Genomic DNA, 118,327 nt, shown 5'->3' on the forward strand with positions numbered 1-118,327 from the left:
CACCAGAGCTGCACGCTATGGGCAGTGTGAGGGACATTGTGCTCTCAGTGAGCCATGTAAACACCCCATCACTTGTGGGGAAAGGGTTCTGTGGGCTTTCGGGTACTTGGGACAGCCGAGCACAAGATGAAAACCCAACGATCAGCCCTTTGTTTAGAGGAGACCCACGCTGCAGGAAGCTGAGGTCTGCTCTGAAGTCTAAACAAGAGATAAAGGCTCAAGCCCTCAGCTGGTAAAAATTAGTGCCGCTACTGTGAACTTCTGGAGCTGCTGCAGTTCAGTTTATTGTGAGACAGCTGGAGTGTGGTCTGCAGCATGTAACTGATTCATTGCTGCATCGTTCCAGCTCTGTGCGGAGGAACCGGCGCTGGAGAGGCGGCTCATGCTCCAGTGCTTGCTAAATATGGCTGGTGGTCTGGATTTAGCTTCGGAAAATAAATAACAGAGGCTGTTTTAACAGTTGTTAAATTGCTATTTTAAAATCAAGCGGATCGTAGTTTATCTCCCTGTTTGCATTTGGAGGCTAAAGTCTGGTTTTATGGGTGTTAGACAGAAGAGGTTGTGTCAATGTATTTAGAGGAATTATTTATGTGTTCCTGTACAATAGTGTAGTGTCCAAAGTGCAGAAATATGTTATCAGTCATCACTACTTTCCTTTCTAAATGTAACTACTGCATGATGTTCCCTTGCCTCTGCTGCTGCCACCCCATTGCCATGTTGCCCAAGGCCAGCACAAACCTCTTCTTGCACTAAGAAAATAATATGGAACTAAAGCAACAAAAAATACATTTCTCATTCTCCATAGCTATTTGCTATGCATCTTCTTCAGAGCTTAATCTAATGCCTAGGTCTGGGTGGTTAGGAAGACATTTTCTGTGGAGGTTCCCCTAAATCTGCTTGCTTGCACCTTTTATTCTGCAGTAGCTGGTGTAAGAGTCATGAGTCGGAGCTGGACCAGGCATAGCGGTCACTGTGCTTCTCTCCAGGAGTGCGACAGTGCTTATGTCTTTGGGTCGTCCAGCCCAGTGATGCTTAAGGTAATCTGGGTTTGAAAACTGTGATTTATTGTGTTTAAGAGAAATTGACTTTAAATCCTGGCCTTCTACAATGACAGAATATGATATACTAATATCTTAAATGAAATGTGAAGTAAACACGGTAATTTAAAATCCATAAACCACTGTGAACTTTGGCATGAAAGGGGCAGAAAGTGCTGGAAAATTTGCTTATGTCATAGCTTAATAAATCCTAATGATTAAGAATCAGGCACACAAGTAAAAAAAATAGTGTTGAAAAAAGAGAAGACCAATATATTCAAAAAGTAGAATATACTGCTTGCCAAAGAGAAGACTGAGGTAGATATGGGAACTAAGCTGTACCAAGTCTCGACAAAATAGACTTGTTTACAACTATAGTTCTAGCATTGAACATAAATGGGCAAACCATATAAGTTACCCGAATCTGTCATCACTTATAGCCAGAACAAGGCCATGGATAATGGACTATAATGCAATCTAAGTAACACCGCCATGAAACCAGAGTAATTTCATTTAGATCAGAGGATTCAGTTTGAGTGGTGTAGACTTATGAATACAATAATTCTTAGTCATGACAGATTAGCCTGCCAACGTACTACAGCACTCTGAGCTTTTACAGAAACGCCATCCTCAGTTGCACAGTTTGTGTTAGCCTGTGCCCTGTGATATAGATTAGATTTGTGATATCTATGAGCCACTGAAAACCAAACTGAAATCCCTAAATCCAGTATAACCTCAGACATCATAACATGAGCTGCCCAAAACACCAAAAAAATTGCACCATTATCTCAGAGGGTATAGGTGATCATATGCAGTTTTTGAAACAAGTAAAAGTCATGAAAGGCCTAAGGAACTGGGAAGAATTATTCCTGCTGCAGGAGAATGTTTATAGCCAGGCAATGAAACTAACATCACTTCTAAAAGTGTTGAGAACAGTGTTTTCACACACCTTTATTCTTATGTGTAGGAAGCAAGCAGGAAACCAGGAAAATTTCATTTTCTACCCACTAGAAATTCCTATTCCAGATCCTACAGGTGTTAAAAAGCTTACAATTTCTCTTCCTTTGCTTTTATTATTCCTGTTTTATGTTAGAACTTGTTAAAAAAAACGTACAGACATTGTCTGTCCATCTCCTGCTGTGTGTGTACAGGCTCACAACGTCAAAAATGAAATAAAAAGAATTTCTCTTTCTGGGCTTAAATATTCCAGCAGCGAGGATGACTGTTGCCAACCAAGAAAGATAATGCTCTGTTCATCACCAGCTCATGTCATCCCTATCTGAAAACCTTCACCTTTGCCTTGCATGTTCTTCAGGGGGTTTTGAAATGTTTTAAACCACTTCAGACTGCAGGACAAGTATGCTTTAAGGCAACCTCCACAATCCTGGTGCTGATCAGAGCAGGGATATTGGTGGATCTTGCTTTGGCTTCCTTTCAATCTGTGTTCTGGGGTCCCAGAGGCTAGAAAATGAGGACAAACTGAGGAAGGGTGGAATAAAGAATTGGAAAGCAGAGATTCATGCCAGTGGTACTCCATGCATGGGAGCTGAGAAGTAACTAGAGCTCATACTTAGAATTAGAGCCCAAGAGTCACTCTGGGTTCCTGCAATTCACGCTCAATCCTGATTACTCAATTCTTAATATGTAGACAGAGACATCATGAAATGCAAGCTGACATTTCTCTGCAGTCTTCCTTTGGAGTGTCAGATTGATTCATGATTTTAAATTTTGCGCTGAAGTGTAAGGAAGCCACTAATACCCATATTCATGTTTTATCATTGCAATTATCCAAAGGTTTTATAACTGTGGAAAATATATGGAAAACAAATACCTTCAGGGACCTAGAGAAGAAGCCAGTTGGATTTATTTAGCTACTGCATGTTGGATCATTGGATAGAAACTTGATAGTAGCACAGGAACACAGTAACGTCTTTTTAACTTGTTTTTATTCCACGTATTTTAACTCCACAGAGATTCCGAATACAGTCACTGTGACCCACAAGTGTAGTTCGTTCTCAGCTTGTAAGGCATATGTGAAAAAAAGCATCTGCCTGCTTAGCCAAGGTTCACTTGCGTTCATGGCATATGGAGCTGAACTTTTCCTGTTTTCTTTTCTGGCCGAAAAACCGTGGTCAAGCTTCTATCTGGTGTAAGAGTGCTGATTTCTGTTACTTCAGCAATGAATAAGGCACATAACTTATTTTTAGGCCAGATAATGATACCAGTAAAACAATACTGAGGACTGTAAGTTTGGCTCCCATTAATAGATTAAATGTGGGTAGATGCAAACAGATGGCATTGGGTGCTTTGTCGCTTCCTGGCAGGGCTGGCCTCATTAAAACAGCAATTTTGCTGAAGCTTTTGTGGCTGTGATTGAAGTTGCCAAAACTTTTAAATAGGCAGAGTTTCAAAGTGATAGTTGGGACGGTTTCCAAGTGTATCTGGCATAGTGCAGCACTCCACATTAGACTTGTAAAGCTGGAGGTTTTTAAGAATAAAGGAGATCTTTCACTTACACAATAGGCACTTTTATCATTTCATATGTCATCTGCTGTATTTGCAAGAGTGTTTGTTTCCCTCCAAAGAAAACAGTCCCTGGGATGTGATGAAGGCTTATTTAGTAAACAGTATGCTAGATGGCTGCAATATCACTGACGCTTCTTCTCTGAGCTTTGTCAGAAACAGAATGGGGAGAAAATGTTCTCACAAATGAAAATTCACAAATGAATGTGGTTGAGAGGGAGAGACGAGTATTTGGAAGCTCGAGCGCAACTTCTGCTGCTGCACAATAGCACAGAGTGCTGACAATTACCAACCTTTATTCAAACTGCCATTTGCTTCTTTTACAGTGAGAGCTGGTGCTGCTGGATGGAAGAGCAACACTGTTCTCTGCTTGAAAACATGGGTATTTGCAAAAGCATTAGTATTTATTACCCCAAGGAAGGGTGGCTTAGTAGTGAGCTGGCACTCCGCAAGTTGCCTTATCCACAGTGCTCCACAGCAACTATGAGCAAGTCACTTAACTTTTCTGTCCCTTGTTTTTTTCACAGTCAAGGTGGTTTTGATTTTATTTCATGGAGGAGGCAGAGGATATAAAATGCTCTGGAGATTAATTACTGCAGGATGCTAAGAAAATAAAGCTCCTGCTCATGGCTGTAAGATGGATAGATAGAAGGGTAGAGGGCAACAGAAGTGGTCTGGTATTTGTGAGTTGAGACTGAAGCTGGAAGGTGCTACATCAGCAGGAAATACTCTCTCCCAGCAGTTTTGAGCAAGTTAAGAATGGAGGGGTTACTTTTTGCTGGTAATTAGCAGATTGAGGCTTGGATCTGGTGGCGGGAGGTATGGAATAAAAACTCAGTGATGAATCTGTTGAGTGGAAAACTTCTTTGACATTTGGCGGAATGAACCCAATCTTTTATAGGTCTCAGGTATATAGCAAACGTTTTCATTCCCTTGGTTCCGATAATATTACAAACAGGCCGCATAGAAAACCCTGAAGTCTGATACACAGTATCTGGCTTTAGGAAGGAGATTATGCTTCCACATGTGCTGGGTTTGTTGTAGTTAACGGCATATGAGAAACGCAGTTTTAATGGACTCACAGATTATTTATTATGGGAGCAGAGCATCATAAATTTGATAACCAGATCCTACTAATTTGCCAAAATATGTAAGAAACACATTGATGCAATTGTGTTTGCACTGTATGCACTTGTGTGGAATAGTTTAATTTATATTTATGGGAAATTTCCATTCAAAGACAAGTCATGCAACAATATGTGCTTCTGTGTGTACATATACAAGCTCTTTCACAGACATGCAAAATTCTAATGCAAAATACTGGCACTCCAGGGATAGAAAAAAAGGACTATTCTACAATTACAGATTACAAATAACTTATGAATTGGCAAATCTCTGAAAGAAGAGTTTTGAACATGGCTGTGTTTCTGCAAATTTATAGTAAAATATTGCCCCACTAATGAAAGCAGAAACTAACAAATAAGGTTCTGTTCACTGATTTATCAACACTGGTCCTGGAGACATGAAGGTCTGATGTAATTGTGTCTTATCGTATTGTTTGACCCATCTTCTAAGCAAGAAGTCAAGAGCAGCCCAGCATGAGGGAGCTTGTAAGTACTTTCCTATCTTTTAAAATAAAATCAGAGAGTGATTCTAACTATAATGTGAAAGGGGCCAACAGTGTTGTTGAAAAGTGGTTTGTTACTGAAACGCCATACTCCCGCAGGGCTGTGTTTTTATAACAAATATGAAATCATTCATGAATGGCAAAACCATCTCCAGTTTTAAATTAAAAGCAAGAACCCCATTCAAATTAGTGCAATGAACTGTCAGTAAAAGTCTCAAGAGATTATTATTTTAGCTCTTTTTGGGAGGATCTGGCAGGAGAGGGGGGTGAAGGAAGGAAACCAACCAAGCTGTGTAAAACCTCGTAATTCCATGCAATGAATGATTATTACACCTGATTCTTTCTGCTTTTGCAACAGAAGTTGCAAATTATTTGATTTGGACACATAATTTCAGGAAATCTGGAGAGGGCCTTTTGACAAAGTCCCTTTGACAAGGGCCTGTAGGGACAGGCCAAGGGGAATGGCTTTAACCTGCCAGAGGGGAGACTGAGATGAGCTCTTAGGCAGAAGCTCTTCCCTGTGAGGGTGCTGAGGCGCTGGCACAGGGTGCCCAGAGAAGCTGTGGCTGCCCCATCCCTGGCAGTGTTCAAGGCCAGGTTGGACACAGGGGCTTGGAGCAAGCTGCTCTAGTGGAAGGTGTCCCTGCCTGTGACATAGATTGGAACTGGATGAGCTTTACGGTCCTTTCCAGCACAGAGTATTCTATGATTTTATGAAATCCTTAGCCTGAAACTGGTAGGACAGTAGCTGCCTACCCTTCATGTCTTCTGCGTATGCACAAAGATATGGATGTATATTTTTGGATTTCTGAATGCCAGGTTATGTCACAGGTCTTGAACAAATGTTAAGCCTATTCCATGTCAAAATATGAATAGAGAATTTGGAGAAAGAAGGCTTTGGTTCTACAAATAAAAAATAAACTAGAAAGGAGAAAAAGAGAAGCTGAAAGACCATTCTAAGTGCTCCTTCAGCCTTTTAAGGCCCCTCAGTTTAGGAACCCTGTGATTCCTTTGGCCTTTGACAGCAAACGTCCCTTGATCTTTGTGGTGTTTTGTTAAGCTGCTATTTTAGACATATAATATTCCAGGAAAAAGAATGGTCCAAAACCCAGACTTTCTTACATCCTCTTTCCTAGAAAATACAATGCTTCATTTGACACATGCTTGTGGTTACCAGCAGCTATTATATACTGGGTTTATTGACTGCATTTTGAAATGATTGACTGAGTTTAGAGAAAGTCTCTGTGTTGTTCCTCTTTGCAGACAGAGAAATTGTAAGTCTGTGCAAATAGACTCAATATTTAAACTTCTTCCTATCTGATTTTGTGCCTCAAAAGCCATATGTCAGCTGATGCTTGGTAGGTTATATTGGTTTATCTCAGTAATGGTCTGTTTAAAGTACAGCATGGGAGCAGAAGTGACAGCTGCCCATCAGCAGCATCTCAGTGAGAGTCAAAGACAGGATGGGATGCATCTCCACCTTCCTTTGACCAGGTATAACCATGGCTTATGGCAAACACAAAGCACTGTAGTCTGACTGAAATAAAAACATATGCTAATGGGGAAATAGAGCCCTTGGTGGAAAGATGAGACCCAGAAACAGCAGTCAACTGTATAAAAGTTTTAATCCATCACTCTCCTGGTGTGACAGTGTGCCAGGTCAAAGAGACAGGTGGGATATTTGCTGTTTGGAAATGCCATCCTCCAGCAACTTGCTGTTTTCTGCTAAAGAAGAAACAACCTCACTCTATCCAATACCTCCCATTCTGTAATTATATCAATTATATGAAGATTTTCTTTTGGCACTGTGGGCCTCTGAGGAAAAGTGGTCATTAAACAAAATCCTGCTTTTGGAGGGGTATAGTGGTGAAATTTCTCCTCACCCAAGCTTAAAAACATGCAGGAGGTGAGGAGTGACCAATGTAAGGAAGCCACAGATGGTCTAAATTAGCTTCCACAACCAATATAGCACTGCCAGGTATATTGGTCTAACCCAGCTGCTTTGCGCTGCTGTTCCAGTGATCCTAAACCTTGTATTTTTAATCTAGAATAGGTGCTTTGCGTCACCATAGCATTATAAAGCCACTAGTGTGCACCAACGAATAGGAAATCCACCTCCAGAGCATCTAGACACTTACTTTATTAAGAGCAATCCCTGCCTTGAGCACTATTCCTCTTTATGAGGATTCATTTCTTGGTGGATTGATTTTCATAGGAAGTAAAAACATTTTTTCCAGGTTCACTTCCATTTATTTCTATGCAGGTGAGAGGGCATCCAAAGCAACTTTGCAGTAACGTGCATGCTAAAGTCCTTGTTCGTGCAAAGGTCCTTATACATGTTGGGGGAAGTCTAAAAAGCTAAACATGGATGTAATCCCTCTCTCAATTGCCGGAACAGTGCAAAGGGCCTCAGTGTAAATAAAAACCAGGGGATGGCTAGCAAAGCTGTATTTCAAGATGTTCGTTCTCAGAAGAAACCCTTGCTCTATCGAAAGCATCAGAAAATGGGAGCTTGGAAGAAAATCAAGAGGGCAAAGGAAGGAGAAGAAACATTTTACAGATCAATATCCCTGTCAAAGGCAAATATTTCCTCCTGTTTTGTCTGGCACAGACAGTTTTGGAGGAGGTATTTTTAGAACATGTTACATGAATTTTTGATTGCCTTAAGAGATTTATTTTCTGCCAAAACAAAGGCATCGTGTTTCTCTAACCAGAATGTGGCACTTATTGTGAAGAGGGCCAAATCTTGCACATAATCATTGAGGTCATATGCAAATAAAAAGCACCATAGTTTGTGCAAATTCCCATTTTAGCTGTTCCTACAACATTTCTCGTTTATAATATTGTTACTATTTTATGGCAAGCTCTCTGGGACTAGTCCATTAAACCATAACCAGCCTATTTTCCTTCAGCTCCTGCTGAGGAATTGCCTTCAAGGAATGTTTTGAGATTAAAAACCCCAACTTTGAAATATTTTTTAGCAATTTAATTTGAACCCATCTTTTAAACGCAGTAATATCAACAATATCTTCTTCATCTGCTGCTTTTCATGGTCCAGTGCGGCGGTGACGGTGTTTATGGCGATGGGAGATGCAGGAGGAGGTCCCTGTGCTGGTTCTTCTGTCCTGCAAGTGACCAAACACTACCACATGCTCCAAAAAAGAGGGTGCCACAGCCTGGCCAATCACTCTGTACAGACAATTGGTTTTCTTTACTCATCATTTTATCACTCCCCATTTCCTCTCCTTCCTCTCATCAGTCCTGCTTCAGCCTTCATCAGATCTCCTTTTTTTTTTATCTTCTTTTCTGGAAAAAAACATTTTTCTGGCATGTTGAAAGACTCATGGGAACTGTATTGTCTCATTTATTTGTGCGCGAGGAGGCCAAGTCATGCATGTTGCATTACAATTGTTTCTTGTATGCAAGTACTGTGATTAGGGTATGGCACATAATGCTTGCTAATGGTATATTCCATTTCCACTTCTAGGCTAAAAGGAATTAATATTAGGTCTAAAGACATTCAGGTTACTGTCTCTGCTAACTCCTTTCTGCAATCGTATAGCACAAAGCTTTCTACTGTTCTTTTGAGCTGTCTTGTTCTGGCCACTTACTGACATCAAGCAGAATTAAGTACTTCAACAGGGAAATTAAAACCAGCTTTCTTCTGTAATCTCAAGCAAATGATTGCTTGTTTTAAATCTGTACCCAAGATACCTCCGTGTTTTTTCTGTGCAACAACAGGATTAGATGAGAGCAGTGGGAAGATTTTGCACACTTGGTTTTGTAATATGGATTTTCTGTCTCTTCCTTTCCACACAAAACCTTGTAAATATTTTTTAGCTACCTCTGCTTCATCATTTAGATGCCTTTCCCACAATATGTAATTCAGAACTATCTCCCCACCCGTGCCCCTCAGCTGCTTTGGCTCTTGCCAAATTGCAGACCTTCATTTAAGGCACGCTTTTTCCCAGAGCTGGACCTGGTCCTTCATCCTTATCTGGACGACAGGGCTCAGCAAATTATTTTTCACATCAGCTTGCACAGGCTGCCAGCTCTTCCAGTCATCGCTGGCCTCCTGTTTCAACAGAACTGACAGTAAAGAAGTTCTGTCTATTCAACTGTAACTGATAAAAATCTTTATTTCATGGGTAACAGTAAGAAAACTGCCAGGTAAAGTCAAACACTTCCAGGAGAGTGAAAAGAAGCCCCATCTGGATGAATTGAATGACAGATCCCCTTTCTTCATGAGGCAGATAAAACACATCGCTCCAGTGCCATCTGGAAGGTGCTCAAGATCACCTGTCCCATCCGCTGCCTTTTTCCCCTTCTCCCATCCCTCCTTGCACACACAGTGGTGACAGAACATGATAGAAAAGATTTTATATAGCCAGTTGTTGCTGCCATGCTTTGTGAGCAATTTGTGGCTTTTTTTCCTGACAAAATCTGAAGGCAAAGGCAACTGACCCCTCTTCTTGGAATACACCCTCTACCCCTTATCGTAGAATAGAATAGAATGGAGCAGAACAGAACATTCCAGTTGGAAGGGACCTACAATGATCATATTGTCCAACTGCCTGACCAGGTCAGGGCTGACCAAAAGTTAAAGCACACTTTTGAGGGCATTGTCCAAATGCTTTTTAAATCCTGACAGGTTTGAGGCATGCCCTGTCATATTCCATGTCACACCCTCTGTTTTCCTTGCTCTCCAGCCATAGACAGTGTAGTAAAGGATTTAGGGTATCTGAGAATGTCCTTATTACCTTCCCCTAAGTGCAGTTGCTCTACTCAAGGGATAAGAAATTAAAGGACAAAGGTTTTCCTTGTGTGTAGCAGCAGACAGACACATCTTACTGATGTGAGATAACAAACCCTTTCCACAATGATAATAAATGCTCAGAGTCAATGGGATGGAGAGAACACCTAAACATGATAGTAGCACATGGTGCTAGCAGAGAGTCCTGAGAGTCTTGTGCAGGATATGTCCAGTGTGTTTCCAGTCATCAGATCCCATATTTATGCGACTTTCTTACTTTCTAAATGCTAATGAAGAAAAAGGACCCTTTCACTGTATGAGGTTCCCTTTCATTACCTCCCCACATTCGCATGCAGACTCTTGTCTGACTTCAGCTTGTAACAGATGCCAAATTGTCTAAATGCATCTTCACTACAAAGCTGCTGTTTCTAAAGCATCCCCTTCCTTTATCGACCACGATCAGAAGTGCTCTTTGACCAGAAAGAAAGAAAGAAACAGTAATTTCACTGAAGTCAGACACAAGCATTGGCATTGCCCCAGGACGTTATTTACTAACCCAAGTAACGTAAACTGCTTACATTTGAACCAGTGATTAAATTCTTCTGAAGACTACAAAACTTATCAGTTTCATGTTGAAAGGCTTTTACTCTCTGTGATATTTTGTTTTGCAGACTAGTGTCTATGGAACATTTTCCTTCTTTAGCCCTGTTCAGTTCCAAAAGTCTTTGCCATAGATATTAGTACTCCTAAGTGATTCAAAGACTGCTGCTGATCCTCTTTGAGGATGTGTCAGTATAATTGTCTGAAGAAGCAGGTTGTGACTGCCCTACCTCAAAAAAGACTGGAGCATCACAGTTTGGGTTCATCTGTGGCTGCTCTTGGGGTGTTTCTGAGCACCGGCACATAGCTTTTGTTTTCTCTAGGCCTGCACGGTATTACCACCAAAGGAAGATGGCTCTAAATATTAGACATGTACTTCAAGGAAGACTATGTTTTTCCATTACCTTATTGTGATGTTTCAGTGCTGTTTCTTCCTCGAACAGGATGGCTCAAGGGGCTTGTTGAAAGATACAGTTTTCATTTCCAAGCCCAGCTAAAATTTAATCCAGCCTGATAATAAATGCAAATGGTATTTGGGCTGGTGGCCCATGCAAAATGAGATGATTAGCCTCCATTCCGTCCTCAGTTTCCAGGTGTTCACATTACATAGTTGCACTGCAGTGGTCTCAGCAGAGTTATTAAAATCAGACAATCTCCTCTTTCCTTAGCAATGATCTACAGGTCAGTGCAGTGGCATGGGACTGGAGGATGTGGGGACTGATGAAGCTTTCTGTCCAGTTGCTTAGCTATATCTTCTCTTCTTTACATCTCCAGCTGCTGTATGGAAAGTGGAATTCTTTGGCTTCAAACTCAGTTTTTGGCTGAGCAACTTCCAGTTTTCAGAATTACAAGCCACTCCAATATTGCTCTGGAGGATCAAACTCACATGAGCTGAAATAATTAAGACTCCACATTTTACCAGCCCTTCCTGAGGAGCACTGGGAGGAAGAGACTCACAGGAAGGTACTGACTCCTCTGTCTCTTTCACAGGGTCTGTGCCCATTGTCCACGATGACTCCTCCAGCCTCATACAGTTGGCACAGGCATTTTCAAAAACTTTGACTAATAACTGAATGATTCCCTGAATTTATTCCTTGTGGAAGGTTTTCTTCTAGGACTAGATGAATTTTGGCTAATCTAGTTTCAGGTAGTCTCTAAAAGGTCCCTTTGACTGGGCATTGGAGACCTCATATTCAGTGTACTATTCTGTCTAGGTGCTTGGGATTTTGGGGTGGTTGTATGGGTGTATATGTACTTTATTTCCTTTTAGTTTGGTGTATAAAATGGCACCTAAACTCCAAAGATTTCTTCTTTTTTAATAAATTAATCTTTTAGGCAGGAAAACATCTCTCCTTTTCTAAGGATGAAGAGACTATTTGTCCCAGTCACAATCTCATTTTATTTCTGTTTTGGAACAGTTTTCTGGTTTAGAATTAGTGTGTCTGACATGTGTGCTATTTGCAATTCATTTATTGCCCTGTGAAAGCTATTCCTCCAGTTTATTTTTGTTGTTTCCCTCCCAGTTGCTCACAGACACCCCTTTGTAGAGCACATGTAATAGGTTTTGGCAAAACTTTAACTTCTTTTTCAAAGTTCATTCTGTTATTATAGTCTTTTTCAAAGACACTCCGCTATTCTACTGCCATTTCAGCTGTATGAGGTGATGTTGATTAGCAGTGATAGGTGTAATGTTCATGCTGTTCAGTTATTCAGCTCTTCCATTTCTGCATATTTGGTGAGTGACATGACCTTTCCATCTAGTTCCCTTGCAAAAGGCCTGTTGTTCTCCAAACTTCTTCCTTTGGGTAGGAAAACAGAATATTCCTTCCCATGAGCTCTTCAGCAGATGCCATTTCATAGAAGTTCTCATTTAAGATGGGAAAATCATCGTTGTAATATCTTATATTTGTGGTTACATCCAGGTTTAGGTACTCATGTAATTCTCGAGATGTTAAGGAGCTCATGCTTTCTGCTTATGTAAAACAAACATGGGATCTCCGAGGTGGGTCTGGTGTGCTGACTTGCTGGTACCTGCGTGTCTACATGCATTGTGCACAGTTATATCTCTTCAGGAGCATGAAGTGTGATAAAACTTCCTCATGAAACAGAAGCTCAAGAATTCATTTACAAAAAACTCTGGAAAGACCTAAAAAAATCGCCTTTCAAATAGTTAACATTTTCCAAAAGATTTGGGTGAAATTTTTTAATAGAATAGCTCATTTATTAAAAAATGCAATCTAGTTGGCCCAAAATCATTTAAATATTACAACTAAATTCACCAAAGAATCGCAATCAGTTAAATTTTGGGAGTGTTTTCAACATGTAAACATTCCGACAGAGCAATTCATTTCATCCCAAAGTCAAAGCCTACTTTTGCTTAGGTAAATCTGAACTTAAACCTGCCTATTGTTCCACTCTGACTGTCTAGGGAACTTCAGCAAATAACTCAGATGTCGATATTCACGGTATAGATGCCTGTGGTTACAGGGGATAAGTCCCAGCTGAGCCAGCCAGTGGGAAAATAGGTCCCTTTTGTTCAAGCGGCTTTAACAGCACATTACATGATCCCAGGAGCTTACATGTTTTGTTGGGAAAAGTCACAGGATGAGACAGATTGGGACAGACGAGGTTACACGAGTTATTCAAGGTCATTTAGCAGCTTAATGGCAGGGCTGAGAACAGAGCAAGGTCAGTGCCTCATTCTCCAAACCAAACTGCATCCCCTAATTGTTGATGAAGTTTCTTGGCACTGGGCAGGACTGAGAGAGGGGAAAGGCAGCCCCCACACTGGGGAGGACTGAACACGAGGAGACAGAACACATGACAGTGTCAAAGGGGTGAATGACTTCATGGTGTTCTTTTGGCCCATTATTAGTTTCTCTTTGTGGGCATTTTGAAATTAACTTGTTAAAAGAGTTACTGATGTAGAGACATTGGCGGAGAGCTTTAGATATAAAAGCGATGGGGAAGGGAGACATAAGAAGGGAAAGGGAGCAGCAAACTGGACCGTGAAGAAAGGAGTGGAAGAAGAGGATGGTGGTATATTTAGAAGGGAATGGTAACAGGTGAAGTGTTCAAATACACATAGAAAGGACAGGGAGAGAATTAAAACAAAAAAAGCAATTGAGTAGTTTCTGTGTTAAGAAGAGTTGAGATCCTGGAAATTAGGGAAAACTACAACTTTAAATGGTCCTTTCGATCGTCTTCCAAAGGTACAGCCCCTGCGATTCCTGCAGGTTCAGAACTGACTTTGCCACCTGAGCAAGGACATGAAGCCAATACTGTTCTTTGAACGCCCTTCAGCTTCAGACTGGCTAGTATCTCTGCCTGGCCTGACTAGGTCAGGCTTTCTTAAGTGTTTAGGTTAAGTACTTCATATATTTTACATATAGTGCACATACTTTCTGCAGGATAGTTGGAAAAAATGCATCTGCAAAGGAGGGCTCTGCACATTCCTACTATGAGGAGCACTACTGGGGAAGGAAGGTACAGAGTGGGAGCCTGTGATGGGATTTTGAAACTGAAATGTAGGAATCCAAAACTATCTCCAGTAGGATATACTGAAGAATTCTGGATTGATACCCAGAAGCCACAATTGCATGCATACAAAATGATTAATTCCTGCTCCCTTCACACCAGGCTGGCACTTGTCTTTGCTGTGTGATTTCTGAGCACCTTCACATCCAGCAATACAGGACTGGACCACGTTTAGCACTAGGGAATTCCTCCATAGAGAAGCAATTAACTTCAGCATGAGCTCAGAAGGAAATCCAGTTAAAAATACATTCAAAGTTGTTAAACAGGAAGAGAAAGAAAAACCCCTTTACATTAGTGAAATGTGTTTTTCAAATGATTTCATAGGCATCAAAATATTTTTCTAACCTCTTCCTGGCTTCACTTGAGCAGTGGAAACTTCTCAGCCTGTCATTCTCTTTTGTTAGTCGTAGTCACAATTGCAGGGAGTTGTACTCGCAGGGAGAAAAATGTGGGTTTGAATTTATTTCCCAAGAACCTGACTGCCTGCACACACATAGTGATCCATTTATAAGACTAAAGGGGTTATTTCCTTATGTGCAAGGAGATGCAGGACAGGTGAGGCACAGCCTGTCCTTCCTGCTCTAGGATCGGTTAAGTAGGCAAGCAGAAGGGAAGAGGGAAGAGGAGCAGGTCTAATAGTGCAGGACAGCACCTGAACAGCTTGTCTCCTCTTTCCCTCAAGCTTTGGCCTTCTCCAAAGCAATAACTATGACTGGGCTTCCATCCCTCTTCAAGCTAAAAGATGGCTGGAAATGCCGGAGAGGCACTTCACAGACCTCAAAATCTCTGCACACAAAATTTCTGGGTGGAAAAAGCAGAAGTATGTGTGGAAATGCAGATGCTTGGTGGCCCCATGGCTTCTTGCAGCACAGGGAATCATACATCATTAGTGCACAAACTGAGATCTGTTTAATAACTTTTGTCCATGATATCATTTCTGAGCCTAGCATCCAAAACAGGTTAGCTGTTGTACACATATATTGATGTGCTCAGTTCTTGTCCCTGAGGAAGTATAACTTGAATTGGAAAGAGAAAGGAGCAGGATTCAGGTTAAATGTTGTGGGGATGAGATAGTAACAGGTGAAAAAAACTCTGCAAGAATGTGATACTAACACTAAGGGATTGGCTGGCATGAAGACCATTCTGGCTGAGGGTAATCCCAGTGCTGGTACCTTGCTTGGATTCAGTTTTCATTCTATTTTACCCTGTGTGAGCTGAAAAGATAATGAGGAGGGAGAACGCAGTATAGACCAAAATCTTGGTGAAGGAATGAACAACCCCAAACTGTATTGGTTCTGAGCCATGAGTCCTGTCTTAATCAAGGCTTTTTTGGGAGATAATGTTGGAAGAGATTTCAAAGAATTGTTTTATCCTCAGTTCATTTCTCTAAGGCGGGATCAGTTGTTCTCATGGACACTTAAAGCACTCCTGCCTCAGCTGTTTATGAGACCCTCCAGTGGCGCAGGTTTCACAGATTCTTGGACAAGATTTTCTGGCACAAAATCAATCACATCAGGAGAAATCAGAAATCACACCAGGCTCTACCCCGATAGCCAAGCTGAAGCTCTCTCAGTACTGTTGAAACCAATTAATTCCTGTCCTACCATCAGTAGACAAGAAGAGCTGTGTTTTTCTCCTCTGCAGCTACTTTGTAAGTGTACACCGCTTCATTTCATTTCAATCCTCTCGTGTGAAGACTAAACAACCTGTATTTCTTCACATCTTGTTTCTACAGCTCTGACTGTGCTTTTCGTTCTCATTTTGACATCCACAACTTCTCCAGTTGGTAAAGATGATTTAGGGAAGGGGAGAAAGCAGATGATATCTTGATATACACTTAGGACCAGAATGCAGTAAGACAAGAAAATATATTAAAGAAGTCTACATCAAAACCCCTCCCTGTCCACCTATTCACCTGCCCAGACATGCTGCATAGATCCATGCAGCTCCTTCTCCTTTTACTGCAGCAGATGTGAGGTTTGTTAGCCCTTTTGTGGCAATTACTTGTATTCCCTGAAATCAAAGCACCTGCCAGAGAAGTGGCTTGTTTTACAAAATCAAGGCCTATTGAAACATTTTAAGGAAAACAGTTGTTTCATTCTGTAAAGATACAGATCTTCTCTCGAGTCAAGGAGAGAAGATAAAGGGGGAAAGCTTGACATTTGACTTCATCCTGGAATGCAGGTAAAGGCTTAGAAATATAAGCTCTGAGATGAACAGATTTGATTAAGATATCATTTAAACTACTGTTCTTCCTTTCCTGATTTATTTGTGACTGTGAAAGAAAGACAAATAGCCTTATCATTGCCACTGGACAAAAAAAAAACAAGCTAGCAGCTTTCACTGAGGAAGTCTGAGTGACTTTGATGGCTACCATGAAAGTGTGTTGGTCTGTTTGATCTTTTGTTGACTAACTGCAGGGTTGGGGATGTTACAATACATGTTTACATAATGTAGGCTAGCTGCAAAGCCTCACCTCAGGTGAAAAGACACAGATGGTTTTAAGAGCAAGCTAGGTCAGGTTAAAAAGAAAAAGAAGTTACGCAACAAGTTATGGAGTTTCAATGGTAACACATGGGTGTACAGCCAGCATTAAAACAGACAAAAAGACTCTGCACCATCAGAATAGAGTACAAATAGACTGGGATTTGATGGGATCCCTTGTAGTTTGAAGCCAACAGAGTGTTCACTATAGAGCCAAAAAACATTACCTTTGAGGGTTATTTGTTAAAGAAGAAAGCTAATTCAAATATAATCACCTAAGTCCTAGGTTAATCCTTCTCCTCAGGAAAGTTTGCTTTTAAAGTTTCTTCATCATTGCACTGTCCCAGACCCATCCTGCTCCCACCAGCTACATTTCCTAAAGTTGATGCTGGGACTGAACCCATGAGTGCCCTGGGAAGTAACCAACTAATCACCAGCGTCTGTCACCTGGCTGCATGCCATTAGAAGTGTTTGGCCACCCTGTGTCACCACTGTGTTTAGCTATGAACAACAATGCAGTAGCATGTATGGTGGGTTAGATTCAAAATGATGTGGTGTTGTAGCAGATAACCATAAGGTGCTTTTGCTGCTTCAGGGAAGTCACACTCCTGGCCTGTCTGATGCACATGAACTTGTAGGCACCTAAGAACTGGATTCACTAGAACCAAAAATGTAATTAAAGTAAACCTTCTACCAGAAGAAAGTGGTAAGGACAGAGCTAGACCTTAAGCCTTGCTCATAATAGTCTCCGTAACTAATGCTATAAAGGGACAAAACTCTTAATTGAGCTTCCACAAGACTGTTCCTACAATAGAGAGCAACTTGGCAGAAAAGGGTTGGAATGGTATTTCCAAGGGATTGCTGTTGAGGTCCTTGCATGCACACATAACATGGCTCAGGGATGTTATTTCCATTTATATGTAGTCTGGTTTTCTGCACAGAAACACCCCAGCAGGCATGTGGGTTGAAGGAATGTCCAAAGGATGTAGTTTAGGACCCTCACATTCCTGTAGGAGAACATCTGGGGTGTGCTGCAGCAGAGGGTTTGGTTTTGTGTCCCACAGAAGGAATCTGGTGCACTAAAACTGCTCTATGAACCAAGTAAACTCTTCAAACTGTGGTAAGGGGAGTGATGGGGCGTTGCTTCAGAACTGCACAACTTCTCCAAACCAAAATGCTCATGTAACACAGCCAGCGTTTACAGAAAGGGAGAGGGGCCAGTCCACTTCTTTTTAAAACACAGAATGTCCCCTGAAACCACAGTGGTGAGGTCTTTGCCAAGGACTATGAGTTCAAGTTGCACCCCCTGCCTGAACTGAACCATCTTGATAGCACACTGCTTTGACAATAAGTGCTGTTGTCTCATGTCTCATGGTCCATGGCTGGAAGCCACAGAAGTCAGTCAGTTCAAGCCATTATACTTCCCATGAACTTAACTGCATTATTGCTGCTTCTTGGGCTGATGGTGCCAACGAAGAGCTTGGGGACGCTGAGTCTTCTTGATGGTTTTCAATTATCCACATCCTTTTGCTTTTGAAGATGCAGATTTTCCCATTGGTTCCAGAAAACCTTTGAATCTGGGACTCACTGAAATAAGAGAAAATACTCTGATTTTTGCAGTGTTGACTATAAGCCACAATTTACTTGAATTTTTATCATAATTGGTAAAATCTTGTTTTTTAATGTGCTTGTGCTATATTGAGTATTTTGTGGATACAAACTGTCTGTTGGTCTATTCATAAAGACAACGATTAAATTTCACTGTGTTCTTTAGAGGAAAAGCGAGATTTGAGAGAGGCTGTAGAGTTTGTCCATGATTCATCCTGAAAGCTTCTTATGCAAGTGGTGACCAGCTATGCTGGTAAACAGGCATGGAACAGCTTTCCAGTTGTGAAAAAGGTTGTTTGTGAATTTACCCTATGAAGATGAATGCAGCGCTCTTAGCTCAATGGTGATGGCTGCCCTCCAGCTGAAACATTCATTAAACTCCATATAGACACTGTCTTATTTGGTTTTCTTAGGAAAACCATCTAGGAGCTGGTCAGAATGAGAACTGCATGGTTTCTTCTAACATAGCTCTGTCTAAATTCAAGCATTCTTCTTTTTGTTCAACCTCCAAGGAAGCAGCCTGATAGCAGAAGCTCCCTACAAAGTCTGTTACAGAGGTGCCAGGTGAGAGGATAGAATCTGGGAAGTCTTTTCAATGAGCACTATTTTTGTTTCCCTGCCAAGCTGAGTTTAAATCTTGCTCAGATGATTTTTTGGCAAGATAGTTGTTAACTTTTTTAAGTAAACACTTGAGGACTAGCTAAAACAATGGGAATGCATTTGAAATCACTGTGAGAGGTCTTAGTGGTCCCAGCAGGATCACTTTTGCTGAAGAGCAGGCAAAAAATGAACACAACAAAAAATCGGAGAAGAATTAAATTAAGCTAAATGCCTGATACAGATGGTTTACAACTGAAGAATGAGCAGCAATGCTCAGAAATCTTTAAATAATGAGGGGACAGGCAAAAGAGCTTTGTTAAACACAGAAAATTCCTTAACTTTACTAGAATTTGTTTAATGTAAACTTCTCAACAGAGCCATAACTGTCTGCAAGACAATTCATAGTGCCTTGGCTCTGCTTTCCCATTGCTATGCCTGGCTGAATGTGGAAAATACACCTTACTGTGAGCAAGGATTTCTCTGAATAAGCGCATTTGTGTGAATTCACTCCCATCTATAACTACCTTTCATGGTGAAAATATAATTTCTTTTCATGAAACAAAGTCTTACTGGGATAAAGACAGTTTCCAGATCACATTTCATAACTCAGTCTGCAGTAGACTGGGTTTGACCATGAGGACCCTCATGGGGACCATTTTCGTCTCTGTAGCCTGCAGGCTTTCTCCTGTGGGCAGCAACTATTTATTCAGCTTCCAAAATGAGTGAGGAAGGAAGAGATGGGACCAGTGCCTCTGAGCTGAAAATGCCCAAACTGATGGATTGTGAACAGGAGAACTAATTTCTGCCTACTGCTCTCGCTGGATTCCCAGCTGGCTGCTCACCCAAAGTGTAATACAGTCTTAGCAATTCCAAAGAATGCATCAGAAAACACCATTTAAATTAAGTTCAGTTATCGCTTTGAAAGTCAAATGTATCTTGCAGTACTTCAGCTGTAGTCTCTTGTTCCCTTGCAAGGCATAGAGTATGCAAGGGCTCTAATACCAGTTTTTCTTATAGTAGATTTGCTCCAAAGCACTCTCACTGATATCAGAGGATTTACTGTGATGAGCATCTGCTTTAACAGCCTGAACCAAAGCCTGTTTGAATCAATGAGGAAACTCTCCTGACTTCAGTGAGCTCTGATATAAGACCTTAGAGAGACATCATGGGAGTTCCTGAGCTTTGTAGGTGTTATTTACAATGGTCTGCTGCTAAGGGAATGCTATATCATAGAGTTATTTGTCTGCTGGGGAATTTAAATGGCAACCTGCTGCCACAGCTACAATACCTTTTCTGTTGCAATGATTCATGACAGGTCAAGGGAGCATACGCGATAGAAACACACTTTATGGTGTTCTATCACTTGTCAGGTCTTATAAACACATTTTTCTTTTAATTTTGGGGTATTCTCACTTTATTTTGACTAATGTCTGTAAGCAGAACTGGTGAGAGTGTATGTTTATGTACAAAAATATCTCCAGATGCCTTTCTTATCTTAAAATTAAGTAAACTTTTCATTTAAAGGCTGATTCTGCTTACCTCTCTGAGCCCCAGTAGCTCTGGGGATTTTGCTTGAGAATGAAATGCAACACAGGTCTTTTCCGAACTGCTATGGAATAGGAAGGGGGCAATCAGCCTTGCAAAAGGGTTAGTTTAACTACAAAAGAAAGCTTTTGCAAAGTGGAGGGGGACTTTTTACAAGGGCATGTAGTGATAGGGCAAGGCTGATGGTTTTAAACTGCCAGAGGGGAGACTGAGATGAGCTCTTAGGCAGAAGCTCTTCCCTGTGAGGGTGCTGAGGCGCTGGCACAGGGTGCCCAGAGAAGCTGTGGCTGCCCCATCCCTGGCAGTGTTCAAGGCCAGGTTGGACACAGGGGCTTGGAGCAAGCTGCTCTAGTGGAAGGTGTCCCTGCCTGTGGCAGGGGTTGGAACTGGATGATTTCTAAAGGCCCTTTCCAACCCAAACCATTCTGTGGTTCAAAGAATGGCTAGGTTTAGTCTCCCAGAGCAGGTATCCTCCACCCATGGGATGTTTCCACACCACCACTGCTGTGCTGCTGCCCCTTGAGCCATTTCCAGAACTCTTTTTTTTCCAAAGCATATTTCAGTCCCGATTCCTACCCCTGCACATTGTTTCCTGACCCTTTGCTTGCAGCTGCAATTCCGCAGGGACAAACCTGCTCTTCGGTCAGGATTTGCTTGATCTTTTTGTCACCTACTTAACCTGGATGGGGAGCATGGTATGGTACTGCTCTCTGGCCTGAAAGCTGGTGCGAAGAACATCACTGTCTGGGAACCCAGTGGGTAAAGGGAGTGAGATAATGCATCTTCTCTACTGGAGAGAGGCTGGCAGGCAGGATCTCTGCAGGCTTTACAGGACACTGATGTGAATATCACCAGCTCCACATTATTCTAAGTAGCTACCTAGGGCAAACTCACTGAAGAATCTTGATTTAGAGGAGCCCCAGAGTGATGTACTGTCCAATACACTGTAAATGTATTGGAAACACATTAGTTCAGCCCAGGGAGTGAGAGCAGTGGCCATTTTCCTGTCACTTGTGTTTCATCTTGAGTTTATCCTTGCCTTTCAGTGCGTCTTCGGATGCCAGAGCAGTCCAGCCAACTGCTGCCTTGCTCCCAAATGACTGTAGGGCTGTGGCAAATAGTGTCAGACCTGACGAGTTATGGGTTCAGTTTTATCTGTCTCTGCCCTATCAACAGACCCATGGGCTTCCAGGCTTCAGTACAAGTCTGGGATTTTCATGTCTGTCTCTACTGAGATTCCCATATAGAGACACAAGCAAACGTGGTTTGTGTGTTACCAGTTACAAATTGTGCTGTACATTGGAGTCTGACTCAAACACGGAGTACCACATAGAGCAGCTACTGTTGGAAAGGACCTTAACATCATTTAGTTCCAACACCCTGCCATTGGAACCTTCAGCACAGACTCTGGGTTGAACCTAATGCAAGACTTTGATTTGGAGTCACCCCAGAAAGCCAGAACCTGTTATGAACTCAAGCAATAGAGCAAAAACCCAACTGTTTTCGTAACAGAGGAACTTAAAAGGAGCTTATTGTCAAACTCCAGTCCATGTGTAACAATTCGGACATAATTTCTGTCCTTACTGGTTTGCTTTCACCTGCCTCACGTTTTCTATTCTTCCCCACATGTTTATTAAAAACATGTGTCTCATATTTCTAAAGGTGGAGGTGGGGAGGAAGCCTGAGACCCCTTGTTAGCAGCCTGGTGGCTGTTAAAAGTCAGGCAGAGGATTGTCGGCTCCCTCTCGTGGGTAGAGGAGCACTAAACGGTACAGGCTGGTGTTTCCGAGGCAGCCACATGTCCTGCGTCAGACCTAATTTATTGTGCAGTTGTCCATCTTCGTGCATGCCAGCAGCCACAAAGCATGAGAAGATATACATGAGCACACACGTCTGCGCTGGCTTGTGCGTGAATGCACACAAACACATCCATCATGGGCAAAGCAAGCAAATCTCAGCCCAGGTAAATCAGACTGTTCCACCCTTCTGGTTTTGGGGAGATCATCTGGTTTAGTTTGCTTGCTTTTAAATCTCATCTCAAGGATGGAAAGTGGAGTAGCACTGCCCTGATGCTGTAGCCTTCATGCATCTTCCCTGGGAGCTCTCAACCCAAGTTGCACTGGCAGGATATGAGGATGTACCCGTGTTCTCCATCATCAGAGCAACAGCATGCAAGGATGTTCAGTCCTCAGTGTCACCCAGAGAGCTCTGATTGATGGTGGCATCAAATGCGCTCTCAGCAAAAGGGCTGCTCAGCATTAAGCATCAGCTGGGGTGACAGAAACACAGGCAGTGCTCAGCTGCACCTCTTAACAAGCAAGTAGGAGCACTGTCTGGTATTACTGTGGCTTCCAAATGTATTATAGCTTACCAAAAAGGCTTAGAAATATGTTCCCTTTGGCTCACCTAAAGCTGGACAAAGGTTTGTGGACATAGCTTTGGTGTGCAAATGGAGATTGCTCACAGAAGATATTCCTGTGTCTCCCAAACCCCCTTGTCTTGGTGTTACACCCAAACTCTTTTGACACTAATGACTATGCTTGGAGATGATGCTTTTGCTCTGAGCAAAGTGCTGCTAACAGGATGGTGGTCAGGAGGCTGTTTGCTTTTGTGCCTTCAGGTGGTGGTTGTGGGTCAAATCGCAGTTGCCAAAGCCCTAGCCAGTCATCCAGATTAGCAGAATACACAAGATAAACTTTGTGCTGTATTTGGAGCTGATAAAGTATACAGAAATGTAGATAACAATATGCAAAATATTTTTCCAGGATTATTTTTTCTCACAAATTGTTTATTTTATCACCTTTTGGGTCATTTTAGTGGGAATATCTCTTAATATCTAAAATTCCCACAGTTTCCCAGAGCCTAAGAGCAGTTTTTGTGTTGGGAGGCATACAGCTAAGCAGTGAGTTCAGGGATGAAGAGGGTGGAAGAATGTATTAGATCCCCTGCCACTGCATATTAGATAAAATTCAACTTACCACAGGTCACAATCATTGCATCATAGACTCCAAAATATTATAACTCCTAAAATATTGATAGTCCTAAAATAAGGATTTCTGGACTGAATTTTTACCATAGATGCTCTGATTTTTCTTTGTCCTCAAATAAGGTTAATTTAGGGGTAAGATCTAGCAAGGTGCAAAGATATTCTTGAGAAAATGCTCTGAATTCCTAACAACATGAGGGGAAACTGGGACACACAGCAGCGTGCCTGAGGTGCCAAAGAGTTTCCATGAGAAGGTCTGGATAAAGAAAAGGAAAACTCTCTTTTGGGACTCACTGTCAAATATAATGGGGTTTGAGGGTCCATAGCCCTTCCTCATTGTAATATGGATTTATGCCCAGAGCCAGTGCTTGCATACAGTGCCAGGCATGGAACGTGATGCAAATGCTAATCGCATATTTCTACTGAAGCAAAACTTAGACATAAAGTTTCCCTGACAGGTGATCAAAACATCTCAGCAACTATCAAACTCCGTTTCCTACTGTCAGAAGTAATGGCGTTATCTAGACTGGGAGCTATTAACGCTATGTTATTGCACTGCCATTCACAGGGCCCAAGGGAGGATGTTTTTTTTCTCCCCTTAAATTGCAATCCATCAGGCGTGAATGAAGATCTTTATCGGCTGAAAGATAACAGCTGATGTCTTCCCTCCCGCTCTCAGACAGCGAAAGTAATATCTCACATAATGGAACAAGGGAGCTGTAGTAGCAACAGAGAGAATGAAGAGAGAATGGAGTAGATTGTGTTTCAGGTGTAAGTGTTGAGCTATTATGTTTCATGGAGTAATGATGTCCTACCCTGTAAGACAAAGTAGAAAGAAGCTTTTTATTCTGCCCTCGAGGGCATGGCAGGGCTGTAATCACACTCCCATTGTGTGGGGAGACCAGGGGATGCAGAAGCCACAGTCTGTTTTCCTATGTCAGTTTATCTATCAGAAGGGGAAAAGTTAACACTCTGATAGTCAAGACAAGACTTTTTGAATGTGATGTTTGTTTTGGCTGGTTGAAGCAGCTCCAGTTAACTAAAATGGCAGAGTTATTAAAGAGCCACAGGAATGGGGTGGGCAGAGCATGTCTTGTTTCCCTCATGGCCAGTCTTTGAACTGCCAGCTCCCGTAGTGCTTACGGAGTGGTCTTTGATAATTCGTGTTTCTGGAGTGGGTGAAAATCATGCTTTTAAGTCTCTGGGCATTTGCTGGAAGAGCTGCAGTAAATGGTATTGGTACCATTTGACTCCTGTCAAATGCCCAGAAGACAGTCCTACAGCCCTGCTGCTGAGTTTCCTTGTCTCAGCAGCCACAGGGAAGATGAAGGAAGTGTAGATTTGGACTGTGACAAGTCAACAGCAAGTGCCCTTCTTTCATCATGGCCCAGATACGTATAGAGAGGCTGAGCTCAGGTGTTCTAGCAGTGTCACCAGACAAGTCAGCAACGACAGAGTGGACACAGACAGCTGGTGTCAGAAAAGTCTCACCTAGTTCACACAGGTGAAGGAGAGAAGCCTGAATGACCTGGGCTGTCAGGAAGGACTTGGTATTTTGAAGACATTTTTCTGCCTGGCACTCTGGATCACAGGGGGACCGGTCTTGTCGCTGACATGGACATTGGGATTGAGTGCACCCTCAGCAAGTTTGCTGATGACACCAAGCTGTGTGGTTCGGTTGATACCCTGGAGGGAAGGAATGCCATCCAGAGGGACCTTGACACGCTTGTGAGGTGGGCTGATGCCAACCTCATGAAGTTTAACCATGACAAGTGCAAGGTCCTACAGCTGGTTCAGCAATCCCAGGCACAGCTGCAGGTTGGGCAGAGAAGAGATTCAGAGCAGCCCTGTGGAGAAGGACTTGGGGGTGTTGGTTGATGAGAAAATGAACATGAGCTGGCTTCAGTGTGCGCTTGCAGCCCAGAAAGCAACCGTATCCTCAGCTGCATCAAAAGGAGCGTGACCAGCAGGTCAAAGGAGGTGATCATGCCCCTCTTCTCTGCTCTTGTGAGAACTCACCTGGAGCATTGTGTGCAGTTCTGGTGTCCTCAGCATAAAAAGGACATGGAACTGTTGGAACAAGTCCAGAGAAGGGCCACGAGGATGATCAGGGACTGGAGCACCTCCCGTATGAAGACAGGCTGAGAAAGTTGGGGCTGTTCAGCCTGGAGAGGAGAAGGCTGCGTGGAGACCTCAGAGCAGCCTTCCAGTATCTGAAGGGGGCCTATAGGGATGCTGGAGAGGGACTCTTCATCAGGGATGGTAGTGACAGGACAAGGGGTAACAGGTCCAAACTTAAACAGGGGAAGTTTAGATTGAATATGAGGAAGAATTTCTTTCCTGTTAGGGTGCTGAGGCGCTGGAATGGGTTGCCCAGGGAGGTTGTGAATGCTCCATCCCTGGCAGTGTTCAAGGCCAGGTTGGACAGAGCCTTGGGTGACATGGTTTAGTGTGAGGTGTCCCTGCCCATGGCAGGGGGGTTGGAACTGAATGATCTTAAGGTCCTTTCCAACCCTAACTATTCTATGATTCTATGATCTTGCTAGATGCCTCAAATGCAATGACCATCCCTGCTGAAGCACCGTTTGAATGTTTGCACTCCAAGATCAAGTGCATTTGTGCAACTACTGAAAGATTTGGTTTTAGATACTTCTTTTTCTACCTCTAGTGTCACTAAGGAATTCTTCCATCGAATAGCTATCAAAGAGAAGGTTGTGGTTTTCCTCACAAAGGAACCAATATAAGAATGAGAATTTGTTCTGCTCTTCCCCATATGATGAAAGGCTGAAGTCAGGTTAGCTCATTACTTCAAAATAGAAAAGCTTTCTTTTTGCTTTCTGAAACACTTTACAATTACCTTTTGCTGTAATTTACCTGTAAAATTACCTTTGCCTGTAATTTGAGACCCTTGTTCACCCACCTACTCACTTACTAAATGAGGCACAGTTAAATACCTTTCTGAATAGGAACACAAAAATGTGTTTCTCTAACGGTGAGAGAGCGAACAAGTCCAAGGTCATCACACAGGGGTGGGAACAGCTGTATCCTGCTTTGCAGGCTCTGGCCTTTCATCCGTCTTTAACAAAGACCTCAGAAAAACTGCTTTGAATGCTAAATATGACCTTAAAGTATCACATGGGAGCAATGTGCAGGCAGAGATTTCCTTCAAGGAGCTATGGAAAACCCTGCTATGTTCTCTATGCAAGTGTCTGTCGGTGCCACTCCAGGGGATCCTTTTCATCAGGGTATCCTAATATTATCCAGCAAAAATGGGCTGCATCCAGGACGGCATTTGCAAGACAGGTGCTCTCAGGCTATCACCTGGTGGTGCCTCCTGCCTGTTTGCACATTAATAAATGAGCAAAGTCTGCAAGGTTGATGACAGAGGGTGCCGTGTGGCTCAGTTGTCTCTATACTTTGTGCCTGCTGTACTGCTGTCACATGCATCACAGTCTAAATGGAGTTAAAAAAAGATAACAATATCTATTTACATTTAAAAATCCATCACCTTGACACTTTGGCAGATGGTTTTGGAGGCCGCCTTTTATAACCTGCTTCTTAAAACTTGTCAGATGCTGCTTCTTCTGTTTCAACCCTTACCACCCTCCCTCTTCATCCCCCATTCACAATCACTATCATCGTAGCTAAATTGCCAGACACATAAATGTTATTTTCCATTAAGGTTGCCATGTTACCAAATAAGTGCAAGTTTGAAGAAGGAGCATGAGTTTAATTCCCAAATACAAGTGAGACAGATGTTTGTGTTAGGAGGAATTAGCACTTAGGGCTTCCTTACTCTTACTCAAAACAAAGAACAGTGTTGCTAGCATTCTTCTAGCAATTATTATTACTATCTGCTTGCTATCTTTTAGCAGTCTTTCTGCTAAAAATTTTACACATTAGGGATTGTGTCATTTTCCTGGTTTAGAGCACTGTTTAATAGAGCAAAAAGTCTCCCCTGCCAATAGCTGCTTGTAAATTCTTCAATAAAGAAATTAAATTAATTTCTTAAGTAAATTCTACACTGTTCTGAAAGGGGCAAAAAGTCTTCTAAATCCAAAACATTGGATGATCTAAGGTCTGTGTAGCTGGAGGAGTCTACAAAGCTATTCAGCTGGCAGACTTCTATTTGCTCCAGGGCAGCTGAGTCACTTTGCTGCTCCTTTGACTGTACTGATGATACCTTTGCCAGTCCTTTAAAGGAAGCCTGAGCTCTTGATTCACACATAGACATCTACATTACACATCTAAATTAGGTGTCTTAATATGCAAGCTGAATTCCCCCTTTGTGATATTTTTTGGCTTCTTCAGTGAAAGGGCTTTTGCAGAGCAGTAGGATGCTGAGACAACAACATAGGACTAGCAGAGGTGACATGGGATGTCCTGGAGACCCATGCCCCTGTGGGGTGGCAGCTGGAGTCCAGCTGTGCAGTGGAAGAGCATCTCAAGTGACACAAATGCTGATGTTTTGGCAGTGGAACTGAGTGCCAGGTGTCTACTGTCAGTGGGAAAAATGACCCTCTGGAGATGCCTGTCTCTGTTACATATGGCCGGAGCCTAGATGGCCAGCTTAGATTAGACTTCCAGCTTTTAGCTGGTGAAATGAATCTCACTTTATGAAAAATTGGAGTGCTAATGGCTCAAATGAGTAATTTATATTTGCATTGTAAAGACACTTCGCAGCCCAGCCAAGATAGCTCCATTTTACTGGGGCCTTCACAAATAAAAAATGAGTGTTTTCTTTATCTAAACAAAAGCTCTAATACATTTTTATACGCATATGCACACTCAAGAGAAGCAAGGAACCTCTGTAGTCTTCATCCTGGAGATTCAGACCTGAAACTGTGAGGTGTGAAGTGATTTGCTTAGAGTGACATAGAAAACTTTGGACAGGAGCAAGAACTTCACCTGGCTTTCGTGCCCTTGGTTCTATGTCTTAATCACAAAAATGTTTTTCCTTTCCCTCAAATAACAGAATTCTTAAAACAAAATCTGTATATAAAGGTTGTCTGAGCAAATACCTGTTCTCTACAAACCATATTTGGCTACCCATGCTAGGCTTCTATATATAGGTGGGTAACAAGGGAGCCTTTTCCTTTAGTGTTGCTAGATGAAACATGGAAAAAGCAAAACTGTGCATAAGTTACATGTGTTTTTAAGCCTTGATTTCAATTGAATGGTTAAGATTTGATGAAAAAGAGTCTGACCAAACATATTTATGCAGTGCCAGAAAGGGACTCTTCATCAGGGACTGTAGCAGTAAGACAAGGGGTGATGGGTTTAAACTTAAACAGGGGAAGTTCAGGTTAGATATAAGGAAGAAGTTCTTTACTGTGAGGGTGGTGAGGCCTGGAATGGGTTGCCCAGAGAAGTGGTAAATGCTCCATCCCTGGCAGTGTTCAAGGCCAGGTTGGACAGAGCCGTGGGTGACATGGTTTAGTGTGAGGTGTCCCTGCCCATGGCAGGAGGTTGGAACTGGCTGATCTTAAGGTCCTTTCCAACCCAAATCGTTCTGTGATTCTACTACAGCAGTAATTAACCTCAAAGAACATGCTCTGAAAATCTTTCCTGATGAAAACAAGTACATGTCTCTGTCCTGGCAAGATGCTGTGCACAGAGCAACCCAGTTTCGACCAGCATGTGCAAGGGTCACCTTCAAAAAATATTGTATTAACATCTGTTTGTTGCAAAAGGCCCTGTACCTTGAGGAGCTTATGAATGTTATGGTGATTTTCATTTGAATTAATTTGCATTTCTTGTGATATTCTAAGGCATCACAACGTCATCACCTTAATCCTATGGGATACAGTCTGAGTAAGAAAGCTAAAGGCTCATGATGTCATGGAGCTTTCTATCAAAAGGCTCAGACTTCACATGATACTTCATGGATTTTTTTAGTACTTCACTCACAAAGTGGTATTTAGGTACAGAAATACACACTGGGAAAACATCTGTGATAATGGGAACTTATACTGGGAAGACATCCGTGATAATGGGAACTATCTGCTTAAGACTGGCATTCTTTTCCAAGTCTGGAACTGACTGTAACAGACCTTAACCCTAATGTTTTGTGAACTCTGGTGTGAAACCTGACCTTCACAAAAGTCAAGGGCTGATTTTTGCCCCAGAACTCTCAAGGGAGTAATTTCCTTGGTGCTATTTATGGTTCTGTCAATGATGTGATATCTGTCTTGCATGTGCATGTGTGGGCTGCCCAAAGCTACCCTGTCCTTTCTTAGTGCCAAAATGCATAGCAAACACATTCTTGTTGAGTTGCTTGTTATCACCTCTTTGTCTCTGTTCCCTTGACTGCTTTCCTGCTTTCTCCTTTCTACTGCTATAATTTTAAAAATTACAGAGAATTGCCCCATTTCTCTCCAAAGGCACAAATGGTGAGGGAGCTTTGCTTTAAGAAGAAAGATCTAATGTTCTGTAGTGCAAAAGACCTTAATGTGCCCTATTTTTAAAACACTGGCATGGATTGCTAAAGGGATCTTTCAATATATCCTGGCATGCAGTGGACGCTTAACACTCATTTCCTCTCATGAACAGAAGTATCAAACCCAGATGATGAAAGTTTAATCCTTTGGCACAGGTAGTGCACGTTGCATCTTTCAACACAATGAAGCCCATTTTCTACGGAGAAGAGGCAGTGAAAAACGCCTTGCAAAGGACTTCAGCGCTGGTCCTTGGGTGGAAAACAGGAGAGGTTAGAAAAGGAGCGATTTCTGCACATTAAGTTGCATCTCCAAGATACACATCTTGGCCAGCAGGCCAAGGCATTGCTTAGCAAAAGAAATAGAGTGCCTTAAAGCCATCTGCACAGCTTCTTGAAACTTCACTTCCCTGATGGATAACAGATGGAGGAGGAAATTTGTAAGTAAAAGATTAGAGCAACTCTGCTTATAAACAGGAGTACTAATCACTCTGCCTTTGCCCTGGAGACCAGATTTAATCTCAGGGTTTAACTTAATGTAACTGTCTTGTTTCTGCTGCCAACTGAGAACATTTGAACACTCCCATGATAAGAGACACTTTGGGATGATACAAAGCTAAGCATTGCTTGGCAATCAATGACCCAGCATTTAATCAATGATTACACTCAATGTAGCATGGTGAAATAATGGAGTGGGTGATTTGCACATTCAACATTTGTCATCTGCCAGTGTTTAACTCTGTCTGGCTCAGCAGTTCTCCCCTGTTTGTGTCATGTCAGTAGCACCTGCACTTTGTGCCCAAACCTGATGGTTTTATTCACCCTGTGAAAGCAAAAGTGAGACGTTGCCTTTGAATAGGTGTGGAATAAGGCATCGGGCAGTAGATTTGCTGCAGGAGAGGTCTTCACTGTCTTCTTACCCTTTGGAAGAAGTCTCTGTGTGGTCTGTATATGGGTACCAAGGTTTTGTGATCTCATGCAATGCCTCTGATAACAACCTTTGCTGAGAACTGCAGTGGAACAACAGCAGCTCATGTCCCAGCACACAGCAGGGCGTATAAGGCTCAGCTACACTTTGCATCCTACTCACCTATATTTTCAGTCCTCAGCATAAGCTGAGTTTTCCACTCTGTTTTCTGTTTCTATGCCCCACATTTTATGTGGTGTTCTGGAGTGTTTGGTAAAAGAACAGAGACAGCGCAATTAGACTTATGATGAGTATTGATTCTTCAATTTGCTGCTAGAAGTGAGAATTAAAAAGGAACGCTATCACAGTCTGACCCAAACCGAAAACATATTAATCTTCTCCTGGAAGACACCAACCACTGTGCCTGCTGTACCCCTGCTAAAACAAAGTACCTCCATGCTAAACAGAAGAATTCTATCCAGAATGGAAATGTTTGGTTTGCTCCTTGTCTCTGGTATTTTTTAGTTACATACCTAAACCCAGCTTCACAGCACAACAAAAATTGTCCATCTTGAAAATCCCCATACTTGTGATACTTTCTCCCACACTCACTCTCACCATGTGCTGGAGAGCTGATGTGAGTTTACTCCTTACTGTAAGAGAGGGTTTACAGCACAAATACAGAGAGAGGTTTCTACCCATTGAAAAATGACCTTCATTTAGCATTTTCGGGTAGCTCGTTCAGATGTCTCCTGCTCAGCTTGTCAGCTCCTGTGAACTAATTTTTCTTGTATGTGATATGGGAAATCCTTGGGCAAGTAGACACAGGGTGCCTGAGGCTGCAACACAGGCTGACAACATCTGAGGCTGTGGATAAGCCCTGATTATTCAAACACTTGTTAAAATCAGTTTATCTAAACTTCACATTTTTTGTGATGAATAAGCTTAAGGTTTGCCTTTGTCGATTAGGAGATTAAATAGAGTCAATGACATTCTGTTATAGCTGGAGCAATTGGTGAGACACACTTTTAAGAACCCTGAATCTTTCTTTGCTCCATAGAAATAGTATTGCTACTCAGCTGATGAAAAGAATAGGAATTTGTGCCAGCTCCAGTCATTCTGTGTATGAATAAGAGCATATTCCCTTCTTGTGTTTTTTGCTTGGTTTATTGGAGAAGCGAGGGCTTAGGGATCATTCAGGGCTGTGTGAGAATGTGACCATTTAAGACTTTTCAAGGTCATTTGACTGGAACCAAAAGGAATCGAAACAAAATACCCTGTACCATGAAAATAGCTGTCTGAGTACAGTGTGCAACAGAGGGTCAGGCTGCAACGGGAGCATGGCCTTTTTCATCTCGGACAGCAGGGTTTGCACATTATGGGGAAAAACCTCACCAAGAAGTGTCAGCAAGACCCTGCATCCTATTTGACTCTTGAAAACCCAACTCCAAGGCACAAACTCCTGGAAAAGCAGATACCAGTAGTTGTGTTGCTCATGCATTTACATTGATGATGCTATCCCCCGGTACTGACATACCTTTAAACTTTCACCTGTTTGCCTGTTTGCTTGATTTTTAAAGAACACTTTCAGGAAAGACTGGGATGTCTCTGCAAGTAACAGTCAAGGGAAGCTAGGTTAAATCTCCATATTACAAAGCCACAGTACAGTCTAGGTTGGAGATCTGCGTGGATCAAAGATCCCTTCCTCCTTGTAAGCAGGAAGTTATGTGCACACCCTTGAGACCTTTCTCTCTAGAAAGATGATACAATTTCAGTAAGCTAATTTATTACTAGTAAGTGTATACCTCACTGCTATGGATTTTATGCTAAGGTTTTTCTTGTTTGGAAGAACAGAAATGTGTATAAATAGATGATTAAAATATTTCTTTCTAGAGCTGGAAAAAAAATGAAAGAAAAGAAAGGAAAAAAATCCCAGCAAACCCTAATTTTTTTCTGTGATAATCATGTTTATGCAGAGCCTGAACACTAGTGGTTTTGTAAGGGAGATTTTCTGCACTTCTTCTGTCTTGCACATTTTCTCTTTTTATGAAGTGTGTTTCTTTTAGACATCCTGGCCTCATAAAAATGGCTTATTTAGAGCAGACCTGACCATCTGGGGCCTCTTTGCTATAGGCTAAGCTTAACTTATTAAGTATTGTCGTCCAAAGACAAACAAAGAGGCTACTAATGCATTTTTGGCCTATTCTGTGTAGTTTATATTCTGTGAGCAATAAAAAGACCTAAAAGGAAGGAAATGAAAATGGAATGAGTTGTCTGGAATTTGCCTGCTATAGGATGAGCTAAATTGAGTCTGTAGAGGTGTTTGGCTTTGTTTGTCTGCTAGGGGAAAGGGGGAGGAAGTGTATTTTCAAGTGACTGAAGACTCACCCAAAAATGCCTGTGAGTACAGTAAAGGTGAGATGCCACATCTGCTGTGGCGTGCTTGACTTAAATACTTCCTAGCATCGAGACTAGTAATGGCTGTTTAACAGGCTTCACACTGAGATTGGGATATCAGTTGTCTTCTCAGCAGCAGAACAAATTCCCTTTAGTGCTACAGCAGTTGGATGGCATGGAAAAGTGATTGCTACTGGAGCTTAAACACTGCTTTACCTGGGTATTAATGTAACTCCAAGGGAGACGGGTGTTTTTAATGAAAAGTAATTTCTTACTGCTTCAGGTTGCTTTCAATCACCCTCTCCTCTCTGCGAGATCAATCCCAGAGATTTAAACCCCAAATATCCAAGGGAGCACTGATGTGATTTTACCTAGAGAGAACCTGGGCAGTCACTACAGACCCTGCTCGCAAAGACACAAGCAGAGGTAGGCACCTATTGCATCAGTTCACCTCTTTCTTCTCTTCTTTGCAGGACAGTAGTTGTATCCATCTTTCTCAATGTGTAGGCACTATTTCAGACATTATTATCATCTAGAAAAACTATTAATTCCTGGTGGGAAATAACTTCTGAAACAGACAGAACTTGCTTAGGTTGATCCAGGAGCCTTTTTGGATATTTTTACTAACAAATGGCCTGAGTATATCTTGGTCAGAATAACACCCAGCTTGTTCATCTCTTTATTTATAATAGACTTTTGGCCTTTGAGGTGCTAAAATCAGTTGTGATTCACACAAGTGACATGGGGAACTTTGCAGAGGTGTAAAATTGTATATATTTATAAAGCTATCTGCATTCAGGCACTGTGTAGACACTCTGGTGTCAGAATCCAGTTTGGATCTGGTCTGAAATACATCTTTCTCTGAATCTTATCAGGATATCAGACAAAACATCCTCATTTCTACTTGTACCTCCGTGTTTCTTGCTACAACCACACCTTCCTTGGGAGCATTTCCCATGTGTTTAGAAACAAGGTACCGCTTCCTGCTTAAACTAACCTTGGTAAGAAGTACCTTTTGAGAAAAATTAATTGCTTAGCCCTGATAACCCCTCAGGTCTGAACCTTTATTCCCTTTCGGAAGTAGCAGGATTCTGTTGGTGTGTGGTTGCAGTTTAACATCCTATGTCTGAAATAAAACACTGAGGGAAGGATTTTTTTCCACTGTCTCGTTCTGGAGGAAGAGTTTTTGAGAAAGCTAAAGACAATACTGAGATTAGGCTGCTGTTGTTTCAGCTCAGCGGCAGACGTTAAAGCTTTGGCTGAAAGCCCATCGACAGGACCAGATGTTTTAGTCTTGCACTTCCTTTGCAATGGGAAATAATGAAAACTGAGCCTTGTAAATGAAACGGGACTTTGCTGATTCAATTCATTTGTTCTGTCATTGTGATTCATATCATCAGAAAATCTCTCTGCTAGGGGGTCAGACCAGTAAAACAGGAGCTCGTAAGGGAGCTGCTAATGGGGTTTCACAGGTACCCTTCCATCTCCTTTTCACTTCTCAGATGTCATCTGTAGTATCTCCCACTCTGAGGAGCCTGTAGGATTTTACCAGTTTTCAAAGGCAGGTGTTTTATGGAAATTCTTTTGCTGCAGTGTGTGAGCTACAACCCTTTCCCTTTCATAAACCAGTCTATAAGAGCTCATGGAAGACTTGAATTCAAAACACAGGTCTCAGAGAACATGATGGCCTTCCCAGAGCTCTGCCCTGGGTGTGATCATAGAATCATAGAATAGTCAGGGTTGGAAAGGACCTTAAGATCATCCAGTTCCAACCCCCCTGCCATGGGCAGGGACACCTCACACTAAACCATGTCACCCAAGGCTCTTTCCAACCTGGCCTTGAACACTGCCAGGGATGGAGCATTCACACCTTCCTTGGGCAACCCATGATGTTGAGCATCTCTGTGCTACCTGGGTGGCCTGGGTCATGCTTCACACATTTTAGCTCTGATTTATCCCTCCTGGTTTACCAGAGCATCCTCTGTGCACAGTGCAAAGAAAGACTGCACCCAAGTGTGATGTTTTGGTGGGGAAATCCTCTTTTGTCTCTGTGTAGACTACGTAAGGCATTTGGGCAGCTTTGAGTGTCTCCAGGAAGTGGCATGAAATCAGGGCCAACTCTTCTCAACAAAATAGGAACTCTTGGGGTGTTTTCTCTGCTCTTTCTTGCACCTGAATATAAACAGCTTGCTTCCTCTGGCAGACTGCGCTTTAGCACACCGGATATTTTCATAAAGTGACCTCAAGTATGAGAAACTATGTGCAGTAGGCTTAAGTATTTTTCTTTTCAAATACAGGCAAAGGAGGCACTAAAGGTGGCTGAAAACAGAGTTGGCATTGCAAAAGTCCCTGCATTTTATCTCAGAGCAGTGTTTGTAATTTGTTATGACTTACTGAGCTTTGTTGAAATTAAAGCTTGAAGGAGCCATCATGGTTTGATATCTCTGCAGTCAGTATTGCCCAGAGGCTTCTGCACTAGAATGTTTCCCTATCCAGGGCACCAGCAATGCTGTTTCCAGACCAGCAGTCTCACCAGCCTGAGGTTATCTGCCATCACCAGTGCTGATGTTCTCCACAAACTCATAAATTCAGCACAAAAGCCTTGTGCATCCTGGAGCAACAACAGCAAAAGCAACAGTATTAAGGCCATTGTGAATAACTGAAAGGTAACATAAAATAAACAGATGATAGAGGAAGAGAGAAAAATGTCTTATTAAAGCTTCATAGCTAGAAGCAGCCAAGGAAATTTCCTTTAATAAAAAATCAGCTTTAAACATAAGGTGAAGTATACATATTGTTTCCCACTGGGTAAGGCTAATTATGATTTGTTTTCTTTGATTGTTTTAAGGACCCATATGTAGCTTTAAATCTATTTTCCTGGGTGTTAAAACAGAGTTTTAAATACAGTGTACTGCTCAGAAATAGATTGTGCTATTGTAACAGAATAAAGAATTGCAGCGCTTCACTCCTATTCAACATAGCTGGAAACATGCATCTACTTATTGGAGTCAAATAATATCCCCAAAATGTGCCTCAGAATATCCAAAATACTAAAATCTTGAAATAGAGGCAATAAAATGTAACAGATTTGAAAGAAAGGAAAATGCTGTAAATGAAAACCAGAGAAGAAAGTCTAAAACAACAGTCTATGACCATTCAGAAAGCCAGGCTCTGGCAAATGTTAACCACTTCAGTGTAACAGGCTGCCACTTGTGATCCTAAGCTCGGTAGCTTAGGCAAGTTATTGGAAGGTACTCTGCGATTAGGGTCTGTTTTGTGGTAGGTATGAAGAATGGGATTTCAAGCAATCCTTTAGTTCTCTTCCCATAAACCTTCAGCTGGCTCCAGTGGCTGCAGAGCGCAGTGGAAACTGAGGCTTTTGAAAATCCCACCCAAGAGGTTCTGTGTCTGCACGTATGTGGTCTCAACTCATATATTGAAGGAGAGGATGCTAAAGACAAGGGTAGTCACTGAGGCTTTGGAGTACTACTATTTTGCATATATGGCATATATATCTGCTATTCTGCAAAGAGGGTCCACATTAAATACAGCAGATAGTCCTTAGGGTGAAAGGGAGATGGGATTGAAACTCTTCCATTAACTGTGTTTATAGAAATGTGTAAATGTGTGTGATGATTATATTCCTCTTCACATTTGCTTACTTTCCTAGACACTTGTATCTGCTTGGAATTTGCGAGACTTTCTGCGTCTCTGTGGAGTCCTGATAGGTCCAATGAGAAATAACACGGTTGAAGGGTTTTTTCTTGTGGATGTCAACACAAGGGGGCTTAGATGGAAACAATTTGGTTGTATTAAGGCTATCATGTTGTGTCCTGCACTATAGACACTATCATAATAAAAATTAATTACTAATGAACAGCAGCATAGAGTTTGGTAGTCAAAATCACCAGTTTCTCAGGGCATTTTGGGGAAGTAGAGTGCAGAGCATAAGTTGATCAACCTAATAATTACGTATTTTAAGGCAAGAAAGAGCCATATTTGTTTCCTCTCTGCACTTTGTCACGAGAAAGCCATCATATTTCGCTAAGTAACATCTACATGCAGCCAAGTGCCATGTTTCAGAAGATGGGAACCACCATTTCCTTTAGCGATTTATTTCCTCAGACTCACCCACTCTGTTAGACAATTGTGACATATTTCTTGTTAGGATGTTTTTGTCTTTAATTTTCAGTCTTTCTGTGCTATGTTAAAACCCTTTTGATATCTGATATATATACTGTCTTTAAAGAAAAAGCACAGTCTTTTTGACACTGAAATCATATCCCCCCCTTGATCTTTCTGAGGACTTCAGCAAAGTGAGTGCCTGACATTTCTCTGTAAGGCACATTTTTCCATCTCTGCAACTGTCAAGCCCCATGTGTATCTCTTATGTCCTGAATATTTGTGACTGTGTTATTGAAAACAGATGCCCAAGATTTGGTATTACACCTCATGCAATGATGTGCTTCTGTACACGCAGACCTGTACATCCATATGCACAAAAATAGCAAGTTAGACACAAGATGTGTTAAGGACATGAAATGAACATCTTTGTACCTATTGTACATTAACTCAGTAGTCTTGCAAGACACTTTTTCTTCCATCTAAATCTAGTAGAGCTGGTTATAAAGGCATCAGGCTCTGTTCATTGTTACAGAATTCAAAACAAATGTCACATTCTTTTCCCCCAACAATTCAGGCACTTTCATGACTTGCATCTTTCCACTCTTCTTCTCCCCAGGCAATTTACTTAAATGATGTTTTTGCAGCTTGTGGTATAATCAGATTTTTTATTTGAATGGCTGACAAACATTTGAGAGAAAATGCCTTTGGTAAATGTCTTATACGCTGTTGTCTTCCTGAAGAGCTGGGCACCTGCCTGCTGGAGTCCTCTGTGATTCCCAGGAGAAGTCCACAGAACCAGGAGTCAACCCACTGATTTATCAACATTTGAATAACAGAAATAAAATCTTCATGTTTCATCACTGCCTTTCAAGGAAATAAAGGCAGCCATAAAACTGTCCTCATCACAGTGAGCTGACCCCATGTGTGGGAACATTGTGCTTCTCCTTACACACAATACGGGTTAGAACATTATTGAAAATTGCAAAGCCATTTAGATCCTGTCTGGCAGAAAAAAAGAGAAAAATTGCATTTTTCTTCCTAATGTAATCCAAAACATTCCAAACCACAGACAAATATAATGGAAACACTGACAAGCCTTTACTCACAGTGTCGCTGAGACATCATTGATGATTTAACTGCAACTACAAACGATTAAATATGCCACTTCTAATAATTTCTTATGGCGTGGTATCTCTATAATATTGCACGTAGGGACATGTTGGCATGTGTAAAAACTTATCCCTACTAAGCGCATGTCAAGATGAAAGTGATTTCTTCCATACATCTCTATGAGAGACATGATTCTTCCTGGCAAACAGAGGAGGAGCAGCAAGGTGAGTGAGAGATGTGACTTTACCTCTATTAAAAGCTTTAATTAGACAGATCTTGGAATACTATGTCTGTTTGTAGCATCCACATTTTAGTAAAGATGCTATGAGATGGGAAAGAGGTCGAGGGGGAAGAAAAAGATTTTATTGCAGCACATTTTTTTCACAGCCAAAGAAAATAATTTATAATGAGGGATTTATGAAGCAAGTTCTTAGGTTATCAGAAGAAGGCTGAAAATAAAGGTCACAAGATGAATTAATATCAGTCTGTGCATTCTTTCACACAGAGAAATGTACTGAGACCAGCGGTCCCTCCACTCTTATGGGCAGAGGTGCAGCCAAGTTGAAGGCAGACATATTTTTACAGAAGAACAACTAAACCTAGGGATAATTTCCCACGAGAAGTGACTGTATTCCTCCACCTCCTGCTGTTCTTGGAAGTGTCTTCTGCCAGTGCTGCTGGAAGACCTGCAGAGAGCAAAGGCAAGTCACCGAACTCACTTGTGTGACAAAAGAACACGCATCCATGTCACATGGATACACTGATACAGCGGATGCTCTTCTCTCAAACCCCATGAACGAGAAGTCAGCAGCAAACTTAGTGCTCCTGTGTAGATGCAATAGTTTCAAGTCATAACAGTGACTCCGATGTTGTGGTCAAATCAAACTTAGGTTTATGTTCATACCCTTTTGGGCGGAACTGGAGGTATCCCTCAACCATTGCAAAGGAGTCCTTTAATATGGCCACCAAATAAAACTCAAGAGAAATCTTCTGAAGCACAAGATTTAAACACACACCCCACTCCATGCTTTTAAGGATTAACTTCAACATAGCGCAAAGCCTGCTATATTTCATTTGCCAGCTTTTTACCAAACAAGAGCAATCCTCACACCCAAGGAATACATCTTAGTCCTTGACTTAAAGACATCTGTAGTGACTGAGGCAATGGAAGAGAGAAATCCAACAATGACCTGTTTATTCAGTAGAAGAACAGTAATTTCTTTCTGTCAGCAACAGAAACAGAAATCTTTGTAAGCATACACATATACAAGGCTACTGCTTCCAACCAAGCAGCTTGAGTGCCAATATTTAGAGATGGACACAGGGCTGCCTTTTATAACTGTTAAAATACTGATGTTGTTCCTAAATAAGGCTGTTATTTTGGCTATGAGATCTAACTGGAAAAATTGGCTAGACAATGAATGGGATACTCGTCTGATTTCTACATATGAATAGGGAGAGACTATAGCTCAGAAGGAAAACACCCATGGAAGTGTCTGCACTTTTGACAGTGCCTATTCTAATTAAATATTCATAGCACTTTGAAAAGGGTTGGACCAGTGTCATACAAGCAGTTTTCCATGTGTCTGCCTGGGGTGTTTCTAGATTTTGCAATTTCAAGCAAGCAAAGAATGTTGAAAATTGGATCGTTATTCACTTGTCCTCTGCAGCGGAGAAAACCCTAAATAAACTGAAGAAAACTTCTAAATTACAAATGAGGTCTTGTCAAAGGAACTGTAATGTCTTTTTCTCTATGTTCCAGTCTGTGATCAAGGGAAGTTTCCTGGCTTTGGAGTAATGTATGGCTTGTAGCAAGAGACTGCAACATGCAGCTGCTGAATAGGATTTCAAGTTAAAGAGATAAGCTGGAAGGAGAGTGCTGCCTTTGTGTTTTAGGGGTGGGAACTGAGGCAGACAGGACGGTTTGTAGCAGATGATAGCAAAAGACTGACCAATTGTCCTGGTTTCAGCTGGGAGTTAGTTTTATTCCTAGTAGCTGGTGCAGCATTGTGTTTTGGCTTCAGTCTGAGAGCAGCGCTGATCACACCCTGATATTTTAGTTGTTGCTCAACAGCACTTACCCTGATCGAGGCTTTTCAAGTCTCTCATGCTCTGCAAGCACAGAGGGGCACAAGAAGATGTTATCCAGGTTTGCTGTTGATGGAGGTGCCTCCAGAGAGTGAACATTCCTCTCCCTTCCCTCTCATCCTATCCCACTGCTGGAGTGAGTGATGAATTGTTGGTTCAAAAATCACTGGTTGTTCATGCTGTGATACTGTAAATGGGGAGCTCCAGGGCAGGTGAGAGGAAGCAGGAGAAGGTTTACATGAATCCAGAGCAGCACTGACTGTGCCTTGCACATCTGTGCTGGTATGACACTGGGAAATGGACAGGTTGTGCTATCACTGTGGAGAGTTGTCCTGGATCAGAGCACTGATCCAGGACAACTCAATCACATTTGGAGGTGTTGCCCTGTGGTCCAGGCACAGCCTGGGTTTGCTCTGATGTGGTGCAGATGAGGGAAATACCTATTTAAATTGGGCTAAAGCCTTACACATCCTTAGAAATCCTGTCACTGTAATTTGAAATACTTCTGTGGAACTGGACCTATGCTTCCCATGTTAGCAACCAAATGTGCACATCACTTGCATTCATGCACACTAAATCTGAAGCTGGGGTGAGAAGTTGCACTAATTTATTGTTCTTGCAAATCTGATACGCACTGCAGCTCACAGCAAAATAGAGGCTGTGTGAGGGACCAGGTTTTGAAAGCGTGGGCACATGTGTGTAACTTGGCTGAAAGATCAATAAAGTGCTGGTACAATAACCACCATAAATATCTGACAGGTGTCAACATCAAGGTCTAGATTTTACCCACAGATGCCAGCACAATGTTTCCATTGATTAGCTGGTCTGTAATATAAACCTGGGTGTGGAAAACGTGTGTTGAAAAGAGTCGCACATGGATAATGCCCGGATTGCACTTCCTCTGCTTCAGTTGCATCAGTCAGGGCTGACTCAACCCATTGGAAGCTTGCATTTTTTGTTTTTATCACAAGTTAAAATTAGGATGTTATTGTAAATAAATAAATAAATAAACACTGGCCTGACTGTGGTTTGGAAGGGGATCATTATTTGGTTCTATCATGTCCTGGATAACATTCTCTGTCGATTAACCGGTCAGCAAGCAGCTTTAACTGCTATAAGACTCATTAAGGGTGTTAATATCTCTTATATGTGAATATTGAACTGGAGGTTATTCTCTGTCTATTGAGCTACTTGCATTGTGTAGGTGTGCTCAAATCTCTTCTGAACACTCCCGAATTTCAAATCTTTGTTGCTATTCATGCATTTAAGCTGGGTTTGATGCTGTGCATCTTTTTAACACCTGTATGTACAAAAACCACCTGTCACATTTATGGCAGAGGTGGGAGCACAGATTGGATCTTGAGTCTGCAGTCTTATGTTCCAACTCAATAAAGCAGTTAACACATGCTGCCTCGTTTCATGATGGAAAAGGGTCCTGTTAGACCCATTAACTCTGCGAAGCTAATTCTGCGTTTGAAGTTAGCTGTGTACCATATCTAATGCCATACCTAATGGAAACTGGTCCTCAACTGCTTTGTTAATTATTCTCAGCCTGTGATGCTCACACATAGTCTCACCATTAATAAAAAGCACTTTCCATGGAAAATGCTTTCCACATGCACATAATTAATGCCCCTTTCTTATTATCAAAGAAGTAGTCAGAGAAATTTTGAAAGAACAAAATTAGGTTGAATTAGATGCCAAAAGTAACGCATTTCACAGAGGTTGGTCAATTAGTTGTCTATCAAAAGAAAATTAATAAAATGTTATAGAAGAATTATGGACATTTAGACATGGAGCCCTCTATCCTTTTATTTTGAAATGTGGTTTTATTTCGATCTCCTTTACTTTGCATAGCAGTAGCCTTTAAAAATGTTGAAATTAAATGATGCTTTTAAAAAAATAAAATATTTCAGTGAACTAAAAAGATCATCTTTGGGATAATTTCTCCTTCATGTAGAATCCTGAAGTATTTGGGGTTTGCTCCGATCTGGGCAGAAACACGTCTGGAATTTCCAAGCTCTTTCACAAAGTGAAAGTCTGGGGCTTCCGTCTCCATGAAACTTTATTACAAAATTACTCAGTAAAGCCCAGAGAGAGGAACCAATGCATTTTTCAGTTCAGTTTCCATTTGAATTGAGTCATGACTGAAGCTGTTCCAGGTCATATTGAACACAACTTCAGAATAATGGGTTTGGTTAAAGAAGAATTCGAGATTCAAACCAGTCCCTTCCCTAAAAAACTACAGGAACCTTACTAATAATTTAGTGCCATCAGCCAACAATGATCTCCATCTAGTGTTATGAAACTGTGGGTTAGGCTGAACTAAGCCGCTCCAGTCCGTTTAATCCATTCGGCATTGAAATGACATCCTTACAATTAAAATATTAAAGAACTGGTTAGTTTGGGCTGTGTTTTTGTTTCTTTGTTTTATCTTACAGCAGTTAATGCACCCGCAGATTTGTACCCAACAGGAATAGTGTCCAGATTTTACACGCACAGGAAATACCCCATAAAGCATTTAATTAGGTTACAAATGGTTCTAAAGGTTGTTAATATTTACCCTGCAGATGACTGGCTTCCTCTGTTTGCCGACCTTGATGTGAAAATCGTTTTGACCCCATTGAGAATAATGGTGGTGATGTTTTGTTCATGATGTTGGCACAGGGACGAGATAGAGGTGCCCTTTTATCAAGCCCCATGTCTCTGGTGAGTGGCAGGGTGACATGCAGTGAGTGACATGCAGTGGGTGGCTGGGTCTCACTTGTCCTGGAGAGCATCAAGCTTTGAGTGAGGGATAAGGAACCTGCAGGCAGCTGCTGGTGGATGCAAAACAAGAGCAGTGCAGCTGCAGACTGCAAACTTGTTCTGATCACAGTAGCTTTAATTTAACAGGCTCTTTGGGTGAACATTATCTGTCTGTTAGCAAGGAAACCCTCAGCTGGCCTCCACGCTGTACAGCAGCAGAAAAAACCCTAGGTAGGTCCCCAGCAGCCTCTGTATTTTGAGATGTAGGAGACAAACTGGTTTGGGCATTTTTATGTGTGCTGTGTGTTCTTTCAGGTTGCTTTATTGCCCTTGGAAGTGCCTCACCTTCCTGTAAAAATCAGAGCTCCCTGGGCCTTGTGCACATGTTGTGGAAGAGCCAAAGCATCACCATCAGGCACTTCTGCAGCCTCTGTGCCCAGCAAGGATTTCCTCCCAAAGCTATGAACTCTCACACCAGTGCGGATGGTGGTCCCGGTTTCACCATACCACCATGCGCCTGGGGACTGTTCATACTAACCTATCTGGGCTGTCACAATTCAGGGGGACCTAAAGTAATGTTAGAGGTGCTGTGGATGCTGTCTGTGGGTATGCTGAGAAGTGTGAAGAGATGGTGCCACATTCTGTGTCCATGTTTAGTCCAAAAGAAATAGAAGACCTTTCCTAATTATTAGAGCAATGAGAACAGCCTTCTAGTCAGAGTGAAATAGATAAAGTGTCAAAACAGCCTGCAAATGAAGCACGAGTGACAGTGGAGGATACTCATCATCACTTGGGCCTGTGTCAGAGGTGAGTGAACAAACCCCTTTTCACTTTTGTGCAAGATGAGGGTAGCCAGGTCGATATCTCTCATATGGCTGCCTGTAGGAGCAAAAATCTCTGACAGATGATGTCAGGGTAGTAATGCTGAGATGGTGTCGCTTCTAACCGTGGATGAGTGCAAACCCACCTGTGTTATTAGCATTTGCATTTATGTTTTAAGCAATTTCGTACAGTGATTCCAGATCCCTCTAGGTCTTCAAGGTTCCTTTCTAGATCTCTGTGTACTGCAGCAGGTACCTGAAAATGATGCCACTTACTGTACAGTACATCTAGCGTTCACTCTGTCAGAGATTGGCCATTAGGCAACACAGATCTTGAAACAGAAACTCTTTCAAAGAGGTATACTGGCCTCTCCGATTAAATGTGCACTTAAAATGCTGTTTTCAGAAGGTTGTGGGGTTAAACTCCACAATTAAAGGTGTATTCTCTTAATAAGCATAAAAGGCTGGGGAAACCTGTTTCAAAGAGTGATAAATCACAGCAATAAATACCATTCCTGAGGGAGGAATGGAGAGCTTGCAGTACTCCACAGGGGCAAAGTAACAGAGACACTGGAAAGTGTAGTAGGCGAAATACTCGTGCTGCCTTGGGGAAGAGGGGAAGGTGGCCTCTTAAATCCCTTCCTACTCTTTATTTCTGTGACTCATCCAGACCTGTCTGTAATGGGCTGTTGCATTGCAGCATTGTTAGTTTAACTTCTTTGTATCCTGAACAGCCCGTGGGTCAGTAAAAGAAGCTCTTTGTGCCTTTGGTTGGAGAGAATGGCACCAGGATTGTTCTTGGAAGAGGCCCAGGGAAAGTGAGGGGGGAGAAAGGAGTAAAAAGAAAATCCGCAGAAAAGGGAAAAAAAAAAGGGAAAAAGGTGTCCGTTTCTCAAACCCTGACCTGCAGCAGAACTGCCATTTCCGGAGGCTGAACAGAATGTACCGACCCACCGCGCTCCCATGCCTGACAAAGGGGGATGGAGCTATACATTGGCTGCACTGCAGTGCTGGCTTCCCTGGGAAAAGCTGATGGGCGGCCAGGTCAATGAGTACCTGGGTCTGTCTTTACCGTGGAGAGCAGTGCAAGCTGAGCAGTAATGCTTTGCTTGGCTTGAAGCAGAAGAAGCAGCCACAAGCAATAACCATTGCCTTTCACATGAGAGGCTGAAATGGCAGCATTTCCAGCAGCTGTGTTGTCTTTGAAACGCGCTGCAAACAGGCTGAATAAAACCTACCCTATGTAATTACTACGTCTCCTGATGAGGTGAGCCCTTGGAGAGCAATTTGGACCTCCCTTCTCTGATAAACTTTTTGCTCTCTGGTGCTTCATGGGTAAATGTGCTGAGAGAAGGAAACAGGTCAAATTGCTTGGAGTATAAAGAAGATCTGGGGTTATTCCAAGAAGAACAGCCAAGTCAGATGGGGACCATCTTTCTGGTAATGGAGTCCAAGCAGGGAATAGTCAGGGAGGAGCCTTATCAGTTCAAAATAACTTTATTCTCTCTGCTTCAGAGAACAATGCATTTATTTGGGTCAGCGATGACACTGTTAATGCTGGGAAGGAATGGTGGGAGGGAACGTCTACATGCCATGTTCCAACAGCCTTTCTTCAGTGCCAGCAATGGACAATAGCGGATTTTTACCACCAACAGTTTTCCTGGAAAACTTTAAGGTTTCATATTAGATAGAAATGAGTCCTGAAATCTCATAGAAACTGAAAGCTTCATGGCTGAGAGTGAATGGGTGTTATAATTAGAGAATGAACACTACCCCCAGAAAGACAATGGAGCCAACAGCCATTGCGTCTTAAGGGCTGCTAGGTCTTCCTTTCCTCCTGCAATCACTGGACACAATAACGTGCCAGAACAAGAAACTGAGCAGAATATCATCAGAGAGATCTCTTCTTTCTTCTTCTGTTTCACAGAAATGTGTTGCTTTTCTACATAAAAACAGGACAGCCTTTTGAGAGGGGGGCGCAGGCCTTGTCTTTCCTGGTGGCTGGAGGTTCTGAAGAGTGAGGTCCTTCCAGAACGTGAGGTGTCTGTGTTCCAGTTCCAGCTCTGACTCAGAAAATACAAATTCCTCGTTACTTGCAAGACAAAGCAAACAGAGAATAGTTCAGACGTCTTCCATGTTCTGTATTATTTCTTCTAGTGTGAATCCTACATTTTTCCATGGCTCAAAATAATGGTGAACATCTGCTTGGCTAAGATATCTGGGACACTGCAGGAAAGAGGGAAATATCTTGAGAGGTGTCATAATCTACATCAATCATGGATGTCATGTTGCTATGTTATGATTTCATAGTTTACGCCAAATTTCTCACCAAACCCCTCCAGAAATTAAATGGAAACACCCAAAAGGTGGGAACCTTCCCAGCTTCTAGGTCTTAGGCTGCATTTACCATGTGCGCACATCTGATTGCTGCCTTGGTTTCCAGATGAGGGTAATATGGATAACTAGGCAACTTGGAATGGCAAAATGTGGTGAAGCTCAGCCTCCCTGCAGCTAAGACATGGCCAAAATCAGCACAGACAGAGACTAGCATATTGCCTTTGGCACAGATATGCTAATTGTTACAAACACCAAAACACGGATGTCTGTAAAAGATGGGAATTTGCCTGGTCCTCCCTCTGTTCTTCTCCTCAAATATGAAATAGTTCCTACCGCAGATAAAGCCTTAATAAGCTGTCGTGTCACTATGCCTGGTCCCCTTGGGTACTCATGCAGGTGCACTGAGCCATGCTTTTATCACTGTGACGTGTGGTATCTGTGCCCAACCACTGCATTTTAGCTGCTATCTATGTCAGCTGATCCAAAACAAAACGATCCAGCACAGTAAACCTCCTGGTTTAGGTCCCCCGGCACTTTTCTGCCATGGCACAGTAAGACCAACCAGTACCATGCTAGCCTACAGCACAGCAAGTCAGTCCTCATACCTGACTGCCATTCCAAGCTGCTCCCACCAGTTAGCCCTGCTGGCTCTACAGCTAAGTCATAAATCACATTTCGGAGAGGCTTTCATCTCTAAAACACATCATAAACATTAATCTTAACATCCCTGTTAGATACCAGTAGGTTCAATGGTCAAAATTTAATAACTTGCAGACATTCTATTATTCAAGACAGCAGTTTCCCACTGTGCAGAGCTGAAAGTAACCTGGCACATAAATGATAATATTTACTACAATAAAGTGTTACCTTATGGGAGATCCTGACCGATGTTTCAGGACATGCATCTGTTTGGATGCCAGCATTCAGAATTCTGTCCCCTGTCCAGAGTATTAAAACCAGGTGCTCAAATATGTGAAAACTGAAAAATAATAATTAAAAAATGACATTTAAAACCCAATACAGGTAAGCTAGATTTTGCTCGCTTGTGCTAGCAATAATCCATTGATTTCATGCAGTGTTACATGTAGAAGGGATTCTGTTCATGACTGAAGGAAAGCCATAACACCAGAAGTCAATCTTGGAAGTGTAGCTGGATGCCAGTGGTCATCCTGCGAGGCTGAAGGTTGGTCTAAGACAAATCAGATCACTGTGCAGCATCATGTGCAGCAATGTCCTTTTGCGAGGGAAAGGCCAGAGACTTCTCCAAAGTAAGAATAGATTTTGATGCCATATGTATAAAGTCATCCTGAGCAAAAGTCCACAAAAAATGGGGGCTTGGCATTCATTGGGTTGCAGAATGTTACCCAGCTGGATTTTGCTCACATCAAGCTAGCAAGCTGCCTTGAAAACCTCTACTTCTTTGATCCCAGTCCTAGCAATACTGTTGGACCTCTGCTGCACAATGAGCTCGAGGTCAGTAAAACATTCTTCAGTTGTGGTGGAAGCATTTAAGTTGGAATTTGTTAAATCAGGGGCACAATTCCACAGGTAGAAATTGAACTCTATGTGTGACATTTCTCTTCTTATTACACTTTCAAGTATTAAATCGCGCAGGTTTTTACTTCCATTAAAAACAAGTTGCCAGATTTAGCATTTTGTTACTTTGAAGTTCTTCTTTTATTCTCCCCCAAAGGGCTTTAACTTTCAGACAGGGTTGTCCTTAATATATTTTAAATGTTGGTTTTGAAACCTTACAAAGGATATGGCGTTGGAGAAATTCAGGATGGAACGACTTTCTCAAGGGCAACAGCAAAATATCTCCATTTTTCTTCCACCTCCACATTTCCCTTCTGTTTCCAGTGTATTTAATTGGCTGCCAGCTCTTTCCACCTCCTGTACGCAGTTTAGCGACGAACTTTTAGGTAAGTTGTTCTTAGGATTAGTTCCTACTGAAACTGGTTCCAGAGAATTTGCCTCATCTCAGCAGCAATCTCAGTTAGCAACATCTGTGGCTGTTCCTTTGTTAACATAGCCATAATTAATATGTTACTGCAACACTACTAAAATATTGAAAAGCAAGCCAAACTCTTATAGATCACTGTGTGATTTGTTGTAATGCATAAGAACAGGGAAGTCTCACTGTCTTCACTCAGTCTTCACTCTGAGACCCCAGACATGTGAGAAGCACTTAGCTGGGTGCTCCTTGATAGCTGTAGGAAGAGGGACAGGCTATGGAGAAAGTCTCCTCAGAGCAGCCGGCTGATTTGGTTTTGTATCATCACTTCAGACAGAGAGCTGTGGGAAATGAACAGAGAAACAAAGAGTACCCAAAGGGATAATTACAGACCTTCCACCTATGTGTTCAATCACAGGAAAGGCCGCAGACATGGCTCTGACTGCACTGGCTCTGGAGTCCATGTGAAAAGCATCTACCATTGCAAGGACATCCACGCAGCAGTCTGCCATCTCTAATGCCACTCTCCTCCACCTCACTCATACAGTGCCTTCAAATCTTACTCCAGCTCCTTCTACATGATAAGAGGGCATAGGACCAGGGTTGATCATCACCTGGCTTGCATTATCTTCCATCTTCAAAGAGAATAATCCATCATCCTGTTTTTTCTTAGGTTATCCTGGCTTAGCCGCAACCTTCTTGCTTCTGATGGAAATGTGAATAGAACTGTTGTGGAAATGGCCCACCAAAACCCAACTGGAATATATGTGTTAGTGAGCCAAGGTTTACCTTCTGCACAGCCTGGAAAGTCTTGAGCACCATCCATACATGACTATAATGCCAGTTAGAGGAGACAGGAACTGCCATGCACTTCTGGGGTGTTTCACAATGATCACCTCCAAGCAGAGCCCTTCTTTGCAGAGACCTCAGTGCCTGTACCCATTGGAAGATGACCTGGTAAGAAACTTAACTGAAGAAATCCTACTGGCACCTTTCTTTCTATATCCTTTTTCCCCACTAGCAGTTAAATCTTATGGGGAAGTAGAAAACTTTCTTTATAATAATCTACCCAGTAGCATTTCAAGCCTTCAGTCTCTTTGCAGCCACTGCTATCATTTCTATGCTGTACTTATGAAAAAATAATACAAATGGTTTATGATTACAGCAACACAGGAGAAGAAACAATTTATGGATGTACATATGTAATGTATGGATTACGTATGGATTACATATGGATTACATGGGTGTAATTTTTTTTTCTTTTAAGATGAAATATGGTTCTAGAGATATATAATTCCAAACTACTGTAAATTCCCCCCGGTAACATTTAGAGGGGGATGACTTTGCCTGGTGCCAGCTCTCAATTGTGAGATATCTTTACAGACTTACAGTGTATTAACTTTTATTTTTCTTTTTTTTTCCCCAAAATATAGTTTATTTTAGATGAAACTAACCCCAACTCAGAGAGCAGCATCTCTGCTTCTCAGGCTTGCCAAATCACATTTCTTTTGTAAACTCAGAAGTCACGTGTAATCTCCTTCTGTATCTAATTTTCCTTTCCCTTGTTATCCTCCTTAGTAAAGCTTTAACAGATAAATCTTTCAGTCTTTGGGTTGTTTGACATTCACAAGGCAGTGACAGCAGTCCTTCAGTCTGGACTTTTCCATAACTTCATGTGAAGTTCAAGTCAAAAGTAAATGCACCAGTAAGTTTGACTCACCTAATGGGGTAATAATTTTGGGGGGTGGAATGGTCTTTCTCATGTTTTTCTTCTCTTGCTTGATCTCTTGTTCTGAGATATCACAGATCCCAGGGGCCTCACTTGAATGCGAGGCTTGGAGCTTTGCACACTCACTGTGATACTAAATATGGCAAGAAGTGCTAAAGGAAAATTCAGCTTAAAACTGTGCAGAAGTAATTCAGCAAAGAAAGCTAACATTACTCAGGTTGTGCTTTGTACAAAGACCCTTTATAGGCAGGATGTGATTATTAGCAATGTTTTCCTCTTACTCAGATGTCTGCAGTGCATCTCTTCTGCATGCTAAGACACCTTTTTTATACATGCAGGAAGTGGAGAGGTTGCTGAGCTGTTTGCTCACATCTTTGTATACTTCCCTGACAAACATCTTGATGTGTCCTTTGTCTTTTTTAATTGACCCACCTGTGGAATGCAAAGGCTTTGAGCTACTGCATGATGTAGAAAATAATAAGAGAATTGATTAACATGAAGTATGCAAGAGTCTGAACAAAAGGCAGGAGGTGGAATGTGAGTGTTTAAGGTGGGAATGCAAAGTCTGAGGAAGAGTAAAAAATGTCAGCTTTTTGCACTTGGAAGAGAAGCTAAAGAAACCACATGAGAAGCAATAAGGAGAGAAAGGGGCCAGAGTTAGGGGAAGGTTAGATGTGGATGGAACTGTGCCTGAAGATTTGGGAAGACTTGTCCTCTTGCACCAGAAGCAGACAGAGCCTTGGCAAAGCCAAGGAACAATGTAGTACCATCCCATGACAGCAGAACTTCAGGATATGTGCTGCTCCTGCTCTGAGGCTGCCTCCTGCATGTCTCTCAGGACCCTTATGGTGAGCAAAGTGGTCCCACTCCCATTATTCTGTGGTTTCACAAGAAGACAGGGCTATAGTTCTGTTTTTCTCATTTCTATTTTAGGTGCCTTGCCTTGCAAGGGGACAGAGAAGTGGTTTGCCCTGGGAGAATAATAGCATCTTGGTAGCGTTCCTTTCTGTCCTTCATTCAGTCGCTAACTCTGCTTACTTAAGTGTCTTAGTAGGTAGATGGAGCAAGGTTTTTTAACTGAAAACAACTCACCAAGCTGTGTGACCTGGGTGGTAAGAACAAAAAATATCCATGGGTATTTTTCACTGCCCCATAAAAAATGTAAAATTGCCTTTTAAGAAAGGAAGAACTGGAGAGGGAGCACATATGAATAATCTTCTTCAACAGAACTGGCCTTTGCATGTTGCCAAAGATAGGAAGGGGATCTTCCAAAAAGATTCAAATGAGTTGTCCTGACAGGAAAAGTAAATGCAATTGTTGTAATGAGTAATCGCGCTGGGATCCAAGAGCAGGTTTTTGGAGAAATGGCAAGGAAACCAGTTTGAATGAGGTTAAGGTTTTATAAAGTGACACACTGGTCCCTATCACTCAGGATGTTATCATCAGTCAAGGAAATTGCAAGCTCTTTCATCCTTTCTCATAAAGACTCTGGGGTTATGATTGTGTTGGTTGGATGATTATCTAAGGAGCAACAGTCAAGATTCCTTTTCCTCTCCAAGACTCAATTAGTACAGGAATGCTCTTGGTAACTTTATCAGATGTTTGTGAAAACATAAATAATAAAGTCAGTCCTAACTTACTTGTGTCCATTCTAGATAGTGTCTCAGCATGCTCTGATATACACTCAGAATAGCTGGCTTCTTATAATATAGCTGCTTATCCCAAGCCTTTGATCATGTAACTGTGACACTGTCTGGAAGAATGAAAATAGCAATGCTCATCATTTTCTTCTCTTCATCCTTACTACCATTATCCACTATCCAGAGTGAGTTACGTTTTCAACTACTGACAACAGTCCCCATCAGTCAGCATGAACTGGCTAACAAGGAATCCCAAAACTCCTAATTCACAACCAATCATCTCAGAGAGCATGCAGAAATGCTTCTGATAAATTAAGTAAACACCTTATGGTACCTTGACACAAGACAAGTCGATAAATGACTGAGTGAAGAGACAGTGGATACAATAAAATGGTATTTCCATTTTTTAACATGGTAGCTTTGCACCTTTTCAGAAGAGAAACCAGGGACTTCCTAACCTTTAGCTTACAAATGAAAAATACAGATAGAGTGAAGCAGTGGATTTAACCTCCAAGTCAGTATGTGTTAATTTCAGTTCCTGAGAGTGTGCTGTATCAAACTGGTCTTGACAGAACTTAATAGGAATTTTGGATATTGTACATTAATAAATAAGTCCTACCTTTGTTATTTTAAGTTCAGTGGTTTTCTTTAGTTGAGAAAGCCTGAACTCTCACTTGATTTATATGATGCTGTGTTAAAAAAAGGCAGTAATGATACATGTGTTATTCATGTATTTGGAAGTCTCAAAGGATTTTAAATAGATCTTGACATGTATGCTCATAAATCGTGTCTAAGGTAGACATTTTGGCAAACTGACTATGGAATTAATGTTCCTGAGACTTCCAAACATCATTGATCAAAAATACTTTCAAAATTATCCAGAACTCCAAACTGATTTCTTTTGAACCCACCTGTGTGGTCAGTGCACCATCTATCAAATTGTCTTCAGCTTAGAGACATGGTTCATGGGCCCAGGCTGTGTTTCAGTGCAAATTCTTCCCATCATGAAGGCTTGATTTCAACAGTGAGATGGAGCAGTTGAGCATGAGTCTCTAATGAAGCAATATAAAGAGTGAAATGTGAGTGAGTACAGAGCTCAGCATTCCAAATGTGTCTGTGTTTATGAGCTTCTCAGTGATGATCTTTTTACACCCAGTCTAAAGTGTGAAATGCAAAAGCTTTTGCAAACAGTGTGTTTACTTTAAGCAGTGAGCCACACAGTTTCTGTGGGATGGATTTGGAAGGATGCTCTTGGGAATATTTGGAGAGGCAGAATCAAACACAACGGTGGGCTGGCAGAGGGATTCTGGTTTTGCTTCGCTCTCTGTGTATGGGCTTAAACCTTCTGGACCTTTTTCTACAAATCTCATGTAACTGTTAATATTATAGACTGTTTAGGGCACTAAGAATAATCATTCCTTACTATCTGTGTTGTGCTGGCAGCTGTTTGTAGCCTTCAGGTAAGAGTGTAATTCCAATAAGCATTGCTGCATTCTGGTCTATATGGTTAACCCAAGTGGGGGCCATGAAGGTTATTTTTCCTTAGGAAAAGCAGATGGCAACCTAATATTTCATTGGCAGAAAGCATTATTGTGGATGCAGCATTAACAAGACTGAAGTCAGTTCCCTTGCTTACAGTTCCAAGCCCTTTCCAGATTAGTCCCCCTCCCAAAATCTGTCCTTGATGTCTCTCCAGGTGTGCCACAAGACATTCCCTACCTACTGCCTTTCTGGTGCTTTCTGCAGCTGGATATTTCCAGCTCTTGCAGACCAGCGTGCTATGCTTATCTCCATACCACAGCACACTTCCACTGTAATTTAGAGAAGATAAAGATTCAGTTATTTATAACAGGGTTTGTATGTTTTTTCCCCTCGAAGGCCATTCTAGCTCCCACAGATCTAGCCAAATCTGATTCAAACCTTCTTCTTATGTGATTACCTTTTCAGCATGTGGAAATGGTCTTTCTGTGTATCTCTGATGGATCTCCATTATTTTTGCAAACTCTGCTCTGTTTAGCTCCTGGAGATAATTTCTTTCTAGTACAACCATTTCAGTCTCTGAAATGATACAAGAACTCTGCTTCTTGTGACAGAAACCTGAAATAATCCCGTGACATTTTTGGAGGTGACTGCAGCATTCAGAGTTGTCTTCCAAGTGTTATTCAGCCTGTTCTTTCCCATGGCTTTGCCCCCACCAAACAAAATACTTCTCCTACAGGTTTCCTGTTTGAATGTGTGAGAAACCTTTTATAAATTGGAAATATCTTCCTCAGCAGAAGTGAGCATTGTTTTCAGTTTTGCGATGTAGAAAGCTTGTAAAAGATCCACACTTCTGTGTTTCTTTTCAGGAACCACATATGCAGGACTTGAGTTTAGGCAGCAATATGGAAAATGCTGTGATGTATTTTACTGTCTTTCTGGGGTGTTTTTTTTTTCTATTCAAAGGAATGGAATATACTGTTCCCAGTCTTCTGGGGAAGTTTGATGCATGTAACCACTTGAACTGCTATTGAACTTTACTGCCATGAAGTCAGATTGCTGGTGCAGAGGTGAGTGTGGGATTTTTAGATTCACAGAATCTAACAAACCATACAAAAAAACTTCAAAACCAATGTTTAAAAGGCTCAGGACGTATCTCCAGCATTCGTGTACTTGTGTTTATATATTTCTCTCAGGGAGCACACATGCTAGTGCTTACTGTGCGAGGACAGTATTCACATATGAACAGAAAGGACTGGGAGTAGAATTTGATTTATTGCAGGGAAGTAAATTTCCCAAGGACAGCCTGTTACTTTACCTGGCAGTGCCAAAATCTATATCACATTTTCTGCATGACTTGTATGTAAAGTCAAAACCCCATGGAAGCCAAAAATGCCACAGAAAACTGTCTATTGAAAAATATTTGTACAACTGATTCTTCCAGAGAGCCTCTGTTTTCTTTCTGTAAGAGGAGATTTCTCCTTCCCACTGGGTTTCATTGCAAATATCTCCTTAAGCTAACTCACGTTTCTCTGCACTCACTTTCTTATTGACAGCTCACTTGCTTTGCCATCAGAGAGCAGTAGTGAAAATAAGAAGTTCTGCTCAAAGGCTTTAAAATGCTCCAAGGTATTATCTGGATTGAAAATAATGTTCTCAACGTGGCAGGCTTAGCCATCCAAAACCAGCTCCATGAGCCTCCCAGATGGCACGGGCTCTTTCCTCAGGGCAAAAAGCTGTCACTTTAAATCACTACAGGTCTTGTTCTGGTGTATTTTCTCCTCATTTGCGGCATTTTCCATTTTTAAGAGCAGCACACTACAGCAGACAGGGTGTCCCCTATTCCTAAACAAACACATAACGTTCTGTGCTTCAGGCTGAATTGACCCCTGCCGCTCCTTCAAGCCAGCTCCTTCCTGAAGTTTCATTTCCCTCTGTCCAGCTCCCTGGGTAGAAAAGAAGCTTCCATGAAGACACATGATGCTCTGCCTGGCGAGCCAGAGATGCGTAACAGTCTTGGCCATGAAACAAAGAAATTTCATAACAATAACTTCTATCTGGTCCATTTGCTGAATTTTGAGAGTTTGCCAACTTTTCTCCTCAATCCTGCTCTCTCTCTTTTAAAAAATAATGAAAAAAGAAATTAAGAAATTCAGTTTTATTGTTTCCCTGTTATCTCAGAGAAGCTGTGAGCCAAGTCCCTTGTTGCCAAGGATGGAACAGTCCAACAGGGCTCACGGATGCCATCTTCCAGCATCCTTGCTACACTGGGTCCTTCTCCCATTATGGAGCTGTTGACTGGAGCACCACAGCAACTTCTTCCATGCCCTGAGGTATCCTGAGCCTTTCTTCTCTGATTAAAGAGGCATGTTTGAATTCAGACAAACATCTATAGACTATGTTAGTGTTTTATGCTTTGCAAGTCTTTCTCTGAATCAAAGCCTATGTAAGCCGAGGTTGCGCAGGTCTCTTTGGACTTTCTCCTTGACCTAAGTTCTTCTTCTCCCATGGTTTCCATCCAACTGTAGCCTGTTATCTGTCTAGCTCAGACTGGTGGCAGATCTCAAGCAGGTTTAGATTAGCAATACAATACCTGTGTTGTGTACAATTTTCAAAGCAGGATGTTTAGGGTAATTCTGTTCTGACTGGCATGATAAAACCCCCAGCCAGCCTTTCAGGATGTGAGATTGGCTGAGTTATGTACGCCTTCACAAAAGCCTGTCTCTGAGCTGACACATGCCTTCTCTCTCCTATGTTGTTTCTAAATGGAAGCTGGAGTACAAAAAAATCACTAAAGTCCTTTAGATGATCCAAGTCCACATTTGATTTATTTAGAAAGCTGGCTTTTAATTTTTAATGTTATTTTTAATTTTCAACTCCCTGAGCCCTGCTTCAGTTGAAATGCTTTGGTAAATTACAGCTGAAAAGGCCTTCCATTTTTTTGTGAGGAGCTCTTTATGAGTGCTGCATCATACCCCATTGCTCAGCATTATGTTGATCCATTACTGAGTGTGACTCAAAAGTCCCATTAAAAGCTGAGTGCCAGAATCTATGACAGCAGAGCAGAGGTAGAAGAATTACCTTCTAGGTTGGGGCTTTTTCACACTTCTGCCTGAAATTGCTAATGTTGGCTGCTGTTAAAGAAAGGATACTGTGCTACATGAATCTTTAGTTTGTCTTAGTGCAGCTTTCTAAATTTCTTTATATGTGCTGGTCAAAATAGTCTTTATTTTAGCAGAGTTTTTCAATCTGCTCAGCCTTTCATGCTGCTCCCAAAGACCCGATCTCATTTCTATCTTTTCTGGGAAACTATGGAATTTTGACTCCGTTCCTTTTCAGAGGTCTCCAACAATTGTTTAGATATTGTTTTAATTATTTTCTGGCCATTGCTGAGTTTTGTGAGGACCTCCATTATTTGTTCCAGTTTGATTGCAGATATCAGTTCGACCTTTCTCTCCTGGGAAACTTCATTCCTCTGCTGATATTTGCCTGCTCGTGGCCAATATTTTTGGTATGTAAGATTATTTTCACTAGAAGGAGAAATTGGTAACAGGTATTTTTACAATGCAATAAAGTTTTCTTATGGAGAATTGAGAGAGACCTGCAACAATGGGCTAGGAGTCAGCGTCCTTGGTCATAATGTCATGTTTCTTCTTTACAGATAGAATGCTTTTCGTGACATTTTCTACCTGCCGTTGGTTCTTTCTATGCAGACACATACAGGTCTGCCAAAATATAAGCAATGTTCCTGGTGTGTATTCAGATCTCAACCAAATCACTAAAGACAGCTTAATAGATACGTATGTCATCTAGATTAGTTATATTATCAGTAACTTCCATTGTTAAACAAAAAAAGCATTTTTTCTGCTCTCCCAGTTTCCCTGAATAAAGGCTGCTACCAGGGCCATCATCTTCATAGACATTTAGAAATGTTCATATATCAAAGATACTACCCTTTGAAGTATTGAATCTTCCAGCAGAATAATGAGAGAAATTTGGCTCTATCCCAAACCTTCATCCAACCTATTGGGTGCTGATAGTGTCTTAGGCTTATATGCCTTATTTTCCTATTCAGAGGTACTGAGATAGCAGTGATTAGGTAGCCATAAATCTGTAGATAGTAGCATCTATGGAATGCATTTAGGCCTTTCACTGTAATCAGTCTAAAATTGCAAAACTACATTGTTTAATCAGAATGGTGACAAGCATGTTTTGTAGGTTACAAGCAGATACATGTCTTTTTTTTATGCCATTTTCTTTGTACTAGAGGAGACACTCTGCAGATATCAGAGGTGGCTTGTTCTGTCTGAGCCTTCCAGTCTTTCGCTATTGAGCTTGTGAGAAATCAGTTCTGCAGTGTTGCTTCATCTGGAACAAATATTCCAAGGAGTCAGATTTGAGGAACTGTCCTTTGCATGTCTTTCCCCCTCCATATTTAAAAGCTTTGCTCTGTTCTAGATATGTAAGACAATTATGCAGCTATCAAAGAGGAACGAATTAATTCAACTAAGCAACAAGTCATTAACTAAGTACAACGTCATAAATGCACAACTGAAGAAGTTTATAAATTTGGAGTAATACCTTAACTTGTAGAGAAAATGTGTGTGCATGTTCATGATGCAGGGAAACAAAGGAGTATTCTCTCAGTAATGTTTTCTCATGTAATAACAAGAATAAAACCAAATTAATCTATAGAATAAAACAAAACTAAATCTATAGCTGTTTGTCTAATGGCAACAAGAGTTCTGTTAAAGTTTCCACCCTGTGCTGACCTGAGGGTTTGGATAGCTGAATGACGGTCCTTTGCATCCAGAGGTTTTGCAGAAAAGATGCTGTGTTGACTTCCCCCCAGGTCAGTGCTTGCTCTGCTCACGAGGCCAAGCCCTTGTTGCTGACCCATTCATCTGCTGGTGCCAGCACACATTCATTCCCCTGCATGCTGTATCTCTGGGGTCAGCATGACCTGGGCTGTGGCTGCAACAGCAGCTCCCAGCTATCCCTGCCTGTTTGGCCCAAATAAGCCCTTTGTCACTGAAGTTCATATTTTTAATGCTTTAACCCAGCAGTTCCTTCTCTTAATGAATTTCTTATCTTGATCCTTGTTCTCTGCTTGCTTGGTCTGAACAGATACTTTTTGCTCAGCTAGTGAATAATGGAGGATGGTGTTTGGCCTCTAGCTCACTGATATCTCTGGTTCCACCCTTAACGTCCTGCTTGAGGCTCTAAACTTCCCCTCTAAACCCTTTCCTCTCTCCTGTGACTGTTTTAGGTCTCCTTCCATTTATTTTTTTTCCAGATTTTCAGCTTTATGTCCTTTCCCTGTTTTAGGATGTTGTTTTCCACCAAACTGTAAACCCTTCCTTTGCCTTTACCATTCTCTTTTGCTTCTTCAAGCCCAGAAGCACTTGCTCTGGGGATGGCTCTGAAACATCTTCTTTCTCCTCCTGTATTATCTTGTGAAGGAAACTGGCTCTGAACTGACACTGACCTTTTCCCAAGTGGCCAGGGCACGTGTTTGAATTTCAGCCTTTCAGTGACAAACATGTCCCAAAACACAGACAAGTTTTTCTAAACTGTCATCTCTAATTGTTTTCAGATATAAAATACGCATCTCAAAACTCACAACTCATTAGAAACTGAAGGAACTTTTGGCATGTAAATATCGTGTTTAAATGCTGAGAGGAATCTGGCAGAACATTACTGCCCTACCTTTCCAAATGTTGCAAGATATTCTTGGCTTATTGCATATTATATAACAGAGCTTTTAAACACGGATTATCTTTAGAAAGAAAGTCAGTGATTACTGTCAAACCTCAGTGATGCATTAGCTGAAGTTGATGAGATGCGTTTGCAAAAGGAACTGACCAAGAGAAGGGAGAAGTAGCCAGCCTGTTTTGGGAATAACAGTGTTCTTAAAGATAAGTAAATAATACATGTGAGCCCCCATTTATTGTTCTCTTGGAATGCTTTTTTCTGACTTTGGAATAAACAGAAACGTTGTTTACATTATGCCTGTCTGCTTTTCATAGGGCTAAGTAAGGACTTCTTGCCTGTCAGTGTACCAAAACAATTGGTCCAAACTGGGGCCATGGTAAGATAAAATATCTCCAGTTTTCTGTTGGCAGTCCTGCCATACAAGCAATTTCTGAACAGTGTAGCTCATGTTTTTCTAGGATTTTTACTGGCATCAGGAGGAGACCTATATTAGGAGCAAAGTTAAAGGAACAGACTCTTTATGCTTTGATTTGCTTGTGTATTTTGAAGAGATGTTTTCTCTGAGTGTTAAGATTTTAGGCTTCAAAAAGAATAAAAGAAGTATCTTGGGTGAATAATCTCATGCTCCTTGTAAGGGTTTTTGTGCACCCTAATCTGACGTAAAAAACCCAATTTTAAACCTGCGAATACTTTACCCAGTTTCTCACTTGATTTATTATTACAGGTTTATGATTTCTGAAAGGAGTAAAATATATCCCAGTTCTGTTATGAATCTTTAATAATTTGATCTTTTTCTAATGTTTAATGTACAGGTTAAATGTGAGTCTAACCAAAACTCCCATTCCTGCTGGTGAGATTTTGCCCTACTTGTAACTAGCAGCTTGCCAAAGAATGTGGTGGATTCTCTGTTGCTTATAATCTTTAAATCAGACCGAATGTCTTTCCGAGAAAGATGCCCTGAGTCAACCGCAACTTATTGGAACTGGTTTAGGAATTGCTGGGCAACCTTCTCTGGGCTATGCTCTGCACAGTTTCCATATAGATCTTAAAATCTACAAATACGGGGTTGATCTTTGAAATACCAGGGTCTTAAAAAAACTTTTTATTTTTTCATCAGGGAGGTTTAAAGGCCTTTGATGTGTTAATGATCGGAGTAGTCTGGCGAGATGATAAATCTCAGATGAAAGAAAGAGATGGTGAGTTAAGAGTTCTTTCTCACCTCTGCCTGGGAGCCATGGCACATCTTAGTAACTTCCTTAATAAACAGTATGTGTGTTCATGGGATTGGGCATGATTTTAATTGCAGCTCAGTAGGAGGCTGTTTTCCTGTTTTATGAAAGCTCCCTTGATTTTTCAAGATGTCCTCATGCTTTGCAGAGCTGATATTGTACCAGCCTTACAGCTCCTTCTAGCTGAAAGCCCAGGGTTTAAGACTCTGGGATTGTAATGTCAGTTCTTGCTCTGGGCCAGATGGATCTTTTGTCTTCCAAGTCTTTCTGTAGAAGCTGGGCTGGGGACTATGGACTGCTTCCTGGAAAAAGTCCATCTCCTCCTCATTTTGAACATCAACTCTATTCTGGACCCTGAAACTTTCCCTGGGGAAAATGGCCAGTGCTTGTTGGTGTAAATGTCACTTTTTATAATTTGATATTTTTCAGCAAACACCTTCCTCCACAAATAGTAAAATATTTGGTCAGCAAATTCATGGGCAAGTCTACGAGCAATGATCACGAAAAAAGCTACACTCAGAGATCACGCAAAGCTGTGATGCTTTAAGAATCTCAAGGACTTTGTAGACCACCAGAGATAATGAAGGCAACCATGGAGGCCAAGATGAAAACGCAACATCAACTACAAAACAAATTGCATCTTCTCTCTTAAGTGCTCAGAAGTATTTTAATGATGATGCTTACATACTTTTAAATCAGAATTTTCTGTCAGTGCCAGTGTATACATAGGCGGAGAAAAAGGAACAAAAGTTTTTCTTCTCAAAACCAGATTTATTAAGTATAAACAATGTCCTTCCCGGTCTGTCTTCAGCCGGCGGTGCTAAACTTTAACTTGCAGAAAGTATTTAACATAATGTGTGTAAATATTATGTTAAAGTTTTCACGTCCTGTTTTGAACAGTGGCAAAAATTTCCTTTCAGCCTTTAGGTTTTCCACTAATTTCTTTCATATTAAATCAGCTCAGGCTAAAAAAACTGCTGATCAGATTTTAACTGAGCTTTATTGTAATGTAGTTTAAGTGGATGCAGACGGCTGGTTTTTCTTTTTCTTTAGTTTTTCATTTTTTCCCTCCATGTCTGAAATATTATCCGGGAGACCGAATTTCTTGTGGCATTAACATGAGAGTCTCAAAATGGGCCAAAAAAATAAATATTGTAAAAATATGTCATCCAAATCAAATACTGTGTGAATAAGGGAAACTGGAGAGGTTACAATTGTGGTTCAAGGTTTTACATGCAAGGTACCTCAAAAGTTAGCTAAATACATTTCAGATGGATGTGAAATGCAGAGGAAATGTGTTAAGTATCTTCCCTCGGTGAGATCTGGAGCCTGACTCAAATAACAACCTTGAAGGTCAAGTTCCCATGTGGTTACCTATGGGGTGATGAAAATAGGCTCAGATCCCCATCTCCCTTTGACAACAGCATCCACCTGGTAAAAAGGTAGAGGATCTGCTACTGCCTAACAGTGAGTGCATGGTGGACACTGTAATACTCATCTGCAATCAAAACCCTGAGGGTGCCCAAGAAGTATATTGCAGTGTACAGAGCCCTTGGGTTTCCTTACACTGGGCAAAAGTTTTAGCTACCGACTGCTCATGGTGTTTAACTGTATAATTGTCTTAATTATGCTAAATTGCACTGTGTAGTCCCTTAACAATTATGTGGGTTAGCAACAGTATTAAATGACAGAAGTGACATTAATGTAATCATAGCATTGTCTAGCAGAAGCATGAAAGTCAGTAAATACCAGGCCCTGCACAGGTTTCCCATGAGGAACTGCTTTCACCCTTGCACACACGCTGGCAACTGCATGAGACTTCAGCATAGGGGATGATCATTTACACATCACTGATTATGTGATATGTAGAAAGTCTTTGCTTATGGGACAGCTCTACCAAAATGTTTACTTTAAAATACTCATTGAACAGTGAATGTTTGGGCAAAGAGCTTTCACACAGTGGTTTTCATCAAAGTGCTGATGTTGGCTATCAGACTGAAGGGTTTTCAGCTGGTTTCGAGTATGACTCTGAAACCTTACCATTACTATCACTGAGCTGGTTCAATTCAGTATTCCAGGGCAGTTTTTATGAACAGGGTATTTTCAGGGTGCAGTTCTGATCAGCTCTTTGACCATATTGCTTTGCCTGGGAGCCAGGAACACAGCCTTGAAATGAGAATCTCAGCACTGAAAATCAAAGAAGATTGCACAGAAAATATGGGGTGTAAAATCTCAACCTTTTTTGTCTAGTTTGTTATTCTGCTAAGATCTTCCTGTTGACTCAGTTACTGCAGAGCAGTTTCCTTCCTGCCCAGGCCAAGGCAACAGAGATGTCTATAGCAGCCTCCCCATCCGTACGGATGGACTCTTGCTTAAAGACGTTATAGGTATGAAATAGCACAGCCACATCGATGAATCCCATCTGATATTAGAGAAACATTTATTCTTGCTGTCCTAAAATGTTGCTAAAATCCAGAGAAATGCCCTTCAGTTAAGCTACTTGACTGTGTCTGCCAGCAAAACCATTTGTATGGCTAGGATTAATTTATATTATTTCAAAGTAAGAACAAATTGTGGAGAAATATTTTTTCACTTAACCATCTATGGAAAAATCAGTGCATTCCTCTTCTCATGTTTGGGGGTAAGCTATAAATTAGTTCCTTAGGTATTTATAAGGATAGCTCAGTGTGTGGGATTTGCTAATATACCCTCCTGAATTCTAGTTTGGGTTTCCTCTGGTGAAGCGAGCATGCATATCCCCAAGTAAGCCATCTGGACAGACCATGTTCAGTCTGAAGAATTTAGCACTCCTGTAAAGTTAAAGCATTCCTAGAAAATTTTGGATTCCCTTACAAATTATATTTACATTTTTTCTCAGTGTAAGAGTAGCCAAGAAGGACTTTATCTGGAAGAGGTCTCCCATTTATCAACCGAATACCCGTGCTTTGAGTGGTGAAAAGGGCAAAATTTAGAAAAGCAAAGAAAATCTGTTTGCAAGTAAGAAAGAGAGGTATTTTCTTAAGATGGCATGCCTTCTTGCATTTGAAGTCAGATCTTATAGGATATTTGGCTAAAGTTCAACATGATGTGGTTTGAACCTGGCTTCCTTCTGTAAATAAAAGGGTATATTCAATGGATAGACCTTACTTTAATTTGAAATTCAGACACAAACTCCCTCCGGAATTTGGGGAATTGTGCTCCCAGGGTTCTGACCAGTAAGTTGAATAATGAGGGAGCTGTATACAAAGCTCCAGGGTCTCATATTTTGGGTTGAGGACATCTCTACCATTTAAAAAACCTTCCAAGTGACTACAAAAAAAAGTTACAGAAACATATTGACAAATGAATGCTCTGTTTGTATCTGGGTGTTTGTCATTTTAAATCTCAGTCTGTCCTCCCGACAGCACTCAGTAGTGCCTTTGACAGCGCTCATAAAATGTCGCAGTTAAAGAATTGCTTTACCAGCCAAAACTATCTATTAATGAAACTTGAGGATTTTTCTGTTGAATAAAATATTGTACTGCAAATATTTGCTCTGCCTTAACCTGGCATTGTTCCTGCTCTGAATCTATTGACACGTTGTAGCTTTGAGCTGTGTCTCCGTATTCCTGATCTAGTTTCTTTACAGAACATATTACAGCAGCAATTCATTTGGTACTTTGGTACAAGTGGAAGAGTGTGTCAGCTCTATTGCTTTGCAAAATACCTTTGCTGTGGACACAGATCTCAGTGAGTGGAGCTCATTTAAAGCCAGAAAACTTTATCTGGTCCCAGCATTACTCAGCTCCCACATTTAATGTCTCCATCGGTTGCACTCTTGGCAATTACTCTTGTCCAAAAAGAGATTAGAAAAAAGGGATAATTTACTGTTTGAAAAAGTGATTTATTTTAAAGAACTAATTACTGCAGTGCACTGTAGGTGTAGCTGGGGAGGGAGTAAGGATTAGGAGCCTTGCCAGGGTCCCAAAGAGATCTATCTTAAGCAGCTCAATGCCTCATTTTGACTGCAATTTTATCTATCTGTATTCCACATTTTGGGTGTCTGCTGCTGGTTGTGGATCCCTCTGGGTTTGTGGCAGCTTCAGAAAAATAGTAGTCAGCCTCAACCCCTGGGGTAGTTGGTAGTAAGGAACACTTTGCTTTTTTTCCTCTGTAAGCCACAGTCTCCAGCCTGAGAAAGAGATCTGTACAGTCCAAGCTTTCTCTTGCCCTACCACTCTCCAAACTAATTTTACAGGGCTCATAGGTTAATTTACTTGTTAGTAAGAGACATTCCCTTGAGAGAATGGGCTGGATTCATAACTCCCATTCAAATCTGGAGTAATGGCTTTTGTCTTGGAAACCACTCTATTTTATGCTGCTGCATAACCAGGAGTTGACTACTGTGTTGATCTTTCCAATCACCATTCTAGTTCCAGCACATACTTGTATGTGTTCTGCAGTAAAATTAAAGAAAGAAACACCAGGCAAATAAAACAATTGCTAAATAGATGTTACCCACTGGCCCTGGTTTCACACTCAGGATATTTAAAACAAATGTTCTCTTGCTATTGAGATCTTGACATGTTTGTGTTTAGATCGTGGGGTCAGCTGAAATCACTTGTGTTCACAGTGATCCCTGATGAGAGATGCTTTGAGACACAGATTATTTAGACTATTCTCAGTATGGGGTACAACTCAAAGCTCCTTAGCAGCGTGACTCTCATAACAATGATATAACCCAACAGCAGGTTCTCTGACCTGCCAACACGCCCGTCACTTCCAGGGAATTTGTGCAGCTAAACAAAATATTTATGAACTAGTGAGAAAACAGGAGCCACCTGCAATGAATTTGTCTTTATTTTAAGGACAGAAAGCACTCTGTGACCTCTCCTGATTTCCTGGCATGTGGTACCAGGGTTCGTGTGGAAATGGACCCCATCTCAAGAGATGCCAACAGTTTTCTTTTCATCTTGTCTCCTCTTGACTTACCTCTTGTTGCTGAACCCATCTCTCCTTCCATCCCTTCTTTTCTTCCTCTTCTACAAAACCTTCCCAGAAAATCCAGCTTCCCCAAACAAGACCAACCTTTCCCCTCAACCTAGAACAGTGTAGGAAGTTGCTCTTCCCTCTTGCCCAGTCTTAGATCACTTTGTCCTTGTTAATACAAACAGGAGCAGGTAGATGATGTGTCCTGAAGGAAGTACTTGGCTTTTCCATGCGTGATTCATTCCTCACATGTAGTATGCATCTTTTTCTCTAGACAATCCACCTTTTCCTTCATGTCTCTCCTTTGTGTGGTGCTTTGAAGACTGTCAAACCCACAGCTTGCAGTAGGCTGTACTCAATTATTTGAGTACAATTCTGGCTTTATAACATGTTCTTACCTGACACCTCTCTCTCTTTTCTAGTGTCCAGCTAAGGCTGGCTTTCTGGATGAGAGTCACAATAATCCGAGGTGTTGTTTGATTTTGTTTATTTTAAATTTATTGGAATCGTTTCACCATCCAGGAAAGACTAAATCAGTCTTGGTAGGATCCATGGGGCCTCAACCCAAAAGAAGCAAAGAATTCATCCTCAGCCAGTCCCAATCATTTTAGTAGATCCGTGTTCTACCAGAACATGCAAATTTGGTCAAAATGAAACACTTCAGGAAGCATACTGTTTTTGTCAGTAATTTGGTTTAAGAAAATAGGAAGGAGGAAGAATTTCCATTCTGTTGAAATATGCTGTTTTAAAAATACTGCTATTTTGGCTTTGTTCTCATTTTAGAGAAACCCTTCTTTGGCATTTTAACGTTGTGTTGGTTTTGTTTTTTTCCTAAGATAATCAAAGTAAAAATCAGAAAAGGACTGGTCTTCTGTGTTGAATTCTGAAGCTTGTAGGCTTGATTTTGAAAGAAATGAAAGTATGTATCTAGATCAACAGCAATCAGAATTTGTTTCAGCAGACATCTGCTCGAAGCTGAAAAGCTTCATCAATATCCCTATCATCTCCTGTCATCCAGCTCTGTCTGGGGAAAGAGGGACTGCGGAGGATTCAAATAACAAATTAACATGGAATCATTACGAGTAATTTAACTTTTGTAATGAAGCATTTTTACACGAACAATAGATACAGCTTGAGCTCCCTCCTTTCCCACAACTGTCAAACATGCTTGTTTTCAGGAGGTGTGGGATGAAATTCAGTTTGACTTCCCGATAACATCTTTTTGGTATCAAAGCGAGTGAATGTGGCAGAGATTCTGGAAAACTGCTGTGCACAGGAAAAATCCAAACCAACTTTTCCATCAGCTTTTTATTGTCCCTGAATTTCTCTTCACCTCCCCTTTTATATCAAGATTTAAAGACTTTTTTTTTGGTTTAAACATTTAATCTAAACAACAACAACAAAGCTACTGAAGAAGACATGGTTTGTATTAAAATCTGTTGATGCTGACAGTTGATGACTTCTGAGTGATCATTTTTAAGTGATCAGTGCAAAGTAAAGCATCTGACAACTTTTTCAGGCTGCACATGAGGAAATAGACACAGTCATATCAGCAACAACAGAAAGTGCATATCCAATTCTTCTTATGGCATCACAGTAAAATCAGTCCTTAATAATAACAACATTACAGCAAGATAGGTAGTTTTATTATTCTTAACAGCATGGTAGAGTATGGGAGAGTATGGGACAGAAAAAGTCGATTGAGTCTGAATAATATCTGCTGTCCTTACAATTAAAAAATACCATTGGGGGAGTCCAGCAAGAGCAATGTATTTGTGTGTCATCCCATTATTCTGTCTGTATTAATGTGCAATTAAAGTCTAGCCACGTTGACAGAAGTGAACATTATTAGGAGTGAAAACTCACTGTGCCCCAGAAGTTTTGTTTCAATTCATAAAAGGATCTGGTTGTTTAATTAAGGATCAGAGGCAAAATCAGATTCATCATGTATTTTAATTCATGAATCAAGCTTTTGTTTAACCAAAAGAAAGAAAAGTTGTGATTTAGTTTAGTGTCATGAGAGTTGGACAACCCGATCTCATTAGGGCTAATCACTTTCCAGGAAACACGGAGCGCCCTGCAAAGTCTCACACAGCATCTCCCAGAAATGATCACTATTTTGCAGCACTGAGCTCAGTGTTTAATGCAACTGCTGCAAGAAGCTGTCATTAGCCATGTTAGGGAGGACAAAATGGGGACAGAAGGCCACTGCTCTTGTTAGTGTGGCAATCCATGCTCACAAAAATTCCTCTTGCTCATTAAAACCACAGTTGGCCATCTCACACCAACAGAAGCTTGAAGGAAAACTGATCTTTATAACAAAAAGAAATAACAGATGGTAACTCCAAACAAACAAGGAAGTTGAGCAGGAAGAGATCAGATTTGGAGAACATGGAGCACAGACATCTTCAGGAGCTAATACATTGGCATGGGAACAGTCACCAAAGGCAACAGAGGGTGTCGTTGTGACAATCGTGTAAGCCTTGGTGGGGATGGTTTTCCCCTGTAAACTCCAAGATCTAGTAATAAAACACAATGAAGTATGTTTATTTATAAAACTCTGAGAATTGATTTGCATGGCAGTCCTGGCAATGCAGGCAGAAAGGCATTGCACATGTTTTAATATATATACATGGAAAAATAAATATAAGTATATATTGTTGCAGGGTATGCATAAATACAAAACCCCACACCTCCTGGGTGGGCTGGGGTAATTGACTTCAGCACATGTTCTTTCCCATCTTCATCTGCAATCCATCCGCTAATTTCTTGATCTGGCAACCTTTAGGCTCCAGTTAAGCCCTGTCTCTTTCCCCCTCCCCAGTGCTTTGGCACTGAAAGATCTCCCTACAAATCTACTCTGGCTCATGGTCCAGCAGATCAAAGTACTCAGTCATTGACAGCATTTGTTTATAGTAAAAAATGCCATAGCTTCATATCCAGATTTAGCCTTCATCTCTTAGTGCTGTAGAAAAGGGACATTTTTAGATATTGGTGCTCATTCCTGGCTCTCAAGTTATCAGAATTTGCAGTTGTAATGTTCTTATGAAGAGTGAATGCTATTTTTGGCCAGAATGAAGGCCCGTCATGGAACAAGCCATTAAGACCCCTTACTTTATTAACAAGAGGGTAAAAAATAGTCCTAATTAAATATTTTTCAGCTCTCCTAAACATTGCTAAAATAGCTCCTTCGCTATGGGAGGGGACATAAGCAGAGGGTGTCAGGAGGAACCCCTTTAGCTGCCTGCATAATTCATACCGCTTGTTATGTGCCCAGCCCAAAGCTCATCTGATAAAAACCAGTCCCACTCTGCCACATGCAGCAATTCCTTCACACTGCAGAACAAACTTGATGAGAAAAATCACTGATGCCCTTCAAAGACCTCAAGGTCTTAAAAGCTTAAGAGGAGAAGCTGAGCTGTGCAAACGCTGGTGTAAAGACACCATTGTACAAACAAGAGCTGCATTCCAAAGACACTGCCACCTTGGATTTCCCTAAAAAGAACATTATGGAACATCTCTCTTATGAGGAGAGGCTGAGGGAGCTGGGACTCTTTAGCTTGGAGGAGACTGAGGGGTGACCTCATCAATGTTTACAAATATGTAAAGGGTGAGTGTCAGGATGATGGAGCTAGGTTTTTTTCAGTGATGTCCAGTGATAGGACAAGGGGCAATGGGTGTCAACTGGAGCATAGGAGGCTCCATGTGAACATCAGGAAAAATTTCTTTACTGTGAGAGTGACAGAGCACTGGAACAGGTTGCCCGGGGGGGTTGTGGAGTCTCCTACATTGGAGATATTCAACGCCCACCTGGATAAGTTCCTCTGTGATGTACTCTAGGTTACCCTGCTCTTGCAGGAGGATTGGACTAGATGATCTTTTGAGGTCCCTTCCAACCCTTAGGATTCCGTCATTCTGTGATCCCCCATTGCAGCTGCTGAATTATTTAGACTGTGAATCCTCAGGACAGGCAATCTCTATTTTGAACCTTCTACTCTACAAGTCCTGCAGGCTCATGATCTCTTCTCCTAACAGAGGTACAGGTTGTATTGTTGCAGTACAGATTTAGCACAAGTTTTGGTTACTGTCTGTGTTTGAATGGCGAGACAGACTCAGGTAATGACAGGTCCCATTTGCTGTCTATGGAATGGACATATTCCATGCAGTTTGTTGGGTGCACAACAATGAGACCAATTAGGTTCCTAACTAGTTTAAGAGTGTTGAAGTTTTGGCCCTGGAATATATTTGAGCAGAATTATGTACTTAAGGGACAAAGCCACGTGCCATGCAAGTTGTTCCCTCTACAAGCAGAGTCCCATCAAAGTGCCATTGATGACAGCACAGAGAATGAAAACTACACACAGTGTTTCAGTGAAAAACAACATGAAAAAACACTTCTGTCAGAGAATAACTTATGTCTTTTTTTGCATAGATGCATCTGGAAACATTGTTTTCCCTTGAGTTTTGCTTTTCAGGTGAAGAGGATCAGGCCTGTAATGAAAAATGACTTGTGGAGAGAGAAGTAGTATGAAAAGGTCCAAAATATACACAAGAAGGATCTAAAGCTGTCAATGGGTTAGAGGTAGAGCTGCACACTTCTGCTCCTATGGCAAGTGTCCCAAAGATGACTGAGAAGCTTTCAAACTTGAAAAAGACAGGTTTTCTTTGAACACCTGAGTGATTAACTTCTAAGTAATGAAAACCTAATGTGACTAGGGAAGTCAGAAGAGAAATGGTAAAGTTTCTCCTCCAACCCTGTGCCAAACACCGGTACATGCATGTTGAATGTGAACTTAAGCCCAATCCATAAGCTCCCCCAGGGCAGCCTCTAATGGCCAGGACAAATAAGAACACAGTATTAGCTCCAGCACTCTTACTTGCAGTGTTCAGGGACATTTTGGATGGGTCTTTGAGCAACCTGGTCTAGTGGAAAGTGTCCAGGTCCATGGCAGGGGGGTTGGAATTAGATGATCTTTAAGGTTCCTTCTAACGTAAAGCATTCTATGATTCTGTGAACTTGCTTGTTGAGGGTCTTCATCCACATTGCTTTCTTTGCTAGCAAGCAGTGGTGTGTTGTTGGACCAATGAACAAGCCAGGCAACCGACCATTGCCACAACACCATGGGACTGGCAACATAACCCCATGTTTTTTAATGTCAGTCACCTAAAACAAAACTCATGTTGGTGCAGGGGAGCTGTGCACGGCCACTTGTTGAAATTCGTATGAGCTTTTATCATCGGCCAGATTTGTCTTTGGAGCAAAGGATACTCCCCCGTTCAGACCTTCAAAAGTTAAACTGGTGCCTAATGTTGCCAACCTCACCCTTCCTGTCCCCTCCTCACCTGCCTTTGATGGTAAGCCAGGTATTGTTTGGATGACTTATAGACCCAGTTCTGTTTCTTCACCACCGAAATGCCATCAGCTATTTCTTTACCAGAGCACACTGTGTTCATGTGGACTGATAATTATGGTTGTTTTCCTCTTCTATAAATCCTGTGGAATTTATACTCACAGATGTTCTCTGAAAATGCTGTGGAAGCAAAGAGTCACCATATTCTCTCTGAGTTTACAGCAGGGACAATCAGTGTAAGTGGGAAAAGTGCCATCTTCTTGGACGTGCACCCTTGAAAGAGACATGAGCACCTATATGGTTTCCCTCTGAACCAAGAAATTGCTTGAGGTCTGAAGTGCCTGGGTTTATATTTTCCATGTGCTCACGTTCTGTTTTGCTATAACTTTCCATTGAATCATAGAATCATAGAATGATAGAATGGTTTGGGTTGGAAAGGACCTTAAGATCACCCAGTTCCAACCCCCCTGCCATGGGCAGGGACACCACATGATAAACCATGTCACCCAAGGCTCTGTCCAACCTGGCCTTGAATGGTGCCAGGGATGGAGCATTCACAACTTCATCTTCATTTCTGTCCTAAAACTGAGTCAAACCTGGAAATTCTATCCTACGGAAAATTCTGGCATTTCACATGTTTCCATTCCCAGTCAAAATTGAAAGAATATGTTTAGAAATTCCAGCTTGGAAAAAAAAACCCAACAACTATTGCCCATCACCTGAGCCATCCCCATTGGAATATAGCTGACATGTTTTTGCCAAACGTTTTATTTTCTTTTTCTATCACAATAGAGAAAGGATATTTAAAAAAAATCCCTTTAATCTTTAACAAGTTAATCAAAATTGTCAGATGACTTTTTGTTTTGATAAAACAGTATTATTCTGACCAAAAAGCACTAAGCATTTAGCCAGAAGGTATAATCTAAGCCTATTCTTTTCCTCCCCTATTCTTTCCTCCTGTGCCAAATTCATGAACACAGAGACACACAGGAGACCCACAGGAGACCCACATTCTTCTAAAGGTCTTCTTGCCACAGAGAAACCCTTTGCCACAAAAATCCTTTCCTGTCAATAAGGCCATTCACTGATTTGACATTATTGGCACTCTCCGGCCTGGTAACAAAAGCCTCCATAAAGAGTCATTCCCAAACAGAGCGATTTATATAGTTTGGGAAAGAGTTGGCTGTGGCCAAGATGCTCAGTCTGTCTCACCTACATAACTGAACCTTCACTTGAAACCCTAGCACTTAACATTACACCTAGTCTGCTACACTACATTCATCCTATGATCTGGAATACCACAAAACCCCAAACAAAATGGTGTATTGCTGCGTCTGTGAGAAATGCTGTGTAATCAGAGACATTACCCAGAAAGGGCTGCTATCATTCTGTGCAAAAGCACAGTTGGGCTTTTTCTTTACGCTGGAGATCCTTTTGCCTTTGATTTCCAAAGAGCATTTGGACAAGAGAGTTCAGGAAAAATAGAAGCTAAGACAATTGCACTACACTTATAATAGCTTTCAAATAGGATAATATTAAATGACATGAACAGCATGCTAAATTTGCAAACCTGCAAACAATCACAACTTACTGGCGTACTCCACCCCTGCTGAAACATCTGAAATACATGCAGATCATGACGCTACTTCCCACTAGCACAGTGATGTGGCCTTACTGCTCCTAGAATTGAGAGTGAAGGTTTAAACCTGACCGAAAGGCAGAAGATCCAGATAGACCAATTTTTGGAAGGAAAGGATACTTAGGAAATCATCTATAAACCATAATCATGAGTTTTCTCTCCAGGGCATTTAGGTTAAATATTAGACAACTGCAATCATCATTGAATACAATAGGAAAAAATTGTACTAAACCTTGATAGATCCATTTATGTGCTCTTCCCAGTGAAAAAGCTGAAGGGGTGTGAAGTGATACCTCTCTGCCATGCTACATATTGCCCTGGCATATGGGTCTGTGCTGGTGAACCTTAGAGATTAAACCTGCTGCAACTTCAGCTTAGCCACAGTGCCAAGGACAAACCGGAGCATGAGGTCACTGAAAGAGAAACACATGTTCATGAGTTTGTCAGCTCTTTAGCTAATTATCTGTCAGATCTTGAAGCTCTCAAATCCTCTGGGGCTCACACGCAAAAGGAAGGTGGTGCCCTTCTTGTCCCATCTTTCAGCAGGGAATCCATGGACTTTCTCTGGAAAATTATCCACATGCCACATTCTGTCCATGCATCAATCACGTGCCATTATCTAGCTGCCGTTGGCTGGGGTCCTGTCTCCAGGGACTTTGGTAGAAAAGGCCCCAAATGACCTTAATGGATCAGGATCCAGTCTTAGTATGTAAGAAAAAAGCATCTCTCCTTTCTTTTTGTGTCATAATCCCTCACTAGGCACACATGGAAGATTTATTTTAATAGGAATTCTTTATAGATGTTAAAGATTACTTTATAAATGTCTCTAAAACACCTTTGTAGCCAAAGCACTTTATGTTTTTATCTCTCTCTGTATTTTTGTGGACATACACAGATATATGTAGCATAGGATCGCACAGTATCTAAACAGGAGTGCATTTGGGTTTTGTCAGAGCTCAACCGTAATACAATAAGAGTTAATCTCACCATTGAAAAGTCAGCTCTTCATCTAACTTTCTGTCCTACACAAATGCTATGTCATCTCCTGAGCCACACAGGATGGATGATCAGCCATAGCATTACCAAACGAGGCCGCAAGCTATAAGCTGGCTGCAGCAGTGTGGTTGCCTGAGGCAGGGGGAATTATTACTTGCTCTGTGGTATCTGTCAGCATCTTGCCATGAGCTTTCATTCTATAGTTATGAAAAGGACCTGAGGCACAGCAGGCATTATGCATGATCTGCTGCATAAAAAAGGATCATGCCCTTATCAGTTTTCTACAGTAATTTCCTAAATGTCATTGCTCTAACCCAGGTCTCATCCTGGCATGCTGTGGTCCTGCTAAATGCAGTCTGTCCTTCCCCTCACACTCATGTGAGTGTTTGCTCTGTCATGGGATCTTCTGAATTCTGGATGTCTGATAGGCCAGTTAGCTGCCTGCATAAATATTTTCACTTTCTTATAGTCAATGCTGAAACAAAACTTTAACTGAAAATAGCTTGGGGTAGTTATTATTGTCTTAAAATTAATTTCATAATGCATTCTGTTCATGGACTCATTGATTAGTGCTCCTGTGCTGGCTTTTGAAGTTCAGATGGCAATATTGCTTTTGAATTGCAGAGTACAATGTTGCAGAGAAATAACATTTTTACCACCAGAAGCATTACATTTTAGTTGTGTTTATATCTGGAAGGCTATCCTAAGCTGCTCATGGAAAAGTAAAGCTAAACATTCTAGCTCAGAAACAGTGATACATGTTTATTGCTAACAGATTTGACTGTGTGACTTAAAGGGCTGATTATCGTTGCTATCTACTTTTTCTGCATCCTAAAGAGATTTGAAATGATAAAAAGGAAATAGTAGGCTCGACTCTACCAGCTGCAGATTTAAGGAGAACATTTTAAAACCTCAATAAGAGTTTTAAATAAGAAGAAGGTGAGATCCCAGTTTGGATGGTGAGCTATTTTTGACATTATTTGATGTAAGAACTCAACATGGATCTTTTTGAAATATGGTTCTTATTACCATTTGGACAAAGCACATTTCCTTTTCTTGATTCAATCATGAAAAAATTCCACTTACAGATAGTCCATACATTAGTGCAGCCTCTTTCACACATTACTACATCATAATACAGTTGGCTGCACTTGCCTCGAGCAGGTCCACTCTATCCATATGGCCTGGCTTTATTATTTCTTGCTCCCATCTGTTTTAAGTTACCTTCTTTGGTCTACTTTTTTCCAAGAGATGCTCTTCAAATATGTGCAGAAAGGCTGTTTCTGTGAGAAAATGTGAACAGGGGACTTTTCCACCCTCACATCTGTGCAAGGTTCACTGAAGTCGATGGAGCTTACTGGTGTAGATTTTGGCTTTCTGGAGTCTGTTAAACCCCATTTTGTCTGCATGGCCTAAGTTTGCATTGCAAAACCCTAGAGGCCTGGTTTTGAAATCCTTTATTCATATGAATATCCCTGCTGGAGAGCAGCATCTTGCAAAAAGATGTCTTTCATTTGCATTTTCACATTCACATTCACCTTTTTTTCCCCTCCTTATCTCTCCCCAGAGGGTCAGTGAGTACTGAACACACCCTCCACGTGGGAGTAGTAAAGCAAAAGCCCTGAAGCTTTTCCATCCTTACAGACAAGTTAAACCATCAAAACCTAGATGATATTTCTACTGACTTCCACAAGCTTTTGATGAGCCTCAGCATGGGCTGGGAAGCCCAGAGAAGCAAATCCAGCTCACAAGACCTTCTACCATCCATGCTCACTAGATGGTCAGCCCATCAAAGCCACTTCCTTGTTAGGGAGTCCATAATCTTCTCCTTTCTTGTTCTCTCCTGAAACTCGATGTTCCCAACATAGTGATGCCATTTGACATTGCTGATCCCTCCTAAACACCTGCTATCAAATGCATCAAATCTTTTCTTGTCAGCTTGCGTAATGCCCCAGGTCTTTGCAGCATCAAGCAAAACTGATACCACACAGCTGTTGTAGAGCCTTATTTTTTGTTTTGCGGACATGTCACTGCCCCATACTTTTGCCCTTGAATTTATTTACATTGATCTTCACCTTATACTGGTCAAGCTTAAAATGACATCAGGAAAAATCCGGGGAGAGTGGACCAGAACTCTGGGAATGGGAATAATACAAAAACACGAACGGTGCCACGATTACGACTGACCTCAAAGAGGAAGGACAAATCCAGTGTTCCTATTCCTCAACAGACCCAAAGTCATGATTTAACCGAAAGTTTTGATATTTGTTTCCTCTGAAAGTTTCAGTTTTTAGGAACTTTTTTAAACGTGATCGCTGGCCTTTGGGCTCACCAAAGGGGAGCCAAGACTCTAATACTTGTTAATAGCTCAGCATGCTGTATTGTGAATCCCCTTAGGGACAGAAGACAGTGGATCTTAAATAACGCATTAAGGATGAAGGATGGGTTTTCTTTTTCAAAAGGGAAAACTTGTGATACAGCTGAATTTATTGATGAAGTTCTGCAGTGAAATTTAAAAAGGAAATAACAGAGGGGGGAAAAAGTGGAAGTAAAAGCTCTGTGCATAATTGTTTTCATTTGCCCAGAGGTAGGTAACACCATTTATCACAATTTCTAAACCACCTTCTGACTATTTTTAAGTTACATAGAAAGTCTAAAAGAAAGAGACATAGATTGATCCTATTGAGTTTTAAATTAATTTAAATTAACCTTTCCTGATTTGCTTTCTCTGCTGTTTAAACTTTCTTTGTGTGAGTGTGGAGAAACAATAAAGTGTGTCTGGATATTTGTGGAATAAATGGAATAAGGAAATAATTTTAAAATAATTGGAAATAATAATATGGAAATAATTTCAAATAAATAAAAAAAAATCTTTTGAAAAAGCCTAGATCTGTGTAGAATGTCTTTTTTTTATAGACAAATTCCAGGAAACGTCCACAATTGCACAATCAGGCTATGCCAGCACATGCAGAGCACTGCATCTATTCATTCAAGGTAATATTATGCCACAAAATAAAGAAATATTCCTTCCTAGAATAGTAGAATTTTATGAGAAAAAATTAACACAATATGATCAGACATAAAAGAATATATTAAGCTTAAAGAATTAAAAAGTTTAATGTTTTCTCCAGTATTGAAGAGGACATTAATAATATGAACAATAAATGTTAAAATGTATTTTAAACAATAATATCTAATATAACTGCAATTATACAGTTACATTATATTATATATATAATACATAAATTATTATAATATCTTTTTTATAAGCATCATAATAGTATTTCAACAGTAGGTTTGAAAATAACTGTTAAAACAAATATGTAAAAATAATTTTCAATTTTTAAATAATTCTGTATTACTAATTATTAATTATATTTTACATAGTATACTTATTATTTTCATTTATATATTTTAATATGTAAATGTAATTAATATGTATATTAATATGTATTTAATTTACACATTACATGTGTGAATAAACTGCTTGCAGTTTGCAAACACACCTTTCTGGCAATTAACATGAGACTCTGGGGTATTTTAATTTTTTCCTCCTAATTAAAAGCCATGTGCACACAAACTATCCAGCATCAAATTGAGTCTAGCTGTAACTTCATAATTTTCATCTAATTCCTATTAACTGTGACCAGGCTCGTCTTCTATGAGAATCCTGGAATATTTTTATCTTCCAAAGGAATAAAGTTAGCATGCAGCTAAGGAACGAGTCAATAACTGCACTTGACAGTTCAACATGAGGAATTTTTCTGTGATCATTTTTTACATAGCTTATTCTAAACATTGTTTTTATTGTTTACATATTTAAATAAACATAAATGTAAATGTAAATGTCAATAGAAATATATGCAAATGGAAATACAATTATAATTGTAAATAGGAATAAAATTATAAATGTAAATCGAAATACAATTATAAATAGAAGTAGAAATAGAAACAGAAATAGAAATATTAATATGAATATTAATGTATAAATATAAATATAAATATTAATGTAAATATTAATGCAAATAGAAGTATTAGTATAAATATACAGATAAAACATATAATTCAAACATAAGTGTGTGATTAAAAAGCACATTTGAGAAGCTATTCCTTAATTGCAAGATGATTAAATAAAATTTGAAAAGATTTACAGCTTCATCTACAAACCTTCTCTAGAGCAAAGATTTCTATTCATAGGAAGAGATACTGTAAGTTTTAGGGCTGATTCTAGATTCCGGTCCTGACAGGAGACATAGACCCATCATGCCTGTTGGGATAAAATCTGTCCATAAGCAGTTATCAGAATAGTCCTATTTTTTTTTGTGCTAGAGAACAGTCTTTGCCATTCAAGATTCAAGGGATTTATTCTTCTGAAGTTAATAAAAAAAAAATCATCTTCATTTGAACTTCTAAAAAATTGATTCAGATACTTGAGTTGCAGTTTTAAATGGGGGTGATTTAGGGGAGAAATAATAACTTCAGTGCAACTAATAATATGAGTAATCATAGAATCAACTAGGTTGGAGAAGACCACTACGACATCTCCAATTTGCAAGTAAGGATGCATCCTTTCTCTATGAAAAATGCACTTTTTAATGACAGTGAAATTAGGTTTTTAACTCTTCCAGGGTTGGCTTGTTTGGTTTTTTTTTTCATGAAATGGCACTCTGTCATTAGCTGGTTAAATCCCACTTCAGCTGAATTTGCTTTGAACCCAACAGTAGCACCGTAATGAGAAAACACATTTTAAAACCTTTAAAACATGGGCTGGACCCTGTACAGAATGTGTCTTTTAATAGCAACAGTGACATAAGATAGCAGTGCCTTTCAACTATGGGGTTATTTTTTGCCAAGATCATGTCAAATCAACTAAAAAGAGGCCAATTGATAATGAGCTTGTGTATGTCTGAGGTCATTATTTCTGGGCAATGAGGTATCAAATTCTGAGCAGCAGTTACCTGCGTAAAGAGCAGTAAAACAGAGGTGATTTTCACTAGAGCATTAATAGCATGCAATGTGATCCTTTTTCATTGAAATCATGAGGGTTTGGGGTTTTTCCTTCCACCCTGTTTCCTTTTTTTAAATGTTAGGACTCTTTGAATGTGGCCAACAGGAGCAGCACATCTCTGTCCCAGCCCCAGTCCATGACTGGCTGAGAGCCATCCTTGGCCTGGAAAGAGGTCCTGGCATCAGACAGGGATAAGGACAAGCTCAGCCTTGGTAGATTAGGGTATGGATAAAGGAAATACATCCCACCCTGAAAGGTGGGAGCAGCGCAGTGAAGGTGGCACAGAGGGTCAGTGGAAAGACTCCTCAGTGTCCAGCTTTTGAGGATGACTGAGCTGAAATAGCTGTTCCACCAGTGAGATGAAGATGTTGGACAAGAGAGCATGAGGCTCCATGAAGCTGAGCATGGGCAGACCTGACTGTATATCAGACTAACTGATTTCTGGTGGAAATGAGTTTGCAAACACACAGACATGTGGACGCTGTGCCCAGGCTGAAACATATGATCTAGAATAACAGTAAAAGAATACATCTGGGCAGGGAATTTAAAGCTGTCCAGCTGAATTGTTTCCCAGGAGACAGGCAGCATGGGCAGAGGTCCTCTATAGAGGCTGATGCCCATAAAGCTGGTTATCTGAATCAGAGCCCAACTCCTCATGTGATGCCAGCTTTGATCTCCAGAGCTGATATCCCTCTTAGCTGAGCAGCTGCTCGCAGGGAATTTTCCAAGAGCAGTCTTGTCTCTGTTCGTTAGCCCTTCTCATGGCGTAATATCATGATGTGTTGACTTTGGGTAGCCAGCTAGTGTCATTTAGGGAATAGTGCCATGTGTATGACTTTGTACTTCGCACAAGAAACCTGGTGAGCCAGAGGCAGATAAAGGGTGTAGTCAGGTATGACACCAGAAGGATGCAGGTCCCAACATTGTTTTGTTTCCATATGAATAACACCAGAACATGTGTTTAGGCAGGGGTCACCCACAAAAGCAAAATACAATGCTCCCTGTCTTTCAAACTGCTGAAACTGTCATCTGTCTCAAATAGGAATATATGTTTTGTATTTACTTTTGGGCCACATAGGAAGCCACACTACAAAACCTCTCTCTACCAGTGAGCATGGGGGATGGACTGAAAAGAAATGCAGTAACAACTGGTCCTAAGCAATGGTAGCAGAAGGAAGGTCCATGAAAATGCAATCAAAGCAAATGGGACAAAAATTGTCAGTGCACACAAAATGCCATCAAGATAAAGCAGCTTCACCCATAGCTAGACCATTGATTAAACTACATAGGTATAAAGAACTCCAGCTCAGTACAAACTCTCTCTTCCCTATTCAGTATCCCATAACGCTGTATTCACCTATGTCCTCTCCCTGTGCCAAAGACATCAGCAAGAGCTGAACCTTGGCAGTATTCCGCTCCAGAAATCACATGGGACTGGGACTGAGGGAGCACAGAAACTGGCTACTGTTCTGGATTCAGAATAAAGCTCTGAGGTCTCAAAAAGCAGATTTGGTGCCATTGCTCTTAAATGCAAGAGACATTAGGGTCAGCAGCGGGGATGCTTCAGGCAACATGGAGCAATTATGTTCTGTGAATTCTGCCCTGCAGAGCTTACTCAGGTGGACAGACTCATTAACAACAATTAACATCCCATTTCCAGGCATGGCTTGTAAAAGGGTAATCACTGACTCAAAGCTGAAGTAACATTTAAAAGTCAGGTTTACTGCACGTCCAAGTCAAACAAACCAGATCTGAGTTTCTGCAGACACTCAGTAGTCTCATGTGCTGTTTCTGGGCAACAGGGAGGCTGTTACACAAACAGCTCCAGCGGGCTGAAACCATGCTTTATTCAAACCATTTCTGAACAGTGCCCAGCTGCATTCTGCCTCCCTGCTTATTTATTATTCAGCATTAGGTGACCTTGTTACCAGAGCAGTTTTGCTTGGAAAACGTTAAGGGGAGGTTCAGAAGTTATTGGAGCTTTCTTATCGCGTAGCCAACATGATTTCCTAATCAGTACACATCTGCCTTGCATTTTGTGAATTTTAGCACACTGTGGCCAGAAAAGCTTTTCTGGAGCCTGCTTGGTTGTTATACACTCAAGTCACTGCTGCTTCACATCCTGGTCCTCCAAACGCTCAAGTACTTGAGTTACTTTGAACGTCTAAGCAGTCCCGTTAACCTAGTGGGAATATCTGAGTGGGTAAGTGTCTTCAAGATCCTAAATCTGAAGTGAGGTTGAAAAGCATAGGTGAAAAGGGGCCAGAGAGAAGGGAGGAGATGATAAAACCACACTAAGTAGTAAGCAACCTTGGGCTGTGAAATTGGGTGTTACTATTTAGCTCCACATGGTAGAACAATGGGGAACTTCTTGTAGCACAGGTAAGATAACAAACTGAGAAATGACAGAAGGAAATACTAGCTTTCAATCAAGTCCCATAATACTCTCTTCATCACAAAACTAATTCATGCTGGAAATTAATCAAAACATACAACAAAGGGAACTGTTGTACTTCTCCCTAGCTATGGAAGAACAATACATGTGTTGGGTGATTATATGAGGAAAGAGATAGAGTGGCAATAATAGGACAGTTCTTCAGCACAAACTAGGAGATGTTATTAAATCGATTGGCACTGATTTTAGATGCTAGCTAAGACATATTATGGATTTAAAATGAAACATGACAAATATTGTTGGACTGGGGAGAACAGCAGCAGCTGAGACAGAGAAGTTTGTGCTCATCAGTCCTAATAGCAGTTTGAGGTGGGGATTTGAATTGTGATATGTTTCTACTCCACCCTTGCAATCTATTACCAAGAAGTATTATTAAACCAGAAAATGCTGGTTAAAAAGAAAAAAAATAGATCATTTTTTGTAAATAATACCATTGAACGCCTTCATGCTCAGGGGTATCATTGCTCATTCAGGGTTTAAATTGACTTGCCAAGATTAGAGACACAGCAAAATAAGCCCTTCCATTACTACGGGCAGCCCACCATGAGACACAAGGGTGTAGGTGTCAGTTCTGGTGTCATGCCCTGATCTGAGCTGATGTGACTCATTACTGCTCTACAGAAATGCAGTTTCCTGGTTGCTGGGCTATGAGCTGTTTGTCCTGTTGCAATCCTTTTCCATTCACCTCCCTTTATGGTATAGCAGTAGAGTTGAAGTGTATATTTGCTGGAAGAACACCACTGGCAAAGCCTGCCCAAGTCCCCTGCTACTTTCACATCCTAAAACCACAGTGTGATGAATTTAAATGGAAAAAAAACACTTTCTCCCTCACCTTCCAGACCAATCCAGATGATTGCTATAATAGAGACACTAAGAGTTAATGACAAATGTGGCTTTGATGGTGTCTGAGCCTTTGATGTGCCATCACATGTCAGTTTGTGGGCGCTGCTGAGCCCCTGTATTCGAAAGCCCATCAGGCAGGAGCTGGTGAGCACTCTCAGAGCTACAGCTCCTGGCATTAACAAATGCAATCAGAAGCACAATTAGAATAGAGAATATGGGAGCAGAGAGAGCAGCAGCCTTTCAGTGGGAAAAATGCCTGTTTGCTGAAACGCTTTGCAGCAGCTTTCAGATTTTGACAACCACCTGCAACAGTGCAAGGTGGAGTTTGGGAGGACCCAACAGCTTCACCTCTCTTCTGGCACCAAAGGGTTACTGATGTGTTCATGTATAATGGCCAGGATGCGCTGATTGCAGTTTTGTAAGGTTTTTTTTTGTAAGAGGAGTAATAATCTGGGTGGCTCCATGCTCAGGGGATCACATCTGGATGCCCTGAGGTGCTGAGCATCAAATCTTTGAGTAATCAGGGCTCAGCAGAAATAAGCAAATTCAAATCCCTTCACTTATTTGTTTCTACAATGCTTGGAGGACCCCCCTATTAGCATGGGTTCATGATGCTGCCAGGCTTAGGTGAGAAACTGCCAGTTTCTGTGCATTAACATAGATCTTTGTAGACTTTATGTTAGCAATTCTCTTGCTATCTCTCCTTTTCTTTCCACTGTGTCATTTAACTATTTAAAACTGCTACATATAAATTTCTTTCATGTATTTCCACATTAAGATACTTCAGAATCTTACACTTAAATTATCAATGACTTTGCCAACACACCATCTCAGACATGACTGAGTAGCGAAATATAACATATTAAACATAGGAGAGTACCTATTTCTCCCCCTGTCCCTCTTGAGCTCTGGTAATTCCTTATGTAAGCTCCTGGGCAACTCACTGTAACTTTTTGCACCTAATTTCTTTAATCTATTTCACAGAGCTCCAATAAATTCTTTCTCAAAATGTTAGTGTGCAACTAAAATCATTAGCTTCCTTTTGGGTGATGAAACACAAACTATTACCACTTATTGAGCCTGGTAATCAAAGATAATTTGAATATAATGTGGCCTCAAAATTAATAGCCCTGAAACAAATAAGAATCATAGAGTCTGCAGAAAATTACCATAATATGAGCACAGCGGGCTCACTTTAAATGTGTCTTTAGAAATAAATTGCGTACTAATAATCCTATTATTCAGTGGAAAAAAGAATCTTTCTGTGTTTATTAGATACTCTGGAAAAACCACAGACTTTTATAATACTGTTTCTCACAAATCACTTCAGTTTAATGACAAGATATTGTACTTCATCTCACATTTAAGTAAATATGTTTATTTCATCCTGGAGAGAGATTTTCTTTTAACTTTATAATTTCTACTAAGCTCGTCATAGAACAACATGAGCACTGCCAAATGGAAATACATACCACCACCCCCCGTATGTTTAAAACTCAAGGGTTTTTTCTTTCCTCCAGCACAGAAAAATACTTATTTATTCTGACAAAGAAGCAAAAGACAGCGATCAGGGACACTAAATTTAACTGCTGCCTGAAGTCATAAACATCTGGTGGCTATTTTAATTGCATTGTGAACTAACCACAAAATGCTCCGCTAAAAGAATAGAAATATTTCCCCTGTGCAATATTGTATTTTAGAATTCCTCTCTTCTGAATCAATGTCAGACGTGATTACAGCACAATGAAGTCTGTGTTTTCATGCCTGCATATTGCCGAAAACGCCGCATACCCTTATTACAATTACAGCGTTACTCAAAGATTCACAGACAGATGAATTATTCAGGTTATTGCTGCAATCGCTGACTTAAATATAAAACAGGACATTCACATTGTTGTCATTATTTTGCAAGTAGGTTAGGTAGATTAGTAAGTCTGTATACAAATACTGGACGTTAGAAAGCACTCAGATAGTCACACAAGCACACAAGTTTGCGTATTGAAGAATGTATGCATATATATACACAAACACACAGATATTTGTAGAGATATGTATATACATATATGTAGGATGCATTTAGGAAGTAGTAACACAACCTACCTAAATGTGAGTAGAAATTGTTGTTAATAAAATACTTGCACGAGTTGTACAGGGACCTTCTAAATGTCTGTGCTTCCTGGGGAGACCAAATGACCTCTTTTTTACAGATACCAAGATCAAAGCTCTTGCTTTAGATACTCCAGCTGTCTCTCTCGTTGGCATTTGACATGCAACCCGGTCCATTTAAAATCAGGGGGCATGTAAACATTTTAACCCTTGGCAGCAGTATCTGAGAAAGATGGTAGCAATAAATGGTCATAACTGCCTGCGCCAAATCACATTTGGTGTCCTCCCTTTGAAGTCCATGCAGGCACTGTACCCTATGGCTTTGACAAAGAGCCAAGTCCAAAAAAAGGATGTAGGCTCTCGGAGCTGGCCGGATGTGGACTTTGGGATCCAGAGTGACTCCGTGCAGCTGAACGGTTGCCTCCAAACACAATGCAGCCCTCCTTGCCTGACCTTGGAGGGTCTTTGCCTGCTTTGGTGCACTGCCTGCATTGCCCCACCACTCAAATAGCTATTTTTTCACCTAAGCAGAGGGGCACCTTCATCCCTTGTGAAATCTCCTTTGGTGGGTGTGCACACGGGTAGCGCATGCTGGCAGGATTAGACCCTGCCCTTAATAGTCACAGCTATTTTCTCTTTTCTAAATCACTGCCACAGGAGGGTGCCATTTTTCTGTTTAAGCCCCATCTGGTCAAGTCCCTTACTCAGAACTGAGCCACAGGGTTCAAATCCTTCTTGAGATCCATCATGTCCCAGAAGAGCAGGAGATGATGGATGTGAGCCCAGAAAAGGTGTCCTCGCATGCCCACACCCTTAATAAAGAAGTCAAATCAAGTTGCTTAGGATAAGCAAGCAGACAACATCAAAAAGATCCTATGGGCAAAAGCCCTTCTTCTGCAGACTTGTGGTACTCACTGCCAGATTGATTTCTGTCCTATTTTTGTAAGAGAGAGGGTAATGGAAAACCAGCACCCACCTCTTCTCAGCCATGTTTTAAAAGAGTAAGACTCTCTTTCTTTCCAGATTTTGACTAAACAGTGGTGAACCCCATCCCATTTGACTCTTGAAGCTACCTGCCTCCTGCAGCTGCATACCCAGATAAAATATTTTGGTTTGTCTGTGTGTTGAATGCCATTCTCCCCATGCAGGGAGCCCAGTCACTTAACCCAGATTCATTTTGGGTTCACGTGCTTAAATTTTTTTTGCCCCTAAAATCCCAAAGTGCCCGAAGTGCCCCAGATGTGGTGCAAAGGCAGTAAGATGGGCTGATGTGATACTAGTTATCAGAGGGGCAGAGCAGACCTGTGGCACATAAGGTGACACAGAACTTGTTCAACACCACATGATGCTTGTGGGGAAGAGGAGGAGGGCTCTGAAGACCTGGGTACATCCTTCACAGAGACACCCTCATTGTAAGGTGGATGCTGGAAAGTCAACTCTCACGTTTATTGCCTGGGAGCAGAGTGGGGAGCCATGTATGTGGATGAGGTGATAGGATCTGGTTCTCAAGGAGAGATCCGTTTCCTTCTTGGAGAGCAGTTGATGTAGTCAGCTGAAGGGGCAGAAACAATCCTGGTTGCAGAAGCCCAAGATTTCCCTTCTCCAACCACAAAGCAGTTCCTACTGCACACACCCATCTGCTTGGTTTCTGCAGACAGCTGAGTTTCAGGTACATCCCCCCCATTGCTCCTTCTGGTGCCATTTTCCTTCTGGACAGCCACTTCCATGATTTGTGTCCCCATGCCTGGACAGGTTAGTTAGATATCTACCCCAGAACAGTGACCTCCCTCCTCGGGTCTCTGCTGGTAGCAATCAGGCATCCTCATGAGCATCCTTGTGCCTTGGACCCACTGTCTATGGGCAAATGTAGCTAAACACAGACGATTTATGGAGCAAATACTGCTGACTGGTTTATACCCACATTTCTTTCCTTCCTGCTCTATTTTACCCTCAGAGATGCACCCAAGTTGGAAGTTCCTTCAGCCCTGTGCATGTCTCCCCATTGCATGCGCACAGCCGCTCAGGTTGGGATGGTTTCTCCATTATTAAACTCAAAAGTACTTAAAACTACATTCAGAGATTAATTAGCAAGATTTAATTCAAACTGACTTCAACTGACTTTCAGCACATTTGAGTATTTAAAGGCAATGCCAGTCACTATTGATTGCAAATAAAGCTATTAGTGTAATTGTAAGTGCTGGAGAATATATTTGCATTCAACATCTATTGTTGGTAATAGTGATTATTTTATACCAACAAAGATCTTGGCAAACATGATATAAAGGGGTCATTGAAAGGGGAAATTATAAAATAATGTTAACCTCTGATTTTTTTTTCATTATTCTTTCTTATAGAGCTGCAGCTACTAAAGTGCCTTGTTAAATGTGGCTTAAGTGCCCACTAACACAAAATTTACTGTGCCTTAATATTCTTTTAAAAGTTATACTTGTACAAAGAGAGAAAACAATCCAACTGCACTATTTCAGAGTTTAAACAAATACACTCTTGAGCTGTATTGGCAAGATTCGGTTGCTGTTAGCTGACTGTAATTGTGTCAGTGCATTTATTTCCACTTCCAGATGATGTTACAGAAAACCATCAGGGAAGGATTTCCTAATAGTGCAAGTGTAAGTGGAAATATTAAAAGAAACAGTATGCTGAATTTCTGTAATTAATACAGAGTTCACTACAGGTGTTTGTAGTCAAGAAGTTGAAGAAATAGCATGACACCTTTAGCATTGCTAATGTTCAGGAATTGCAACCTAACCAGAAAGACTGAAACCTGGATTCCAAGCGTACCAATCCTGCAGTTCGCTATCAATTGCTGATATGGATCACTGGTCACAGCTCTAATTGACTGATTACACAAAAGCACTTTGCAAAATCAAGACTAAGCCTCTACAAAGTATGAGCTGCAGTTCCTAGCCACTGGCCTCAATGGAGCTTCAAAGTTTGCATAGAGTCACCAAAATTGAATTTGCTGACTTAAAAGCAAAACTCGGGGGACTTGTCCTGTGCATTTACAGAGTTTGAAGGAATAATGAATAGAAACAGAACAGTGAAATGAAATGTTTAATGCCATGGTATAAATTGAGCAGCAGTGTTTAAAAATACATTTTGTGTCTGGCTTCAAGTGAAAAAAGGATTTAGATTAGAATGGGTGTTAAGGTTGGAAAATCAGCTTTTGATTTGCCGATAGCAAAATTCAGATGAATTTCAGGAAAAAAAAAAAAGTTAGGACAAACTAGCATGCTTCTGGAATATGGTTTCATTGATGGGGCTGTTAGCTTGTTTTTCTTTTACTTATTTCAAAACTAATTAAATTAACTGGTACCACATCTACCTATTTACATTGCAATCTCAAATCTAATTCTGCAGAAGGCCTTGAGACATCTTTTTGTCTGTTGCCTTGAAAAGTGGAAGAAAAGCAGAGGCAGAGAAAGGGAACCATAATCAATATTCCTGGTAGTAACGGAAGATCTGAATATGAAACTGCTTCGTTGTCACTGTTATTTAGAAACAAGCCATCTCACTTTCAGTGTGCGCTATGATCTTACATGGCAAATGGTGGAATATCAGATCAGGGATGCAGAATTTATGTCATAAATTAGTCACATCAGGCATAATCAGATTTTGTGTTCTATTTCTGCAGCACCACTCTACCCATTTCACGAAGGCTAGGTTATGTTTAAAAAGACCCTCAGTTTTCATGGACATTTCAGCAGCCCAAGAACAGAAGCCGTTATACCATTGCAACCTAATAAATTCTACCAAACCAGTAGGTTTTTCTTCTTCTTCTTTGGAAATTCAGAGAGGAGATAAATGACTTAAAATAACAAGGAGGAAAATTACCTTCCCGTAAATCTTTGTCAGCTTCTAGTTTATGGAAAAAGACAAATGTAATTTGGGACAGCAGATTTGTATTAAAATGTGACCCTTTACAACTGGAATGTCCATAACGGGTAGCAGTTGAAAGATCTGTTTTATAACCCCGTCACTTCTTTAACAGCCTTGCATGCAGTAATTTCTACATTCAATTTCCTGTACATGTGTACAACAGCTTGCCCAAGGGAATTGGGTTCCCTTACGATCCTCTTTCTTTTCCTGAGCATTTGCAATTTTTAGCCAGCTGAGGAAAAAAAGGGAGAAAAAACCCTCAATATTTAAACCCTTCACAATAACATATACAGTATTCATGAAACAGTGAACAAGTTTCTGCTTCCTGCAGAATGGAAAAAATGACTTGATCCCACCAGGCTGTGCCACAACTCTGTCAGCTGGAGGATGAGCCTTCCACACCATAGAGCTGTCCCTCATGGAAGCTGTCAGATCCAGATGCAAAATGCTGCATTCCCCTTTCCCTTTCCACCTTTTCCAGTTGAGAATGGAAGAAGAAAGAGAAGGAAAAAGAATACAGCCAAACCCTAACAGCTAACAGGAATAGTCCTGAGCCAGCTACAACAGGAGATGGTAAAGATGTCATTCAGTTTTAATATAAATCTTCTTCACAGTAGTCCTGGATTGTCATGGCACACACTGTATAACTTACAATTTATTATTTGGCATGGGAAATCATAAGGAAATCCTTTACTTAACAATGGAAAGTGTTTTTAGCCTGTTAGATAACTGACACTTCCTTGCCTATTGTTGTTGGTTTGATGCGGAACTGCTGGAGGGAATCAGTAGCCCAGGCTATGCCCAGAGGACTCACTTAGACAACTGATTAATCTCCTCTGGATGTGTAGTTCATTCTGAGCAATAAAAATAAATCAACCATTCAACTACATAAGGAAATTTTATACACTTGGTTATCTCTGCTAACTAATGCTCCTGGCTTTTGGAGCTGGCTTTGGGAGGATAAGGAGCCTTAGTGCTTTCAGGAAAATCATTTATGCCCTCTGCTAGGCATGAGCATTAGCCTTGCCAGGGCTTTGAAGGGACGTGCCATGCAGCTCTCGGGGACTTGAGGTCATCTATCTTGTGGTGGATGATAGTACTTCCACCCAAACACTGCCAGTAGATGAAATGGTAGTCATTCCAGTTTGCGAATGTAGGTCAGTCTATATTTGAAACCCGCTTGTGCATATAGATCTGTATCTAGATATATGAAGTCTATAATATTTAACAGCTCCTCAGCCTTAAGTGTAATAGTGGTGCTAATGCTTTGAGCAAAGACCAGATCCATTTACGGTTTTGTAAAAAGAGGTCACCTCTCTTTTTGGCAGTGACATTCTCCTGGAGCAATTTAATGTCCCTTTGCCTTTTGGGGGGTGAGGATGGTTCCCAGCATTACACTCCAAGGGACCTGAAGATGTAATTGAAGCACAGATGGTGGTAATAGCTCCAAAACATTAAGCACACTTTTTCTTTTGCTTTTCTTGCTTTTTTCCAACAGACAATAACCATCTCAGAAATCATTTGGCCAGGCAGTGCTGCTCACTGCACCCAAACACAATAAGAAATCCAACAAAGACGTCAAGATATTAATCAATTTTCTCAATTCCTGTAAAAAACACCTAGCAACAAAGCAAAATAAACTCCCATCTGGTTAATTTGCGTTGACACAGAAGATGCCTTCTTTGATTTGTTTTATTCAGCAGTGAAGTAAATGGGTCTTAGCTCTCTGGCTACATTATCAGTGAGAACATTAGCATGGACGCTGTGCCATTTATCTCCTGTGCTTTCTGACACGTCCTTCGTCCTGCTGTCACAACAGATATTTCTGCAGCTAGAGACATTCTGCAGTGAATATAGCAACCCAAAGCAGGTACACCTACAGCAAAGGGAAATGGGAGACACAGCGCATCCTGAAAAGACAAAGGTGGTGGTTTCACCTTTAGCTCCTGGGAAGGCAAAACCATGCTGACAGTACCCTTTATACCACAGAAGCTACTTCTGCACCTAGGAAGGGCATTGCTTAAGCAGCCCTCAGCAGTTTGAGAAGATGGGGAGCAGTGTTGTGCATGAAATGCTTTTTATTTGCATCAGAAAAAGGAGTAAGCCCTGCTGTGCTTTACATTTCCTTAAATATTCTCAAAGATAAAGAGACTCCAGACACTTACACCAGGACCAAGGCACCAACACAGCATGTTTTGGCAGCTGTAAAAATGTTTAAGAGTTTTCAAGTGACCGGTCACAAAATCACAAATTGGTTGAGGTTGGAAAGGACCTCAGTAAATCATCTTATCCAACTCCCCTGCTCAAGCATGGACACCTGGGGTTGTTCCTTTCCAAGGGCAGGATTTTGCACTTCTTGTTGACCTTCATGAGGTTCCTTCTGGACCATTTCTCCAGCCTGTTGAGGTCCCTCTGTATGGCAGCACACAATCTTCTGGCAAAGTGCTAAGGGCATTTGTTGCCCTGTCAACCAGATCATTAAGTTAAACAGGAGTGGACAAAGTTTTGGCCCCTAAGGTACTGTTTCTGTACCTGACCCCTACTTTCTGCCCTTCATCTAGACTTTGTGTCACTAATGACCAATCCAGTTGTTCAGCCAGTTTTCAACCCTTTCAATACCCATTAACTGCCCTCATTAGTGTTCAACATCTTAGAACACAAGTACATCTTAGAACACAAGAATTGAGTGGTCAATGGCTCAATGTCCAGCTGGAGACCAGTAACGAGTGGTGTCCCTCAGGGATCGGTGTTGGGACCGGTCTTGTTTAACATCTTTGTCAGTGACACAGACAGTGGGATTGAGTGCGCCCTCAGCAAGTTTGCTGATGACACCAAGCTCTGTGTTTCAGTTGATACCCTGGAGGGAAGGAATGCCATCCAGAGGGACCTTGACACGCTTGTGAGGTGGGCTGATGCCAACCTCATGAAGTTTAACCATGCCAAGTGCAAGGTCCTACACCTGGGTCAGAGCAATCCCAGGCACAGCTACAGGTTGGGCAGAGAAGAGATTCAGAGCAGCCCTGTGGAGAAGGACTTGGGGGTGTTGGTTGATGAGAAAATGAACATGAGCTGGCTTCAGTGTGCGCTTGCAGCCTAGAAAGCCAACCGTATCCTGGGCTGCATCAAAAGAAGCGTGACCAGCAGGTCGAAGGAGGTGATCCTGCCCTCTACTCTGCCCTGGTGAGACCTCACCTGGAGTATTGTGTGCAGTTCTGGTGTCCTCAACATGAAAAGGACATGGAACTGTTGGAACAAGTCCAGAGGAGGCCACGAGGATGATCAGGGGACTGGAGCACCTCCTGTATGAAGACAGGCTGAGAAAGTTGGGGCTGTTCAGCCTGGAGAAGAGAAGGCTGCGTGGAGACCTCAGAGCAGCCTTCCAGTATCTGAAGGGGGCCTATAGGGATGCTGGGGAGGGACTCTTCGTTAGGGACTGTAGTGATAGGACAAGGGGTAACGGGTTAAAACTTAAACAGGGGAAGCTTAGATTGGATATAAGAAGGAAATTCTTTACTGTGAGGGTGGTGAGGCACTGGAATGGGCTGTCCAGGGAAGTTGTGAATGCTCCATCCCTGGCTGTGTTCAAGACCAGGTCGAACAAGGCCTCGTGTGACATGGTCTGGTGTGACGTGTCCCTGCCCATGGCAGGGGGGTTGGAACTGGATGATCTTAAGGTCCTTTCCAACCCTAACTATTCTATGATTCTATGATTCTATAATAGCCTACTAAGATAACCCTCAAAACTGCAAATCTTGCACTTAAAACTGAAGAGTACAGATGTTTTACGACCTCTTCCAAAGTGCCTGAAAGGTCATTCTGCATTACACTGCTGTGTGATGCAGATGAGGCACTGGACACATTACACAACCAGATAGACTTGGTGCAGAGTAAGGGACTTAATCTCCACCTGTGCAACAAGGCATCCGACCCTGATAGTCACCCCCATGCAAGGAGAGGTGAAAGAGTCAGGCATTTCTTTTAGGGGAGAAATGTGGCAAAAGGAGCAGAACGAAGGTGATTTTAACAGGCTTGTTATCCTTCTAGAAAAGCAGCTTTTCAGAACAAGATGTTTTTTTCTTTTCTTTCTTTCTTGATGCAGGATTTCATTCGGTGCACTGCTATAATGGAGAGGCTCTAGAATGCCAAAAATGTCTCCCTTTACCCCTGTCCATAACACTCACAAGCTGTCAGTCCCCCTACTGTGAGCTTGTTTTTCATGTCAAGTGTAGTGCTGACCACTGGTGCTAGCTAAAGAACTGCAGCACTTGGTGCCAGAGGCAAACCTGCAACCAGACTAGTTACAGCTGTTGAGCTTCCACAGCGAAAGGCTCCCTTTGCAGAGCCACTGGCATACAGCATGCATGTTCTCTGTACTACCCTATCCAGACCATCACACACATCCACATTTCCATGATGTTTTCAATGCAATCTGTGTTAGTCCCTTGTGTTATTGGGCTCCCAAAACACTGACAACAGAGCCTAGAATCCAAACCTGAGCCAGATGGACTTTTTTTTTGCCAATTTTTATCCATTCACAATGTGCTGATTGAAAGCTGCATTCTGATGATCAACAGGCAAATTTCACAGGGTGGGTATATGTAGCTGATAAGCTAGCACAGCTGGCTGCTGTCTCGCCACCACATCTGGAGTCACCAAATTGCTCCCTTGCATGAGGATTCAGCTGCTGTCTCTACAGTTTGTACAGTCACGGGTTAAAGTGCACAGATTTTTTGTGTAACCATATGGATAGAAGATGTCAAGGTCATCATTGCCAACTTCATGTCACCAGTCAGGTAGTTTGGCACTGATAATGATTGGATGTGTATTTACCAGGTCGGATCCTGAACAAACAGGGATAGCTTTCTAATGTTAAAAAAACCCCAACCCACCAACCAACTTGATAGAAGCTTTTGTTTCTGACTTTTAAAACATGAATCCTGAGAACTACAAATACTTTGAGGAGCCTAGGATCTGTTTAGGAAAGCAGCAGGGATTAAAATGCTTGAGTAACAGAGAGGCACGAAGCACCTTTTTGCTCCAAGGCCTAAAATGCTATTGATACAAGGGATTGCCAGCAGACTTACTCTGAGAAATTATTTATTCAGTTATTCTGAATTGTTACATTTTGTTCTGGTTGTGGATGCAACGGTGAAATCGGAACAGACAACTTACCCGTTCCACAGTGAATTAAACACTAATGTGCTTTGGAAAGCAATAGTGTGGGATGGTGTGGGATTTAGCAGACCTGGGTTTATTTTATGTTCATTCCCAAATTCTTTATTCATTTGTGGGCAAATCATCTTCTTAGTTTGAGTCTTCATTGCCTAACTATAAAAATATTTCCTTTCTCTGCAGTCCTGTCTGTTTAGCTTGTAAGTTTTCTCTATGTAAATACAGCGTGTAGTAACATTGACAGGACTCCAATATTAGATGGCAATTCTAACACTATTGCAATAATAACTGTAGCCAGCTCACATTAAATCACCATATAGTTTATGTAGCAGTGACAGTTTCAGTGGAATTAGGCTAGAGAGAAATTTATCCAAGAGTCTTTAGCAGTGATTTAGACATGAATGTTCTTTTTATGTAAAGCGATAGTTGGAAGGATTAAGATGGGGAGGTTAATCTTTCCTAACGGCTAACTCATTGTTTTCTCACGATTCCAAAAATTCTTTGGTAAGAGACATGGTCTGGACAGCTCACCATGAGCAATTTTGGAATGGAAAGTTAACCGCAAAATAGTCAGAGCTGGATATCTTGCAAAACTCACTCAAATCCTGATCTCTTTCCGAGTCTTTCTTTTAAAGATGCCAGACACATTCCTATCCATGTCCAACAACTCTGTTTTCTGAAACAGGAACGCTTACACATACACGAGTATCAGCGCAGAGACACACACACTCAAAAGAGGCAACTGGAAATCATTGCCAAAGAACACGTATGCTGGAAAATATATCGATTAGAAAGCATGCCTTCTTATCTAACCTTAGCTTAGCCTTTGTAAGAAAAGGTGTTGCTTGAAGGGGAGTCTAACATCAAAGTTCATATTAATTAATTAGAAATAAATAATATTGTTTCTTTTCCTTTGGTTTCTGAAATGGGAAATCAGTCCAACAAATATTCGGGATGGAAAGGAATTGTGTTGCTAGTCCTTTCCAGGAGGATAAAGACATTCTGTCAAAGAACTGCTGGAAGGCAACAGGGAAGGTGCCATAGCTCTTTCTCCTCTCCATGAATACTTTCTGACTTAAATCCCAATGTCTGGAACTTAAAACGAACCCTCTTGCTACTCTGCTAATGCATAACGGGTATTAGTGTGTTTCCAACCTCTGTTTGCAAATTTTGCCCTTAAATCCAGCCATGTAACAAGTTAATGAAAGCTTTTTGTTTCCAGTAGCTTTCTCTTTGGTCTTGCTGAAATAAGTCTGTGATTCAGCTTTGTGCCTATTGGACACCCTGTCTGTCCACATTCCCTCCCAGACACTTTTGTTACGGTCTTGCCATTTGGTGGTTGCATGGTCTTAGATTCAAGGGACCCTGCTTTTGCCAGGGAAAACTTTCCTCCACGAACATTCGAGCATACTTGTAGGCAAATGTAGAGGGGGCTGGTGTTTTTTAGGGGTATATCTTTAATATATCAAGGGTCTGATGACTTCTGGGCAGCTTGTGTTCATAGGTGACCTGGTATAGAGGATGCTGCTCATGCTTCCACATAATCAGTTCAAACCAAATGCAGAATACATTTAGGGACAGGATTTATAAGGCAGCCTTGTATTAGGCAACATCTGCCTCCATGGCAATATCCGAGTGGTACATGCACATAAATGGAGCAGTGCTAGGCCAGCTCTTGGAAAACAGCCAGAGTACACAGTCAGGGGATGACATTTCTCAGTCGTGCCCCAAATCCTTATATCCTTCTAGAAGTGAAAGTCCTGTTACCTGGAAAATGTTACTTATGCTTCCAGTTCCTAAACAACTATTAAAAAGGGCTATCTCAGGTTATTTATGGCACAGCTGAAATCAGAAAAGATGGCTGTAAAAGTGCCATTGTGGAGATGAGGTTCAGGAGCAGCTCTCTTTGCTCTGTTTACAAATCAGGGGAGTTTTTAGCCTCACAAACTCAGCCAGGGAACTGAGATTTAAATGGGGTAATTTCTGGCTCAATAATCATTAGCATTACTGTACTTTCCTCAAGATAGAGTTCTCCATCTAGGCACAGATTTATATCGGTAAGATCAGAGCCTCCAGCACATAAATTCTTTTGAGGCCAGCACTGACTACATTTATGTTTTGAAAGTATCTCACTCAAAGGGACCATATTACATTGGAATTAAATGTCATTTTTAAAACAATGTGTTCCTGAATCAGTTTGGGCCAACACAGACATTACTGTTGATAGAAAAACAATCATTTAATTTTACTAGCTAATTCATTCTGGACATCATTAAACGAAATAGTGACCTGATGTCCTCTGAGACTGTTGGTGAGACAGAACAAATACAGGAGAGAAAAATCTTTGAAGTTTCAACTAGGAAGTCCAAATTTGGAGGATTTTGTGCTATACAAATTTGGTTATTGAGGGTTTGGGACTGAATTGTATCATTATGTTTTATAGTGCTATAAAATGAAAAAGTCTTTTTAATGAATCTGGTTTCTAGCTGTCCCTTTTGGGTTGTGGAGTCCAAGCACACTGTGTGCAGGATATAATTAGCCTGTTGTACAAGCTAGTGAAATAAATGGACTTTTAATGATGCTCAGGATGCTCAAAGAAAAGAGTAGCAAATCCAAAAAAATGCATTAGAACTGGAAGTCAACTGAAATTGCTTCTTGCCAAGTAACTTTCTGGCTTCTACTCTTATTTTGTCTGTTTGTTTCTCCTTACCCCTGGGCCAAGGTGGCTGTGGGCTGAGGATGCTGCGCCTCAGCAGTGGTGGGGGTCAGGAGACCTCTGATATGCCCACTCTTCACTGTGCAGGAATGTCTTTCAAGTTGCAGTCTTGCTTTTTTTCCTTGGAATAGAAAAACTCTTCTGGATCCCACTGACTTCTGCTTCTGGACCTTTCCCTTTAAGAAAAAGAAATTTCTCACTTGATCTTCAAGAACTCTTTGTTTAGGAGACGTCGTTTTAAGAAAAACCTGTCTGAATTAAATGACTTCAGTTCTTAAGTGCACATAGTTTGTAAAGAGCGTGAGTTTTATGCTAACTACACACATCCTGTGGATGTTCATATTGAAGGGCCATCCTTCTTCCACAAGGTACTGAAAAAGGGAAATGAATCACAAAACACAAGCCTCCATGAGCTGAACAGAGTACAAATATCTCCATATCTTCGTTCAAAGAAACTTTTGGCTCTAATCTGTAGGTCCATTTGAACTGGTGGCAACTTTCCTACTGCCTCCAATGGCACTGAATTTGGCCCTTGGATATTTATGTGGTTAAATGGGGCTAATAGTCCGTGGGTGAGCCAGGAGAAAGATCCTTCCAGCCCACAGGGTCATAGGGTCTGACTCTCACTTACTCAAACTTGCAAAACAACACTATCAAAAGCTCATAAACAGCAGCGAACGCTGGAGGTTAAAAGAAATGTCTGATGTTTCACAGAAACCCAAAAGCAGTTGTGCAACTGCAAACACATTAAAGCATGAGTCAGACCCGCGTTTGGAGGGAAAACGCATCCCATGGTGGACAGATACAGTGGGTAGATGGACCACATGGCCCACTGCCATTCTAAACTGCTGCTATTTTAGATCGCTTATACATTATTTGCAAAACAACCCTTTCAAAATGACTTTTGTGCCATGAAGTAGGGTGTAACTTCCCTGTAGGTTGCGTTTCTGCCCCAGTTCTCATTATTTCTCCTGTTACACTCAGTTTTCTACTTGCCTTTTCTACGATTCTGCTCCCAAATTTCTTAACACTCCCATTTCTGGACCTGCCTTCTCCTCCCTACTCACACCTTCTTAATCCCAATCTTTGCAATTACTTGTAAGTCTTGTTACTTTTCCATCAGTCAGTATCCTTCAGTCCAGACAATCAAGTCATTTATGGAGCTCTGCTTAAATGTTGCTTTCTTCTCACCTGATCCCACACTCCATGTTTTCTTCAACTATGTGTCAGCATTGGCGCACAATTATTTGTGCTATTATTATTAACTAGTCTGGTACATGCCCATATTTATCATAGAATCATAGACTGTTTTGTGTTGGAAAGGACCTTAAGATCATCTAGTGCCAACCCCCAGTTTATGCTGGGTTTTTTTCCCAGCTCTATCACTACCCTCACCTACCGAGTCTTATGAACTCTTCCTTTGCTTTTCTAAGGAGCTTCTTTGTTAAATGCTCTTTTCCTAACCCCCTTTATGGATTATCCAACCTGGTGGAAGCGGAGTTGTTAAAGATCTTATTTGGGAAGAACTGGAAAAGTGAATGTGAATCATGACACTGATGCAAGATTGCTTCATAAGCAGTGTTCAGCTGGTCACCTTCTACTTACAGGTGAAGTCAGAATCCCCTTGCTCACCTCATCACACAGCTGTAAACCTCATGCACCTTATGACAACATCTACAGCAGTCAGTATGTGGGAGAAATACAATTTCGGCTCTAAAATTTTACACACTGTTGTTATGAACTATGAAACTATGGCAGCTTTCCATTCAGAAACAGCTGGACTTGCATGTGGATGAAGTAAGTCCTGTATTTTACATCTATACTTGTCTTACCTACCATAAGGTAAGGGATTCTGGAAAATGGATCAGTTGCTGCATTAATAAAGAAAAGCATGTTGCTATCCTCAAAGTAAGTGTCATGGAAAATAATGAAATTATCATACATATCCCATGATCCATTTACATGTAGCTTTTCAAACCCCGCTTGGCATATTTTCTTGGAAAATGTGAGTTTTTAGGTGAATGAGCTGTTTAGTTGTTAAAATGCTGCCTTTTTGCTAAGCATGATTGAATGTGTCTTGGTTGCCAATAAGTTTGCTCAGTGACGAGAAAGACCAGACAAAACTCCTGGAGTGTTAAAAAGCTCCTTAGCTGTTATCCACCTTCCTGCTTTCCTTAAGCAGGCGGCCTGGAAGGGAGCTGGTTTGTCTCTCCTTGGGCATGGTGCAGTGCAAGGTTTGAGCAAAGCAGCTTCCAGCAGAAGCATGCTGGTTCTTAGCTGAGAACATGACTAAATTCGGTGAAGACAGAAATGACAAATGAAAGGTTAATATTTTGGCTCCGAGGTCCTTCTGGCAGACTTGGGATTAACTTTGGATGTGTCAAGAAAAGCTTTCAGGACAGACCCCAGAGCCAAACGTTTCTGAAGTGACAAGCAGTTTTGGGAAACTCAGCTGTGCCATTCCCAGTGTAAGAAGGATCTGAAAACTCACCCTGGGAGAAATCAGGTCCCTTTGGAGGGATGGAAGGAAATACCTCTGTCCCCCACAGACATAAGGACATGGCATGCTTGAACCTGTGTTCATTGGTGAGGCCTCAAAGTTGGCTCCATACAGAAAAAACAACTCTCCCTTCCCCATAGGGCAAAAGAGGTGTTCCTTCTGAAATCAGTGGGGTAAAAATAGTACAACTCAAAAGAAAGTCTGCCTCAAAAACTCATCCTTTTAAGGCTGTATTCTGGTTTGATATATACTAGCTTGCATCTGGGCTGTGTCTGAGACAAGTACTCTTCAACCTAAAACTAGCACTTAAATGTGGAGGCAGATCTTAGTAGTACATTGAATAAAATTGACACAGCAAATTAAATATTGCCATGCAGCTGGGCACGTAACACAGTTGTGAATCCTCTGCTACTGTAAGGTCTTCAAGGCTGGTCTGCCTTTCCTCCAAACTCTCTTATATAGCCTTGGGGTGAGAACATGCACCTGAAATCTGGGATTTGAAAACAATATTCCTCCTCCTGCTCATCTCTCCCTGTCTCCCCTGACCTGATGAATATTTTACTGTGTACGGACAATGAGAAAGCTTTGATAGGGGTGCGTTGCTTTAATATCCTAAAGGCTATCTGACCTTGCAAACAAAGCATGAACTGATAGCCTAGCTTCAGGGGAACTGGAGGGGCTGTGGCCAACTCTGTATGGCCACATGAGTCACTCAGCTGACCCTAGAGCCATGCCCCAGTATTATCTGAAGCCCCCTGAACTTTGAATCGTAGGCAGGAGAGGGAGAGGAATAGCTGGTATGGGAATACCTTGAGTTTCATGTACATCACCAGGTACTTTAGCTTTGCCAGTGTTTGGCAGGTTTACTTAGACTTTCTGGAAGAAAATTAGGCACCTGCTGTGTCAGGCAGCAGCAATGAAGTTTGGAGCATCTCAGCAGAGCCTGTGTGCTGAATTCAGGCACCTCATCATTCACCCGTGTTCCCAAGGCCTTTCTGGAATTTAGTCCCTTCATTTCCCTGAAATGCTGCTCCGAGTTCATGTTGTGGTTTAACTGACTTGCAAACAGACAGAGCTCAGATTCAGATGGTAAAAACCCCAGGGAACTCTGCTACACCACCACTTCTCCAAGCACCTTAGTGCAGAGGTGCATGATGTGGAAGGTGCACACCTTTTCACACTGGTTTTTCAACCCAGTGCACTGTACAAACTAATTACATTTAGAATCATAGAATCGTAGAATAGTTAGAGTTGGAAAGGACCTTAAGAACATCTAGCTCCAGCCCCCCCGCCACGGGCAGGGACACCTCACACTAAACCATGTCACCCAAGGCTCTGTCCAACCTGACCTTGAACACTGCCAGGGATGGAGCATTCACAACCTCCCTGGGCAACCCATTCCAGTGCCTCACCACCCTTACAACAAAGAACTTCTTCCTTAGATCTAACCTGAACTTCCCCTGTTTAAGTTTTAACCCATTACCCCTTGTTCTGTCACTACAGTCCTAATGAAGAGTCCCTCCCCAACATCCCTACAGGCCCCCTTCAGATACTGGAAGGGTGCTCTGAGGTCTCCACGCAGCCTTCTCTTCTCCAGGCTGAACAGCCCCAACTTCCTCAGCCTGTCTTCATACAGGAGGTGCTCCAGTCCCCTGATCATCCTCGTGGCCTCCTCTGGACTTGTTCCAAAGAACATTCCTTCTAACAACTCATCGGGACAGGGAGAGATGCATTTGTTAATCTGGGAGAAAATTTTGATTATTAATCCTTTGTGGATGTATCAGAGCAATAGCAACTCCGCTGCTGCAGCAATGCATAAGCTCCAGACTTCAAGTTGGCTGCTGCCTGCTTCTATGACACTCTCAACATTCAGCCTGTTTGGGTCTTTATTCACCCCCAGACATTGGCAGCAGAGCGATGGAAAACAGAACATGTTCAACATACAGGAGTGTTTACTCTTGTCATGACACAGTTTGGGATTTTCCATTTAAGCTTGAAAAACAAACTCTAAACAGAATTTATTAGGAAAATAGTAGCTATGAGGTAAACTTACGCCAACAAATGCCAAGAGGTCAAACAGACGACGCATGACATTTTGGTTGAATATTCTGTGTGTTCCTAGAAGCAGTGTGAAAACTGGCTCACGAGGTACGTGCTGGAGTGTTATAGTGACTGGGGAATAGGGAAAGTCCAGAAGGTTTCTGAAAGCAAAGCCTTATTCTGCTTTGTAGTAACAGAGGTCTTTTCTTTATGCACTAAACCTGAGTGCTCCGAATGTCAAGGCTGGGGAATGACACCAGCACGGCCACGTCACCCACAGGAGCCAGAGGATGCAGGACAGGCTGGTGCCAGGGACATCCCCGCTCCAGCCTGGGTGGAGAATAACTGACTTTTTCCATGCTGCTTCCAAATAAAGTGGTCACAACTCCTTCCCAGATCAGTCCTAACCATCCCGAAGTGAGAGATTTGCAGCCGTTTCTCATGAAGATGCTCTGCTCTCATTTACAGAGGCAGAAATCTGCTCAGCTAGCAAAAGAGGAAGCAAGACTAATGGTGAAAGCTTAATATGAGGAAGAGGAGAGAAACCATCTTGTTTCAAGTAAGGTTCATGTGTTGTCCTTAACAATCAGGAACCTGTATGATGCATTTTTACTTCACTCAATTTTACTCACTCATTTTTATGTCATACTAATTTTTAGTCTCTCAGCTTGTTTTTAACTCCCTTAGTTGTGCTTTGAAGAAGACTTTCGCATGACTTTAGATGTATGATGAATATCACAAATCAGACCATTCCTCTATTTAGGCAGCAGCTGGAGACTGGGTAAACCCTGTGTTGTCAGAGCTCTGGCATTTCTGGGTTAGCTGCTGCCTACCAAAATCTTGCCCATGTCCATGTTCAGGATGTCCTGACATCATCTGAATAGAAATCCTTAATACATAAAATATCACAGGTAACAATAAGTCTTAACAGTGACTCTGCTTTAGCATATTCCAATAACTCTGCAAGACTAACAGTTATACATGTTATGTCCTCTTTCTTCCTATTCTGCTTTTCTTTCTTGGTGTTAATAATGCCATTTCCAGGTGTGTGTGTGCAGAAATTATTCTCCCTGGTTTCCACTGCAGCACACAGTGTTTGCAGCTGGTGAATAAAATGTACCGAGATTATGGGGGGAGATTAGAAGAAAGTCACCAACCAAGACAAACAGAGCACCCCAAAGAAGTTAAGTCTTAAATTGTGTAGAACTATTTCGCAGAGAGGCAACTCACTCCTCTCAGTAAATGGGGAAACCACTCATATAGACACATGCTATTCATAGAGTATGGATTGAAACCCCGTAATTCAGGAGAACTCACATACCACAATTAGGTGTGCAAGTTTTCATGGCTGTGATAACTACACTGTGATGGGCATATCCCAACAGATTGCTCATAACCTACAAACGCTATGTAACGCTGCAGTGTGAACAGGGGCCCCTAGAAGATACCTCAGCACCATTCAACATTTTTCTGTGTATCTATCTCTCATACGTGCTCCAAATTCACACACTTTATGAGACTTAATTTACAATGCTGGAAAACTGGAAAATAGGTAAAAAAATTCTTTACTATGAAAGTGGGGAGGCACTGGAACAGGTTGTCCAGAGAAGTTGTGGCTGCCCCATCCCTGGCAGTGTTCAAGGACAGGTTGGACAAGGCTTGGAGTGACTTGCTCTAGTGTGAGGCATCCCCACCCGTTCTGTGATTCTATGTAAGGATTTCCATTCTTTGGATGAATATTGAATTGAGATGCTTTAATCACTGGGCTATCACTGCCCCAGGTTTCAAGAGGTACAAGATTGCAAACACAGACCCATATTTAGCTTTTCCTTGGGGTTAATTAGGGTGGCTACCCATGTGTTAGCTGGTCTGCATCCTTTCTTAAATGATCTGTAAAGTATATGAGCCACAGCCCCCAGCTCAGAGGTCTGGTTTCCTCTCTAGAAGATAAACGTCTAAGGTAGGTTCTTAAGTGACTGACCTTTTTCAGTCTAAATCCTTTATCAGTTCAAGCTCTGAACCTCCAAATACACCTACTGATTTGATGACTAGATTCAGGGAAGATCTTACTCCTTCCTGTGAAGAGCTGCATCCACATCTCTGCAACACCAGCATATATTTCTTTCAGAGATTGAGTGGTTGGGTGAGACATCCATCAGTGGCAGATTCAGTTTTGAGTATGGTACATTTAGAGCTTTAGCATGTCAAATTTGAGCTGCTAGATCCAGCCACTGCTGACATGGGATAGCATGGAGCTGTAGGTCTAGGGTAAGTTGTCCCTGCCCATAACAGGGGATTGGAACTAGATGATCTTAAGGTCCTCTCCAACCCAAACTATTCTACAATTCTATGATTCTGTGATTCTGTGACTCTGTGATTCTATGATTCTATGATTCTATGAACAGGATAACACAATCTGGTCCTCTCCAGTGCAGGAGAACAGAGAGCTTCCAGCAGAGCTCATATCCTGTCTTGGGCACCCTGGCCATAGCTGGCTAGTGTGTGAAAGCATTCCTACCAGAATCCCAAAGTGGATCCCAATAAAAAGACAAATGGAGGTCAACGCGCTTCCCCATCCTGCCATTCTTTGATGCTAGTACCCCTCCCTCCATTCACCCACACAAACCCTTGATGTAGATGGGTCAAGACTCACTCTCCATATGGGGCAGTGCTTGCTATTTTTAATTTTTGAAAGTTAAACCAGCTCTGAAGCTGGATTAGTGGTGGCAGATCCCCCTAAACTATAGGCACGTAAACTGAGGGTGGACAGCTGCTCCGACGTTCCTGGCTTGGAATCCAACCCTTAAAACGTACTAGATGTACATACATGGCTTCTTGGCTGCCCCATTTATGCCCATCTGTTATGATGGCACTCTGCCTGCTTAGAAGTTGGTCAGATCTTTGCCCTTGGGTACTATACCAGGCAATGATGGATATATAAGGACAGCCTGCATACGGTGGCAAGAGAGCTCTTCTCCAGGAAGTGCCTTCTCCTGCTATGGCTGAGCCTTGCACTCTGGTGCAGTGGTACATCCTTGCACTCCAAGCACACCTGTTTCATTACTGGCCTCCTAATAAGTAAGCAAGCCGAGGAGAAGAAAAGGGGCTTGTGGACTTCATGGAAAATTTTGACTGTCAACAATGAGGCAGGTTGTATTACAGAGCATTCCCGAAATACAAGCGGTCACCAATGGGGACATCAACATGACAGTTCCACCCACTGCCACTCTGCATAACAGGCAACAGGACCAAGGGACAAATCAAATTTCAAAGGATTGCATACATCGGAGCCTAAGATACCGCTTGTATATTTGCCTCAAGAAGAGAGCCAAGGGACATAACCCTTCCTGGTCTTTAGTAGGGTACATGATGCCCTTTCAGATGGGATCACAATGACATTAATAACTATGTCGGGTGAAAAGTGGGGATTTTCTTCTGTTCCTTTAAGATATGTCCATTTACCTTTGCATAAAGTGGGAGAACACCCGTAAAATGAATACTGAGAATTTTTATGGCACTCACCCCCAGTCTTTTTTTGCCAGAAACAAAGATTTCAGGTCTGTAGGGCAAGTAATACTTGTCTTGATACAGAAGAGTGCATGCACTGATAAGACTTTGTATTTGCAGTAACACTTAAAAACCTCAGCTGAGATTGAAGCCCTAGCTGCTCTTCAGGACAGCTTCTGTCCCAGGAAGCATAAAATATAAGCACACAGTATGGAAGAAGGCAAAAGAAGAATATTATCCTGCAGTTAACTACCAAGAACTGGATAAAGTGTCTTATCTATGCTCACAAAGAAAGGTTTTATTTTAGCAAAGCCCCTATAAATCCCTCACTCTCACTTTATGTAGAAGTCATCCTAGTTTGTAGCTGTCTCGCATACATTTGCACTAGTGCAGGTTGGTAACATGCAGCACCTTTTTTGCTGCCTTTCTCTCTAAAACTTTTCCACCACTTCATGATTCTACTTTAAGTGCATTTATTTAGTCCAGCAAAAGGTTAAGAAAAACAGAATTGTTCTTATGTCACCTTGGGAGACGCTGTTAGGGGAACACTTCCCCAGGATCCAGGATGCTGACTCAGGAGATCAGAAGAATGGTTCAGTGGATGGTGCCAGTGAGGATGCTACAACTCTCTCACCCTATTCTACTCTCCTGGTGGATCTGCAGCTATTTCCACACTGCCTGCAGAGCAGCTTCCAAACCCTGTGTGCGCTCTGGTGCCCATAGGAACGCAGCAGGTCAGTGCACCAGTGCAAGTGCGCTCCGGCTCCACCACCTCGAGGACAGGCGGTTGGCAGCCCTTCAGAGGCCATTCCTGCATGATGATACACATGTTCCCAGGGGTAGGTCTTGGAAGGGTAACTGAACATCTAGATCCTGCTGAAATCCTATAGTCTCCTTGTCCCCCAGGCCCCCATATAAATTGGGAATAACAGGAAATCTCTAGCTTAGAGGAGTGCTGAGGTGCTTAGATGCTGATGTAATTACAGCCATTTATGTACTTCAGGTGGACGGCTCTGATGTATTACCCGCGATGGCCCTCTTAGTGTCCAAACCAGCCTCCAGCTTGTGTGCATTTCGCTGCAACACTCTGGCCTGCATCCCACTGCTAAGAGCTTTTTAGAGGGCGCTTGGAGACTTCCTGGGGAAACTACCATGCAGTCACCGGGATGAGATAGCGTTTTAATGACAGAGAAAGCTCACAGTTTTCTCACCACCGCCAGTGAGAAGCCCTTGGTGTGAACTCCTGCCTCTGGGATTTTGGTGCAGGGTGCTGATCCACTGACCTCTGAGTCTGGCTCAGCCCCAGAAGCCAGGAGTGGACAATGTATGCAGTTTCTGACCATAGGCCATTTCTCTCACTCTAATTAATTCTGACAAGCCCAGTTTCTCCTTACACATTGACCTCACATGTTCCCATATGAGCAAATCTTATTCCAGCTGCCATTGTAAAATCAGAAGTATTATAGTTTTTGTTCTTCCTTGCCAGACAGTGTTTTTTTCTCTAATTGGATCCATAAGAATGCCCTTACTCCTGAGATGAGACAGACTTTTGTGAAGACTAATGTTTGCAGAGAGGACCTAACCTCATTTATACCTCACAAAGTCATGCTTTTAATCCAGCAAAAGGATTTTACCATTGTATTGTCTGAATGAGTGATATGAGGCAGAAGCCACCTAAATGACCTGATAACTCCTGAGTAGCTCATGGCATTAAGTTTTCTTCCTAGAAAATCTTTTTACATTATTATCTGTGCTGGCAGCATTTTATGAGTTGCCATCCTAACAGATGCCCTGTAAACACCAGTGGGTGCACATCTTGCTGGTGGAACAGCTAGAGCCATGCCTCTTGTGCGCACTCTGGCAGGACTTAGCTGGAAGTGAGATGCGTCGGTGTCCAGCATCTTCAAAGTTTATCTGGATGCACACAGGATGCACTCGGTATATTCATGTATACACTTGGGTATCCAGCAAACCATCCCTAACTTCTGGCAAAACATGTACCAGGTAGCTCACAGTAGACCTGTCCCAGCTTTTCAGTCCTTTGCTGTCCTTAAGTACAATATTCATCTAAAGGACCCCTCCTTTCCTAATGGTACCACTCTGTATGTCTGGACAACTGTGAAATGAAAAACTAGGTCATTCACACATCTGAACACCTGAAAGTCCATGTCCCGATGCAAATCATATCCCAAGACTTCAGTAGCGCACACAGACAGCCGCTGAGAAAGGGCTGGAGAATTTCAGTTTTGCTCCTAGGACCACAGGGAGTTTCCTATTCATTTTTGTGGAGCCAGGTCAAGAGCACAGATGCTTCTTTTTCAAAATGCCTCCTACTCTTTAAATTATATTTCTGTTGGCAGCTGAGGGCTTTTGACCTCTCTGGGCAGCATGTTGTTTCCAGAAGAAAGTTTATATGTAGACTGACTAGTTCATTACCACACAAAGGACCTCTTCTTTGTTGAGAATAGACAGTACTTGAGCAGGGTTAAAAACAAAACCATGAAGAAAACTGGTCCGTTTTGGGCAGGAATTCATGGACATTGCCTTCGGCTCCGAGTGAAGTCACTGAACTGTTGCTTCTTACGGTGGCATAAGACAGGAAAGGCACAATACAAAGGTGCAATGTGATGCTGCCAGATGATTGCTAGGGTTGGAATCACTCCTGAATGAAAGAGCCAGAGAACCAAGACCTAAAGACTGCCAGTGTTGTCTGAACCATTTCTTAAAGATTTTATGCCAAACAGATCTAGAAGGGCTTTTAGAGCTAAAGTGGCTTTGAGAAACTATCCTACTGAACACTTGCATGTGGCTACGCTACAGCTTCAGGCTGACTAAAGAAATGATGCAGAGGGGAAGGGGGGAAGCACAGGGACATGTCCAGGATGTCTGCTTTACACAATACCTTCCAGAAGAAAGGCCAAGATTTCTAACTTCTTGGATGTACTCACCCAAAAACCTGCCAAAGTTTTTCATTCTCTGTGCTGTGAACAGGAATAAGGTAATGGTAACAGGAGGCAAAATTCAATTAGGTGGAACAAAAGGGACCTTTTATGGATTTTCCATCATAAATCCTTTACTCAGATTTTTTTTTATTTGGGGGGGGGGGGAATAGCAAATCATAGTGTTTAAAGAAATGAGGCATAACATATAAACCAGTAATGGTGATTAAATAAACATAAATCAGTACTTAGTGAAAAGTTGGTGCAAATGCTATAGCAGCACAATATGTCATTGTCCTTTTGCCAGGAAGACTGCTTAAAAGTAATGGGTGAAAAACTGCTCTTATTTAGGCATCATCTAGGCACCAGATGGATGCCAAATAACATTTGGGATTTTAAATCACAGTCTACGTTTAATGCACTAAATTCAATGAATCTCAAGCAAGGGACCACTTCCATTCCTTAGACCTTCCACACTTTTTTCATGCTGACTTCCAACTTTTCCTGTCCCAATATCATGAGGCATTAAAAAGCATAAATCTGGGCTTTGTCCACTGATATTGAGGAGATTAACTTAGGTCCTACTAATGTCAGGGCAGCTGCTGCAGATTTAGACCCTGACCAGCCTCTTCACTACATCATTTTAGATTTTCCCCTGGCACATGTCAGAACCCTTTAATAGTATAAATATTGCCATACTGATGTATGTATGCCACTGTATAAATCAGTCATGCATCTACATCAGAAAAAGTTTATCCCCTCCCCTTCAAAAAGCCCCAAGTAGTAAAATGAGGAAAGTGTCCATGCAGGACCTCTGTTTTCCTTCCTTTCCTCACCCTTAGGTACCAGACCCAGGAAGAACAGGGTCATGATCCCACCAAAGACTTCTGACAAGTGGCTCAGGTCTATCTGGTAGTGTTACCAAAGTCCTTGTGAGATCTCTAGGGGGCTTCTGGCACTGGAGTTTTCTGTCTTTCCCTACTGGACCAAGGAGGATGATATTAACAACATCTCCTACATCCCATCAGCCAGATTTACACTCCCCCAAGGGCCCCAAGAAAACTTTATCAGAGCCATGGTCTCCATACCACCCTCTTGAGCCTTTAAGGCCTTTGGATCATTGATTTTTCACTTCAACCCCAGTCAGGAATTGGTTCACTGCTCAGCACCTTTTGCACAGCATGGTCTGCCAGATTCCCTGGCACTGCAGTCAGTCACAGAAGGTGATATGAACACTGGCTGTTTCCTCAGGTGATGAATGAACCAAAGCCATGGCCCCCAAGAAGCGTGCAGGAGTGGGGAGGGTGGCCCTGTTAATGGAGGCATTCAGCAATGGCCAGAGTGATGGTCAGCTCCATCACCATCTTCTGCTTCTCTGCAATGTATATCCCAGTATCACTGGCATGTAATGAAACATTGAACAGTGCTGTCAGGAAGAGTGTTTGCATGGTTAGTTAATCACAGTGATTAGACCCTGAGAGCACTGTATGTCGTGGGGTTGATCTACCTTCAGTGATCTTCCACTTTTCCTCTGGGAGAGTGGCTGTCAGCAGAAAAGCAGAAGACATCTGGAGCTTAATGAGGAAGAGCTTAGGTCAGTGCTAACACAGGCACTAGGTCACGGGAGTGAAGTGCTCAGAGCCTTTGGCTCCATCTATACCAGCTGACAAACCGACCCAAGCAGCACTCTCAGTTGAGGCAATTTTGTTGTCTTTACTGTGGATTGCTAGAACAGCCCCACTGTCATGATTATGTCCAGGGCTGGCTAGCATTGCTGTAGACAGTTTTTGGGTGTAAGCCAGGAGTCAGCAGCTCCCAGTGAGCAGTTTTGTCATGGCCACCACTTGGAAGACATAGAGAGAGTGACTGGGATTATTTGGTAAAGCCAAGTCTCAATGCCAAAGATCAAACGCACACTTATTCACCACTACACACATAGCACTGACAGTCAGCAATTTTGACAAAGAAGAGAATGGCTGGAGTCCTCAAACCATTTTTGCTATGCCAGCTTCTCTCAAGGCCAGGACATGTGTGACAGTCTCTTCAGTTAACAGCAGTGTCACAGAAGGCCCCATAAAAAGGTCCCATAAAAGCTGCATCATGGATGGAAATGCAAATGCTCATACCTATCCCAGGTATAGCGACATCAGACTCATCCCTGTTTAAAGATGCAAATGAATATGGCCCAAAGCTTTCATCTGTGAACTCCGAGACCTGAGTCAAGAAGCTCCATGCTTTCTGACTGATGGAAAACCTGCACAGAAGCAGTGTTACTGGGCCTTTGAAATGGCTTTATGTGGAGGCTATTGCCTAGAGGCTGTGGAGGAGGACGACCTATCTATACCATCTCTGCTTTTAGTCATATGATTTAGTTATAGGTAGTCCTGCAAGGAACAGGGAATTGGACTTGATGATCCTTATGGGTTTCTTCCAATTTGAAATATTCTATGATTCTGTGTTTTCACCCCTATTGCCATACTGGGTCATGATAGTCCCTATTGCCCTCAGGTGAAAATGAAATAGGTCCTGCACTGATTAGGTACCTTAAATTTCCCTTCCCTGATGACGTGAATATTGCAAATAGAATGTCTGTCTTCTTGTAGGTTCCAAATCCCTTAGGCAGTGCAGTTTTTGTACACAAAAATAACACATACACTGCATTATAGAAAATCAAGCCCCACAGACATCAGACGAAGGGATATTTTGCCTCTTCTCCAGGAGCCCACAGCAGCCCAAGCCTTGGATGGGGAGGATGTGGGCACACCAGTCACCCACCATCAGGCAGCATTTACTGGTCCTGCCCACAGGCAGAGACATGCTGGTCACACGTATGCAAGAGCTCGGAGGATGGCCCATGGCAAAGTCTGCAATTTAAAACCCATCCAGTTACATTCTTGGAAGCATTCTTCCCTAAGTCAAACCAAGAAAAATATGTATTCCAAATACCAGGAGACACAAGGAATTGCATCATTCTCCTATAGCTTCAGGGGTGCAGCATAGCCAAAGAAGGAGGCGTGGGAAGGGCAGGATGCAAAACTACACCCCGAATTGTTACCCAGGAGGAGGTTTGGGGTCCTTGGGTTCAAGCAGGAGAGGTTACAGCACTGCACCAGAACTCTCCTCAGATACCAGCATATCAGCCATAAAGATGGCAAGTGGACTTCATGCAAGACACAGTCTTGCCCTCAGTGAAATCAGTGCCAAGACTTTTCTGATTCTTACTGAATTAAAGGCTCAACTAGAACCAAATACAATCTTGCATCAGTGGGGCCACCAGTGTTCGGTTGTCTACACAGCAGCACACCAATGCACTGGTAACACAGTGAGACCACAACAGACATGCAGTTATGCATCCACATATTCACACATTCACACATGTATGTAAATATGTATTTATGTAAATATGTGTGTATGTGAATAATGGTTTTAAAGATGATGATGGAAGTAAGCTATGTATCTTTAAGAAGATGAGGGCTTCTTTTAGAAGAACTATTTTTCTCATCTTTTCAAAGTGTGAACAAAAGAGTGGTAGGTTTCATTAATGTTCTTTTCTTGCAGTGGTCATTATTTGCAATTTCAAGAATAGAGATCTTAAAAAGAAAAATCAAATTCAACCTGTTCTTTAATCCTGCCTTTGAATCTCTCCTTTCTTTGTAGACATGTCCACTAGTCCTTAACCTGATTTACGTGATTGGTCAATTGTGAGTTAATGAAGGGGATAAAATGTTTTCTGGAATGCTAGTATAATCGACAAATGGCAATGACCAGTGACTGGACCACGGCCAAGACAGGAACTTAATCCCCTGAAGTCCAAGGGCATTGTGAAGTTGCACTGAAGTGGGAACTGAAAGAAACCAGTTACATCATTCCTTAGACTGGGACAAATGAGCTCACTACAGAAAGTATATTTGAAGACTAATTATATGGGGAGAAAACAATTATATGGGGAGAAAACAAGTTAGGAAGGAATGTCTCTGCTTCTAGGCATATGTGATTTCAAGTGTGGTTTAAGGGGTTTAATCCTCTTCTTCTCTGGTAACATGTTACTGTTTGATGCATTCAGTGCAGGTTGTTTCTTCCAGGGGTCACACACTCTTGCCCCTTACCTCTGCTTTCCTTAATGATGCTGAGCAGTTCCTTCACCCTCTATCAAACGTTTTGCTTGAATTCTCAGTAGAAACACAAGATCTGAATGGTTCAGTTGCAAGGATTAAAGAGGTGGGTTTAAAATGCATATAACTTCCAAGTGTAAAATTTAAATTAGAACAGAGAGACAACCTTGCTTGCTGTGCTTTGGATTTCATGTGAAGGTCAGAATTCATCACTGCTGGAGTCCTACTGAAGTTAAGCAGTTTTGCTACTCTATCAAGCCAAGGTTTCTCAGCCTGGATCTTTCTGGTTTTGAACACACACCTCAAGACACGTGGGTGACAAAGGATTTTCATGTGGTTGGTACACAGCCATTGAATTTAAAGGTTGAAACTATTCACATGAAGCCCTGATGGATGCTCACAAGTTCAGCACCTAGACAGGGACTGAAGCACAGCACCTGTGAGACCACCAAGGACTGAGTTATCATGCTTTTGGTAGAGGGAAAAGGGTGGGCAGCCCTCTGGTGATAGTGAGAGGACAAGAGTCACTTTAAAATATCCTCTCTGCTTTGGTGGGTATCACCTGCACTGAGGAGCTTGCCAGGAGGGAGGACAACCCATTTTTTGCCCTAGGCCCCTGGTTCTGAGAAGTTAGACCAGGTGCTCAGTTTGTTACACGATATATGTTAGTACAAAGAGGTTCAGGTCAAAAAGGTTCAGTACAAAAAGGTCAGTCCTTCAACTAGGACTATGCAACACATAACGTTATAGGATATTGCAGGATGACCCCTGCACTCTGAACAACACCCAGATGCTCAGTAACATTTCCTCCTATACACATCATCTTCTCAGATCTTAGATCTTGATAGAGTAAAAAAACCCTACAAACAAACTGAAGTGACAGAAACTCTTCATGGACTTCCAAGCTAGCACCCTCCCATGTGTTTCTGTGCTGCTTAGGCTCACTTTTCCTTCAATGAGTGGTTAATTTTTATACTATTTTAATGGTATTTTTCTGACAGGAGGCTCTGGAGAGCCAATGTTGCACATGCAGGTGGATTGTAAATTTGCTGGGGAAAGGGATGAGGTTTATTTGCTTCATTTGCACCTCAGACAGTGGGTCCTGATTTCACTGCTATGCCTAATTCATGTAATTGATGGTCAAGTAATTGAACAGCTTAAAATGCCTGGGAAGGCCCAGGAGAAGATTCAAATGGATCCATTGCTTTTCTTACAAGAACAGTCCGGGTCTCTAATGATGTGAGCTTTGAAGGGAGCAAGAGATGGTGTTTGTGGTAATGAGATTTCCAGAGCCAGAGGACCATAGGGAATCGTAAAGAAGAGAGTGAAGTGAGACATGAAGAGTGAGGAGAGATTAATTAGAGGCAAGAAACATCCTCTTGGTAGTCTTTAATAAGCCAAAACACTCAAATATGTAAGAACTCTGTTAATAGCCCATGGCGAAGCACCGGATGGGCCAGCACCACGGTCTACATCCAAGTGCAGCAGCTCTGGAGAAGTCCTGCTGCTCCTCTCACTGTCTGGCTCTGATCTGAATCTGCAGACTCCGAGCCTTCTGACCATATCCCCAATGGAGTCAGGTTCCTCTTCCATCTCCCCTGGCTCCTCCACACTGCTGTCTTTATGCTCCAGCCTTGCTCTGTGTATTGCATCAGCAATCTTGCCTCTTCATTAGCATTTCAGCAAGCTAATTGCTGTCCTCCCTTGAGCTGCCTGGATAACTGTATCTGCTCAGCAGCTGCATCTCTCTTGTGTTTAGGGATTTGTTGATTAAAAAGATTACCTCATCCAGTTTGACCCTATCAGCTCCAGCTTCCTTTGCTGCTGATGAGAAGCACATGCTGGTGGGCCTGGATCATTTCATACCAGAGCTCATCGGCAAGGCAAGGGGTTGGACAACAAGCAGGTGGGCTCTGGAAGTGCAAATTCTTCCTTGCCATGGGTTCAAGACATCCATAGGGACTAATGGTAACCACCAGCATAGAAAACTGCTGCTAGCTCAGGATCCCATTTAAGACAAGATTCAGAAAGGTAGCTTTAGAAGACATGGTCCTTCTAAAGAAAGACTGAAAACAATGGTGTCGGTTGGGTGAGGTCTAGGAAGTTAAGGGTAAAGAGTTGGTATTTAGCTCTAATTTGCTACAAAGACTTAACAATTATTGTAGAAATGCCTTGTGAAGAAATAACAATTCCTTTTATCAGGTTTGTGTGTGGTTTGCTAAGGACATCTACTAATATATTGCATAAATTCAGGGCAGTTGTGTCTATATATCAGAGGTTTCAGATGAAGCTTTTGTTACTAGTCAGCTTTCCAACTGTCTGAATGAAGCTATATCTGATTAGGTTGCAGCCTAAGCTGCCGAATCTCATTTCCACACCCTTTTAGTCAAAGAAAAGGCCTGGAGGAGAGGTCCAGGAAGGTTTTATTTATTCCTTTTCCTTCAATCCTTAAAAGCTATGCTAAGGTACAGACAAGGTCTAATCTGAATTGGGTTTAAATCAGGACAATTGCTCTGAAAGACAGAATGTCCGGCAATAAATGTCTATGATACCTCAGTTCAAAGCCTGGTCCTCCTGTGTCAGGTTTTGCCATTAGAAACCTTCCTATGCAGTTCCAGCACTTGCGTACCTGTTGAGTTACAGAGCTTTCTGGTGTTCAGCAAATCTGATTCTTTCATTTGTCCATGATTTTTCCATTTATCTTCTCCTCTATCATTTGGATCTAGTGAATCTGAGGTACTTATTGCTTAAACTGTAGTGCCTGAAGCTGAACAAAGTGCTCCATATGTCTTAGATATGCCTCTCTCAATTAAAACTATAAACTAGAGCTGCCAAGTGCTGACTTAATAACATATCTATTAATAGTGACTGTTATTAGGGAAATGGGAAGAAAAGCAGATAGAAAGAGAAAAACAGTATCAAATTAGACATTTCTCTGAAAATACACTCCAACTTAACCACAAACTTCAGCCAGATAACCTACAGAGTTATGGCTATGTGGGTGATAAGCCTCCCTTTAATTTTTGCACAGGAAACTGTGCTTCAGATTAACTTTTCAGAAGGGATAACAAAAGTGATTTACTCCTACACGCATAAAACCCCACACTAGCATGTTTGCTTATTGCCACGGGCAAAGTGCCTTCCAGACACTCAAGACTGTTCCCTTCTACAAGCGCTGTGCAGACCAAAGGCTGTTTTTGTTGCTTACTCGGCTGTAACAGCGGATTATTAAGTTTGTAACAAAATCTCAGGTAACATAAATATTTAGAAACAGCAATCCAGAGGGATTAAACAAACACAGAGCAGGGCTCTCACAGGTTTTACTCTGTGTTGTTATTCAACTCGCGCATTTCAGAGATAGGAAAACCAAACTGTGCAGTGCTGCACGGATTACTCCTGAAGACTAAATGCCCATACATATGGGACTAGATTCATGGGAAGGATTAAAGGATCAGTATTAGACCCTGTTCCTAAATCCTAATTAGGTAATTCCTAAGGATTGCAGTTCACAAACCCCAGCACCCTGAGCACGGCTCTGCCTAGTACCAGGCCTTCAATAAAAGAAAACCCAGGAAAATGCTGAAGAGGAGAAATTTCATGTGGAATTAACAACTGGAGGCTTTTTCTTTAATCTGAGTGCTGAATCAGGTCAGTTATTCTTCTCCCTCCCCTCTAAAAATACTAGAGTTGGGGTATCATGTGAAGAGCTGTCTTGCACCAAATGTTAGCCTACACATCTCTGACATGAGACCCCCTTCAATGAAGACCATCTTAGAGTTTGGGTCATTAGGACTTCGGGTGTAATCATTGAGGGTTTTTCATGCAGAAGGGATGGGGCTGTGGTGTGTTGGGGAGTGTAAGGGGAGAGGGACAGGCTTTCTGCAATAGACCACGGGATATGTACAATCATAGAATCATAGACTAGTTTAGGGTTGGAAAGCCCCTTAAGACCACCAAGTCCCAACCCCCCTGCCGTGGGCAGGGACACCTCACACTACTCACAATGTACTTTGTCTCTGTCTTGCTTTTCCCATCCATGGCCAAAAAAAACCCTAAACTCCAGCTCAGAGTGGAGGGAGGCAGTTTTATGTGGTGAGCCACTGGGCTCATACACAATGAACCCTATTTTGGGTGGAAAAGCTTCAGTTCCAGCTCCAGAAACATGCTAGCATCAGGGGACTGACCAAGTTATAATTGAATCTCTTTGTGTTATTGGTCCCTTGGCCTTCCTAAACTGAAGCAAGCTACATTTGATTTCTTTGGCATCGTCTAGCATGTGTACTGCCAGCGTGTTGCCCTTGGTGCCTTGCGTAAGCCAAACTGGCCGCTTCTGTGACCTCTTGTTCCTTCTATACATGGAACATATTTCAATGATTTTATAACTCCTCAAATAAGGTCTCTTTTATTCTTAATCTGAATGCCCTGTTAACTTGGTTTTGGATCCTCTCCCAGTCTCTAGAATACCTGATGCTTTATATTTTGGATATACCGGACTGCCTGTTGCTCCAGGTTATGACAGTGTCTGGTTCATATAATTCTCCCTTTAGATGTTAGACTACTTATTCCAGTTCCCCTCACCACTTAAAAGAAAAAAAGGGGGGTGAGGAGTGGAATAAACAGCTTCCTTCGTAATTCTCAGTGCAAAAGCTGCCTACCAGCTCTCATACGCTGTCTCATCAGCTAGCAAAAACAAGAAGTTCCTCCTGCTGCTCACTTCAGCTTGTCCAGCCCATATAAATGGGCTGATTTTGAATCAAGAAAGCTCATTGTGTGTTGTTTCAACTCAGGTCTAAGGGCAATGTTTGAGGCACGGGGTACAGAGATAAGGTTCCCTCAAGCAAGAAACTGGCATGAGAAAAGACATATTTCCTGGAAACTGAGTTTTTATAAGATAACCTGCTTGCAGGAATATTTGGGTAGAGAAGAATCTGCAGACAAAACAGTTTTAAACTATGCTTTTCTATTTGCCATAATGTTCTCTCTATCTCTCTCTTTCTTTTTCCCCTTAAATGAAGCATCTCTTTTGATTCTAAACCACCTTTGAAATTGCAGTGCTCTCAACTTTTCAAAAGTTTTTCATTATCTTTAGATATCAGACCTGAAATAAGCTGTTCCCATATGCTTCAGATTAAAAATTTCAGTGGAACCAATGTGAAACTGGAGTGGGGAGAGCTTGGCTTGCAGAGTTTTACTTGTTCTTATTTATTACAGGAGGGGAAAAATGAAAGCTCTGAAACCTCTCACAGGATGGGGAACAAGTTTCCTACTTACTTGAGGGGGCCAAGTTCTCCAGGCAAAGCTGCTCTCGCAGCAAAACCAGCCCTAGTGAAGGTTTCTTTCCATCAACAGATGGAGAGGAAATACTCCCCTCAAATATAAACTGGTGATGGAGGGTATAGTGAAAATGGAGAGTAGAATTAGCTGAAGGGATTGACTCTTTCTCCCATTCTCAACTCAGTTTTCTCCTCTTCCTTCTAAGTTGTTCCTCTGTACATCTTCTGCTTAGTACTGAGAATGCCGGTGTAGCTCCTGTGGTGCTGGAAGATAAGGTGCAGTTATAATAAATTATAACAATTGATCCCAAACTTATCCCGCATTTTATGCTCTTATGGTTGCTTTCATCTTCTCCCTCTATCTCTGGCCTTGGCCATTTATTCCTTGAACTTCACCCTCAAAAAGGCCTCTCAAATCCTGAAACAGCCTCTTGCGTCTCCCTCATCTGCAGCTTTTCCAGTTGAAGAATCCCAGACCATGCCAAGCTGGATGTTTTTTAGGAAAGCCTCCCAGAGGGAAGATTCAAGTGTTACTCCTTGCTCTCCTCCCACTCCTCTTTACACCTATTTTTTCAATGGTTTGAACTCTGGGCTGTATCGTCTCTGCAGCCAGTAAATTATCCAGGAATTCAGCATAAATGCATTCAGCAGCATGTGGCTTCCTATCCGTTTCTTTGCCATGCTCTACTGCAGCAGTCAGGAAAAAGCAGTGCTTTTAGCAGAATAAAAGCAGGATGAGCAGCCCCAAGTGCCTTGCTGTGACGCTGGGAGGTGCTTAGCAAAGACTACTGGACATCCAGGCCTTCAGCTTCATTATGGACATAACTGATGAGTTTCTAAAGGGTCATGAGGTCTTGGAAGTGTGCACAAGTCTGTTTGCCACTCTCAGAAGCTTTTAGAAAACCAATGTCAGTCTCTGTTGAGGTGTTACCATTGTCAGGCACTGGAACAGGCTTCCAGGGAAGTGATAGAATAACCATCCCTACAAGTGTTCAGAAAACATGTAGATGAGGCCTTAGTAACATGGTTTAGTGATGGACTTGGCAGTGCTGGGGTAAAGGTTGGACTTGATGATCCCAAAGGTCTTTTCCAACTTGGCTGATCTTATGTTTCTTCGAAAGCATGCCATTACTTCTTAATTTCTCATCCCTTATGAACATTCTTTTTCACACATTATTCAATACAGTCTTTATTGCCTATCTAAAGTCTTCAGTCAAGAAAAACTCTACTAATTGGAAACCAAGGAGACCTTGCCAAGAGAGCACACCACTCTCCAACCCAGCAGCTGCAGCAAAGGCAACACGGAGCCCAGGATGACTTCCTCTACATCTGCTGAGGAAATTGGTCCAGGTAGAAGATATGACTGGGTAACTCCAGGTTGTCCTCCAAAAGTCATGCCATGTTGGCAGAGGATGACTCACTGCCATGCAAAGTGGCATCGTGTGCGCTGGGACCAAATGCTGCTTGCAGAAATCCCTGCTGTGATTTACATCCATAATCCTGGGCAGTAGAAAAGCTGGAGTTCCCACAGGAGTCCTGTAACCAGCCAAAATCATGGCAATGAAGAATGTGCAGTGACCAGGACAGGTCAAGGAAGGCTTCAGTGGTATCCTACAAGCACTAGGAAGATATCTCTAAAGCTACTACTAAAATACAACTCGCTTTTCAGCTCTAAACCCTTTTCTTCACAGAGAGGGATTTTTTCTGGGCATTATTGCAAGGATGATTCTGAAAGGGCAGGGAAGTGTGAAGGGCTAAGAGGAGGTCAGGGACAGAGAGACATGGCAACATGGGACTGGTCTGGACCAGAAATACAAGACAACATGGAATGGAAAGGATTAGGTATCTTACCTAATCTTCCAGGTGAGGATAATATCCAGGTTTTCCAAGCCATCTCCATTTAGAAATAAGGAAAAGAGAGAATTGTAATCACTCTATCACTACAAGTCACTGATGTTCTGAAGCTTAAAATAATAGCCTGAAATCCCAAGTAAGGAAGCAATTACTGATTATAAATATATTATATAAAACATGTTTTAGAAAAAAATCCCAGTTCCTCTTTCCTTTTCTCACAAATCATTCCCTGAATTTTGTACAAGTATTTGCTAATCATTAACATTCATTAAAAAAAAAAAGAGCACTACCTTCAGGCAGTAGGATGCCTGTGAACTGTACTCTTAAAACAGCCTATATGATTTCCTAGTAAGAGCTGGCCACACTGTCATTTGCAGTGTCAGTGGCCAGCTAAACCTGGTGAAATGAGCTGTACTACAGCATGAGGTGCGCTAAGGGGTGAATGAAATGATTCTGTTGTCAGAAATGAGTGGTTAAGGACATGTAAGCACTTTAAGAAACCCCCAGAGGCTGCCCCATGTGTTTGTGAATATGTTATTGAATTATCTGATGAGCTCTGGGTTGCTATGGGAACTTGATGAACTTGGAGAGACACAAAAACGAGGCCTTTCCATTTGGGACAGTGATGTCTTTGGTCCCAAGCACATCACGATGTACTGTAACTATGTTAATGCCAACAGAGCAATGATATCATGCAAAGACATGACAGGTCATATTTTTTTCATATTAGGAGAGAGAGCTGGAACATGTGCATATGTGTATAGGAGTCTGTAATGAAACTGCCATTATGGGGCCCTTGTGTGCTTGCAGTCTCATTTCACTGAGTTAAGAGTACTTACTTTTCTTAATGCTTGCTTAATGTGTTTACTTAAACATGTTTAATAGTCTATGGAGTCCATTCCCATTTACTGTTGGAGGTTTCTTTAGAGCATCACA

The 118,327-nt window shown here is 41.6% G+C and overlaps 2 long non-coding RNA genes across 3 annotated transcripts; one reads left to right on the forward strand and one right to left on the reverse strand.

Moving 5' to 3' along the window:
- Positions 1–45,439: 45,439 nt before the first annotated feature.
- LOC130599500 (uncharacterized) lies at positions 45,440–117,547 on the reverse strand. Of its 2 annotated transcripts, none has more exons than XR_008972248.1 (3): positions 117,389–117,547; positions 47,137–47,248; positions 45,440–46,158 (listed from the first exon to the last, which is right to left on the reverse strand). It is a non-coding gene; the product is annotated as an uncharacterized LOC130599500 (long non-coding RNA). The 2 variants fall into 2 exon arrangements; XR_008972244.1 differs by lacking the exon at positions 117,389–117,547 and adding an exon at positions 49,013–49,129.
- On the forward strand, positions 75,002–88,933 carry LOC130599495 (uncharacterized). Its single transcript, XR_008972242.1, has 2 exons — positions 75,002–75,556; positions 88,777–88,933. It is a non-coding gene; the product is annotated as an uncharacterized LOC130599495 (long non-coding RNA).
- Positions 117,548–118,327: the final 780 nt, after the last annotated feature.

Source organism: Pezoporus wallicus, unplaced genomic scaffold (genome assembly GCF_028554395.1).
Source record: "Pezoporus wallicus isolate ANWC-B61680 ecotype Strahan unplaced genomic scaffold, APGP_CSIRO_Pwel_v1 contig_8512, whole genome shotgun sequence".
NCBI classification, from domain to species: domain Eukaryota; kingdom Metazoa; phylum Chordata; class Aves; order Psittaciformes; family Psittacidae; genus Pezoporus; species Pezoporus wallicus.